Source organism: Accipiter gentilis, chromosome W, assembly GCF_929443795.1.
Source record: "Accipiter gentilis chromosome W, bAccGen1.1, whole genome shotgun sequence".
NCBI classification, from domain to species: domain Eukaryota; kingdom Metazoa; phylum Chordata; class Aves; order Accipitriformes; family Accipitridae; genus Astur; species Astur gentilis.
Window position 1 is genome coordinate 5,080,784 of NC_064918.1, and position 144,179 is coordinate 5,224,962.

The window sequence follows — 144,179 nt, forward strand, 5'->3', positions numbered from 1 at the left end:
TTGAAGAAATGTACAAAAGGAAGAGGCAACACATGATAAATGCTGAAGGACTAGTACGTTATATGATGGCAAATCCTTCCTGAGTAGACATCAGATGCACCAGATGGGAAGGAACCGAGTGATGTATTGGGAGTGAAGAAAGCAAAAATGGAAAAGTAAAATATTTTAGTCTACTTTGCCAGGAAAACAGGACTTATGTGATCACACTGTAAGTATATCTGTGCCTCTTTCTTCTCCCACTTGACCCTCTTAATCAAATTAAATAAGTGAAGAAACCTTCTAAACAATTTAAGTGTCTACAACTTCCATAAAAATAAATGGCCAAATAGAGAAGATGCTTTTTAGAACTGCAACACACTCAGCTCTATTTTTTTTAACAAGCAGAGAGCCCAAAAGGGAAAATTACTCTTGTATATATGCTCTCACTGTAGGAAAAGCTTGAGTAAGAAATAGCAAGTCCTTAGAACACTGACTCAGCAACAAGATCTACTTACATTAGAGAACTAGCAAAATCATGATCCTCAGCTGTAAGTCCTCCCTGCTATGTGGGAGCAGCTCGGAACACCTAGCATTTGTTTTCAAGAGTGACTGTTAGAATTTGTTGTGCTGCATGTTTGCCAAGCCTTTGAAGAACTAGTTTTACAAGGTCAGGTTGGAGGATGGCCTTGTGTAGGCCTGGGAAGATGCGGCTGAAGACAGTCACGAGTATGTGTATGGAATGTTTTTATCTTTAACTGTTCTGAGGACTGGCAAACATCCCAGCTGAGCCAGCTATGCCCTCCTGTGTTAGCAGTATTGGCTGTATGCTGTTAGTTCTTTCTAGATTTTTGTTGAAACATATATAAGTTGGATTCTTTTGTGAAATAAAGGAAATCTTGCACAGAGAGCTTGAGCGCTTAATTCAGTTGCCGCACTGCTACATGGACAAGTGCTTGCTTTTGAAGCAAGGAAAGAGAAGTTTCAAGGTAAATTAACATCAGGTTTTGATCACCTTAACAAACCATGTGTTATAAGCTGTACCAGGCAGCCAGCTGCTTCAGTTCAGCCACTGAGGTAGCTAGTATTGACAAATGTTAAAGAAGGGGAGGTTCCTTGAAGCATCAGCAAGGAATCAGAACAGAGGGGAAAGCAATTTTGAGAACAGGGTAAAGGAGAGTTGAGCTTGAGTTGACTGTAAAACTGAAAGCAAGAAAAAGGTTAGTAATAAAAAGGTAAGAGTGGAAGCATCTAAGGTTGGAAATATGTACAGATCATTCATGAGCACGAAAGAAGAAGTCACCAAGCAACAGGGAAATGCGAAGAAACAAAGACCGGTGGCCAAAGCCAAGAGAGAAAAAAGCTAAAACAACAAACTGTTTGGAAATACAGAAAAGCGTGTGTGTGTGAAGCCAAAGGCTACTACTCATCAGCATTTCTTTCCTTATTCTCTTCTGCTGTCTTAGGAACCAGCTTTTCTTCTCACTGTTTCTACAGAAGCTCTTTCTCCTCCTGAGTCAGAAGGCATTTCTTACTGTCAGCTTTTCACAGGCTTTGTGCTGCTGCTTTGTAGGCAGGAGAAAACAAGACCCAATGGGAGGAAACTCCAGATCTTATTCAGAGATTAACATGGACAGTAGCTCTGACCATGCTTCTTCCCCATCCAAAGATCCTACCCAAGAAGGCCACCTCTTACCCCTGAAATCATGTTTTATATTTGACACTTACAAAGCACTTGATGGGAAATGAGATGCTACGTAATTAAACTGTTGTATACATTAAGCATGACCACAGAATAAATTCGTTACTTTTTCAAGAAATTTGTACTTCTCTGAATCTGGAAACCCCCTTCCATATAGAAAAAAAGATGGACACAATAAGGGAAACTAGGACGTAACAGGCTTTGACTACCTGAAGTGCCTGAAGCCCAGTTAAAGGCAGAACTGAGGCTTTGAACTTAAAGTTCTGCTTCCCAAACTGGTGAAGACCAGAACCTCAGGAAATATTTGAAATTACTTAGAAAATTAAAAAAAATCCTTTAAGTATTGCATGCCTGTTATACAGAGTAACCATTTGCAGCTCATAGCTTGAAAGGGTGCTTTATTTTGTTTTGATACAGATTCAGTCCAGTTCACAGAGAACACGTTAGTTAATGCATATCTTCACTTTGTAGGAGAAATGGGCATGAACATGAGCACTCAGTCACCAGCCTTTTATAGCTAATTCATGCAACTTTTGCCTCTAAAGCATCATGTATGGCACACAGGTTTCACTAACATCCCATATAGGAGCACTGTAATATCATCTCTAGAAACACAGGAGAGGAGGATGTATATCTCAAGGACTGTAAAATTATATATATACTGCTTGTGGATTTATCTTTTGGAATCATGTTTTTGACATTAACTTGAAAGTTTGTTTTAAAAGAATGAGTCCCTAAATAAAATATGTTCTTCCTTGAGGCACAGGTTCAAGTTCAGGCTACAATAGCAATCTTCACTTTAAGCAGCCATTGAGAGCTGAGGACTCGGAGCAGCCAAAACTCTTAAAACCAGGTCTCTGTGAGCTGCAGTAGCAGCTAAAAGGAAGAAGGGTACCTGAATCTCAGCAGAACAAAGTAGTCTCCCATGTTTAATCATTTTATTAGAACCTTGTTGTGGTTTAACCCCAGCCAGCAACTAAGCACCACACAGCCGCTCACTCACTTCCCCCCACACCCAGTGGGATGGGGGAGAAAATCGGGAAAAGAAGTAAAACTCGTGGGTTGAGATAAGAACGGTTTAATAGGACAGAAAAGAAGAAACTAACGATAATGATAACACTAATAAAATGACAATAGTAATAATAAAAGCATTGGAATATGCAAGTGATGCACAATGCAATTGCTCACCACCTGCTGATTGACACCCAGTTAGTCCCTGAGTGGCGATCCCCCCACCCCCACTCCCCCCAGTTTATATACTAGGCATGACATCACATGGTCTGGAATACCCCTTTGGCCAGTTTGGGTCAGCTGTCCTGGCTGTGTCCCCTCCCAACTTCTTGTGCCCCTCCAGCCTTCTTGCTGGCTGGGCATGAGAAGCTGAAAAATCCTTGACTTGAGACTAAACATTACTTAGCAACAACTGAAAACATCAGTGTTATCAACATTCTTCTCATACCTAACTCAAAAACATAGCAGTGTACCAGCTACTAGAAAGACAATTAACTCTATCCCAGCTGAAACCAGGACAAACCTGGAATGGCAACAAAGGCAAGGATGTTTGCTAAATCAGTCCCTGTTAACCTACCAAACTTACTTTCATTGTTAGATATAAGGTCTGGTAGCACTCATGAGGCTTTGGGGTTTTTAAAGCACAACATAGGACTCAAGACTCCACAAACTCATCTATTTCCCCTGCACATCCAGGCTTATGCCAGGTGGTCTAGCAAAAGATACTGTCACTCTTCGCAAGCCCTTTGTTACTTACATCAAAGTTCTTTGATACACCCAATACAAACTTTCCCCATCACAGACAGAGGTTCTATCTTTAAGCAAAATAAAGCTGATAAATACTGTAGGCAGTTACCTTCTACATGAAAAATAACCCACAACAAAACCAAAACCAACAAACCCTCTCTCTGGAAGGGATTAAAGAAGGGTGACTTTTTTTTTTAACCCATGTTGGCTGTAGGGGTGACAAAAACCCAATATCCTCCACAATGTAACATGAAACCAGCAGGAACATGAAAAATAATGACAGAATGAAGATGAGAGGACAGAAAAGGGACTATGAAAGATACTTTCAGTCTGAAGCATGTTTCAAGTAGCTTAGACTTTCAAAGCCATTTAAAAAGTTTTGTGCACTCAACTTGCTCCTGAATACTCCACTATTTTTTCTGACTTTTCCACCTAATTACTTTTCTCTCCTCTCAAAGAGCAACAGAAAATGAGAAAACAGATCACAGGAGAGACAATGAAAGCAGCAAGTTAGCATGTACTATCAAGTACAGAAAGTGTTCTGTAAGCTGTCAAATATAAGAGCAACACAGAAACTTTAATTTTTCCTCCACTTAAAACAATCATGTTTTGAAACTGTTTAAATGTCCAATGTTCATGCCCAAGCTCCTCAAAAGTTTTAAACACAGCATCTTACAACTGGGAGAACATAGTTTATCTTTTTATTTGTAAACCAAAGTTTGAAATACCTTACAATATACTTTTTATTTAATTTTTCTAAAGAAACATCATTTAAGAACTAAAAGAACAGTGTGCCACTAAATGTTAAGGACCATATTTTAAAAATATTTATTAAAAAAATATTATATAGGTATGATGAATTTAAGTTGTATTTTAAAGTCAACTACTTAAGCATCTAAATGATTTAAAATTAAGTGCAAAATTGGAAGTCCAGTCACAGATGAGGCTGTAGAGTTGTGCTCAAGATAGTAGAAGAGGTCTACGCATGGCAGGCACAGCTGCACACTCATAAGCTAACTCAGTCTGTCTTAGCCATGAATCCTGCAGATCTGAGTGACACAGCTGATTAGGTCAGTTTGATCTACTTAATATAAACTCTCCCTTTCTACTAAGAAGGATATTAACTAAAGCTTTCAGTTAAGCAATAAACCCTTTCTAATTAGCAACAAAAAAACCATTACATGCTTACTCTGTTTCAGGCACTTTTAAGATCATAGTTTATTTACTGTAGGTAAAAAGCTAGTATACAGATTAAGGGATCCCTTAAATTTCAACTCTACAGTTATATACCATCTAGTATTCTTGCTCTGAATATTAACCAAAAAAACTTTCTAAACACCTGTAAGCCCCACTATAAGTCTTCATTGTTAAAAGGAAAAAAAATATAAATCAATGCTTAATTTAGTCAATGCATAATATTTACACTGTGAAACCAATGGGAGATAACAAGTAATGGCAAAGAGGCAATAAATTTTAAAAAGCCACAGTTTTATATATTTTTATAATAGTGTGCTAATCAGCATAATTGTATATAAAAAATTAAAATATAGCAGACCATCCCATTACAGAAATTTTAATCATCTGAACTGCAGTCATTACTTGCTAACCATTTACATGCAACACTTGCTAGGACTGACTTTTTGTTTTTAAAGTGTAAAATAGATTATGAGGTTTAAGAGACAAACATTAATTTGTGTACAAACAAAATTAAAAACTGCACTCAAGAATTGTACTGGTCACAAGACTCTTCCATACAGGAGGGGGGAAAAAAAAGAAGAAAAAAAAAGTACAAACGATGCTAGCAAGTGGTCTCTTTCTATACACTAATTATCAAAGGCAACGCATAGACTAAGAATACCTGGATGGCAAACTCTGTAGACACTGGAAACAGCTTTCACATACATACTCTTTATAGGAGGCCTTTCTTTCCATCAAATGGCAATGGCTGATAGCAAATAAGGGGCACCAGGTGTACAACTAAGTAGATCTTGCAAAATACTAAGATGGGACAGTTGCTAATATACAATTTGAACTACATATACAATATAATAGAATGTATCCCATCCCAAAACTGGTTTATGAAACAATTGGATCTTCCTACACTAGCCTTACGACTGAGCTATTGTTCTAATGAAAACACAAGTACACAAGAGACTTGCATGAAAAGTAAAATTTATGGGGCATTTTACAGAAACTATTGACAAACCTGCTTAATAGCATTTCTGCTTTTAAAGTAATTTTCTTAGATATAATTAAAACAATGTCTATGTATAAAATGTCCTGACAGACACTTCAACATGGAGCTTTGGTGATTTTAAAAGGCCCTTTTTTGATCTGTTATGAATTCTACTGCAGAAGTATTGATGCATGCACACATCTGTGTCAGCTGAGACTAGTGATCCAACTGCATGTACATTTCCTCCTTGAGGTAATTTCCATGTTAAACCACTTCAATAACAGTAAGATGAAAAATAAATTAAGTAAAGTATTTGTGAGAGACTGAAAGAGTTAATGTCTCAAACATTGTGGTGGGGCAAGTACTGCTTAAAGACAAACCCTGCACAGCAAGGAACCAAGGTGAAAAGCCCATCAGCAACAGGAGGGGGAGGGCGTGCTGGAGGGTGCACAGCTCCCTGTTCTGATACAAAGATCAAACAATGGCCATGTCTGCAGGGAAGGAGAAGTTACTCCACAAACGACCCCCCAATCTGGGTCGTGACAGTATTTCAGATAACTCAAACTGAATAGGAAATGGAATGCCAATATGGCAGTAAAACCCTTTTCTGTTGTTTTTAAACAGGAACGTCTCTTTTACCAGCAGAATCCTGTATACAGATACACAGAGAAGGAGGGAATACACCACTTATAATTCCCATTAAACAAGAGCTGATTCATCATGTAAGAAGGTACAAATTACAGAAAACATGAATAGTCAGTAGAAGAGAAACAACTGGTTTACATGAAAGAAGAGAGAACACTTCAGTCTGAATGCAGTTATTTTGTGAAAGCTGCTACAACAGCCCACAGAACCTCATTTGTGTTGGCTTTCATACATTCAACCTCAGGGTCTAAATCCAGAAGCTGCCGCACTCTCTTTGTGGCTAAATCATACTGCTCATCCAAAAGGGGGGCAAAAGCGTTCTCCAGAACATCTGAAGCATGGGCTAAATAAACAAGTGCTAGCAAGCGCTTGTCCATGCGGTGAGGGTCATTAACCCATTTGTCAAGAACTGCTTCTTGAACCTTCTTGATGAGACGCTGTTTGATATTGTTGTTGGTGAGAGGGTGCGTAGTCATGTCAAAAAGAAGGAAGTTCTGTTTCTCTGTTGTCAGTACACCTTTTTCCACTAGATTTTTAGCTAACCGTTCACGGACATTTCGCAATTGGTAGTGCAACTTCAATGGGTTCCATGTTTCACCTAAAAAAAACAAGCAAAAAAGCCAAGAGTCAGGCAAAGTTTAAGCTGTACTATTACAGTGATTCTCCCCCCTGCCCCCACTGCAAAGCTGTCAAATTCATATAGCTGACTGTTACACTAAGATATTGTGCTCATGTCAGCATTTCTCTGATCTCTGATCTACCCAGATATACGCATAGAGACAGAGACCACAAGAGCCTCTTTGAGGAGTTTCAGTGTACATTTAAAGTTTGGACTCAATGCTAGCTAAGCCATGTCTTGATTAGGGATATGACAAATAAGCACTCTTATACTGAAGAAAAAGAGAAAGAAAAAAAAATCCAACAAAAAACTACCCCCCCCAAAAAAAACCCAAATCAAAACACCAAACAAAACACCACAGAGAGTTATGAAGAGAGTTAATAAAAACACAAATAAGCATCTTCTCCAATCTTGTCCATTTGTCTACTTCCAGCCTTTTATCAATTCAGAAGCTGGAAGAAGTGTCATTGCCATTCTTTCTGCCACAGAGACAAGCTAATGCACACCTACCCTATAAGTCCTTCTCATTTCTCTGTTTCTTCAGGTTTACATTCTTCTCTCCCTTCCTGCCTCCACCAGGTGAAACTGACATGCACTGTGTGAGTGTGGGTGTGCACATTACACACTGCATTCAGCTCTGGGGCCCCCAGCATAAGAAAGACATGGACCTGCTTGAGCAGGTCCAGAGGAGGGCCACAAAGATGATCAGGGGGCTGGAGCACCTCCGGTATGAAGACAGGTTGAAAGAGTTGGGGTTGTTCAGCCTGGAGAAGAGAAGGCTCCAGGGAGACCTTATTAGAGCAGCCTTCCAGTACTTAAAGGGAGCCTACAGGAAAGGTGGGGAAGGACTCTTTATCAGGGAGTGTAGTGATAGGACGAGGAGTAACTTTTAAACTGAAAGAGGGTAGATTTAGATTAGATGTAAGGAAGAAGTTCTTTACTGTGGGGGTGGTAAGGCACTGGAACAGGTTGCCCAGAGAAGTTGTGGATGCCCCATCCCTGGAAGTGTTCAAGGCCAGGTTGGATGGGGCTTTGAGCAACCTGGTCTAGTGGAAGGTGTCCCTGTCCACGGCAGAGGGGTTGGAACTAGATGATCTTTACAGTCCCTTCCAACCCAAACCATTCTATGATTCATTCTATGATTCACACGGACACATGTTGGTCAGGGGCTTTGATGTTTCTATAAAAACTATTTCTAATGATTTTTGTTAAGGCAGGAGAACTGGGCACTTCAGAGTGTGTGCACTTAGAGGAGGGAATTTTAAAAGCACAAAATCAGCATCAACAGCTACTGAGAAAGCTAAAGTTGCTAAGCACTGAGAAATCTATCTTTGCTTAAGAGCTTACTTAAGCTAAAATTTTAGGTCCAGCCTACCTAACTATTTATTGTAAGTATTAAAATCCCCTCCTGATATAAAAGAGCCTATGCATTTTAAGAGACGAGGGAAGAAACAGCATAAAGTATTTCTTACATAGATGGGGTTTTCCCATAAATGATGTGAGAATTTCTATATCAGAAAGCTTTTTAAGAAATCATTGGTTAACGAATAATAATAATAATACACAGATTGCTTTAAGGTTTCTCCTATTGTGACGGAAGGTGATGTATACTGTATCCAAGTAACAGACAAGTAAACAAATGAGGTGATACCAACTGCACAGTGAAAGGTAGAGAACCCACCCAGGCCTGAACTCCACAAGTCCCTGTAGGAATCACATTCTTGTTGAATGTGATTCCCCAGCTTGACCATGAATGAAGCAAAAAAAAAAAAGTCATCTCCTTACAGTGTTTCACAGGGCAAAGGTAATTTCTTAGATGTTTCTATGTGGATGTGGCTATATGATAATAAAAATCAGTACTGTGGTGACACCTTGTGACCAATCTCCTCAATTACACAGGCACTTGCTTCAAACACACAGATGTTTGTTACATCTACAGGAAGACCTGACATTTTGATCCAAACTTCTGTATTCCCTATACTTGCTTCCCTTAGAGGCTATCTTATAAACAAGATCAGCCTGGAAAACATTGCCTTAAATGTCCATATAAATATTTCCATGATGGCTTTGAACACTAACTTCAAGCAGCATTCTTCACATCACTGATAATTATGGATAGAGTAGCTATTTTCCAGGATCAGGCCCTAAAGCAAAATTCTGAAAGAGTTTATCAAAAACGCAAAACAAAACACCAAAATATTTTTCTTCAAAGGGCAGTTCTCTAAACCATGGGAAACACAAAGAATTCTAATGCTATCCAAGAACTAGCAATTAAATACCCATGTGTAAGTAAAAATGATTGATCTAAGTCTCAGCCACAGCACTGACAATAACTATCTTCCCAGAGCCAAAGCTTAGCAGGGTCAGAAAACCTTAGCTTAGCTCAAGGAAAACCTACAACATTGTTCATTCATTAGTTGACCTTTTTGAATCAGCACTTGATGTGCTCCGCACTGTGAGAGAAGGTGAAATGTTAGCACAAACTATGTATTTGGGACAAGAAAAATTAATTGGTTTTGCAGGCTGTAAAAGTGAAGGAGGGCTGAGCAAGAACTAAATGCAGGCTATGCAGCAGCCATGCCCCCTACTGACAAGAGCTGCTTTGTTCTCCTTTCTCCCCCCTCTGCCTGACAGTCAAGGAGCAAGAGGGGAGGGATGGCAAGGGCACCAAGTATGAACTGTATGCAAGTATGCAAGGAAAGCTGCTTCAGGTGGTACAGGACAAATGGGAAGAACATAATGAAAACAAGAAGGCAGAGAAAGCTGGAGAGGTTTTGCTCATTTTTGAAACTCTTACTTATCTGTTGTTACAAGTAACAAATAGATTTAGACAGACAACTTCAAGTGTCATTACCCCCTACCTCCCAAAGTCATCTTGTTGACAAAACAGTGGGGTTTTTTCCTGCACTGTTTGCACAACTAAGTACAGCTCTGATCTACTCCAGGGAAGCTGCATTTTGCGCGTTTTGTAAAAACAGAAAAACCTTAGTGATGAATTCTGGCTACAGAAAAAAATAAAAAAAACCCCAAACAACAAAAAAACCCACAATAAAAGCACTACATGTTAAAAGATGGTCATTGTTAATTTCAGTTTAATTTATGCAGCCTGAGAATACAAACGTTGGCAAGGTATATGGAAAGTGTTAACTGCAATTGTAAAGATGAAATCTAATTGACATTTCATTTTTTTGGCAACAATTTATTAGCTTTACAGGAAGAGCTGTGTGCAAAGCACTCATCTTGAAGACTTTGTTTTGAACAACTAAAGTATCTAATATTTGAAAATATTTGTTACATTTCTCCAGTTAATGGAAAAATAGAACTGACTCTTTATTGCTTCTTTATGATTAACGGCCAAATCACCCTCAATCTTTACATCTGAACAGTGGGCTCCTTATTTCCTTTCTTTATCAAAAGATCTGAATACTGAATCCATATGGCTATACTCCAAACTTCCACTAACCCTCATTTCCAGTTACAGGGAAAGGCAGTTACATTTCCAGGGTGCAGTCCTGATTTACTTCAGTCAGTGGAAGACACCTCTTCCACAGAGTAGAGATGTCCTCTGACACTTCCATCTAGATCCTTTCTGTACCAAGTTAAGTCAAAAGCAACAGTTACTTATATTTGATTAAAAGCTACAATCAACAAGAGACTACTCTAGAGGACAGACTAATTAACTTTTTTGCACACTATCTGTCCTGGTTTCAGCTGGGATAGAGTTAACTGTCTTCCTAGTAGCTGGTACAGTGCTATGTTTTGAGTTCAGTATGCGAAGAATGTTGATAACACTGATGTTTTCAGTTGGTGCTAAGTAGTGTTTAGACTAAGTCAAGCATTTTTCAGCTTCTCATCTCCAGCCAGCGAGAAAGCTGGAGGGGCACAAGAAGTTGGCACAGGACACAGCCAGGGCACCTGACCCAAACTGGCCAACAGGGTATTCCATACCATGTGACGTCCCATCTAGTATAGGAACTGGGAAGTGGGAGCGGGGAATCGCTGCTTGGGGACTAGCTGGGTGTTGGTCAGCAGGTGGTGAGCAATTGCACTGCACATCATTTGTACATTCCAATCCTTTATTACTACTGTTGTCATTTTATTAGTGTTATCATTCTCATTATTAGTTTCTTCTTTTCTGTTCTATTAAACCATTCTTATCTCAACCCACGAGTTTTACTTCTTTTCCTGATTTTCTCCCCCATCCCACTGGATGGGGGGAGTGAGTGAGCAGCTGTGTGGTGCTTAGTTGCTGGCTGGGGTTAAACCACGACACTATCTCCCCAAAACTCTTACAGTATAATCTCTAGTGATGCCAGATAATTAGCTTTATTGGGGGGAAAAAACCCCAAAACATTATGTTCAAGGCTTACCACTAAGCAGTTCAATCCAATTTTGTACTGTTTCAGGAGGTTGGGTCTCTTTTATGTGTTTCAGAGCTTCATCAAGTAGAACATCCCCTGTAGGAGCATCTGACTTGCAAATCACCTAGGACAGAATAAAACAAAGTCAGTATTTTGGCTTAATTCATATACCATAAACATCCAACAATAAAAACCAGAAAAATCTACCTGTTATCAGAACCAAGTAAAATTTTAAGGAGTGAGGAATATTCTCTAAGAATATGCAAGTTTAAAAAATACCTAGTTGTTAAAAAAACTATTTAGGATTTTAATTACGAAGCTACGTTAAGTCTTAAGTTATCTATAACCTAAATTAACCTTAATTGACTAAAACTGTAGTATTAATAAAATGCTTAATACCTAATTTTTTAAGGAAGATAGTCCACTAACCTGGCCAGGTCCCTCGCTTCCTCCCCAAAACAAAGTATACTACAGTTTTAAATTGCTCTCTGATGACAGTCAATTTTACTGCTTCAAGTCAATTTATTCAGAATACTGCAGTTAAACAATTAGGCCACATGAAATTGAGAAATCAATTAGAAAGTGAAAAAGCAGGAAAACTGGTTTTCTTCTTCCATATATTGATGGATAAAAATAGGCTCAAGACAACATCTATGAGTTTTACAGTTCTGAAGAACATGCTGACCAGCAACACTATGTTCCATTCACTAAGTTAAAACACTGTGGTGGGTTGACCCTGGCTGGATGCCAGGTGCCCACCAAAGCCTCTCTATCATTCCCCCTCCTCAGTTGGACAGGGGAGAGAAAATATAACAAAGAGCTCGTGGGTCAAGATAAGGAGAGGGAGAGATCACTCAACCAATTACTGTCACGGGCAAAACAGACTCGACATAGGGAAAATTAATTTATTGCCAATCAAACCAGAGTAGGGTAATGAGAAATAAAACCAAATCTCAAAACATCTTCCACCACCCCTCCATTCTTCCCGGGGACAGCTTCACTCCCAAATTCTCTACCTATCCTGCCCCCCAACTGGCGCAGGGGGATGGGGAATGGGGGTTACAGTCAGTTCATCACATATTGTCTCTGCCGCTCCATCCTCTTCAGGAGCAGGACTCCTCACACTCTTCCCCTGCTCCAGCATGGGGTCCCTCCCACGGGAGATAGTTCTTCACAGTCTTCTCCAACATGGGTCCTTCCCACGGGCTGCAGTTCTTCACGAACTGCTCCAGCATGAGTCCCTTCCACAGGGTACAGTCCTTCAGGAGCACACTGCTCCAGCATGGGTCCCCCACGGGGTCACAAGTCCTACCAGAAAACCTGCTCCAACATGGGCTCCTCTCTCCACAGATCCGCAGGTCCTGCCAGCAGCCTGCTCCAGCATGGGGTTCCCATGGGGTCACAGCCTCCTTTGGGCATCCACCTGCTCCAGCATGGGATTCCCATGGGGTCACAGCCTCCTTTGGGCATCCACCTGCTCCAGCATGGGATTCCCATGGGGTCACAGCCTCCTTTGGGCATCCACCTGCTCCGGCGTGGGGTCCTCCACGGGCTGCAGGTGGATATCTGCTCCACCGTGGACCTCCATGGACTGCAGGGGGACAGCCTGCCTCACCATGGTCTTCACCAGGGGCTGCAGGGGAATCTTCGCTCCGGCGCCTGGAGCATCTCCTCCCCCTCCTTCTTCACTGACCTTGGTGTCTGCAGGGTTGTTTCTCTTACATGTTCTCACTCCTCTCTCCGGCTGCAGTTTCTGTGCCCCAGCAACTTCTTTTTTTTCCTTCTTAAATATGTTATCACAGAGGCACTACCACTGTCGCTGATTGGCTCGGCCTTGGCCAGTGGCGTGTCTGTCTTGGAGCCGGCTGGTATTGGCTCTTATTGGACATGGGGGAAGCTTCTAGCAGCTTTTCACAGAAGCCACCCCTGTAACCCCCCCGCTACCAAAACCGTGCCACACAAACCCAATAGAAATACACATATTAGGCAAAATATGTATGTACCAATAAATCCCTTAATATGCAATAATAAATGCAAAGTTTGTTATTTAATAATGTCTGAAATTGAGTTCTTCCCCCAAGAGAGCAGAGGAGAGAGAAAAAAAAAATCATTCACAGTAACATTAAAATTTAAGAATGTGAGTAACTGCTGTTTACCAGTATAAATAGTTATATAAACCATGTACAAATACCATTTTTTCTGGTTAGAAAAACAAGAGCACCAAACTAAAACATACAGATTTAACTAGCCCAAGTCAGTATGTTTGAATAAAAACAAAACAAGAAAATTCTCTCTTTCTTTTGGAAAAGAAGAATTACTACCGTTTCAAAGCTATTTATGAAAATAATGATTAAATCTGGCAATTTAAATAGTTTTACAAGTTAGCACTTTATAAGCATCAGTTTAAAAGATAACAGGCAATTGACAGAAAAACTAACACATCAGAACAGTTCCACATATACAAGAGAAGCAGCAGGTGAAAGATCTTATTTTTATTAAAGCTTCACAGTAGTCAGAAAGGTGTCCTGGAAAAGCTTTAAGTGTCCTATTGAAATATATCCCATGTTCAGTTCTGTTCTGTAGTTCTAATAATCCTTACTACAAACAATAGAGTATAATACATTTTCATAGGGTCTGTAGATGACACTGAAATGAGTTGCAATGGTTAGACAGCTTCAATACTGGCAAGATGATCTCAAACTGGAAATGTGTACAAAGTCAATGAGATGAAATTAAAAAGAAATGCAAAGTAGTATAGTCAGGATGAGAAAACAGATGACAAATATAAAAGATATAATGAATGACTACATAGTTCAGAATGGCAGAAAAACCATCTAGTAATTCTAGCAGTAGACTACAAACCAAATGAATCAATAAAAGCCAAGTCTTTTGACAAAGCAAGAGTTTCATTCTAAGCTGTATTAACAGGAAATTGCTAGAGAGATCTTTGTGAATACCTAACAGGTCATAGCTGGAATACTATGTCCAATTTAGATGGTGTCTATAAAGAACAGAAACCAAGATTTTAATAAAAATCAGCAAGAATGAAACAGTCTGCAATGCCAGGCTAAAAAGAACGATGTTTGTTTAGATCTAAAAAGAAGCATGTAAGATATTTTTACAAAGAGGGTATCAAACAGTAGTTTAGGGTGTCTACTTTGGGAAAAATAAAAGATATCAGCTTATTCTGGATATATGGAAGATGCAGGATATATTGTCAAAAACTTGAACAGGCAAATTAAACATCCAGGGAGGTTATTGAATTGCATTCAGTGGAGAATTTTAAAACTAAACATCTGCCAGGGAGGGACCAGAGAAACCTGATTTTCTGTTACTGCATCAAGATTAAATGGTCTCTTGAGATACTGTCCAGATCTCCACTTTTGGAAGCTGGAGATCACTGCAACCATAAATCTCAGATATTTGGTTTTAAGAACACAACTATGTTTTAATCCAGACAATCCCTATTTGAAACTAAACACACAAAAACGCATATTTATCTTTCTGATTTACAAGCTTGCACCACAGCATCACTCAAAACCTTTATTAACCACATATAATGATATTACATATCTTCCAGTTTTATGTCAAGACTCTGAATTTTTGGAAGTTTCTCTTTAATTATACAGAAGCATACTTTAAGTTGGGTTTTTAAGCAGCTAGATTGTGGCTATTAATAGCCACCCTTCAGATATTCCTTTAATAATTAGCCTAAAACCACCCAACTTATTTATGTTTACTTCTTTCTAAAAATGATGTTCCAGCAGTATTTTAGTTTCTTTCATGTGTCCCTGTCCTGGGTTCAGCTGGGATAGAGTTAATTTTTACAGGAACCTGGGAGGTGGGGGCAGCCGGGGCAGCTGACCTGAACTAGCCAAGGAGCTATTCCATACCATGTGACATCCTGCCCAGTATATAAATGGGGAGCGGGCCGGGGGGTGCTCTCTGTTTTTTCGGTGGGGGAAGTGGCGGAGCGTCGGGTCCCGGGTGGTGAGCAGTTGCACTGTGCATCACTCTTTTTGTATACTTTTTTTTCATTAGTGCCGTTGTTGTTGTTGTAATCTCTTTTGTGTTTGTCCCAGTAAACTGCCTTTATCTCAACCCTCGAGGTTCCAGTTTCTTTTCCTTTTCTCTCCTCCGTCTCCTCCCCATCCCACCGGAGGGGGGCGGAGGAGTGAGCGAGCGGCTGCGTGGTCCTTTGTTACCGGCCGGGCTGAAACCACGACAGTCCATTTTGGCGCCCAACGTGGGGCAGAAGGGTTGAGATAACGACAGATCTGGCCAGAGCGTGTTGAAACAAATTTGCCAAACGCATTTCTTAGATATATAGATGTTAGTCACAATGTTGTTTCATTTGTTTACATGGTGGCGTTTTGTAAGCTCTTATATGCTCTATGTATTGCCTGTAGTTGCGTATCTCATCTCTGGGAGAGTGATTGGGATTATCATTTTGCTGTACTGGGCAATGTCGACTTATGAAATGATTACATCACTGGTCATGAGGTTAAGCTGGTATCTGTATGAGGCAGTGATATCATTTCCATACTTTGGGCGCCTTCTGTCGGATTTTATTGGTAATTACACCCAATCCATGGGGAAATTAGGGGGGGATACCTCCCCCCGTCCGTTCACCTCCCTCTTCTCCTTCCGACTAATTACAACAGCTTTTGAGAATTTTGAATATCCTTGGGATGCGCAAGCCAGTGTGCTGTTAGTGCTATGCCTCCTGAATATGTTTCAGGTCTTGTTTAGGGCTACAAAAACGCTCTTTAAGAGTACCACTCAGAGATCTCCCCCAAAGCTGGATACTCATGGGTGGCACGGCATGTGGGAGCATATGGGCAAGTATCTAGAGAACTTCTCACCGCCAGTGACTTGGAAGTTCACTCCCGAACAACTACAGAACCCTTATGAAGTGACAGAATATTTGAAAGAAAAATGCTGTGGCTATTCCAAAGACATACAACTCGCTGCACTGTGCTGGGCTCTGGCCAATATCTACCAAACACTGCTTGATATTATGCAGCACCCTCGGGGGGAAAAGGGGGAAAAGATGGAAAACAGGACAACATGTACCGTGGCTACCCAAACCCTGACAACAGACACCGTGGCTGCCCCTACCCCGACAACAAGCACCGTGGCTGCCCCTACCACGACAACAGGTACCATGACTACCCCTACCCCGGTGACAGACACTGCAGCTGAACCAGAGAACCAGCCTGTGCCAGTATCAGTCGCCCCTGTACAGAAAAAGAAACACACAAAGAAATCAGTTCGCTTAGCGAGAGATGAAGATGAACCAGGGTCATCGCGAGAACAGGAGGTAGAGGCAGAACCTGAAATAATTACCCGATCTCTATCCATGAGTGAGTTGCGTGACATGCGAAAAGATTTTAGCCGCCACCCAGGTGAGCACATTGTTACCTGGCTGCTCCGATGCTGGGATAGCGGGGCTAGTAGTGTGGAATTAGAGGGTAAGGAAGCCAAGCAGCTGGGATCTCTGTCTAGGGAAGGGGGCATCGACAAGGCGATTGGGAGAAAAACACAAGTCCTCAGCCTCTGGAGGCGACTTTTGTTAGGTGTAAAGGAAAGATACCCCTTCAGGGATGAAGTTACATGTCACCAAGGCAAGTGGACCACCATGGAGAGAGGTATTCAGTACCTGAGAGAATTAGCCGTGCTGGAGGTGATTTACAATGATCCAGAAAATGCGCAGTCACCCACAGATCCAGATGAAGTCCAATGCACACAACCCATGTGGCGGAAGTTTCTACGAAGTGCACCACCAACCTATGCCAACTCATTGGCAGTAATGTCCTGGAGAGAAGGCTATGGACAAACGGTGGATGAATTGGCTGTCCAACTCCGGCAATACGAAGGGAGTCTCTCTTCCTCCCTACGGGCCTGTGTCTCAGCTGTGGAGGAGTTGTCCCGAGAGTTCCAGCAATTCAAAGTGGATCTGTCCTCCTCCTCACCTGTACAGGCCCGCATCGCAGTTATTGGGAGTAAGCGTTCCTCTGCCCAAGAGAGAGGAGAGAGAAAGTACACTCGACGGGCTAACCTGTGGTTTTACCTGCGTGACCATGGAGAGGACATGAGGAAGTGGGATGGAAAACCCACTTCAGTCTTGGATGCACGGGTACAGGAGTTGCGAGAAAAAGCAACCAGAAAAGAGAATTCTTGGAAAACTGCTGCTCCAGTTTCCCGTGAGCAGTCCCCCAGACGCAGTAGATGGGCTGATCTCATTTCTGATCCCCTTGAAGGGACTTCCGATTTACGTGTGCAGAAAGTGAGTAACGGATGTTCTAACCAGGATTAGAGGGGCCCTGCCTCCAGCCAGGTGGAGGAGAGGGACAACCGAGTCTACTGGACAGTGTGGATTCGATGGCCTGGCACATCAGACCCACAGGAATATAAGGCTCTAGTGGACACTGGTGCACAATGTACCCTAATGCCATCTAGTTATAAAGGGGCAGAACCCATCTGTATCTCTGGTGTGACAGGGGGATCCCAAGAGCTAACCGTATTGGAAGCTGAAATGAGTCTAACCGGGAATGAGTGGCATAAACACCCCATTGCGACTGGCCCGGAGGCCCCGTGCATCCTTGGTATAGATTATCTCAGGAGGGGGTATTTCAAGGACCCAAAAGGGTACCGTTGGGCCTTTGGTATAGCTGCATTGGAGACGGAGGAGATTGAACAGCTGTCTACCCTGCCGGGTCTCTCCCAAGACCCTTCGGTTGTGGGGTTGCTGAAGGTTGAAGAACAACAGGTGCCAATTGCTACCACGACGGTGCACCGGCGACAATATCGCACCAACCGAGACTCCCTGATCCCAATCCATAAGCTGATTTGCCAACTGGAGAGCCAAGGAGTGATCAGCAAGACTCACTCACCCTTTAATAGTCCCATATGGCCCGTGCAGAAATCCAATGGGGAATGGCGACTAACAGTAGATTATCGTGGGCTGAATGAAGTCACGCCACCGCTAAGCGCTGCTGTGCCAGATATGTTAGAGCTTCAATATGAACTGGAATCAAAGGCAGCTAAGTGGTATGCCACAATTGACATTGCTAATGCATTTTTCTCCATTCCCTTGGCAGCGGAGTGCAGGCCTCAGTTTGCTTTCACTTGGAGGGGCGTCCAGTACACCTGGAATCGACTGCCCCAGGGGTGGAAACACAGCCCCACCATTTGTCATGGACTGATCCAGGCTGCACTAGAAAAAGGTGAAGCTCCAGAGCACCTGCAATATATTGATGACATCATCGTATGGGGCAACACGGCAGAAGAAGTTTTTGAGAAAGGGAAGAAAATAATCCAAATCCTTTTGAAGGCTGGTTTTGCCATAAAAGAAAGTAAGGTCAAGGGACCTGCGCAGGAGATCCAGTTCTTAGGAGTAAAATGGCAAGATGGGCGTCGTCAGATCCCTGTGGACGTCATCAACAAAATAGCAGCTATGTCCTCACCGACTAATAAAAAGGAAACACAGGCTTTCTTAGGTGTTGTGGGTTTTTGGAGAATGCATATTCCAAATTACAGTCAAATTGTAAGCCCTCTCTACCAAGTTACTCGGAAGAAGAACGATTTTAAATGGGGGCCTGAGCAACGACAAGCCTTTGAACAGATTAAGCAGGAGATTGTTCACGCAGTAGCTCTTGGGCCAGTCCGGACAGGACAAGATATTAAAAATATGCTCTACACTGCAGCTGGGGAGAATGGCCCTACCTGGAGTCTTTGGCAGAAAGCACCTGGGGAGACCCGTGGCCGACCTCTGGGGTTTTGGAGTCGGGGATATCGAGGATCCGAGGCTCGCTATACTCCAACTGAAAAAGAGATCTTGGCAGCATATGAAGGAGTTCGAGCCGCCTCAAAAGTGGTTGGTACTGAAACACAGCTCTTCTTAGCACCTCGACTGCCAGTGCTGGGCTGGATGTTCAAAGGGAAAGTTTCCTCTACGCATCACGCGACTGACGCCACGTGGAGTAAGTGGATCGCACTGATCACACAGCGAGCTCGCATAGGAAACCCCGGTCGCCCAGGAATGTTAGAAGTGATCACGGACTGGCCAGAAGGCAAAGATTTTGGAATGTCGCCAGAGAAAGAGGTGACACGGGCCGAAGAAGCCCCGCTGTATAATAAACTGCCAGAAAATGAGAGGCAATATGCCCTGTTCACTGATGGGTCCTGTCGCATTGTGGGAAAGCATCGAAGGTGGAAGGCTGCTGTATGGAGTCCTACACGACTAGTCGCAGAAACTGCTGAAGGAGAAGGTGAATCGAGTCAGTTTGCAGAGGTGAAAGCCATCCAGCTAGCGTTAGACATTGCTGAAAGAGAAAAGTGGCCAGTGCTCTATCTCTATACTGACTCGTGGATGGTGGCAAATGCCCTATGGGGGTGGCTACAGCAATGGAAGAAGGGCAATTGGCAGCGCAGAGGTAAACCCATCTGGGCTGCCGCACTGTGGCAAGATATCGCTGTTCGGATAGAGAAGCTAGTGGTAAAAGTACGTCACGTAGATGCTCATGTACCCAAGAGTCGAGCCACTGAAGAACATCAAAACAACCACCAGGCAGATCAGGCCACCAAGATTGAAGTGTCTCAGGTGGACCTGGACTGGCAACGTAGAGGTGAGCTATTTATGGCTCAGTGGGCCCACGATACCTCAGGCCATCAGGGAAGAGATGCAACATATAGATGGGCTCGAGATCGAGGGGTGGACTTGACCATGGACACTATCTCACAGGTCATCCATGAATGTGAAACATGTGCTGCAATTAAGCAAGCCAAGCGGCAAAAACCCCTGTCGCATGGAGGACGATGGCTGAAATATAAACAGTGGGAGGCCTGGCAGATTGACTATATCACACTCCCACGAACACGCCAAGGCAAGTGCCATGTGCTTACAATGGTGGAAGCAACCACTGGGTGGCTGGAAACATACCCTGTGTCCCATGCCACTGCCCAGAACACTATCCTGGGCCTTGAAGAGAAAATTTTATGGCAACACGGCACCCCAGAAAGAATCGAGTCGGACAACGGGACTCACTTCCGAAACAACCTCGTAGACACCTGGGCCAAAGAACATGGCATTGAGTGGGTGTATCACATCCCTTATCACGCACCAGCCTCCGGAAAAATTGAACGGTACAATGGACTGCTGAAAACTACATTGAGAGCGATGGGGGGTGGAACTTTCAAGCATTGGGATACACATTTAACAAAAGCCACCTGGTTAGTTAATACTAGAGGATCCGCCAATCGGGCTGGCCCCGCCCAACCAAGAGATCCACATACTGTAGAAGGGGATAAAGTCCCTGTAGTGCGCATGAGGAGTATGTTAGGAAAGACAGTCTGGGTTAGTCCTCCCTCAAGCAGAAGCAAACCCATTCAAGGGGTTGTTTTTGCTCAAGGACCTGGGTACACCTGGTGGGTGATGCAGAAGGATGGGGAGGTTCGATGTGTACCTCAGGGAGATTTGATTTTGGGAGAGAATAGCCAGTGAATTGGGCTGTATGATATTTAACTGCTAAATAACCTGCCAATGCATGTCATTGTATCTATAGTGTCTATATGCCATATCAAGGGTATTATTGTGAGAATTATCCAAATGACTACAGGATGGACTTTTGAAACTGAGCCAAGTACAACAGCGATAGAACTTGAACTGGCACCCACCAATTTCCTCAAGATCAACATCTTCGACCTGCAGACCAGGGGCATGAGTTGCACCAAATGTACTAGCCACAAGTTCCAGAGGCAGCGTACAACAACCCAACATCTCACACCATCTCTCTCTTATCCTGAAGAACTGTTACAACAGATAGAGCCCCAAAATTGATGGACACATTAGAGGGATAGCCCATAGGCTAAAGGAACACCGTGTGTGTGTGTGCGAGGTCAGGGGGTGGAGTCCATATACTTATATATAAGACAAGGAAAGTTGTAGTGGTTGATTGGAAAAAAATAAAAAAAGTAAGATCTGGGCATGATGTAGATGGTATAGAATAAGGGGTGGATAATGTCCTGGGTTCAGCTGGGATAGAGTTAATTTTTACAGGAACCTGGGAGGTGGGGGCATAGCCGGGGCAGCTGACCTGAACTAGCCAAGGAGCTATTCCATACCATGTGACATCCTGCCCAGTATATAAATGGGGAGCGGGCCGGGGGGTGCTCTCTGTTTTTTCGGTGGGGGAAGTGGCGGAGCGTCGGGTCCCGGGTGGTGAGCAGTTGCACTGTGCATCACTCTTTTTGTATACTTTTTTTCATTAGTGCCGTTGTTGTTGTTGTAATCTCTTTTGTGTTTGTCCCAGTAAACTGCCTTTATCTCAACCCTCGAGGTTCCAGTTTCTTTTCCTTTTCTCTCCTCCGTCTCCTCCCCATCCCACCGGAGGGGGGCGGAGGAGTGAGCGAGCGGCTGCGTGGTCCTTTGTTACCGGCCGGGCTGAAACCACGACAGTCCCATATAATTTTTTTTCACAACAACCTTAGTTACACTGGATCACTCCAGCCTGCTGCAGTTCAGAACCTATTACTCACTGTCCTGAGTTCAGCTGGGATATAGTTAATTTTCACAGGAACCTGGGAGGGGGCACAGCCAGGACAGCTGACCTGAACTAGCCAAGGAGCTATTCCATACCATGTGACATCCTGTTCAGTATATAAATGGGGAGCGGGCTGAGGGGGAGTGCTTGGCTTTTGGTGGGGAAAGTGGTGGAGTGTTGGGTTCTGGGTGGTGAGCAGTTGCACTCTGCATCACTCGTTTCGTGTATTCTTTTATTAGTACCGTTGTTGTTGTAACTTCTCTTTTTGTGTTGTCCCAGTAAATTGTCCTTATCTCAACCCGCGATGTTCCTTTTTTTTTTTCTTTTCTCCTTTCTGATTCTCCACCCATCCCACTGGAGGGGGGCGGGGAGGAGTGAGCTAGTGGTTGTGTGGTGCTTTGTTACCGGCTGGGCTGAAACCACGACACTCACCATCTCACTTTAACATGAAAGATGTGAAGTCGTCTTTTTCACCTGTTTTATTTAAAAAACAAGCAAGCAAACAAAAACCTCACTTAAGAGATATATCCCAGACTTAAAAGCATTTTTTTTAAAGTAAGATTTTAAAAAAAAGTTTAGAAAACAGGTTTCTTGCTTATTTCAGGTTAAGATACTTTTTTCTACCACTGCAAAGAAGTTTAAGAAGCTACTCTGAATATAATCCACAATGACAGTATGAGCCTAAATATACAGACATTTGGGGAAAAGACCTGTAAGGAGCATAGACTCTCCCATTCAACTCAGTGTGGTAGGGTGACCCTGGCTGGACGCCAGGTGCCCACCAAAGCCTCTCTATCACTCCCCCTCCTCCACTGGACAGGGGAGAGAAAATATAACAAAGAGCTCGTGGGTCAAGATAAGGAGAGGGAGAGATCACTCAACCAATTACTATCACAGGCAAAACAGACTTGACATAGGGAAAATTAACTTAATTTATTGCCAAACAAACTGGAGTAGGGTAATGAGAAATAAAACCAAATCTCAAAACATCTTCCCTCCACCCCTCCCTTCTTCCTGGGCACAACTTCACTCCTGAATTCTCTACCTATCCTGCCCCCCCCACCAGCACAGGGGGGCGGGGAATGGGGCTTTGTCCTAGTTTCAGCTGGGATAGAGTATAACTGTCTTCCTAGTAGCTGGTACAGTGCTATGTTTTGAGTTCAGTATGTGAAGAATGTTGATAACACTGATGTTTTCAGTTGTTGCTAAGTAGTGTTTAGACTAAGTCAAGGATTTTTCAGCTTCTCATGCCCAGCCAGCGAGAAAGCTGGAGAGGCACAAGAAATTGGCACAGGACACAGCCAGGGCAGCTGACCCAAAGTGGCCAAAGGGGTATTCCATACCATGGGACGTCCCATTTAGTATAGGAACTGGGAAGTGGGGGCGGGGAATCGCTGCTTGGGGACTAGCTGGGTGTCGGTCAGCAGGTGGTGAGCAATTGCCTTGCGCATCATTTGTATATTCCAATCCTTTCATTATTGCTGTTGTCGTTTTATTAGTGTTATCATTATCATTATTAGTTTCTTCTTTTCTGTTCTATTAAACCATTCTTATCTCAACCCGCGGGTTTTGCTTCTTTTCCTGATTTTCTCCCCCATCCCACTGGATGGGGGGGAAGTGACTGAGCGGCTGCGTGGTGCTTATATGCTGGCTGGGGTTAAACCACGACAGGGTTACAGTCAGTTCATCACATATTGTCTCTGCTGCTCCATCCTCTTCAGGGGCAGGATTCTTCACACTCTTCCCCTGCTCCAGCGTGGGGTCCCTCCCACGGGAGACTGTCCTCCACGTTCTTCTCCAACATGGGTCCTTCCCACGGGCTGCAGTTCTTCACGAACTGCTCCAGCATGGGTCCCTTCCATGGCGTGCAGTCCTTCAGGAGGCACACTGCTCCAGCATGGGTCCCTCGCTGGGGCTCGGCCTTGGCCAGTGGCGGGTCCATCTAGGAGCCAGCTGGCATTGGCTGTATTGGACACAGGGGAAGCTTCTAGCAGCTTCTCACAGAAGCCACCCCTGCTGCCCCGCCCGCTACCAACACCTTGCCATGCAAACCCAATACACTGCCCCTTCTTCCGAAGGTCTTAAACTCTCTTTTTTTCTCCCGAGTTCTGTGGAGGACCTTGGCTGGACCGAGGAGCCTGGGGAGGATATTGACCTTGACAAGATTACAGTGTTCCCATGAGAGAACAAGAAAGGATGAGAATCATGCCTGGGAAACTAAGTTTAAGGAATGTGTTGACCATTTGCAGTTGTGATAAGGAACCTGAAAAAGTCACCCAATGAGGGGTGAGAAAAACGACTTCTGACAATGTCGTGGTTTTGACCAATAAGGGACAGACATATGTACAAGGTAACAAGTATAATGGGTATAAATTTGCTGGCTTGTAGTAATAAAAAAACCTTCTTTGCTTGTACTATAACAATGCGTATTTGTCATTTGTCTGTCTCGACCACGAGAAATGGTGACCCCGACGTGATGCTGTAAATAATGCTTGTGACTGGGAGGAGAGCAGTGGAGACGGAGCCCGGCATACCTTGAGAGCAGCAGGAAGAGCTGCTAGTCCAGACTGATACTTGACACCTGGAGATAAGTAGGTGAGCTGCCGGGAACATGGGCGGGACCATCAGTAAAGAAGACGCCGGAATTGTAAATATGTGGAAAGTAATATTGCAAAAGAAAGAACTTAAAGTAGAAGAGTTGATGTTGCGGAAAATGCTCTCATGGGGCAAGCAACACGGATATAAAGCAGATACAGTGACTGCATTTAGTGTGCCTGTGTGGCAAGGACTTGGGGACAAGCTGTTTGACAGTGCATCCCGAGGGTCTAAGGAGGCAGCCAGCCTCCTGACGACGTGGCGCCTGCTCCTTGAAACTGTCAAAGACATTAAAGAACAAAGGGATAGTATGAAGGAGCCAGACGTCCCTATCGTGGGGGGAGGACAGTCCTCTCCCACAGAGGACATGGGGTCTGTTGCCCAGTCCTCTGACAAGTGCGCAGGGTGGCCAAAGCCACGGGGCCAACAAAAGAACCCTTTTGTTGATGACTCTGATGATGAGCAGCCCTCAGGATATCCTCGGACTATTAAAGATAGAACATATGTTATAGACGCTCGTGACAAATTGGAGGAGCCAATTTGTAGTGAATAAAAAAGGTCGAATTTATTAGCAAGCGATAAGAGAGCAAAACAGTGCTGGACGGCCGGGGAGGCAGTGCTCCGCCACAAGCTCGCAACTTTAGGTTATAGTTACATTCCTTACATACAGTTCATGCACCTCTCTCTTGCAAGTCTCCGCCTTGTCCTGTTTCTTCTTTCTTCATTCATGCAGGTCTGTTACTAAGCAGATTTGGTCTATCTTCTCAAGGATGAGTGCCTTTTGATGTAGAATGTCTTTTGATGTGAAAAAGTACAGTTTTGGCAGAGTCCATCCCCTTATCTGGTAGATTATAGCTGTTGTTCTTTTCCCTCCTTAGCTAGTAAGTTATAGCCGTTGCCCTCTTCCCGTGACCTTTACGCACCAATTAAGCAAGCTTTGTTATTTACACAAGGCATCTGCTAACTTTCAATATGTCTCTTCTCCCTTCCCGATTTCATGAACAAAGTTAACTTGTTCATTACAATCCCCCCTTTTCTATTTTATCCTGATTTTGTTCATTAAATTGATCTAATACTTCTTTTGCCTGCCCGAGGACAGGAGTAATTCTTTCGTCCTTAATTTGTTCATATTGCTTTCATAGCAGCATTCAATGTGCAGTTTCTAAGCGTTTTTTAACAATAGTTTAAAAATGTATGGTTTAAAAGTTAAGGTTAGCAGTAAGACTATTAGGGGTAATTGTGGAATCTTCCCATCTTGACAGAGTTCATTCGTATGGCTGATGGAGATTTTTCCCTTGTACCGAGCCCATTCATACCAAAACTAATAATTTTACATTTCTAAGGCCTAAAATTACATAAAGTAAAGACATTAGAGCTTGATCCCAACGTCTAGGGAACAGTGGTGGTATCCAGGGACCATCATGGGTATTATTTTCCCAACTTAATATATTATCGTAAGGTGTCTCTTTTATACCCCAAGATCTTTGCCTTTTTATGTCTTTAATTTTTAAATCTTTTAGGTCATTGTGGAGTGAGGTTGGGTCAGTGGGAAACATTAGGGTGTTTTCAACTTGGTAGCGCTTACTATATGGGTCTGTAGCTTTATATTTTAAGGCAGCTCGTCATCAACAGTCCCCACAGTAGTACATTTCTGCCTTCTCCGTCTACTCGGTTGCTTCGAGCAACGGGGTGTACCATCTTCTCAGCAGCAAATGTATTCTTCAGGGGAGCACTTGTTAGGTTGTTTGGCTTGTTTTATTTTGTAAGCACTTCACTTTTTATTTTCTTTTTACTTCTCACAAGTAGTAACTCACTCTCATGACTGTTTTCTACACTTTATGTCAGTTATTATTGTTACGTTAGGGTAACGTTCGTTGAATGATAACAATATCGTTTGGGATGTATTCCTTTTACAAATATTTCCTACCACTTAGTGGAATCCTTTTTAATTTTTCCTATTAAACCCCTTAGGCGTAAGGCTTTGTCAGTCAATTGTCTTTCTCGATCGTGTCACTCCTGACAAACTCCTTTGGGGGAATACCCGTAACGGCAATTGCTCCACCACTTTCCCTGACACGCTATACACTTATATTATACAAATGGACAGCAATTACAATCTAGATTTATACAGTTGATGATCACAGGTTTACTTATCGGTTCTTTTTTTTTTAATCAGCACGTGGTTCTTAAGCTTAATTTTATGAACAGGAAATCCTAAGGGGAGTGTTTGCTCTATTATTCTTTTCTGGCAGTTGTTTCTCATGACTTTTGTTAAGGTAGTTATGTAGGCATGGATAGATGCATCTTTAACCTTGGGGTGTTGGATTGGTAACAAATTTGTTTCAACAAGCTCTGGTCAGGTTTGTTGTTATTTCAACCCTTCGCGCCTCACGTTGTGTGTCAAAATGGACTGTCGTGGTTTAACCCCAGCCAGTAATTAAGCATTACAGAGCTGCTCACTCACTCCCCCTCCATCCAGTGGGATGGGGGAGAAAATCGGGAAAAAGAAGTAAAACTCGTGGGTTGAGATAAGAACGGTTTAATAGAACAGAAAAGAAGTAACTAATAATGATAATGATAACACCAATAAAATGATAACAGTAGTAATAAAAGGATTGGAATGCACAAATGATGCGCAGGGCAATTGCTCACTATCCGCCGACCAACACTTAGCCAGTCCTCGAGCGGCGATTCTCCCCCACTTCCAGTTCCTATGCTAGATGGGAAGTTACATGGCACAGAACACCTCGTCGGCCAGTCCGGGCCACCCGCCCCGGCCGTGTCCTCTGTCAACCCCCCGCGCTCTTCCAGCCCTCTTGCCGGCCAGGTATGAGAAGTTGAAAAATCCCCGACTACACCACCGAGCAACAACTGAAAACATCAGTGCCATTAACATTCTTTGCATATTGAACTCCAAACACAGCACTGTATTAGCTACTAGGAAGACAGTTAACTCTATCCTAGTTGAAACCAGGATACTTCGGTAATTCAGTGAAATCAATTTGCATTCTCTCAAAAGGTCTATAAGCCGTTTTTCTCTTTCCTGTGGCTGCTTGTTGATTGATTTTTAAAATGTTATGAATGTTTACTAGGGTTCAGTATATCTCTGCATACTAGCATTCTATATGTCATATTCCATAAGTAACTCTTTAATAGACACTGTCTCACATTCATTATTGACAAGTTAAGTAGTTTTGTGTATATATACATTTTCATTTGTCTTTCTTAAGTTAATAAATTTAATTAAATATTTTTAAAATATGTACTACAACAACTATCAAAGTATTTGAAAAAAGATGCTGTTATAAATACCTGTGAGACAACTTATAACAGCCATATGAATTGGTTTTTACCTTAATCGCTTATAGTCCTTTTCCAAATCAAGTAAGAAGCAAGTAACTAGTTTAAAATAGTTATAAATTTTTTAACAACTTGAAATGAGTATTACTTTTCAGATAGCTAGTAAAGTCTTTGAATTTTGCCTATAAACACAATTAGGTATTAACACAGGACTGTATAGTGTTTATATTCTTATTAAACTGCCAACAAGAATAGTTTATTGGCAACCTTAAATATTCAGAGGTAAAACACAATTCCTTGGCACAGAAGCTTTACAGCAGAGCAACATATTTTACTCTTAGAACTATTATATAAAGAAAATTACTATGTTACTTTTGGTGATCTGAGTCCTCAGGGCTGTTTCCTGGGTCTCTCTATTTGACAAATTATTTTCTCTGATTCGGTAATCTAATTTCTCTTGATGTTCTCTCGTGTACTATTGTTAGCTCGTTTGGTTTTCTTAATGTTCTTAAAATTTTTCTTATTAATTTCTGATGTATAAGATTTCTCCCTTGAGTATTAATTAAACCTTTTTCTTTTCAAATTTTTCCAAAAGTGTGAACTACTCCATATGTATTTTTGTAATCTGTAAATATCCCTTTTTTTTTTTTTTTTTAATTAATTCTAGGGCCCTTTATAGGGCATACAGCTCACAAGCCTGAGCTGACTATGATGGGTTTAGAGGTCCTGATTTTACAGGTTTTAGGTCGTTATTAATTATTGCCTCACTTTAGTCTGGGTCTCAATTACCTCTAAGCAGTTATGTTGCAATTTCTTTGATGGTTTTCCAAACAAAATGTGTTGGACTCTGAGCAGAGGTTACTCTCAGTTTTAAATTGGGGGAGTCAATTAATATTGTTTCATATTTTAGGATCCAGCTATCTGTTAGCCTTTTTTTTTTTTCCCCCCTTTCTGTTGTAAACACTTCTGACATTATGTGGAGTATACACCTTTAAAGGGGTACTAAAGGTAATCTTTCTAACTTTTTCTGTTAATAACACCGTAGTGACTAAAGCTTGGAGACAAGTAGGCCATTCTCTACTTACTGGATCAAGTAACTTAGAACAATACCTCACGGGTTTCTTAATTCCTGCCCAGTTTTGAGTAAGGACTATTTACACACAAAAAAAAAGTTCGGGGTTTTTTTGTGGTTTTTTTTTAATCTGTGAGGCTTAATACAGGTGTCTGTATTAATGCCCTTTTTATTTCCTCTAATTTTTTATCATCTTTTGTAGACCATTTAAGTTGGTTATTAGTTAATTTCACCTTTTCACTGTAGTTTTTAAGCTATGGTTTACAATATCTTAGTAATCCCAATATTTGTCGAATTTCCTTTTTAGTTTGGGGGGGGTTTACAATTTCATAGTCGTTTCTTGGGTTCCTTCTTTAGTTTCTCCTGCTATTAATAGATCATCCACATAATGTAATAACTTTACATCTCTGGGTAGAAATGAAATCTTGTAAAATTTTCTCTAAAGCTTGTCCAAATAGATTTGGTGACTCTGTGAACCCTTGTGGTAGCACAGTCCATCTTAATTGTTTTCATCGATAGCGATACAGCAGTCGCACAGAAAGCCCCACTCTCTTTGGCTGTTTACAGAGTTGACTTCAATTGTAGCCCCGCGGCGCGAGGAGAGGCGGCGGCCCCTGCCGAGGGGGAGGAGGGGTGCTGCCGCCGCCGCTGCTGCCGCTGCTCCTGCAACAAAGGACGTTGTCCGCTGCCACTGCAGCGCCGGCTCCGCCGCGACCGCACGGAGCCGGACTCCTCTCCCTGACCCTGAACGCTCAAGTTCAATTTCAAAATCAAATCCCTTCTTAACAAACCGTATTCCGCCCCAGGGAGCAAGAGCAAATCACCAAGGACCTCAAAAGGTTTCCCTTTTGCACCCACAATATTCATGGTGCTCCCAGCAAGGGTGTGACCGGAGGGCAGCCCCTGAACGGTGGATCCTTCGGCCCCTGCATCCACCAAAAACTCCACTCCCTCCCTTTGGGGACTCAACCTCAATTCCACTCGGGGCTCCGTAGATGTTCCAGTCCCCAATAAGCAGAGCTCCTGACCCCCCCATTCACCTCCAAACATCTGTTCATCCTACTGTTTCCCTCCACAACTCCGCTTCAAGTGCCCTCTCTTCTCACAACAATAGCATTCAACTCCTGCTTCTCTACTTTCCGGTCCAATCGGCTTTCCTCATCTCCATGTACATACACCCCCTGAGTCTCTCTCAACAACTCATCTAACCCTTTGTCCTGCCAGTCTTTTAACTTCTCTAATTTCTCTCTTATGTCCACTTACAATCCAGCCACAAACCATGTCCTCAGCAGGGCTTGACCCACGGCTGCACCAGGGCCAACTCCAGAACACAACTGCAAACCTCTCTCCAATCTTTCCAACTAGTCAGTCAGAGCTTCATATCCCCTCTGACACTCACCGAAGGCTCCATTTACATCCTGACCTCCGGGAACCGTTTCCCGCACTCCCCAAATCACCATGTCTTTCAAATCACTCACACTCTGTCTATCTCCCGCAATCTGATGGTTCCAACTTGGTTTCTGTAGGGGCTATTTCACATCTCCCTGGGGCCTATGTTGATGTCTTTGGTCCCAGTGTCTCATCCCTGATCTCCTAATCATATCCCTTTCTTCAGATGTGAAGAGTATTCTTAAGATAGCCTGAATTTCATCCCAGGTGTAAACACTAGGGTCTAAAAATTGATCTAGTCTTTCAGAGACCCTTAGAGAGTCCTCGAGTAAACTTCTCATTTCCTTCTTGAATTCTCGGACATCCCCAGAATTTATGGGTACTGATACAAATCCTACTCCACCTTGATTTCCCCCCATGGCAACTTCTCTTAGGGGCAAAAAATGTGTCGTTTTCTGGTCTCTCTGAGTCCTACTTCGATTTTTCATCTCCTCTGTTTTTACCGGGGCAGAAGGGGTTGGGTGAGTGGGTAATTGAGGATATATTCGGGGTGGGGATGGAGGGGGTGATGGATTCGGGGATGGCGGGGGATTCAGAGCCGGGACATACGGGGGTGGGGAGGGTTGGTTAGTTGGGGCCCACTGTTCGCGTGGGGGTCCCTTCGTCTTTTTCTTTTCGGTTAAGGCAAAAATATAATTTCTAGCCGAGGATATTATCCAGAGGCTGGCATATTCACTTTCTTCTAAACTAAAAGGTTCTTTTTGGTTCACATATACATTCAGAGCTTGACATATCCAACCCTCAGAAGACCTGAACACGGGCCAGAGTATATGAGGATTGCTGAGAGGTTTCCCACCCCAAATCTCAATACAATAATTAATAATTTTTCCTTTAGACTTATCTTTTCTCTTTGGTGAACTGTCCCAATATCTTGTCATCAGGCCTAAGGGACTATCAGGGGGTGTGCCTGGTAACTTATCTTTCTTCCCCATCCCCATGGATCCAGAGGGCTTGCTTTTCCTGTCTCATCTTCCAAGGTGCCCTTATCCACACACACACTCACTTCCCCTCGGTCGTGACTCGCTCCCTCGCGGGCTACGAGAACTGCACTACTGGAGAGTCCGCACTCGTGTGATCTCAGAGAGACCTCTCACACAGTTGCACCTCGGGATAACCACCCCAACCAAACGGCTCACAACTTATATACTCACCCGCTCCTGGGGTCTTCGCTTGGTCTTCGTGCACAAAATTTAAGGGGTCCTGCAGGTTCTTTTGCTCAGTTATCGTAATTTAAAGGGGTTCGCAGGTCCAGGGTTTGGTGGCAGCACCTCCTCAAGACGGGGCTATCTGGGGATAGGGCGCCTCCCCGCTTGTGAAGGCCCACACCAAAGAACCTGGATCCGATTCACGGCACCAAATTTGTTATAGATGCTCGTGACAAATTGGAGGAGCCAATTTGTAGTGAATAAAAAAAGTCGAATTTATTAGCAAGCGATAAGAGAGCAAAACAGCGCTGGGCGGCCGGGGAGGCAGTGCTCCGCCACAAGCTCGCAACTTTAGGTTATAGTTACATTCCTTATATACAGTTCATGCACCTCTCTCTTGCAAGTCTCCGCCTTGTCCTGTTTCTTCTTTCTTCATTCATGCAGGTCTGTTACTAAGCAGATTTGGTCTATCTTCTCAAGGACGAGTGCCTTTTGATGTAGAATGTCTTTTGATGTGAAAAAGTACAGTTTTGGCAGAGTCCATCCCCTTATCTGGTAGATTATAGCTGTTGTTCTTTTCCCTCCTTAGCTAGTAAGTTATAGCCGTTGCCCTCTTCCCGTGACCTTTACGCACCAATTAAGCAAGCTTTGTTATTTACACAAGGCATCTGCTAACTTTCAATATGTCTCTTCTCCCTTCCCGATTTCATGAACAAAGTTAACTCGTTCATTACGCATATAAGTGGCCCCAGGGCCCCGCTGAAATGGCAGAGGCGTCAGTTAACCCATCTGCCCCCCCCCTCCCTTGCCGCCTGATTCAGAGGATCAAGAAGGGATTAATAGCCCCCCCCAGGCACGGGGAGGGGAAGAGGGGACCTCATGCCTGTACCCCCCTCTGCCAGCCGAAACATCAGAGGGTTGGGATGATCCCATGGGCAATAATATGGGGGATCCTGAACTTGGGGGGTCTGCGGGAACACCGAAGGAGGGACAATTTCAGGGAGGCTCGCGTTGCCGAGGACAGTCCTGGGTCCTTCCGCCGGCTCGAATTACTGTCAGTCCCCACAACCCCCTGAAATTCTGGCAGCAGGGGAAAGCTCGAGCTCTGCAAGAAGGAAATTGGGACCTGTCCGAGCAAATTAACGTTCCTGTAACAGCAGGTAACTCCGGTGAAACGAATTTAAGGGGGACTGGGGCGATGGCTTTTGTAATGAACGGGTTAACTTTGTTCATAAAATCGAGAAGGGAGAGGATACATATTGAGAGTTAGCAGATGCCTTGTGTAAGTAACAAGGCTTGCTTAATTGGTGCGTAAAGGTCACGGGAAGAGGGCAACGGCTATAACTTACTAGCTAAGGAGGGAAAAGAACAACAGCTATAATCTACCAGATAAGGGGATTAATTCTGTCAAGACCGTACTTCTCCACATCAAAAGATATTTTACATCAAAAGACACTCGTCCTTGAGAAGATCGACCGAATCTGCCTAGTAACAAACCTGCACGAGTGAAGAAAGAAGAAGTGGGACAAGGCGGAGACTTGTAAGAAAGGGGTGCATGAACTGTATATAAGGAATGTAACTATAACATAAAGTTGCGAGCTTGTGGCGGAGCACTGCCTCCCCGGCCGCCCAGCGCTGTTTTGCTCTCTTATCACTTGCTAATAAATTCAACCTTTTTTTATTCACTACAAATTGGCTCCTCCAATTTGTCACAAGCGTCTATAACAGCTTTCCGGTGGTACGGGGTGATCCAGGACAAGGAATTATGGATGAACATAGACCATATTCGTGGAAAGTTATACAGGATTTACAAAAGGCAACTGCGCAATATAGTCCCAACTCCCCCGCAGTTATGCAATTAATACACCTATTAACTATGGAAGAAATGACACCTTATGTTATTGCTCAAATTATTTTCCAACCTGTGCAATGCGCCATTTTTCATAGTATCTGGACTCAGAGAGCAGAGGCACAAGCAGTACACAATTTGCAGCTTTCACAAACCAATCCACGTTATGGTAACAGAGCTGATGTTCTGACTGGGACTGGTCAATTTAATAATCCTCAACATCAGGCTCAATGGCATCCACTTGTATTGGAGCAAGTAAAGACTATTGGTGTAGAAGCTTTGCTCCGAACGGCGGAGCTGGCGGAGCCTAAGGCAAGATATACCATGATTAAACAGGGGGCTAAAGAGCCATTTCTGTCATTTGTGGAGAAATTGATGGGGGCTATAGAGCGGCAGGTATTTGATGCACATATATGAGAAATGCTGGTAAAACAGTTAGCCCATGAGAATGCTAACGCAGATTGTCAAAAGGTGATTGAGACGCTCCCTGGGGATCCAACCCTAGAAGCTATGATTACAGCTTGCGGGAAGGTGGGCTCTGTTGAACACAAAATGTCTGCATTAGCTACAGCTATGTCTGCAATGCGTATGTCTAATCAGAAATGTTACTGCTGCGGACAGACTGGACATGTCAAGGCTAACTGTCCTGCTAAAAATAGAAAAGGAAGAGCCGGGCAGGTGGCCGTGGAAGCAGCTACATGTCTTAAGTGCGGAAAGCTGGGACACTTTGCAAAGCAATGTAAATCTAAATTTCATGCTAACGGTCAACCCCTCCAGTCAGGAAACGGCAGTAAGAGCGCAAAGGGTCGCGTGCAGACACAAATGCCCTACCACTCCAGCAGCCCCTTTCTGGTACAACAGCCAGCGCAGACACCACAAGCCTTTGTGACAAGTTATGGGGACAAACTCAAGGAGCAGCCGGGATGGATGTATGCACCACCCACACAGTAACTTTATCTACCCAAGGAGTGCATAAATCATAGAATCATAGAATCATTTAGGTTGGAAAAGACCTTCAAGATCATCGAGTGCAACCATTAACCATGCCCACTAAACCATGTCCTGAAGTACCCTGTCCACTCGCTTTTTTAATATCTCCAGGGATGGAAGCCTGGGGACTGATTGGTAAAGGATTAAGTGCCTTACTAATAGGACGATCAAGTAGTACTTTGCAAGGGTTAATGGTGCATGTGGGAGTTATTGATGCTGATTATCACAGGCAAATATGTGCAATGGTATCTACTGCAACTCCTCCAGTCACTATAAAAGGAGGCACACAAATTGCTCAACTCGTACCATTTATGAGCTGTGTGCCTGCTACAGAACAGGTAATTCATGATACTCAAGGTTTTGGGTCCACTGGAAAGCCGCAGGTATTTTGGTCGCAGCGCATTACGGAAAGCAGGCCAGAAATGACCTGCACCCTCACTATGGCAAATGCATCCCCATCACAGATAAAATTGATAGGTTTGCTGGACTCTGGGGCTGATATGACCATCATAGCACAGCGTAACTGGCCCTCCTCGTGGCCATTGGTTGTAAATGCGGAAGGAGTGTTGGGTGTAGGTAGAGTTTCAAATAGTTTTATTGCAGCAAAACCTGTGCTAATAAGCAACCCAGAGGGACAGAAAGCCACTGTGAGGCCATATGTCACCACTTTGCCACTTAATTTATGGGGTCAAGATGTGTTGGATCAATGGGGAGTGCGTCTTACCACGGATTTTTCATAGGGGCCACTGTGCTGCAGGGCATAGAGCGCCTGACACTGGCACTGACCTGGTTAACAGATAAACCAGTGTGGGTGGATCAGTGGCCCCTCAATCAAGAAAAACTCCTCGCCTTGAAATCTTTAGTTGCAGAACAATTGGCCGCAGGACATATTGCGGCCTCTCATAGCCCACGGAACACACCAGTGTTTGTGATCAAAAAGAAATCTGGAAAATGGAGGCTATTGCATGATTTACGAAAGATTAATGAGGTAATAGCAACCATGGGGGCATTGCAGCCAGGGTTACCTTCTCCAACTATGATTCCAATGCAATGGGAAATTATTGTAATGGACTTAAAAGATTGTTTTTTCACCATCTCTTTAGCCACACCTATTATGGAGAAGTTTGCTTTCACTGTACCCTCAGTGAACAACAGTGAGCCGGCGAAAAGGTATTATTGGAAAGTTTTGCCTCAGGGAATGAAAAATTCTCCCACCATTTGTCAGTGGTTTGTGGCAAAGGCCTTAAGTCCAGTTCGTGCTGCATTCCCAACATGTTATTGTTATCATTATATGGATGACATTTTGTTAGCTGCTCCATCTCAATAGATGTTAAGCGAAATGGAAGTCACAGCACGTGATTCACTACAGCGATTAGGCCTAGTTATTGCACCTGAAAAGGTACAGCGTCAACAGCCGTGGCTGTATTTGGGTATGAAAATATTAAATGAGACGGTCGCACCACAACCCATTCAGTTACAATTGGAGATAAAAACTTTAAATGATGTACAAAAATTGGCCGGAGTGATCAATTGGGTTCGACCCTATTTAGGGTTGCCATCATCGAAATTACAGCCACTTTTGGATTTATTGAAGGGTGATACAGATATTGCTGCACCACGGGCATTAACCCCTGAGGCAAAACAAGTAATTACAGAAGTAGAGCAAGCAATTGTGCATAGACACGTGTGGAGAACTGATCTGACAGTTTCAATTCAGGTTTTTGTATTAATAGACAAATTGGTACCTTTTGCCATGATCGCACAATGGAATTCTGATTGGCCGGATCCATTGCATGTGTTAGAATGGGCCTTCTTACCGTTCAGACCAAACAAAACCGCCCCAGGTCTTTTTGAGCTTTTAGCCCAAATTATCATGAGGACCCGAGTTCCATGTATGGAATTGATAGCCAGAGACCTGGAATGTATCACTGTGCCTGTTAAAACCGATTATTTTGAATGGTGTCTCGCTAATAGCTCCGCATTGCAAGCAGCCTTGGCAAATTATACTGGGCAAATTGGGTATCATCTTCCCTCTCATCCGTTAATTAAAATGGGAAGTCAAATACGCTTTGCACAAAAGCAACTAAGTCAATCAGAGCCGGTGACTGGTCCCACGGTGTTCACTGACGGTTCAGGAAAAACAGGAAAAGCAGCCATTGTGTGGCATGACAGCCAGCAATGGCAACAGAAGATAGAACAGCAAGAAGGCTCCCCTCAAGTTGTAGAACTTCAAGCAATGGTGATGGTGTTTCAACATTTTCCAGATCCTGTAAATGTTGTCACCGATTCAGCTTATGTGGCAGGTTTGGTTCAAAGATTGGATAAGGCTGTGCTTGGTCAGGTGGGAAATCAAAAGTTATTTGGGGTGTTGAAGCTGTTATGGATGGAGATTCAGGAACGCTGCTCCCCATATTATGTCATGCGTATTAAAAGCCACACAAGCTTGCCTGGTTTTATTGTGGAAGGGAATGCTTGTGCAGATGCTCTCGTATCGGGGGTAGCAATAGGTCCAGTACCAAATGTGAGACAACAGGCGATCGAAGCTCATCGTTTTTTTCACCAAGGACATCAGGCCTTAAAGCGGCAATTTCGAATGTTGAACTCTGAGGCTCGTGCCATCGTCGCTGTGTGCCCTGACTGTCAGGGCCACCATGTACCTCATTATTATGGGACCAACCCTAGAGGCCTTCGAGCCTTGCAAATCTGGCAGACTGATGTGACACGTATTCCTGAGTTTGGGCAGTTGAAATATGTGCATGTGTCTATTGATACTTTTTCTTCTGTTGTTATTGCCACCGCTCATACAGGTGAAGCCACCAGGGATGTTATTCAACACTGGCAACAAGCGTTTTCTGTGGCTGGTGTACCTCAGCAGATTAAGACTGACAACGGTCCAGCCTATCTTTCTACCAAGGTGACTACCTTTTTGCAGCTTTGGGGAATTACCCATGTCACTGGTATCCCTCATTCTCCCACAGGACAAGGCATTGTAGAGCACACCCATGGAACTCTAAAGCATATGCTTCAAAAACAAAAAGGGGGAATGATGGGTGAGGGCCCAGAGGCTCGACTTAACAAGGCCACGTATGTATTAAATTTTTTGCAGGTCACTGATGATGTTCAACAACCACCAACGCTGCATCATTTTGGGTCATTGACAAGTGTATATGGTGTGACCCCCAGGGTTAAGGTTCAGATATGGGACCTGCAGACGGGTCAATGGTCTGCACCTTGTGACTTATTAACCTGGGGTCGAGGTTATGCTTGTGTCTCCATAGATACTGGACCGCGATGGGTGCCGGCACGACTGGTAAAACCCTACTTAGAAGTGTCATCGCCTGCTGCAGTCTCCTCAGAGTAGTGGTTGCAATATGGGTACCATTGCAGCCCAAGATGAACGTATGAGTAATGCTTGCAAATGCTACGGGCCAAGAGGAATGCTGGCTAAGCACGCAAAGCAATGCTACATCACAAGCTCTTTCTGGATTATTGCTAGATATAGATTCTATATGCTATGCTATGCTACGCTATAAAACAGAGCAGCTATTGATTTTCTATTGTTGGCCCATGGCCACAGTTGTGAAAACCTTAATGGTATGTGTTGTATGAACCTATCAGATCATTTGGTGTCAGTGTCCCAGAGTATCCAACAGCTGCAAAAGGAGGTGCAGAAGCTGACAGAAGATGTTGGGGTTTTTGGGTTGGATGGCTTGTTCTCTCAATGGGGGATTGGAGGGTCGTTAAAGGGAGTATTGAAAACAGGATTATTAATATTGGCAATTATTATCATTGCATTGAGCATCCTCCCATGTGTGCTGTCCTTGCTGCAAAGGGCCCTGCAGCGGACAATTCACATGGCATATTTAGTGCAAAAACAAAAAGGGGGAACTGTGGAGGACCTCGGCTGGACCGAGGAGCCTGGGGAGGATATTGACCTTGACAAGATTACAGTGTTCCCGTGAGAGAACAAGAAAGGATGAGAAGCATGCCTGGGAAACTAAGCTTAAGGAATGTGTTGACCATTTGCAGTTGTGATAAGGAACCTGAAAAAGTCACCCAATGAGGGGTGAGAAAAACAACTTCTGACAACTTTTTGACCAATAAGGGACAGACATATGTACAAGGTAACAAGTATAATGGGTATAAATTTGCTGGCTTGTAGTAATAAAAAAACCCCCTTCTTTGTTTGTACTATAAAAATGCGTACTTGTCGTTTGTCTGTCTCGACCACGACAGAGTTCCAGCAAAAGCTCTCTGTTCAGCCAGGTCGGTCTTCCCCACTGTCTCATCTTTTGGCATATGGGGACGGCCTGCTCCTGTGCCTTTAAGTTTTTCTTCTTGAAGAATGTCCAGGCTTCCTGGACTCCTTTGCCCTTCAGGACTACCTCCCAAGGGACTCTGTCAACCAGGCCCCTAAACAGGCCAAAGTCTGCCCTCCAGAAGTCCAAGGTAGCAGTTCTGCTAACAGTTTTTGTGCTGTTATGACTCTGGAGAGAGTTAACCAAGAAGCATTCCTCAATAAATCCTTCTTCAAGAATGAGCAGATCCATGAGCATAGGAGAGAGGTGGCTGGGCTTCCCCTGTTACCTGTCAGCATGTGCTGGGAAAGGGAAGGGAAGAGAAATACAGCGGAAGTATGAACCAAAATACTATTGTTTGAGGGGAAGGCTAATCAGAAGAATCTATGCATTGAATATGCAATGCAGCAGAAAAATGAGAAGAAACAGTGCTGTATGCCTGGCTGCAGAGAATGATAAACTTAGAAATAAAATTGCTGTGTATTGTAGATTCCCAAGAGCTTATGGAGCCCTGACTGAGTGTATTGGGTTTGCATGGCAAGGTTTTGCTGGCAGGGGTGTTACAGGGGTGGCTTCTGTTAGAAGATGCCAAAAGCTTCCCCTATGTCTGATAGAGCCAATGCCAGCCGGCTCCAAGATGGACTCGCCACTGGCCAAGGCCGAGCCAATCAGCGACAGTGGTAGTGCCTCTGTGATAACATATTTAAGAAGGAAAAAAAAGAAGTTGCTGGGGCACAGAAACGGCACCCAGAGAGAAGAGTGAGAATATATGAGAAACAATCCTGCAGATACCAAGGTCAGTGAAGAAGGAGGGGGAGGAGGTGCTCCAGGCACCGGAGCAGTGATTCCCCTGCAGCTCATGGTGAAGACCATGGTGAGGCAGGCTGTCCCCCTGCAGCCCATGGAGGTCCACGGTGGAGCATACATCCACCTGCAGCCTGTGGAGGACCCCACGCCAGAGCAGGTAAATGCCCAAAGGAGGCTGTGATCCTGTGGGAAGCCCATGCTGGAGCAGGCTCCTGGCTGGACATGTGGACCCATGGAGAGAGAGGAGCCCACGCTGGAGCAGGTTTTCTGGCAGGACTTGTGACCCCGCAGGGGACCCATGCTGGAGCAGTGTGCTCCTGAAGGACTGCACCCTGTGGAAGGGACCCATGCTGGAGCAGTTCGTGAAGAACTGTCTCCCGTGGGAGGGACCCCATGCTGGAGCAGGGGAAGAGTGTGAGGAGTCCTGCCCCTGAAGAGGATGGAGCGGCAGAGACAACATGTGATGAACTGACCGTAACCCCCATTCCCCGTCCCCCTGCACCAGTGGGGGGGCAGGATAGGTAGAGAATTTGGGAGTGAAGCTGTCCCCAGGAAGAATGGAGGGGTGGGGGAAGGTGTTTTGAGATTTGGTTTTATTTCTCATTACCCTACTCTGGTTTGATTGGCAATAAATTAAGTTAACTTTCCCTACGTTGAGTCTGTTTTGCCCGTGACGGTAATTGGTTGAGTGATCTCTCCCTGTCCTTATGTCGACCCACGAGCCTTTTGTTATATTTTCTCTTCCAGTTGCTGTCTGGGGTTAAACCATGAGATCCAGGAAATTCAGGAGGACTACAAGGATGTTGTGAGGTTATTCAGAGAGAAAATTAGAAGGGCCAAAGACCAACTAGAACTTAAATCTGTCTACTGCCATACAAGACAATAAAAAATGTTTCTATAAATATATTAACAACAAAAGGAGTACTAAAGAGAATCTCCATCCTTTATTGGACGTGGGGGGAAACATAGTCACAAAGGATGAGGAAAAGGCTGAGGTACTTAATGCCTTCTTTGCCTCAGTCTTTAATAGTAAGACCAGTTGTTTTCCAGGTACCCAGCCCCCTGAGCTGGAAGACAGGGAAGGGGAGCAGAATGAAGCCCCCATAATCCAAGGGGAAATGGTTAGCGACCTGCTACACCACTTAGACTATGGGGCCTGATGGGATCGACCCAAAGGTACTGAGGTGTGAGAGACTGAAAGAGTTAATGTCTCAAACATTGTGATGGGGCAAGTTCTGCTTAAAGACAAACCCTGCACAGCAAGGAACCAAGGTGAAAAGCCCATCAGCTCAGACATCAGCAACAGGAGGGGGAGGGCATGCTGGAGGGTGCAAAGCTCCCTGTTCTGATAAGCTGTTCTCATACAAAGATCAAACAATGGCCATGTCTGCAGGGAAGAAGTTACTCCACAAAGGACCCCCAAGCCCAAAGGCTCATAAACTGCTCATTAGCCTGAGGAGTTCCGGTGCCCACCTGAAGGAAGGGCAAGGATGATAAAAGGACACAAACTGAAGCCCTGGGTGCGCAAGCCCTCTGGGACTGGTCCCATCAGCTGACAGGACACCTCAGCTGACTGAACAAAAGCTGGACCCAGGACCGGTGAAATCTTTCTCTCTTCCTTTCTCTCTCTCTGTCTTCTTCTCTCTTTCCTTTTCCTTAATCCCTACACCTCATCCGTTTCAAGATATAAACCGTTGACCAAGTCTGGGACTAAGAGTATATCCAGCTGCCCCTGGGCCCTTCTCTGAGGAGGAGTCTAGAAAGCAAGGGGGTCTGCTCTGAACCTCATGACTCAATGGGAGGGATCTCCTTATTCCCTGAATTGATGTAGATGGTTACACAGTTTACAGAAGTAGTCTTATGCCAATTCCTGTTGTGAGAAACCCTGCCACCTACTACCATGCCTCCCCAGTTCAGTTTGCTTCTGTCATAAATAAAATCTTTAACTGATCGTTTGGTGTCATTTCACGTTAATTTAGCCTGAGGGAATTTTGAATTAAACACGATTCCCTGGTCTGTCCAGTCTGGGTCGTGGCATTTTTTGGCGTAGTTGGCAGGATTCCATCGGTGTTGCTAAAATTGATCATTGGGACCAGGTCCTTACTGTGACCCCTCTCTGACGGCCTCACCAGTGCTGAACACAGGGGAACAATCACCTCCCTGCTCCTGCTAGCCACACTATTTCTGATACAGGCTAGGATGCCATTGGCCTTCTTGGCCACCTGGGCACACTGCTGGCTCATATTCAGCCGGCTGTCAACCAGCACCCCCAGGTCTTTCTCTGCCAGGCAGCTTTCCAGTCACTCTTCCCCAAGCCTGTAGAGCTGCATGGTGTTGCTGTGACCGAAGTGCAGGACCCGGCACTTGGCCTTGTTGAACTTCATACAATTGGCCTCAGCCCATAGATTCAGCCTGTCCAGATCTCTCTGTAGAGCCTTCCTACCCTCAAGTAGATCGACCCTGCCTCCCAACTTGGTGTCGTCTGCAAAGTTGCTGAGGGTGCACTCAATCCCCTCATCCAAATCATCGATAAAGATATTAAACAGAACGGGGCCCAACACCAAGCCCTGGGGAACACCACTTGTGACCCACCACCAACCGGATTTCACCCCATTCACCACAACCCTCTGGGCTCATCCATCCAGCCAGTTTTTCACCCAGCGAAGAGTACACTTGTCCAAGTCATGAGCTGCCAGCTTCTCAAGGTGTATGCCATGAGAAACAGTGTCAAAGGCCTTGCTGAAGTCAAGGAAGAGAACATCCACAGCCTTTCCCTCATCCACTAGGCATGTCACCTGGTCATAGAAGGGGATCAGGTTGGTCAAGCAGGACCTGCCTTTCATGAACCCATGCTGGCTGGGCCCGATCCCCTGCTTGTCCTGGACTTGCTGTGTGAGTGCTCTCAAGATGAACCATTCCATAATCTTCCCTGGTACCGAGGTCAGGCTGACAGGCCTGTAGTTCCCTGGATCCTCCCTCTGACCCTTCTTGTAAATGGGAGTCACATTGGCAAGCCTCCAGTCCTCTGGGACCTCACCTGTTGACCAGGATTGCTGATAGATGATGGAGAGTGGCTTGGCAAGGACCTCCGCCAGTTCCCTCAGTACTCTTGGATGGATCCCGTCAGGTCCCATAGACTTGTGAGTGTCCAGATGGCGTAGTAGGTCACTAACTATTTCCTCCTGGATTAAGGGGGGTATATTCTGCTCTTCATCCTTGCCTTCCAGCTCAGGGGGCAGAGTACCCTGAGGATAACTGGTCTCCCTACTAAAGACTGAGGCAAAGGCGGCATTAAGTACCTCAGCCTTTTCCTCATCTCTGGTGGCAATGTTCCCTTCTGTATCCATTAAAGGATAGATATTCTCCTTGGCTTTCATGTTATTGTTAACATATTTGTAAAAACATTTTTTGTTGTCCCTTACAATAGTGGCCAGATTGAGTTCTAGCTGAGCTTTTGCCTTTTCTAATTTCCTCTCTGCATGACCTAACAAGATCCCTGTACTCCTCCCAAGTTGCCCACCCTTTCTTCCAGAGATGATAAACTCTCCTTTTTTTCTTGACTCCTAGCAAAAGCTCCCTGTTCAGCCAGGCCGGTCATTTTCTTTGGCGGTTTGACTTGCGGCACATGGGAATAGACTGGTCCTGAGCCATTAAGATTTCCTTCTTAAAGAATGTCCATCCCTCCTGGACCCCTTTGCCCTTCAGGACCGTCTCCCAAGGGACTCTCTCAACCAGTGCCTTGAAGAGGCCAAAGTTTGCCCTCTGTAAGTCCATAGTGGTGGTTTTGCTGACCACCTTCCTTGCCTCACCAAAAATTGAGAATTCTATCATTTCATGGTCGCTAAGTCCAAGACAGCCTCTGACCACCACATCTCCCACCAGTCCTTCCCTGTTCGTAAACAACAGATCTAGCAAGGCTCCTCCCCTGGTTCGCTCACCTACCAGCTGTGTCAGGAAGTTATCTGCCACACACTCCAGGAACCTCCTAGATTGTTTACTCACTGCTGTGTTGTATTTCCAGCAGATGTCTGGAAAGTTGAAGTCCCCCACGAGAACAAGGGCACACGATTCTGAGACTACTGCCAGCCGCTTGTAGAATGATTCATCCGTCTCTTCGACCTGGTTGGGTGGTCTATAACAGACTCCCAGCGCATCTGCCTTGTCGGCCTTCCCTCTCATCCTCACCCATAAGCACTCCACCTTGTCATCACAATCGTGTAGCTCTGTACAGACAAAACATTCCCTAACATAGAGAGCCACCCCACCACCTCTTCTACCTTGCCTATCCCTTCTGAAGAGCTTGTAGCCATCCATTGCAGCACTCCAGTCATGGGAGTCATCCCACCATGTTTCCATGATGGCGACTAAGTCATAGCTATCCTGCTGCATGATGGCTTCCAGCTCCTCCTGTTTATTGCCCATGCTGCATGCATTGGCACAGATGCATTTGAGCTGGCCTATCAAATCCACCCCTAACATCGGCATGCTGCCCCCAGGCTCATCTCTGGTGCACCTAGTTTTATCCCTCACCCCCTTCAAACCTAGTTTAAAGCCCTCTCTATGAGCCCCGCCATCTCATGAGCGAGGATTCTTTTCCCCCTTTGAGATAGCTGAATACCATCTGTAGATAGCAAGCCCAGTGCCGTATAAGCCTCCCCATGATCAAAAAACCCAAAATCCCACCAATGGCACCAGCCTCTGAGCCACGTATTAACCAGGTGTGTTTTCCTGTTCCTTTCAGTGTATTTCCCTGCCACTGAAGGGATTGAGGAAAACACTACCGGTGCTCCCGATCCTTCCACTAATCGTCCCAGTGCCCTGAAGTCCCTTTTGATTGCCTTTGGATTTCTCTCTGCAATCTCATCACTGCCAACCTGCACAACCAGCAATGGGTAATTGTTGGGAAGTGGCTTGCTGAAAAAGGACATGGGCCTGTGGAAAAGTTGTGCGAGCAGAGTTCTGTGTGAAAGAATGTCAGTTTGAGCAACAAGATTAGGCCTTGGCCGAAAATAGCTGGCCTTACTGATATCAGGAGAAAAACAACAGCTGGTCTCGCTGTTATCAGGAGAAAGACAGGGACGGTGTGACCTTGGCATAACTTCACAAGTAACTTTTGAAGAAGTTCTCATGAGAAAGTTACTGAACACGCGTAGCTGCCAACCACAAGTGGGTGTGTTTTAGTAATGAATAAACATTAGCAATGTACCAATCATATTAGGACTAGTAGGCATAATTATCGCAAACTGTATAAATATGAGCTATCCGTGCAAATAAAGTTGAATCACTTCTATCACTCATACTGGGTCGACTTATGTGCATTCCTCCGCCGCTCCAACAAATGGCACCCGAACAGGGACCGAAGAAAGGGGAATTGGAGCGACGGACACTGAGAAGCACCGGTAGCAGCGACCGGGGGGCAAAAGATTAACCGAACGCTGATCGTCTTGGTTGGTGTGTTAACTCTCGTGCCTGGACCGTCCAAAAGGGGTTCGCCGTCAGTGAGGGCTACTGGAAAAAGGCTGCAAAGACTTTTTAACCGAGGTGCCTTAATCAAGGTAGCACCAAGGATTATCGAGAAGCCGGCCGGCAATGGATCAAGAGGTAGCCCTAAAATTATTACAGTGCTTTTTAGAAAAGCGGGGAGTAAATTGCATTAAGCAAATTTCGGGGTTAGTCGCGCTGGGTCGCGTTAAGGGATGCTTTAAGAATCCGGATTTATTATTTAAGGAGAGTGAATGGCGTAGATTAGGAGACGTATTATGGGATATGGTAACTGACGATGATAAATCAGCTAAAAAACTAATGAAGCAAGGACAGAAACCTTTCAATTAGTGTGGGTACAGCTTTTGAGCTTAGTACCTGGAAAACTATCGGAACCTCCCTATGGGATGAAATTAGTGACGGGTCTAAAGAAGTTAAAGATCTTGTAACTTTATGGAAATTGATTAAGACAACTCTGTAAGAAATGAAAGCAGATCGTAAAGCGTCTGCGTTTGCTTTTGCTGCTCTCTCTCTCCAACCGCAAGCGAAAGGGAAAAACGGGGAGAAAAACATAATGCAGCGAGAGAGACTTTTTGGAGCTTGTTCGCCTGCTCTTGTGCCCTTGACTTCTGCTCCACTCCCTGGGACTGCCGATATTAATCAGCCATCCGACAGTTCCCAAGCCTCCCTAACCGTACGATTAAAGGAAACCCTACAGAATCAGGAAGTGAGTAAAAATCTGCCTACGAAAAACCAGCCCTCAGATACCACCGTTCAACATGAACAAATTATACCTAGCATACACCCTGATTCAAATAATGCAAACAAGGACTTGGCTACTCTAATAATAGAACAAAAAGAGACAATGTTAGAATTGTTAAAGGAAATGCGGAAAAGAAACGGGGAAACCAACCGCACCCGTGATAGACACGGAGCCGCCTGTAATAGCCGCTTGTAATAGCTGCTGCAGAAGAAAGGCAAAGACATTGGATTAAGCAAGCCTGGATTGCTCAAAAACAAAAAGAGGGAGAAAGATTTAAACGGAGACCTACAGTGGATTCGACCTTGTTGTGGTATTACAAATACAGACTTACAGCCGCTGCTGGATTTATTGAGGGGCAGCGATAGCTTAACTTCTACAAGACAACTAAGTGCACCGGGACGGCAAGCCTTGACAGCAATTGGACAAAAAATCACATCCTCCATGTCTGGCAGATACGTTCCTGATTTACCCATAAATTTCAAACCTTATGCTGAGATTGATATGGAACACACTGACTGTAGTAAGCAGCATGACAGTGACACCGGTGATTGATCCACATCGGTTAATGCCATGGGACAGTAAGAATGTTTGGGTGTCACTAGCTAAAGCTATTAATCAAATCTCTTTTTGTGTGCTTATGTATTTTATTAGGTATAATGTTGTTTTTACTGTGTTTAATTAATTGTGTTCACAGATCTTTGCAAAGCGCAATACAGCAGGTGTTAAAATTTTACCTCAATCTATTCACAAATAGATAAATTGGCTGAAGAAACATACACAAAGATCCAGCAAGAAACTAGTTGGTTTGATGGGGTGTTACAGTAAATATTTGGCGGGATAACACCACGGCTAATGTCATTGATTAAGGAAGCCTTACGATGGTTGGGTATATTGATATTAATCTGTGTAATAGTTAAAATTGCGTATGGGTACATGATGAGAGGAGTCTCAAAGCTGACACACCAAGCTCTACTCGCACAAAAAGAAAAAGGGGGAATTGTTGGGAAGTGGCTTGCTGAAAAAGGACATGGGCCTGTGGAAAAGTTGTGTGAGCAGAGTTCTGTGTGAAAGAATGTCAGTTTGAGCAGCAAGACTAGGCCTTGGCTGAAAATAGCTGGCTTTACTGATATCGGGAGAAAAACAACAGCTGGTCTCGCTGTTATCAGGAGAAAGACAGGGACGGTGTGACCTTGGCATAACTTCACAAGTAACTTTTGAAGAAGTTCTCATGAGAAAGTTACTGAACACGCGTAGCTGCCAACCACAAGTGGGTGTGTTTTAGTAATGAATAAACATTAGCAATGTACCAATCATATTAGGACTAGTAGGCATAATTATCGCAAACTGTATAAATATGAGCTATCCGTGCAAATAAAGTTGAATCACTTCTATCACTCATATTGGGTCGACTTATGTGCATTCCTCCGCCGCTCCAACAGGTAATAATCAGAGGTCCAAACCAGACCAGGGAGTTTCCTGGTAATGTCTTTTACCCATGTCCCAGGGAGGCAGCAGACTTCCCTGTGGGTTGGGTCAGGTCTGCATATTGGGTCCTCTGTCCCCCTCAGAAGGGAGTCGCTTACAACAATTACCCTCCTCCTTCTTTTTTCAGAGGATGTGAGAATGTGTGGGGCTGCCCAACTGAGCCTAGGCACCTCCCTAGATAGGACTTCATCTACACTCTGATCTTCATTGACCTGGTCCTCAAGTTCCAGAGCCCCATACCTGTTGCGTAGGGGCAACTGGGAAGGTGAGGGAGACCGGGAGCAGATTCGCCTGCCTCCCCAAGCAGGGACCAGTATCCATTGCCCTCCATCTCTTAGGTGCCCTCCTGCCTGGTGGCAAGAGGGCAGGGGAACCTCCGCTTCTTGTGGAGCCTCCATCTGCTGCCTCTGCCTCAGGGATGGTAGGGTGTGGGCCCACCAATCTATCTCCCTATCACACTCCCTGATACTCCTCAACCTTTCCACTTCCTCCTTCAGCTCTGCCACCAGGCTGAGCAGATCATTCACCTGGTCACAGCTCACACAAGAGGTGCCCCCGCTGCCCTCCGTCATCAGTGATAGACTCAGGCACTCCCTGCAGCCAGAGACCTAGACAGCCGATGTTTACATGGGAGCTCTGTCTGCATTGCCACATTTTTCCTAACAATGGCTTTTACCCGAGTGGCAACCATACCTGGGACTCTCTCTGGGCTGATGCCCACTGCTTGAGTAGTCTTCTCAAGCTTGGAAGAGGAAGAGGGGGGCTGCGCCCTACCTGCACTCCCTGCCTGCACGAAGTGCTGCGCCACGCCCTTTCTGAAGCACCACGCCCTGTTAGCCTGCCCTGGTCGCTGGCGCTCCTCAGGGCCATTTAAATCTCCCGCGGTTGCCCCTGGCAATGCCCACACCGCATCAGCCTCTCTCACGAGAGAGGTTCCCTCCACTCTTCCCCGTGGCTCCTGGGCCTCAGGAACCTCCCAGTCCGCCTCAATCTAGTGCTTAGCTGCTGACTTACCTTTGCTTCTGCTGGCCTCGCCACTGACTGAATTTATCAGCAGTCCTGGCTAACCAGGGAGGTCCCAGTTGACTGGAGGTTAGCAAATGTGACTCCCATCTACAAGAAGGGCCAGAAGGAGGATCCAGGGAACTACAGGCCTGTCACTCTGACCTCGGTGCCGGGGAAGGTTATGGAGCAGATCATCTTGAGTGCCATCACGTGGCATGTACAGAACAACCAGGTGATCAGACTCAGTCAGCATGGGTTTATGAAAGGCAGGTCCTGCTTGGCTAACCTGATCTCCTTCTACGACAAGGTGACCCAATTTAGGGATGAAGGAAAGGCTGTGGATGTTGTCTACCTAGACTTTAGTAAAGCCTTTGACACCATTTCCCACAGCATTCTCTTGGAGAAACTGGCTGCTCATGGCTTGGTGTATTGGTTTTGTTTGGCAAGGTTTTGGTAGCGGGGGGGGGGTTACAGGGGTGGCTTCTGTAAGAAACTGCTGGAAGCTTCCCCTGTGTTCGAGAGAGAGCGAGCCCATATTAGCCGGCTCTGAGACGGACCCGCCGCCGGCCAAGGCCGAGCCAATCAGTGATAGTGGTAACGCCTCTGTGATAACATTTTTAAGAAGGAAAAAAAGTTGGGACGTAGAGAAACTGCCGCCGGAGTGAGGAGTGAGAACATGTAAGAGAAACAAGCCTGCGGACACCAAGGTCAGTGAAGAAGGAGGGGGAGGAGATGCTCCAGGCGCCGGAGCGAAGATTCCCCTGCAGCCCGTGGTGAAGACCCTGGTGAGGCAGGCTGTCCCCCTGCAGTCCAGGGAGGTCCACGGTGGAGCAGATATCCACCTGTAGCCCGTGGAGGACCCCACGCCGGAGCAGGTGGGTTCCCGAAGGAGGCTGTGACCCCGTGGGAACCCCGCGCTGGAGCAGGCTCCTGGCAGGACCTGCGGATCTGTGGAGAGAGGAGCCCACGGAGCAGGCTTTCTGGCAGGACTTGTGACCCCGTGGGGGACCCGCGCTGGAGCAGTGTGCTCCTGAAGGACTGCACACCATGGAATGGACCCATGCTGGAGCAGTTCGTGAAGAACTGCAGCCCGTGGGAATGGCCCACGTTGGAGGAGTTCGTGGAGGACTGTCTCCCGTGGGTGGGACCCCACGCTGGAGCAGGGGAAGAGTGTGATCAGCCCTCGTCCTGAGGAGGTGAAGCGGCAGAAAATAACGTGTGATGACCATAAACCCCATCCCTGTCCCCCTGTGCCGCTGGGGGGGCTTGGTGGTGAAATCCGGGAGGGTAGTTGTGCCCGGGAAGAAGGGAGGGGTGGTGGGAAGGTGTTCTGAGATTTCATTTTACTTCTCATTACCATGCTCTGGTTGATTTGTAATAAATTGAGTATGTTTTGCAAATTGAGTCTGTTTTGCCCGTGACGGTAATAGTGAATGATCTCTCCTGTCCTTATCTCAACCCGCGAGCCTTTTGTTATATTTTCTCTCCCCTATCCAGCTGAGGATGGGGGAGTGATAGAACGGCTTTGGTGGGCACCTGGTGTTCAGCCAGGGTTAACCCATCACACTTGGATGGGCATACTCTTTGCTGAGTAAAAAACTGGCTGGATGGCTGGGCCCAAAGAGTTGTGGTGAATGTAGTTAAATCCAGTTGGCGGCCAGTCACAAGTGGTGTTCCCCAGGGCTCAGTATTGGGGCCAGTTCTGTTTAATATCTTTATCGATGATCTGGACAAGGGGATTGAGTTCACCCTCAGTAAATTTGCAGATGACACAGATGACACCAAGTTGGGTGGGAGTGTTGATCTGCTTGAGGGAAGGAAGGCTCTCCAGAGGGATCTGGACAGGCTGGATTGATGGGCTGAGGCCAATTGTTTGAGGTTCAACAAGGCTAAGTGCCGGGTCCTGCACTTGGTTCACAACAACCCCACGCAACACTACAGGCTTGGGGAAGAGTGGCTGGATAACTGCATGGTGGAAAAGGACCTGGGGGTGTTGGTCGACAGCCAGCTGAATCTGAGCCAGCAGTGTGCCCAGGTGGTCAAGAAGGCCAATGGCATCCTGGCCTGTATCAGAAATAGTGTGGCCAGCAGGACTAGGGAAGTGATTGTCCCCCTGTATTCGGCTGTGGTGAGGCCGCACCTCAAATACTATGTAGTGAGGGGTCCAAAACTGAACAAGACAGACACTGAGGTGCTGGAGTGTGTCCAAAGAAGAACAACGAAGCTGGTGAAGGGTCTAGAGAACAAGTCTTATGAGGAGCGGCTGAGGGACCTGGGGGTGTTTAGTCTGGAGAAAAGGAGGCTGAGGGGAGACCTTATGGCTCTCTACAACTACCTGAAAGGAGGTTGTAGCGAGGGGGGTGTCAGTCTCTTCTCCCAAGTAACAAGCAATAGGACAAGAGGAAACAGCCTCAAGTTGCACCAGGGGAGGTTTAGATTGGATATTAGAAAAAATTTCTTCACCGAATGGGTTGTCAAGCATTGGAACAGGCTGCCCGGGGAAGTGGTTGAGTCACCATCCCTGGCGGTACTTAAAGAGACTTGTAGACATGGCGCTTAGGGACGTAGTTGAGTGGTGGACGTGGCAGTGTTAGGTTGACAGTTGGACTCTATGATCTTAAGGGTCTTTTCCAACCTAAATGATTCTATGATTCCAAGAAAAGTGGGAAATCGAGTGGGTTGGAAATCTTGTGAATTGAATCATCACAGAAGATTAAGCATCTGCAAAGGGGGAATTTTTTCTCTCTCTTTAATAGATGAGCTAAGGCAAAGAACAAAGCTAAGATCCTTGTTCTTCAGAAATGATGGTCCTTAGCCTTACTGCACAGAATATTTCTTGATTCCAACTTTTCAGTGATTTATAATGTACTAGACTTGCCTTGTATCCAACTGCTGAGGACATTTCAATTATACATCATATTTAATTTTCATTTTCCAAAATGCAGCTTTAGAATTAAGCAATGCTAAAGATGAAGCACCGCTTGTGTTGATTAAGTAAAACATCATTATTTAGTTTTAATAAAAAAATTTACTCATGCATTAATCCCTCAGAACTGTCAGCTATAAAATACTGAAGTTAATGTGCTAAGGATTTATTGGGATTTAAGAACTCTAATTATTGGGTTTGCTTTCTGAAACCTTAAGGCAGAGTAGAGTACCATTTTCTATCTTCAATAACCACTACTCTTAGAAATTACTTCATTTATACATAAAGCTCAACATTCATTTATTTGTTTCTAAAAGTGATACCAGGAGACAGAACTCCAAAATTATGCAATGATTACATAATGTAAAGCCAAATATACAAGGATGCTGCAATATAAAAACAATCATATTAACTTTTTCAGAAGTTTCACTAATGTTCAAGTCCTTGTCTAACAGTTTCTCAGTCTCATTTGTCTCTCTATGGCATTCAAGAATGGATTTAATGCACGTTAATCACTTCTGAAGTTGTATCTTAGAAACTGCAAAAAAATAATCAGCAAAGATCTGCGTAATTTAACGATTGAATTGGAAATCACTGTAGCTAGCTGTCATGGTTTCAGCTGGGATAGAGTTAACTGTCTTCCTAGTAGCTGGTACAGTGCTATGTTTTGGGTTCAGTATGAGCAGAATGTTGATAACACACTGATGTTTTCAGTTGTTGCTAAGTAGTGTTTAGACTAAGTCAAGGATTTTTCAGCTTCTCATGCCCAGCCAGCAAGAAGGCTGGAGGGGCACAAGAAATTGGGAGGGGTCACAGCCAGGACAGCTGACCCAAAGTAGCCAAAGGGGTATTCCATACCATGTGACATCACATCTAGTATATAAACTAGGGGTAGTTGCCCTGGGGGGAATCGCTGCTCAGGAACTAACTGGGCATCGGTCAGCAAGTGGTGAGCAATTGCATTGTGCATCACTGGTTTTGTATATTCCAATCCTTTTATTATTGCTGTTGTCATTTTATTATTGTTGTTATTATTAGTTTCTTCCTTTCTGTTCTATTAAACTGTTCTTGTCTTAACCTCACTTGCTGTATGTAGTCCCTGTGCTGCTGCTTATCATCCGTGGGAGGTGGATTTAGGTTTTTGCTTTGATATACTGTGTAATACTGGCTTATGGTATGATAAAGTTATTGGTTGTGGGACTAATCTGGTATTGGCACTCGGCATTGTCATCACCTCTATACTTTGGGTGCCATCTGTGGGAAACTATTAATAATTACACCCTTTACCATTCCTCCTCGGAGAGCCAATCTATGGGCAAGACACCTTTCTTCCCCTTTCCCTTCTCCTCCAGTCTGATTAGAATGGCATTTGAGAAAAAAGAAAACTTTGAATACCCTTGCAATGTTGAAACCAGCATGGTCCTATTGCTAGGAACTAGCATGTTCCTGAATGTGGTTCAGGTCTTGTTTAGGGTTAAACAACTATTTAAGAAGATCACCCGGAGATCTGCCCTGAGGCTGGATAATGATGAGTGGCAGGGTGTGTGGGGTAGCATGGGCAAATGCCTAGGGCAGTGGGCACCTCCAGTGTTTTGGAACTTCACCCTTGAACAAGTGCAGAATCCTGAAAAACTAGTACAACATTTGGAAAAAGTATGCTGTCACCCTGACAATTCCAGGGAGACACAAATCACTGCCATGTGCTGGGGCCTGGCCCATGCCTATTGAGCCCTGTTCAACGCCACTCAGTACCCTCAAGGGGAAGAGAAGGTCCCTGCGTTTAAGAACAAGGAGACAGGCATTGCGGCCACTCTGACCCCGGCGACAGGCACTGCGGCCACTCCAACCCCTGCGACAGGCACTGCAGCTGAACCAGCGAACCAACCTGTGCCAGTATCAGTTGCCCCATACAGAAGAAGAAATATGAAAAAAAATCAGTTTGCTTAGCGAAGGATGAAAACGAACCAGGGCCATCACGGGAACAGGAGGAAGAGGCAGAACCAGAGGTAATCACCCGGTCCCTATCCCTGAGTGACCTGAGGGATATATGAAAAGATTCCGGCTGGCTGCTGATTATCACCTGGCTGCTCTGATGCTGGGACAATGGGGCTAGTAGCCTGGAATTAAAAGGTAGGGAAGCCAAGCAGCTGGGATCGCTTGCCAGGGAAGGTGGCATTGGCAAGGCAATTGGAAAAGGGACATAAGCCCTTAGCCTCTGGAGGCGACTCCTGTCAAGCGTGAACGAAAGGTACCCCTTCAAGGAAGATGTTTTATGTTAACCAGGCAAGTGGACCACCATGGAGAGAGGTATCCGATATCTGAGGGAATTAGCCATGCTAGAGACAATTTATTATGACCTGGACAATGCACAATTGCCCAAAGATCCAGATGGAGTCCAGTGCGCACGACCCACGTGGCGGAAGTTTGTACGGAGCGCACCATCGTCCTATGCCAACCCACTGGCAGTACTGACCTGGAAAGACGAAGAGGCACCGACGGTGGATGAAATGGCTTGCCAACTCCAGCTGTACGAAGAAAAACTCTCTTCCTCCCTACAAGCCTGCATCTCGGCTGTGGAGAAGCTGTCCCGGGGGATCTCCAACAAATCAAAGAGGATATGCCCCACTCCCCACTTGTAAGGACCAATGTCTCAGCTATTAGGAGTGAGCGTTCCTCTGCCCAAGAGAATATAGAAGGTATACACCACGAGGTGCCCTGTGGTTTTACCTGCATGACCACGGTGATGACACGAGGAAGTTGGATGGAAAACCTACCTTAGCCCTAGATGCACGGGTACATGAGTTGCAAGGAAAAACCACCACAAAAGGGGATTCCTTCCAGGAAAAATGCCACTCCAGTTTCCAAACAGAGTAGAAGGGCTGATCTTACTCCTGATCCTCTTGAAGGGACTTCTAAGTCAATTTTACGAGAAGTGAATAATGGATACTCTGACCAGAATTAGAGGGGCCCTGCCTCCAGCCAGGTGGAGGAAAAGGGATAACCGGGTCTTTTGGACTGTGTGGATTTGATGGCCTGGCATGTTAGACCCACAGGAGTACAAGGCTCTAGTGGACACCGGCACACAGCGTACCCTAATGCCATCAAGTGATAAAGGGGCAGAACTCATCCGTATCTCTGGTGTGACAGGGGGATCCCAACAGTGAACTGTATTGGAGGCTGAAGTAAGCCTAACTGGGAATGAATGGCAGAAACACCCCATTGTGACTGGTCCAGAGGCTCCGTGCATCCTTGGCATAGACTACCTCAGGAGGGGGTATTTTAAGGACCTGAAGGGGTACTGTTGGGCCTTTGGTATAGCTGCCTTGGAGACGAAGGAAATTGAACAGCTGTCCACCTTGCCCAGTCTCTCTGAGGACCCTTCGGTTGTGGGGTTGCTGAGGGTTGAAGAACAACAAGTGCCAATTGCTACCACGGCGGTGCACCGGCAGCAATATTGCACCAACCAAGACTCCCTGATTCCCATCCACAAGCTGATTCGTCGACTGGAGAGCCAAGGAGCGATCAGCAAGACTCGCTCACCCTTTAGTAGTCCCATATGGCCAGTGCAAATGTGAAATGGAGAGTGGAGACCGATGGCCGACCCCTGGGGTTTTGGAGTCGGGGATATCGAGGATCCGAGTCTTGCTATACTCCAACTGAAAAAGAGATATTTGCAGCATACGAAGGAGTTCAAGCTGCCTCAGAAGTGGTTGGTACTGAAACACAGCTCCTCTTAGCATCCCAACTGCCGGTTCTGGGATGGATGTTCAAAGGGAAGTTCCCTTCTACACATCATGCAACTGATGCCACGTGGAGTAGGTGGGTCGCACTGATCACACAACAGACTCACATAGGAAGCCCCAGTCACCCAGGAATTTTGGAAGTGATCATGGACTGGCCAGAAGGCAAAGATTTTGGAATGTCGCCAGAGGAGGAGGAGGTGATGCGTGCTGAAGAGGCCCCACTGTATAATAAACTGCCAGAAAATGAGAGACAATATGCCCTGTTCACTGATGGATCCTGTCACACTGTGGGAAAGCATCGCAGGTGGAAGGCTGCTGTATGGAGACCTACACGACAAGTGACAGAAACTGCTGAAGGAGAAGGTGAATCAAGTCAGTTTGCAGAGGTGAAAGCCATCCAGCTAGCGTTAGACATTGCTGAAAGAGAGAAGTGGCCAGCGCTCTATCTCTATACTGACTCATGGATGGTGGCAAATGCCCTGTGGGGGTGGTTACAGCAATGGAAGCAGAGCAACTGGCAGCGCAGAGGTAAACCCATTTGGGCTGCCGCACTGTGGCAAGATATTGCGTCCCGGCTAGAGAATCGGATTGTCAAAGTACATCATCTAGATGCTCACGTACCCAAGAGTTGGGCCACTGAACAACATCAAAACAACCAGCAGGTGGATCAGGCTGCCAAGATTGAAGTGGCTCAGGTGGACCTGGACTGGCAACACAAGGGTGAGCTATTTATGGCTCAGTGGGCCCATGACACCTCAGGCCATCAGGGAAGAGATGCAACATATAGATGGGCTCATGATAGAGGGGTGGACGTGACCATGGATACTATTGCACAAGTTATCCATGAATGTGAAACATGTGCTGCAATTAAGCAAGCCAAGCGGTTAAAGCCCCTGTCGTATGGAGGGCGATGGCTGAAATATAAATATGGGGAGGCCTGGCAGATTGACTATATCACACTCCCACAAACCCACCAAGGCAAGTGCCATGTGCTTACAATGGTGGAAGCACCCACTGGGTGGCTGGAAACCTATCCTGTGCCCCATGCCACCGCCTAGAACATTATCCTGGGCCTTGAAAAGCAAGTCTTATGGCGACACAGTACCCCAGAAAGAATTGAGTCAGGCAACAGGACTCATTTTTGAAACAACCTCATAGACACCTGGGCCAAAGAGCATGGCATTGAGTGGGTGTATCATATGCCCTATCATGCACCAGCCTCTGGGAAAATTGAACGGTACAACGGACTGTTAAAGACTACATTGGGAGCAATGGGTGGTGGAACCTTCAAACATTGGGATACACATTTTGCAAAGACCACCTGGTTAGTCAACACCAGAGGATCTGCCAATCGGGGTGGCCCTGCCCAGTCAAAAATTTACATACTGTAGAAGGGGATAAAGTCCCTGTAATGTGCATGTAGAGTATGTTATAGGGAAGACAGTCTGGGTTACTCCTGCCTCAGGCAAAGGCAAACCCATTCATGGGATTGTTTTTGGTCAAGGACCTGGGAGGCTTGGTGGGTGATGTGAAAGGATGGGGAAGTCCGATGTGTGCCTCAAGGGGGTTTGAATTTACGTGAGAATAGCCAATGAATTAAATTGTATGATGTTAGTTGTTATATAACCCTGCCACTGTATGTTACCATTACTGGAACTGTAACATGTTATATCCATGTTATTTCAGTAAGAATCACTTGGGCCAAGCAAGAACGAGCTTTGATAAAACTGAGCAAAGCACAGTAGTGATGGAACCAGAACTGGCTTCAGCATGCAACAATCCAACACTACACACCATCCTCCTGCTGCGTCCAATGTCACCCACTTGCCACACCGTACCGAAGCCTGATCCTGCTCTGCTGACTGAGAGGACTTCACACTACTCTCCTGCCCAGAAAGACTGTTATGACAGGTGGAGCCCATCGTCATGGACTAAATGAACTCAACGGACATTTTATAGGGATGGCCCATAGACTAAGGGAATGGTATATTTATCAAGGGACGGGAAAGGTGTTGGTTATTAATTGGTATGTATTAGAAAGTATGGGACCTGAGCATGATGTAAATGGTATGGAATAACAGGAGAATACTGTCCTGGTTTTGGCTGGGATAGAGTTAATTGTCTTCCTAGTAGCTGGTACAGTGCTATGTTTTTGAGTTAGGTATGAGAAGAATGTTGATAACACTGATGTTTTCAGTTGTTGCTAAGTAATGTTTCTACCAAGTCAAGGATTTTTCAGCTTCTCATGCCCAGCCAGCAAGAAGGCTGGAGGGGCACAAGAAGTTGGGAGGGGACACAGCCAGGGTAGCTGACCCAAAGTGGTCAAAGGGGTATTCCATACCATGTGAAGTCATGCCCAGTATATAAACTGTGGTGAGTTGGCTGGGGTGGGGGGTGGGGGGTGGGCAGACCGCTGCTCAGGAACTAACAGGGCATCAGTCAGCGAGTGGTGAGCAATTGTATTGTGCATCAGTGGTTTTGTATATTCCAATCCTTTTATTATTATTATTGTCATTTTATTATTGTTATTATTATAATAATTAGTTTCTTCCTGTCCTATTAAACCATTCTTATCTCAACCCATGAGTTTTAGGGTTTTGTTTCCCCCCCTGATTCTCTCCCCCATCCCACTGGGTTGTGGGGGAAGTGAGTGAGCAGCTGCATGGTGCTTAGTTGCTGCCTGGGGTTAAACCACGACAACCATTTAAACTCTTTAGGTAATAACTCTCTGCATCTAACTTGGGTTACTACTCAGAATCCATACCCCCATATAAAGAAAACAAAATGTCTTTTTCTTACAACCAGTTGTAATTTATAGCTACTGTATTGCCTGTAGCATGACGGAAAAGGAATTGTTACCATTTTCCTCCTCTTACCTTTCTTGTCAATAGACTTTTGCGCCTCATTCCACAAGCCTCTAACTGAAGACGCCCTCGCAATGCCAATTCGATTAACATACAGCCACGCAATCCTGAAGAGATGCAATCATTCCAGAATGATGTGTAACCCTGTGAAGAATGAAAGACAGTAAGATACTTCCATCTCCACCTGAAAGCAAATAGAAGAGGCTTACTATGTTCTCTAAGCAGTTCTCTAGCCCTCATACACTTTTGAAGTAGCATCACTAGTCAATTACAATTCCTGTATTGAAAACATGAAAGAGAAAATAGACTCATCCTCTATTAGTTTCAACACTTAGTCTCTGCTCTTTGAAGAGTAGGGAAACTTCAGGAAAGTGATACAAAACAAAACAGCAAGATATCAAGAACTGCAGGATATAAAGTGCCGTTAATATGTAGTCAAAAAAAACTTCTTACATTTTTAAGACATCATGCATTTAGCATTACCAACATCACACAGGCTTATTTGAGTTTCCTGAGAAATATTAACATGATTTTACATCCATTAACAATATGGCACCAATGAAATAATGATAACTTGAAAAATGCATATTACATAAAACATGGAGTGTAGTGGAAATTACAAATCAACACAAATGTGGCAATCAGCACAAACTACAGCACAGATTTTTCAGCTTAAATATAGTAAAACAAAAGGCAAAAGTTTCCAAGCAAATATTTGGAACAGCTACTATTATGTCATTTAAATCCTTTGAAAACATATATTTCTAAAACTTGATGCATGTTATTGTGATGGGTTGACCGTGGCTGGATGCCAGGTGCCCACCAAAGCTGCTCTAACACTCCTCCTTCTCAGCTGGACAGGGGAGAGAAAATATAACAAAAGGCTCATGGGTCAAGATAAGGACAAGGAGAGATCACTCGCCAGTTACCATCACAGGCAAAACACACTCAACTTGGGAAAAAAAAAATTAATTTAATTTATTACCAATCAAATCAGAGAAGGGTAATGAGAAATAAAAACCCCAGATCTTAAAAACACCTTCCTCCCACCCCTCCCTTCTTCCCAGGCTTAACTTTACTCCTGATTTTCTCTACCTCCTCCCCCATAGGGGCACAGGGGGACGGGACAGGGGAATGGGGGTTATGGTCAGTTCATCACACGTTGTCTCTTGCTGCTCCTTCCTCCTCAGGAGAAGGACTCCTCACACTCTTCCTCTGCTCCAGCGTGGGGTCCCTCCCACTAGAGACAATCCTGCACAGACTTCTCCAACGTGAGTCCTTTCCACGGGCTGCAGTTCTCCATGAACTGATCTAGCACGGGTCCCTTCCACAGGGTGCAGTCCTTCAGGAGCAAACTGGTCAAGCACGGTTCCTCCACAGGGTCAAAAGGACCACCAGAAAACCTGCTCCAGAGCGGGCTTCCCACGGGATCACAGCCTCCTTCAGGCATCCACCTGTCTCCGGCATGGGGTCCTCCACAGGCTGCAGGTGGATATCTGCTCCACTATGGACCTCCATGGATTGCAGGGGGACAGCCTGCCTCACCATGCTCTTCGCCACAGGCTGCAGGGGAATCTCTGCTCCAGTGCTTGGAGCACCTCCTTCCCCTCCTTCACAAACCTCGTATCGTGGTTTAACCCCAGCCAGCAACTAAGCACCATGCAGCCATTCACTCACTTCCCCCCTACTCAGCGGGATGGGGAAGAGAATCAGAAGGAAAAAGGTAAAACTCGTGGGTTGAGATAAGAACGGCTTAAAAGAACAGAAAGGAAGAAACTAATAATGATAATAATAATAATAAAATTACAATAATAATAATAATAAAAAAATAATTGCAATAAACAAGCGATGCACAATGCAATTGCTCACCACTTCACAACTGATGTCCACTTAGTTCCCGAGCAGCGATCCCCCCCAGGCCAACTCCGCCAATTTATATACTAGACATGACGTCACATGGTATGGAAAACCCCTTTGGCCACATGGGTCAGCTGTCCTGGCTGTGTCCCCTCCCAACTTCTTGTGCCCCTCCAGCCTTCTTGCTGGCTGGGCATGAGAAGCTGAAAAATCCTTGACTTGGTAGAAACATTACTTAGCAACAACTGAAAACATCAGTGTGTTATCAACATTATTCTCATGCTGAACCCAAAACATAGCACTGTACCAGCTACTAGGAAGAAAATTAACTCTATCTCAGCTGAAACCAGAACAGTATCAACCCCTTATTCCATACCATTTACATCATGCTCAGGTCCCATACTTTCCAATACATACCAATTAATAACCATCACCTTTCCTGTCCTTTCAGATAGATATATATATACACACACATAATACATATACACAAACACACAGACACGGAGGGATATCATTCCCTTAGTCTATGGGCCATCCCTATAAAACGTCTGTTGAGTTCATTTCATTCATAATGTTGGGCTCCACCTGTCATAACAGTCTTTCTGGGCAGGAGGAATGGTGTGAAGTCCTCTCAGTCAGCAAAGCAGGATCGGGCTTCGGTACGGTATGGCAAGTGGGTGACATTGGACGCAGCAGGAGGATGGTGTGCAGTGTTGGATTGTTGCATGCTTCTGATGGTCTGACAAATTATAGTCAATGTCTCAAACATTCGTCATAGAACTTTGGTGGAGAAAACGGCCTCTGTAAAAATGCTGGAGTTTTGTGAACAGGACAATGTGGCCGGAGGAGAGGGCCCCCCGGAGGGTGGGACTGCACTTCTCCAAAGCTGCAATTCCTTATCTTAAGTGACCAGGAGAAGGAGCACAGCATATGTGCCTGGAGGAGGAGGCCCCACGGAAGATGGGACTGTGCTTCTATCTTAAGTGGTCATGCCAGCAGAACAAGAGAGGCAACTCCACAATGGCACCCACCCCCCCAAAGCTCACCGACCAATTCCAGAGAACCCCAGGAATGGGACTGCGCCTGTCAAGACCATCGACTAAGACACTATAAAAGAAGGGAGAACGAGTTCTCAGTGCGCACCCTCTGGAACTGGATCTCTACGCTGCCTGGACCAACACTGGACCCAGGACTGGTGAAACCCTTTTCTTCTTTCTTTCTTTCTCTCTCTCCCTCTCTCTTTTCCTTCTCTCTTTTCCACAGTCCCTACACCTCATCCTTTTAAACATAAACTGTTGACCAAATCTGAGACTAGGAGTGGATATAGCCGCCCCTGAGCTCCTCTTTGAGAAGGAGTCCAGAAAGGAAGGGGGTATGCTCTGAACCTCGTGACTCAATGGGAGGGCTCTCCTTCTGATAAATTTCATGTTCCTTTTTCCATTTCTTTTACTGCACTTCCCTTCTCTTTTCAAACAGCGGCTTGACGACATATTGCAAGGTTCATATTGAAAAGTTCACTTGTACTTGGGGAAGGTTAGCTAGGTTGAATAAATGCTGATTGTTGTTTGAACTCCCCTGGTGTCATTTCACCTTAACTCTGACAAAGGAAATCAACGAACCTGAGTCGCTCCAAATTACGGACGCGACAATGCTGAAGTCAGTTCTGGTTCCATCACTACTGTGCTTTGCTCAGTTTTATCAAAGCTCGTTCTTGCTTGGCCCAAGTGATTCTTACTGAAATAACATGGATATAACATGTTACAGTTCCAGTAATGGTAACATACAGTGGCAGGGTTATATAACAACTAACATCATACAATTTAATTCATTGGCTATTCTCACGTAAATTCAAACCCCCTTGAGGCACACATCGGACTTCCCCATCCTTTCACATCACCCACCAAGCCTCCCAGGTCCTTGACCAAAAACAATCCCATGAATGGGTTTGCCTTTGCCTGAGGCAGGAGTAACCCAGACTGTCTTCCCTATAACATACTCTACATGCACATTACAGGGACTTTATCCCCTTCTACAGTATGTAAATTTTTGACTGGGCAGGGCCACCCCGATTGGCAGATCCTCTGGTGTTGACTAACCAGGTGGTCTTTGCAAAATGTGTATCCCAATGTTTGAAGGTTCCACCACCCATTGCTCCCAATGTAGTCTTTAACAGTCCGTTGTACCGTTCAATTTTCCCAGAGGCTGGTGCATGATAGGGCATATGATACACCCACTCAATGCCATGCTCTTTGGCCCAGGTGTCTATGAGGTTGTTTCAAAAATGAGTCCTGTTGCCTGACTCAATTCTTTCTGGGGTACTGTGTCGCCATAAGACTTGCTTTTCAAGGCCCAGGATAATGTTCTAGGCGGTGGCATGGGGCACAGGATAGGTTTCCAGCCACCCAGTGGGTGCTTCCACCATTGTAAGCACATGGCACTTGCCTTGGTGGGTTTGTGGGAGTGTGATATAGTCAATCTGCCAGGCCTCCCCATATTTATATTTCAGCCATCGCCCTCCATACGACAGGGGCTTTAACCGCTTGGCTTGCTTAATTGCAGCACATGTTTCACATTCATGGATAACTTGTGCAATAGTATCCATGGTCACGTCCACCCCTCTATCATGAGCCCATCTATATGTTGCATCTCTTCCCTGATGGCCTGAGGTGTCATGGGCCCACTGAGCCATAAATAGCTCACCCTTGTGTTGCCAGTCCAGGTCCACCTGAGCCACTTCAATCTTGGCAGCCTGATCCACCTGCTGGTTGTTTTGATGTTGTTCAGTGGCCCAACTCTTGGGTACGTGAGCATCTAGATGATGTACTTTGACAATCCGATTCTCTAGCCGGGACGCAATATCTTGCCACAGTGCGGCAGCCCAAATGGGTTTACCTCTGCGCTGCCAGTTGCTCTGCTTCCATTGCTGTAACCACCCCCACAGGGCATTTGCCACCATCCATGAGTCAGTATAGAGATAGAGCGCTGGCCACTTCTCTCTTTCAGCAATGTCTAACGCTAGCTGGATGGCTTTCACCTCTGCAAACTGACTTGATTCACCTTCTCCTTCAGCAGTTTCTGTCACTTGTCGTGTAGGTCTCCATACAGCAGCCTTCCACCTGCGATGCTTTCCCACAGTGTGACAGGATCCATCAGTGAACAGGGCATATTGTCTCTCATTTTCTGGCAGTTTATTATACAGTGGGGCCTCTTCAGCACGCATCACCTCCTCCTCCTCTGGCGACATTCCAAAATCTTTGCCTTCTGGCCAGTCCATGATCACTTCCAAAATTCCTGGGTGACTGGGGCTTCCTATGTGAGTCTGTTGTGTGATCAGTGCGACCCACCTACTCCACGTGGCATCAGTTGCATGATGTGTAGAAGGGAACTTCCCTTTGAACATCCATCCCAGAACCGGCAGTTGGGATGCTAAGAGGAGCTGTGTTTCAGTACCAACCACTTCTGAGGCAGCTTGAACTCCTTCGTATGCTGCAAATATCTCTTTTTCAGTTGGAGTATAGCAAGACTCGGATCCTCGATATCCCCGACTCCAAAACCCCAGGGGTCGGCCATCGGTCTCCACTCTCCATTTCACATTTGCACTGGCCATATGGGACTACTAAAGGGTGAGCGAGTCTTGCTGATCGCTCCTTGGCTCTCCAGTCGACGAATCAGCTTGTGGATGGGAATCAGGGAGTCTTGGTTGGTGCAATATTGCTGCCGGTGCACCGCCGTGGTAGCAATTGGCACTTGTTGTTCTTCAACCCTCAGCAACCCCACAACCGAAGGGTCCTCAGAGAGACTGGGCAAGGTGGACAGCTGTTCAATTTCCTTCGTCTCCAAGGCAGCTATACCAAAGGCCCAACAGTACCCCTTCAGGTCCTTAAAATACCCCCTCCTGAGGTAGTCTATGCCAAGGATGCACGGAGCCTCTGGACCAGTCACAATGGGGTGTTTCTGCCATTCATTCCCAGTTAGGCTTACTTCAGCCTCCAATACAGTTCACTGTTGGGATCCCCCTGTCACACCAGAGATACGGATGAGTTCTGCCCCTTTATCACTTGATGGCATTAGGGTACGCTGTGTGCCGGTGTCCACTAGAGCCTTGTACTCCTGTGGGTCTAACATGCCAGGCCATCAAATCCACACAGTCCAAAAGACCCGGTTATCCCTTTTCCTCCACCTGGCTGGAGGCAGGGCCCCTCTAATTCTGGTCAGAGTATCCATTATTCACTTCTCGTAAAATTGACTTAGAAGTCCCTTCAAGAGGATCAGGAGTAAGATCAGCCCTTCTACTCTGTTTGGAAACTGGAGTGGCATTTTTCCTGGAAGGAATCCCCTTTTGTGGTGGTTTTTCCTTGCAACTCATGTACCCGTGCATCTAGGGCTAAGGTAGGTTTTCCATCCAACTTCCTCGTGTCATCACCGTGGTCATGCAGGTAAAACCACAGGGCACCTCGTGGTGTATACCTTCTATATTCTCTTGGGCAGAGGAACGCTCACTCCTAATAGCTGAGACATTGGTCCTTACAAGTGGGGAGTGGGGCATATCCTCTTTGATTTGTTGGAGATCCCCCGGGACAGCTTCTCCACAGCCGAGATGCAGGCTTGTAGGGAGGAAGAGAGTTTTTCTTCGTACAGCTGGAGTTGGCAAGCCATTTCATCCACCGTCGGTGCCTCTTCGTCTTTCCAGGTCAGTACTGCCAGTGGGTTGGCATAGGACGATGGTGCGCTCCGTACAAACTTCCGCCACGTGGGTCGTGCGCACTGGACTCCATCTGGATCTTTGGGCAATTGTGCATTGTCCAGGTCATAATAAATTGTCTCTAGCATGGCTAATTCCCTCAGATATCGGATACCTCTCTCCATGGTGGTCCACTTGCCTGGTTAACATAAAACATCTTCCTTGAAGGGGTACCTTTCGTTCACGCTTGACAGGAGTCGCCTCCAGAGGCTAAGGGCTTATGTCCCTTTTCCAATTGCCTTGCCAATGCCACCTTCCCTGGCAAGCGATCCCAGCTGCTTGGCTTCCCTACCTTTTAATTCCAGGCTACTAGCCCCATTGTCCCAGCATCAGAGCAGCCAGGTGATAATCAGCAGCCAGCCGGAATCTTTTCATATATCCCTCAGGTCACTCAGGGATAGGGACCGGGTGATTACCTCTGGTTCTGCCTCTTCCTCCTGTTCCCGTGATGGCCCTGGTTCGTTTTCATCCTTCGCTAAGCAAACTGATTTTTTTTCATATTTCTTCTTCTGTATGGGGCAACTGATACTGGCACAGGTTGGTTCGCTGGTTCAGCTGCAGTGCCTGTCGCAGGGGTTGGAGTGGCCGCAGTGCCTGTCGCCGGGGTCAGAGTGGCCGCAATGCCTGTCTCCTTGTTCTTAAACGCAGGGACCTTCTCTTCCCCTTGAGGGTACTGAGTGGCGTTGAACAGGGCTCAATAGGCATGGGCCAGGCCCCAGCACATGGCAGTGATTTGTGTCTCCCTGGAATTGTCAGGGTGACAGCATACTTTTTCCAAATGTTGTACTAGTTTTTCAGGATTCTGCACTTGTTCAAGGGTGAAGTTCCAAAACACTGGAGGTGCCCACTGCCCTAGGCATTTGCCCATGCTACCCCACACACCCTGCCACTCATCATTATCCAGCCTCAGGGCAGATCTCCGGGTGATCTTCTTAAATAGTTGTTTAACCCTAAACAAGACCTGAACCACATTCAGGAACATGCTAGTTCCTAGCAATAGGACCATGCTGGTTTCAACATTGCAAGGGTATTCAAAGTTTTCTTTTTTCTCAAATGCCATTCTAATCAGACTGGAGGAGAAGGGAAAGGGGAAGAAAGGTGTCTTGCCCATAGATTGGCTCTCCGAGGAGGAATGGTAAAGGGTGTAATTATTAATAGTTTCCCACAGATGGCACCCAAAGTATAGAGGTGACGACAATGCCGAGTGCCAATACCAGATTAGTCCCACAACCAATAACTTTATCATACCATAAGCCAGTATTACACAGTATATCAAAGCAAAAACCTAAATCCACCTCCCACGGATGATAAGCAGCAGCACAGGGACTACATACAGCAAGTGAGGTGATACGTAACAGAACTCTAAAAACAAGCAGCACAACTCTAAGAGCCCATAAATCGACATTGTGACCAGCGACTATTAAACCAATATAACGAATGCTTGTTAAAAATTTGTTTTAACAAGCTCTGGTCAGGTCTGTCATTATCTCAACCCATCGTGCCCCACGTTGGGTGCCAAAATGGACTGTTGTGGTGTGCTGGTGCATTTCTTCCCCCTCTCCAGGCTGAATTACTAACTCAGGAAGTCTCGCTAGGCCTTAGCATAAGTGTAATGAGTCGGGTAGTTAAGCGACCCTTGACTGTGCCAGGAACTCCTACACAGCTAAGACAGGGATATATGCTGTGTGTGTCAAGGACTCCTGCTGCCCAGCAGAGGCAGGGGATAGGAGTAGAGATAGCCACCTCTCTCTCATAACAACCTTGAGACATTAGTTCTCCCCTGACAATCTTGGAGCATCCCGCATCTGTGTTTTAAGTTATTCTCAGACAGCCTCAGACCTTTCCTTATCTGCACATGAAATGGTACCAGCACATCTGGGATTCCAGCAATTTGTTGATGACTAAAGTCAATCATCTCCCAAACCTATAAACAGTGGTACTAAGTGAGGCTCTTTGAGCTCTCCTGGACCCCAGCAGGCTGTGACCAGCATCTCCCTCCGAGTGGGACGCCTCTCAGAGCTCGCAAAACTTTCCTGTTTGTGAAAATCAGAGGTCTGTCGCTGAAAGCTGACATGACCTGGGCTGATACTCTCTGCTCCTTGAGGCTCGGCCCTTTGCTCATTGAGAAAGATGCTGAAGCATTTGACGTGAATATTTTAACTGACTTCAAGGGGAATTTTTAACAATTATACCTCTTTTTCTCTCTCTTTTACTCTCTTATATATATACCTCTTAGTGTCTTTATGCATGCGCATGTACTAACCTGAATAGTTTATAGTAAGTATATTATAGCAAGTATATTGTAAGTTATTACTTTCAAATTTATACTTAAATTACGGTCATGAATTTTATTCAACTGTGAATGAATTTTAGGCTGCTATTATACTCATAATCCCTTTAGATATAAACCATTGACCAAGTCTGGGACTAGGAGTTGATCCAGCTGCACCTAGACTCCAACAGAAGTTTAGAAAGCAAGGGGGCCTTCTCTGAACCTCGTGACTCAACAGGAGGGTTTCCCCTACCCTTTTACTCTATTAGACATAAACCGTTACCCAAGCCTGAGACTAGGAGTCGATCCTGCCACACCTAGACTCTGACAGGAGTTTAGAAAGCAAGGGGGTCTTTTCTGAACCTCGTGACTCAACAGGAGGGTCTCCCCTACTTTTCCACATTCCCGCACAAATCACAAGAAATTAACTCTAACTCAATTTTTCTTTGCATATTCCTCTTTTTTTAACTTATTACATTTTCGGTCCCTATATACATAAGTTTAGTCTGATTCTAACTTAATTTTCCTGAGTGCGTTTCATCCATGTACTAAGTAGAGTGAACCTTGCCAACGAATTCTGTGAAGTCACACTTTTATATAAGTTTTTATTAAATCATTTTCCTATTGCTAAGACAATTGGAGGTGATTCTTTAAGCAATCCGAACCCCTCTCTCCTCCCCCGTGACAAATTGACGTAGTTGGCAGGATGGCAAGTAGTATCACTGATTGCTTACTAAAACAAGGAATTAGTCCGAGTCCCAAATTTTCTGATGAATGGGTTCATGATAACTGCCATGACTGGAAATCCATGGAAGAAGAGCTGAAGTCAGCCAGGGGCAATGCAAAGGATGGAAAATGAAAGGGAATCATCTGCAAAATGTTAGGCACCTGCTTAGAAGCAGCCTATCAGTTTAGGTATAAAAGTGAAAAAGACCTAAAGGAAGAAATGGAAGGCAGAAAAGCAGCTGAATTAATACTATCCTTGAAAACTGAGCAGCTGCAGAAACAGTTACAGGAAGAAAAAGAGAAAAAACCAGAAGTTAGAGGAAAAGGTTGAAATGATGCTTATGGAAGCTCCCCATCCCCTTGACATCGTACAAATTAGAAAACTAAATGTATCCCCTGAAAAATGGGATGGAAACATATGGGGCAACCCTGATGCTAACTATGCAAAACAAAATAATCCTCCATTACCCCCCTGAATACAAGGCCAGGCCCATCATAAAAACAGAGGAAACCACTGGACCTTGGGGTGGAGCAGGGGATTGTACTCAAAAAACAACCCCATTTGATCCAATTCAAATGGCCAATTTACAAGAATGCTATGGCTGTAAGCCAGGCGCAACTGAAACCGAATACCTATGTCGAGTGTGTCTAACTGGGGGAGATAGAATCTTATTTAATGGAGATGAAGCCAATGGATTTTGGGGACCTGGTGTCTTTTTAAATGCTGGACCCGCACCCCCAGATGATCCCCACTCGATAACAAGTAGAGTGGCATATTGGGCTGGTGGAATAGATGTTTTAGAGAGAGGAGAGCCTCTATTAATACCCATCAAATCCTTGAACAAGCTCTCTACAGTTATTACAAAAGCTTCCTGTATCCAGGCCATGCATGAACGTGACCCTCTTAATGTTCCCATATCAGCAATTGTGGATCCTGACATGCTAAAGACTTTAATCAAGGGAGCCCCTGCTATGCTTAAACCCTACCTCATTGCAAAAAGAGATGAAATCAGGAGAGACGCAAACTTTAATGCCCTTTTGGCCATAAGAGAAGCCGCTGACAACAAGGAAGAGGCCCTAGTGCAAAGAAATCTCCCTACCTGGGCTACATTAATGCACGACATCCTAAATCATGGGCGAGAAATGGGATGGGATGATCTATCAGGTGAACCCAAAAGACAAGTCGTAATGTTAGGCAACTTAAACAATCAACCCAAGATATCCCCCCAGTACAGGAACCCACTGATCACCAATCCAGAACTCAGAAGTGTAGAGAATTATACAGTCAAGCATTGTTACTTGGTATCCCTAGAATTGCAATTCAAAGACAAAGTGCCAGTGCTATTCAGAGTCTAGTTCATACATTTCAGAAATATAATGATGACACTCAAAGTAAATGCTCCAAACACTCAGACACCAACTCCTCCTCCAAGAGGGAGTAATAACCCTTTTCCTCCCAAAGATTCGGAAACAAAAAACTAGTAACGCCCGGACGATGATTGGGTCTGTCAGTCTGGCAAGTGCAATCTTATCAATGGATTGATAACAACGGCCCATACATTTTGATATTAATTGGTCCTCAACAACAATTAGTAAAATTCCTAATAGATACGGAAGCGCAAATTTCAATCTTAACACAACATGATGCTGAGAAGCTGAGTGTACGACCTGGATGGCAAAGAGTTAGAAATCACTGGAGTAAACGGAGCCAGTGTTCTGTGTCAAACTGCAAAAGTAAATTTATGGCTCCCGGGTGAGAAACATATGTTATCTACTCACTTTGCTATCAAGAATCACAATGAAAATATTTTGGGCTTTGATGTTTTGAATGGCCAAACCTAGCACCTGCCAGATGGTAGTGTGTGGTCATTCGGTTCAAACCCCAACCCTGACAAAAAACAGGAAGCTACAGCATGTGTACTCCATGCAGCCCCTGCACTTCCTGATTCAAAGATCACTAATGTGCCACAATACCCGATTTCTGCTGCAGCACAAAAGGGAATTTCAGAAGTAATAACAGATTTAGAGAAAAGACAAATCATCTCTAGAACTCATTCCCCATATAATTCACCCGTCTGGCCAGTCCATAAATGGGATGTGAGGTGTCGTTTAACAATTGATTATCGGCGCTTGAATGCCAATACAGCCCCATTAACAGCTGCTGTACCAAACATTGCAAACTTAACAGCTACTCTGCAAGCAGCTGTACACCCATGGATGGTGACATTAGATGTGAAAGACATGTTCTTCATGGTCCCCTGACAAGAAAAAGACAAAGAGAAATTTGCTTTCACTTGGGAAGGTGTACAATACACTTTTAACAGACTCCCCCGGGGTCTAAACATTCTCCCACAATTGCTCATGCTGCGCTTGCAGAACTTTCACAAAGAGTCTCACTCCCCCAGGATGTGAAACTATACCAATATATAGACAATATCCTGATTGGGGGTACTTCCCCTGAGACAGTGGGGGAAGCCGCAGCAGCAGTGCAACAGGCACTACACGGAGCAGAAGTTGAGATCCCTCCCGAGAAATGTCAAGGACCAGGCAGAGAGGTAAAATTGTTAGGTACTTGGTGGATTGCAAGTAGTACAGTGATTCCAGACACCCTAAGTAAAACAGAACAGTTACAAATGCCCCAATCTAGGAAAGAACTACAGCAACTCATGGGTACTTTAGGGTACTGGAAAAAACATGTACCTGGATTTTCTATCATTGCCTGCCCACTTTACTCACTTTTATGGAAGGGAAAATCATGGCAATGGAACTCAGAACAAGAAGAGGCAGTTAAAACCTTAATACAGGAATTAAAAACATACTAATCACTGGGACCAATTCACCCCCACGATCCTATTATAGCAGAATGGGGTTTTGCAGAACATGGTACTTACTGTAATCTGTTCCAAACTGGCCCTAACAGACCAAAGAGACCTTGACTGTTTAGCTCAACTGCATTTAAAGAAACAGAGCAGAGATACTCTGAGTGGGAAAAAGGACTTTTGTCTCTAACCCGAGCAGTTAAACAAGTTGAGAAAATACACCAGGGACAACCTGGTTATGGTGTATCTGCCACAAATTGGAACTGTGCCCATGACTCTAACTAAACCTTGTGGCCCACTTGCTTGGGAAGCTACTGATAGCAGTGGTGCAAGACATAGAATCAGTGCTAGGCGGATTTATCCTACATCATAAAGGGGTAACCCGTTCAGCCTTCCCCACCAAAACTTTTCTTTCTTTTCTTTTTCAGGAGAAAATGGATCTGTATCGATGGCAACAATGACTATGGCAGTTTATCCCCAGTTTAATCTCAATTTTTCTCTTAATTGTGATAAGTATAATCCCTTTGGTCCAGACACGAGACCCTTGGGACCATGCCCTACTAAATTATACTGGAAGCATTGGAATGACACCAGAAAATAAGGCAAACCTGAACCTTGCTACCTTGGTGATACATGGAGATGAGGCATCTCTAAAAGATACATGGAAATGGGAGACATTAGATATAAAAGGATTTAGGATATCTCACAATAGTAACAACATTCAACAAATACTATTGCTTCAGGCCTTACCAGGAGAGGAAATAAAAATAGCGTGTCAGACAATCAATGGGTCTACCCACAAAAAACCCACAGAAAACAAAATATACTACGTAACAGTCTAACTAAATCATCCTTTTAATCAATTCAAACTTCCTGGTGTACCTGAAACAGAGTAGAAGCAGACATTTATCTTCAACATTGTAAACAGTTTCTTGATACCTACTTTAAATGGCATACAGCATAACCAGAAAAAAGGTGCACAAAAGAGAAACAATAATATTCAGCATTATAGAACTACTGCCTATTAAAGAGGCTATAGATGGACAGTGAAGAAAAGGGGTAGAGAGAACACTAATGTACATAGAGGGAGAATAGCAATATAGAATAATGTACTATTTGCACAGGAAACAATTATTTTTTTCTTTTTCCACAGACAAGAACTAGAAGATGGTAAATGAAGCTAGCTCACAGGTTGGAAAAGTCAAAGGCCAACTTCTTTTCTATGTTTCTATTCAACTGTTTTTATAGGAAGACAAAAGTTTTTTTAAAAAAAACAAATACCTTTTAAAAATGAGTTAAATTCATAGGAGATTGATAATGAAGTTTGACAGACAGCAATGGATCTGTAAGCCACACGTAGCCTGGGAAGCCCCCACCCAGTTGAAGTCAGTGTACACTGGAGGAATAGTCATTCCATGTTCCCTGAACATGGCCCAACCATTGCTGGTTACAGGTTACAAAACAAGGATTTGGTTTGAAATTTTAACACTGTTCTCATATTATATTCCAAATACCTAACAGTCTCAAAACACTTAGATTGAAGATCAAAGATCACTATTTATAGATGCAAGTCATTCCACTATTTAATGCTCTTAAATAGCAATAGTATTCTCACAAATATACCACCAAATATTTTTGCTTTATTTGTCTTCCTACAAGTCTTTTATAATTTTATAAACATCCTAACTCAATGAAATACTTATTTCATTAAAGTTGCTAAGCAGGGAATTATTTTTATCTGGCAGCAATCACACTAGAATAGCACTTTAAGCTGTGAATAGCTCGCAAAACAGAATTTTAAATCTACATTGATTCAAAGATCAAAAGAATGTTTGCAACTGTCATGTTTGTTTACACAAAGACAGCACAAAAGCATTTTTTTGTCAGAGCTGACCTAGAAATTTTCAAGTAAAAACTAGTTTTGCTAGACAAGCATAAAGGGAAATGAAAATAAATTTTATAACAGAAACTTGTTACCATATTAACTTTGAAAGCTCAGACTTTCCACTCAGGTATGGCACAGAGCCAAGACTAAGATCCTCTTTCTGCTTAAAGAATAAGTTATCCAAAAATCCATGTTCATTAGACCATTTCTCTCCCACCACCTCTTGTAGCATTTATTCACTTTCTCCTCTTCCCATGCCCCTTACCCAGTTCCCAAGCTCACACATCTTCCTGTTCAGTTATCCATTAATCACTTGAGACTCTCACTTATTAAATATTGTCCATCTCCTAACGATGGCCCTGTGCCTCAGTGTTACCCAACCTACATTATCTTCCACTCCCTGCTTTTACCTTGCCTCTTCAGCTGCACTTCCCAACCACCAAACTGTGACATTCTCTCTCCTACTGCTGCCTCCTTCCCCACCTCATTTTACCATGACATGCAATACATTAACTTTTCACTTCCAGGTTTATAAAGATCTGAATTTCTGTGACCCTCATGGATTTCCTTAGACCTGTTCACACAAATGGTGCGGACAAGATAGCAAAGTATGTACGCTATATATGGTGAGCGGCCACCTTATTCTTGTCTGCTCCAAGAGAGAGGGAAAAGCCACATAATTATATTAGCATATGTACAAGCAAGTTAGCCTTACCAATACACTGGGTCTAGTTTCGCTGAGCAAAGTGCAAGCTCTTGCAGCTTTTTCCTACTTACTGTAGGAACACCCCAGCTCGAATCTGCATACAAAAGAGATGCTGGCATGCAGAGTGCAACAGGAGGCAGGGTTCATACACACAGCCCACAGGAAAGGAAGGGACAGGGAAGAGACCCTGAATGGACATGCCCTACCAATGTCCCTTAAAACTTTAACTTACATTATTCCCTAACAATGTCCTTTCCCAGTTTGCCTCCAAGATCCCTGACTCTCAAACTTCACAAAGCTATACTTAAAATGGAATAGGGTCCTAGGACTTGCAAAAAGTGTTTATAAGGATTACTAGAAATTATGAGAACTCCTGCATAGACAAAGAACTAATGTTGTTCAACAGCTCAAACATTATCACCCCAGCTGTGAAAAACCTAGTGGGATCATCTGTTTATGCTATAATAAAGCCATAGCAAGATGGGTAAACTATATAGAGAGAAAACACATACACATTAGCTCTGACAACACCATAGCATTCTGAATTTGGTGGCTATTCAAATATTTTGTTTAAGCACTCAGTACTAAGTATTACAGAATAAGAGCTATTGCAGAAGTATTAAAGCACACTTCTACAGAACACATTGATTTCCATTTTTTCAAGACACTCAAAATTTAAATTTCTGGATATTTAAAATCCATAAGTTACTCAAGAGATTGCATCAATCAAAGATTATTTGTAAAAATGTTTTTTAAAAGACAGATAAGACAACACTTTCTCCATCTCTGATCCCAAAAGGCACTGCAGTAATGACCACTATAATTTACTAAATACGTAAACAATCAGAATGATAAGATTCTAACACGACCAGACCGCCCTAAGGTATTTGGCAAAGATCAGTGCCAAGTGTGTTAGCAATTTCTACACAATCGATGCTGCTTTAAGAACTTGCACGAAACTTCAAAATCATTTCACTTAAGCACAAAACAGCCAACCTTCATGGAGCAGTCATTCAGTTACCTCTTACATTGTTCTACTCAGCTTCCAGGCAATTGTCAAGCTAGTTCTATTAAAAAAAAAAAAAAAAAAAGTTCAGTATTTTCTGTATTCCAAGTGCAAATTAAAGCCACCCAGCAGTAGCGGTGAAAAAACTACAATTAAATTGCAGGTGCCATTTCACATTTATACACATTACACACCTCAAAAAACTGAAAAAGTCTCTTCAATGGATTACAGAGTGAAGGTTAAAAAGAAAAATACTTCCTTCATAAAAATGAGGACAAAGTACTTATTATGAAGTAAAACATTACATGGTCTCATATACTTTCTTTGTTTTACCCATAAGAGTAAAAATCTCTTCCCACTACAGAAATATACATTCTCTCTCTAATTATCAGTTAACTCCTAATAGGAGAGCAGCAGTTCTACTAAACCTGGCACAGACCATTAAAGGGTGGGGAAGAGTGAAAAATCCATGAAAATCTCTGATTCAAAAGAAAGGAAAAGAAGCACTTGGAGAGTTCCAACCCTGAGACTTCAAGATACACACATAGTAATAAAAAATAAATAATAAAAAAAGTTTAACTTACTTGGTTAAGGCCACCCATTTACAGAACCTTCTACAGCACGATGTAGACCGTGGCTGCCAACACATTCCCTGATCTAACCCAGTGAGTCTCAAGCTATTATAGATTACTTTGCAGACCACAGAGCCATGGTAAATAGAAATCAGCTTTATAAGTCTTTTAAAAAAAGCATCATAAAGCCATGTAATAGTCTGCAAAGATAACTGAGGATTACAATAGCCTGCTCACAATAAAATAAAATAAAATATTTATTTATTTTAGCAACAACAGGCCCCTCAGGCCCATCCTCAGATCCACACAGACTCATATTCAGTATTAGAGGTCAGTCTTAGGTCAAAGTCTTGGCCCTGACTCAGACTCAATTTACATTTATGAAGAACCACAACAGCAGAGCTTCTCTGGGATAATGTATGTAACAGTGCCCAGTCTAAACTTCTCTTTCTACATGCCTTTTCATTTTATATTCAGACTCAGTAGTACTCCTTAAACCCTCACCTAGCACCCTCTACTTGAAAACAAAACATCTACTGTAACCACACTGAAACAAACCAAAGGGGAACCTTCTGAAGGAGAAATATCACCAGAGTTACCAGAAACCCCGAATTCCTGTTCTCAGGAAATTCCAAATTCTTTTATGAAAGACACAAACAAAAAGACTTCAAAATTTAGTAAAGAATGCAATTTCTGAAACTTCATTTAGAGACAGCAGAAATAAAATGTTTTAACCCTTTTTAGCCATGGTAGCCCCATCAGAAAGGGAGCTGGCCAACCTGGAAAGTAACAGAAAGCCAAGATAGACAACAATTACAGCTCCTGAGGAGTCTGAAAGTCCTAGCTCTGAGGCAATATATCCGACAGTCTATCAAGAAGACATGAAACCCCTAACTTCAGGGTTTCTCAGCTAGGAGGCACAATCTAGGTTAGAGAAAGCTTTCACTTTAGCAAACGGTAAATTCTGAATTTACAGGTAGCCTGTTTTCCATTAAAAGAATATTTCAGAGAAAAAATTTCAGCCAGCTCTACTTGGATATTGAAAGATCGAAAACTAGACTTCCTGAACTCTGCTGGAGTTTGCTATTACTTTTATTACTTCTGCATGGATGGCATTCAAATACTGTGTCGATGGTAGCAATAGAGAAGCTCTGAGACATAAAACTATGGTTTATACATAAACAACTATCTAGCTTTCCCAAACAATGGTTTCTTCCTTGCCATCTATTCTTTCTGATATGTGGCAGACTATTTTTATGGTATGTTTTCAGAAATCACAGATGACAAACATACTGGAAAATATTCTGTGCTTACTGACATCATGGGAAGATATTGAGGGCAATTATCTCTAGGTCTCATTAATCACCCTCACAAAATTTACATGCCAGCATAATAAAAATACAACTTGGAGACCTGTAAAACATACAAGGTTCAGTTCTACTTTTAAGATGAGAATGAGAAGAAATAGTTATCAACAGATGTATAACCTGAAATGGACTAACTAAAGCAAATATGGAACTTGGAAGAACTTTGAAAGTCAGTGTTTTGGGTTTGTGTGGCAGGGGTTTTGGTAGCAGGGGAGGGGGCTACAGGAGTAGCTCCTATGAGAAGCTGCTAGAAGCTTCCTCAGCTCCAAGTCGGACCCACCTCTGACCAAGGCCAACCCAATCAACAATGGTGGTAGCGCCTCTGGGATAACATATTTAAGAAGGGGAAATCTGCAGCTGGGGAGGGGATGGGAATGTGAGAGAAATACCTCTGCAGATACCAAGGTCAGTGAAGAAGGAGGGGGAGGAGGTGCATCGGAGGAGGTGATGCCCCTGCAGCCTGTGGTGAGATGGCAGGCTGTCCCCCTACAGCCCATGGAGATGAATGGTGGAGCAGATGCCCACCTGCAGCCTGTGGAGGACCCCATGCCAGAGCAGTTGGGTGCCCCCGAAGATGGCCATGACTCCATGGGAAAGCCCGTGCTGGAGCAGTCTGTGACTGAAGATCGGCCCACAGAAAGGACCCATGCCTGAGAAGTTTGTGAAGGACTGCAGCCTGTGGAAAGGACCCCATGGTGGAGCAGGGGACTAGTGAGGAGGAAGGAGCGGCAGAGACAACGTGTGGCGAGCTGACCCCAACCCCCACCCCCCGTTCCCCTGCGCGGCAGGAGGTAGAGAGAACCGGGAGTAGAGTTGAGCCGGGAAGGAGGGAGGGGTGGGGGGAAGGTGTTCTAAGGTTTGGTTTTACTTCCCAATATCCTTGTTTTGTTTTGATTTGTAGTAAACTAAATTGATTTTGTTTCTTCCCCAAGTTGAGCCTGTCTTTTGCCCATAAGTGGTGAGTGATCCCTCCCTGTCCTTGTCTCGACCCACGAGCTTTTCTTTATATTTTCTCCTCATCATCGCACCGGGACTGGCGAGGGGGGAGGAGTGAGCAAATGGCTTCGTGGTGCTTTGTTACCGGCTGGGCTTAAACCACAACAGTCAGTTTAGGTCATTTGTAGGATTAGGCAAAGCAAATCGAGTAGTCTGCTGGTATGAATTATACGTGTGAGACTGATTTTTATGTTGCATAGCACAACTGGCAAAGAGCCTGCTTACTTCTAACATTTACACAGCATATGTCGTGAAGTGAGAATACCTGAATGCTTGCTTTGAGTAGTTATCTCAATACTGAGAAAGAGACTCATGTTTTGTATATACATAAATTCAGGTATCTTTTCTTAGAGGTACTTAAAGTGGCAGAGAGAAACACGGGGGGGGGGGGGGGGGGGAGAAGCAGGAAAAGAAACTGAAAACAAAATTACATCCCAGTGTTTAATTACTTTCCCAGCATAAGCATCTCTTTTGAACCACTACTTTCTGCACACCATTTCAACTATTCTTCCTTCGAGAGACTCATCTCAGTTTTATTGACCTTTCAAATCAATGTCACAGCATCTCATTTTAACCTTGTGCAAAACCATGTAACTTGAGAAGCTATGCCCTCCCCCATGTCTTCATTTTTAGCCATTTGAGGGCTAAACCCAAGAATGCAGTCCAGCAAAGCATGAACTGCTGCTGAAGACCAAGTATTTATTTTTTTCACCCCATCACAGCACATTGCTGCTATCTCTCTTGATGTCACAGTAGTGTTTGTGTAGTCAACTAGAGAACATGGCCTGTCTGAAAGCTAGTGGTCAGTCTCTTCACCTGATTCACTGAGAAGATGAACAAATTGCAGAGGCAGAACGGAAAAGGGAAGGAATATGGTTGGGACAGATAGCAAAAGGCAAGAGCATCCCCTTCAGTGATAACCCACACTTCAATGGACAAACTTATTTCAAAACCTGAATAGTTTTCACAACCTGAGTAGTTACGGCTAGAAATATTCAGTTAGTCTTTGGGATAAAGAGCTAAAAATAAATAAATAAAAGTCATACATTACTGGGCTACCTATACTGAAGCCATTCATGAGCACAATCTGCTCAGGAAACACAAAGGACCTAAGGTATCATGCACTATATTCATTACTACCTTGAGCTCCCCATTTTGGACCTCAGCAATGATTACCCTAATTATCATAAATTTGAAGTTATATTATTTAAATCTGACAGGACAGCAATAGCATCCCTTTCCGATTCTCTGAAGCAATAGCAAGTTCTTTCAGAGGTGTCTACTACCCTATTGTTAGCCAGCACAAAGCAGAGACTGAACATAATCCAAAATCATCATGTCACCCATTTAAAACCTATTGCAAAAGACAGGCAGAGACAATTTATCTCGAAATACAGGCTGTGGTGAGTTGTATTTCATAACAGACTTGAACACAATTGCAACATAACTCTCACTTTTTTAGTCAAGGAGTTCCTGTCTGAAGTAGTAATTTTTGGATCTTCAGAAAGACAGCTGGGGAGGGCAGAGGGGAAAGGAATAACAGCATATGCTGTCCAGGTGCATTGCAACAGATTAAAAGTTAATAGGAATTTTGATCTGCAACAGTTTTCACATCAAGGATGGCTGTTTCCTTCCCCTTGCATCCTACCTCCAACATAAGAATCTGTTGCAAGCAACTTTACAACTTTAATCTGCTTCACAGCTATGATTGTTGATGATGTATTGGTTTTGTCTGGCAAGGTTTTGGTAGCGGGGGGGGGGGGGGGGGGTGGGGGTGGGGTTACAGGGGTGGCTTCTGTAAGAAGCTGCTGGAAGCTTCCCCTGTGTTCGAGAGAGAGTGAGCCCATACCAGCCGGCTCTAAGATGGACCCGCCACTGGCCAAGGCCGAGCCAATCAGTGATAGTGGTAACGCCTCTGTGATAACATTTTTAAGAAGGAAAAAAAAAGTTGGGACGGGGAGAAACTGCCGCCGGAGTGAGGAGTGAGAACATGTAAGAGAAACAAGCCTGCGGACACCAAGGTCAGTGAAGAAGGAGGGGGAGGAGATGCTCCAGGCGCCGGAGCAGAGATTCCCCTGCAGCCTGTGGTGAAGACCCTGGTGAGGCAGGCTGTCCCCCTACAGTCCAGGGAGGTCCACGGTGGAGCAGATATCCACCTGTAGCCCGTGGAGGACCCCACGCCGGAGCAGGTGGGTTCCCGAAGGAGGCTGTGACCCCGTGGGAACCCTGCGCTGGAGCAGGCTCCTGGCAGGACCTGCGGATCTGTGGAGAGAGGAGCCCACGGAACAGGTTTTCTGGCAGGACTTGTGACCCCGTGGGGGACCCACGCTGGAGCAGTCTGTTCCTGAAGGACTGCACACCGTGGAATGGACCCATGCTGGAGCAGTTCGTGAAGAACTGCAGCCCGTGGGAATGGCCCACGTTGGAGGAGTTCGTGGAGGACTGTCTCCCGTGGGTGGGACCCCACGCTGGAGCAGGGGAAGAGTGTGATCAGCCCTCGTCCTGAGGAGGTGAAGCAGCAGAAAATAACGTGTGATGACCATAAACCCCATCCCTGTCCCCCTGTGCCGCTGGGGGGGCTTGGTGGTGAAATCCGGGAGTGTAGTTGTGCCCGGGAAGAAGGGAGGGGTGGTGGGAAGGTGTTCTGAGATTTCGTTTTATTTCTCATTACCTTGCCCTGGTTGATTTGTAATAAATTGAGTTAATTTTCCCAAACTGAGTCTGTTTTGCCCGTGACGGTAATAGTGAATGATCTCTCCTGTCCTTATCTCGACCCGCAAGCCTTTTGTTATATTTTCTCTCCCCTGTCCAGCTGAGGATGGGGGAGTGATAGAACGGCTTTGGTGGGCACCTGGTGTTCAGCCAGGGTTAACCCATCACACAAACACTGTTTTTAAGTATTTTGATTTTAATGAAGAGTACTAGCAGACTGAGGAGCATAGGGCTATCTCATTTCCCAAAAAGATGAGAAACATCTTAATATACTGTTTCCTTTACATAGTCTCTCTACAATTACTAATATTATTTTGATTTTTTGAAAGCAGCTGGAATCATCTGAAGAACTTCTACAACACATCTCCTTAAAACTGTTCCCAAACCCAAAGAGACAAAATACAAGCATTATGTGTATATATATAGGATAACAAAAGTACCTGGTTTATTATAAATTATGTTTTAGCATAGAATTTCAATCCTTTCTCTTGACCCAAAAGCTTAATTTTATGAATTCCAAATTCATCTATCATCAGTATTCTACAACAGAAACACTATGTCCTCTTGGATATTCATGTCAAGTCATACAATTAAATGGAGATGCTAGCAGACAGCGGTAGGATAAGACAAAGAAGAATAAGTTAACATCAGCTTCTAACACCTTTACACAATTCTGTGGTTCCTATCCTTTTAGCTGAAAGTAAAACTGCTGATTAGAAAGAAAGAAAAATTGCCTGCTATTGTTGCAGGTAAGTAAATCTCTTCTTTGTGATAATGTAACTATAAGCAGATATCTCAGGGAAATCAAAGTCAATAACTGAGTTACTGTAATAAGTTTATGGATTCTTTAGATATGAAAAACTCTTAAAAGCTAGTATTTTATTTAGGAACATCATCATTCTATAAGGAATAACTAATACAATTTCTGAATCTCTTGAAGGGGGTGGAAGTCAGCGAGACTGATGCTACATATGCTTAATTTAATATTGAGCATATTTTATAAAGTCTTTGTCCAACAAATCAGATACGTTACTTTCAAGTCAATCCTAAAAACATCCTTTTTCAGAGCAAGAAATTCTTATATTAGAAACAAGGTACACTTCTTAAAAGTTTACTTAAGTTTATTCTTCCAGCAAGAAGCTTCTCAACATAAAAATAAGCAAACAGGTCTTGTAAAAATGAACACAAAATAAAAAAAATTTTAAAAAAAACCCCACACCCCAAAACCAACCAAAAAAACCCAAAAAACAAACCAAACCTAAACAAAAAAACAACCCACAAACTTTTCCAAGTTCTCAATAACAAAAAGAAAAGCTGATCAATACTAGGAGAACTAACTGCATATTTATTCTAATAATTTGAAGCCCTTAGATCCTGTTGTACAGCCAACCAGCATTTGTTCCTCCTTAACTAGGTCCTTATACAGATTGCTATAAAGCTCTGATTCAGCTATTCAAGTAACCTTAAAGAGACTGTAAACATATAAAGAACCTTAAACTCCAGTGAGAACCAAATAAAAGTCTTTTTACCAGCTGTCCTGGGTTCAGCTGGGATAGAATTAATTTTTACAGGAACCTGGGAGGTGGGGGCATAGCCAGGGCAGCTGACCTGAACTAGCCAAGGAGCTATTCCATACCATGTGACATCCTGCCCAGTATATAAATGGGGAGCGGGCCGGGGGGTGGTCTCTGTTTTCGGTGGGGGAAGTGGCAGAGCGTCGGGTCCCGGGTGGTGAGCAGTTGCACTGTGCATCACTCTTTTTGTATACTTTTTTTTCATTAGTGCCGTTGTTGTTGTTGTAATCTCTTTGTGTTTGTCCCAGTAAACTGCCTTTATCTCAACCCTCGAGGTTCCAGTTTCTTTTTCTTTTTTCTCTCCTCCGTCTCCTCCCCATCCCACCGGAGGGGGGCGGAGGAGTGAGCGAGCGGCTGCGTGGTCCTTTGTTACCGGCCGGGCTGAAACCACGACAGTCCTTTTTGGCGCCCAACGTGGGGCACGAAGGGTTGAGATAACGACAGATCTGGCCAGAGCGTGTTGAAACAAATTTGTCTAACGAATTTCTTCGATAAATAGATGTTAGTCACAATGTTGTTTCATTTGTTTACATGGTGGCGTTTTGTAAGCTCTTATATGCTCTATGTGTTGCCTGTAGTTGCGTATCTCATCTCTGGGAGAGTGATTGGGATTATCATTTTGCTGTACTGGGCAATGTCGACTTATGAAATGATTACATCACTGGTCATGAGGTTAAGCTGGTATCTGTATGAGGCAGTGATAATATTTCCATACTTTCGGCGCCTTCTGTCAGATTTTATTGGTAATTACACCCAATCCATGGGGAAATTAGGGGGGGATACCTCCCCCCGTCCGTTCACCTCCCTTTTCTCCTTCCGACTAATTACAACAGCTTTTGAGAATTTTGAATATCCTTGGGATGTGCAAGCCAGTGTGCCGTTAGTGCTATGCCTCCTGAATATGTTTCAGGTCTTGTTTAGGGCTACAAAAAGGCTCTTTAAGAGTACCACTCAGAGATCTCCCCCAAAGCTGGATACTCATGGGTGGCACGGCATGTGGGAGCATATGGGCAAGTATCTAGAGAACTTCTCACCGCCAGTGACTTGCAAGTTCACTCCCGAACAACTACAGAACCCTTATGAAGTGGTAGAATATTTGAAAGAAAAATGCTGTGGCTATTCCAAAGACATACAACTCGCTGCACTGTGCTGGGCCCTGGCCAGTATCTACCAAACACTGCTTGATATTATGCAGCACCCTCGGGGGGAAAAGGGGGAAAAGATGGAAAACAGGACAACATGCACCGTGGCTACCCAAACCCTGACAACAGACACCGTGACTGCCCCTACCCCGACAACAAGCACCGTGGCTGTCCCTACCACGACAACAGGTACCATGACTACCCCTACCCCGGTGACAGACACTGCAGCTAAACCAGAGAACCAGCCTGTGCCAGTATCAGTCGCCCCTGTACAGAAAAAGAAACACACAAAGAAATCAGTTCGCTTAGCGAGAGATGAAGATGAACCAGGGTCATCGCGAGAACAGGAGGTAGAGGCAGAACCTGAAATAATTACCCGATCTCTATCCATGAGTGAGTTGCGTGACATGCGAAAAGATTTTAGCCGCCACCCAGGTGAGCACATTGTTACCTGGCTGCTCCGATGCTGGGATAGCGGGGCTAGTAGTGTGGAATTAGAGGGTAAGGAAGCCAAGCAGTTGGGATCTCTGTCTAGGGAAGGGGGCATCGACAAGGCGATTGGGAGAAAAACACAAGTCCTCAGCCTCTGGAGGCGACTTCTGTTAGGTGTAAAGGAAAGATACCCCTTCAGGGATGAAGTTACATGTCACCAAGGCAAGTGGACCACCATGGAGAGAGGTATCCAGTACCTGAGAGAATTAGCCGTGCTGGAGGTGATTTACAATGATCCAGAAAATGCGCAGTCACCCACAGATCCAGATGAAGTCCAATGCACACAACCCATGTGGCGGAAGTTTCTACGAAGTGCACCACCAACCTATGCCAACTCATTGGCAGTAATGTCCTGGAGAGAAGGCTATGGACAAACGGTGGATGAATTGGCTGTCCAACTCCGGCAATATGAAGGGAATCTCTCTTCCTCCCTACGGGCCTGTGTCTCAGCTGTAGAGGAGTTGTCCCGAGAGTTCCAGCAATTCAAAGTGGATCTGTCCTCCTCCTCACCTGTACAGGCCCGCATCGCAGTTATTGGGAGTAAGTGTTCCTCTGCCCAAGAGAGAAGAGAGAGAAAGTACACTCGACGGGCTAACCTGTGGTTTTACCTGCGTGACCATGGAGAGGACATGAGGAAGTGGGATGGAAAACCCACTTCAGTCTTGGATGCACGGGTACAGGAGTTGCGAGAAAAAGCAACCAGAAAAGAGAATTCTTCTTGGAAAACTGCTGCTCCAGTTTCCCGTGAGCAGTCCCCCAGACGCAGTAGATGGGCTGATCTCATTTCTGATCCCCTTGAAGGGACTTCTGATTTACGTGTGCAGAAAGTGAGTAACGGATATTCTAACCAGGATTAGAGGGGCCCTGCCTCCAGCCACGTGGAGGAGAGGGACAACCGAGTCTACTGGACAGTGTGGATTCGATGGCCTGGCACATCAGACCCACAGGAATATAAGGCTCTAGTGGACACTGGTGCACAATGTACCCTAATGCCATCTAGTTATAAAGGGGCAGAATCCATCTGTATCTCTGGTGTGACAGGGGGATCCCAAGAGCTAACCGTATTGGAAGCTGAAATGAGTCTAACCGGGAATGAGTGGCATAAACACCCCATTGCGACTGGCCCAGAGGCCCCGTGCATCCTTGGTATAGATTATCTCAGGAGGGGGTATTTCAAGGACCCAAAAGGGTACCGTTGGGCCTTTGGTATAGCTGCATTGGAGACGGAGGAGACTGAACAGCTGTCTACCCTGCCGGGTCTCTCCCAAGACCCTTCGGTTGTGGGGTTGCTGAAGGTTGAAGAACAACAGGTGCCAATTGCTACCACGACGGTGCACCGGCGACAATATCGCACCAACCGAGACTCCCTGATCCCAATCCATAAGCTGATTTGCCAACTGGAGAGCCAAGGAGTGATCAGCAAGACTCACTCACCCTTTAATAGTCCCATATGGCCCGTGCAGAAATCCAATGGGGAATGGCGACTAATAGCAGATTATCGTGGGCTGAATGAAGTCACGCCACCGCTGAGCGCTGCTGTGCCAGATATGTTAGAGCTTCAATATGAACTGGAATCAAAGGCAGCTAAGTGGTATGCCACAATTGACATTGCTAATGCATTTTTCTCCATTCCTTTGGCAGTGGAGTGCAGGCCTCAGTTTGCTTTCACTTGGAGGGGCGTCCAGTACACCTGGAATCGACTGCCCCAGGGGTGGAAGCACAGCCCCACCATTTGTCATGGACTGATCCAGGCTGCACTAGAAAAAGGTGAAGCTCCAGAGCACCTGCAATACATTGATGACATCATCGTATGGGGCAACACGGCAGAAGAAGTTTTTGAGGAAGGGAAGAAAATAATCCAAATCCTTTTGAAGGCTGGTTTTGCCATAAAAGAAAGTAAGGTCAAGGGACCTGCGCAGGAGATCCAGTTCTTAGGAGTAAAATGGCAAGATGGGCGTCATCAGATCTCTGCGGACGTCATCAACAAAATAGCAGCTATGTCCTCACCGACTAATAAAAAGGAAACACAGGCTTTCTTAGGTGTTGTGGGTTTTTGGAGAATGCATATTCCAAATTACAGTCAAATTGTAAGCCCTCTCTACCAAGTTACTCGGAAGAAGAACGATTTTAAATGGGGCCTGAGCAACGACAAGCCTTTGAACAGATTAAGCAGGAGATTGTTCACGCAGTAGCTCTTGGGCCAGTCCGGACAGGACAAGATATTAAAAATATGCTCTACACTGCAGCTGGGGAGAATGGCCCTACCTGGAGCCTTTGGCAGAAAGCACCTGGGGAGACCCGTGGCCGACCTCTGGGGTTTTGGAGTCGGGGATATCGAGGATCCGAGGCTCGCTATACTCCAACTGAAAAAGAGTTCTTGGCAGCATATGAAGGAGTTCGAGCCGCCCCAGAAGTGGTTGGTACTGAAACACAGCTCTTCTTAGCACCTCGAATGCCAGTGCTGGGCTGGATGTTCAAAGGGAAAGTTTCCTCTACGCATCACGCGACTGACGCCACGTGGAGTAAGTGGATCGCACTGATCACACAGCGAGCTCGCATAGGAAACCCCAGTCGCCCAGGAATGTTAGAAGTGATCACGGACTGGCCAGAAGGCAAAGATTTTGGAATGTCACCAGAGAAAGAGGTGACACAGGCCGAAGAAGCCCCGCTGTATAATAAACTGCCAGAAAATGAGAGGCAATATGCCCTGTTCACTGATGGGTCCTGTCGCATTGTGGGAAAACATCGAAGGTGGAAGGCTGCTGTATGGAGTCCTACACGACTAGTCGCAGAAACTGCTGAAGGAGAAGGTGAATCGAGTCAGTTTGCAGAGGTGAAAGCCATCCAGCTAGCGTTAGACATTGCTGAAAGAGAAAAGTGGCCAGTGCTCTATCTCTATACTGACTCGTGGATGGTGGCAAATGCCCTATGGGGGTGGCTACAGCAATGGAAGAAGGGCAATTGGCAGCGCAGAGGTAAACCCATCTGGGCTGCCGCACTGTGGCAAGATATCGCTGTTCGGATAGAGAAGCTAGTGGTAAAAGTATGTCACGTAGATGCTCATGTACCCAAGAGTCGAGCCACTGAAGAACATCAAAACAACCACCAGGCAGATCAGGCCGCCAAGATTGAAGTGTCTCAGGTGGACCTGGACTGGCAACGTAGGGGTGAGCTATTTATGGCTCAGTGGGCCCACGATACCTCAGGCCATCAGGGAAGAGATGCAACATATAGATGGGCTCGAGATCAAGGGGTGGACTTGACCATGGACACTATCGCACAGGTCATCCATGAATGTGAAACATGTGCTGCAATTAAGCAAGCCAAGCGGCAAAAACCCCTGTCGCATGGAGGGCAATGGCTGAAATATAAAAAGTGGGAGGCCTGGCAGATTGACTATATCACACTCCCACGAACACGCCAAGGCAAGTGCCATGTGCTTACAATGGTGGAAGCAACCACTGGCTGGCTGGAAACATACCCTGTGTCCCATGCCACTGCCCAGAACACTATCCTGGGCCTTGAAGAGAAAATTTTATGGCAACACGGCACCCCAGAAAGAATCGAGTCGGACAACGGGACTCACTTCCGAAACAACCTCGTAGACACCTGGGCCAAAGAACATGGCATTGAGTGGGTGTATCACACCCCTTATCACGCACCAGCCTCCGGAAAAATTGAACGATACAATGGACTGCTGAAAACTACATTGAGAGCGATGGGGGGTGGAACTTTCAAGCATTGGGATACACATTTAACAAAAGCCACCTGGTTAGTTAATACTAGAGGATCTGCCAATCGGGCTGGCCCCGCCCAACCAAGAGTTCCACATACTGTAGAATGGGATAAAGTCCCTGTAGTGCGCATGAGGAGTATGTTAGGAAAGACAGTCTGGGTTAGTCCTCCCTCAAGCAGAAGCAAACCCATTCAAGGGGTTGTTTTTGCTCAAGGACCTGGGTACACCTGGTGGGTGATGCAGAAGGATGGGGAGGTTCGATGTGTACCTCAGGGAGATTTGATTTTGGGAGGGAATAGCCAGTGAATTGGGCTGTATGATATTTAACTGCTAAATAACCTGCCAATGCATGTCATTGTATCTATAGTGTCTATATGCCATATCAAGGGTATTATTGTGAGAATTATCCAAATGACTACAGGATGGACTTTTGAAACTGAGCCAAGTACAACAGCGATAGAACTTGAACTGGCACCCAGCAATTTCCTCAAGATCAACATCTTCGACCTGCAGACCAGGGGCATGAGTTACACCAAATGTACTAGCCACAAGTTCCAGAGGCAGCGTACAACAACCCAACATCTCACACCATCTCTCTCTTATCCTGAAGAACTGTTACAACAGATAGAGCCCCAAAATCGATGGGCACATTAGAGGGATAGCCCATAGGCTAAAGGAACACCGTGTGTGTGTGTGTGTGCGAGGTTGGGGGGTGGAGTCCATATACTTATATATAAGACAAGGAAAGTTGTAGTGGTTGATTAGGAAAAAAAAAATGTAAGATCTGGGCATGATGTAGATGGTATAGAATAAGGGGTGGATAATGTCCTGGGTTCAGCTGGGATAGAGTTAATTTTTACAGGAACCTGGGAAGTGGGGGCATAGCCAGGGCAGCTGACCTGAACTAGCCAAGGAGCTATTCCATACCATGTGACATCCTGCCCAGTATATAAATGGGGAGCGGGCCGGGGGGTGGTCTCTGTTTTCGGTGGGGGAAGTGGCGGAGCGTCGGGTCCCGGGTGGTGAGCAGTTGCACTGTGCATCACTCTTTTTGTATACTTTTTTTTCATTAGTGCCGTTGTTGTTGTTGTAATCTCTTTGTGTTTGTCCCAGTAAACTGCCTTTATCTCAACCCTCGAGGTTCCAGTTTCTTTTTCTTTTTTCTCTCCTCCGTCTCCTCCCCATCCCACCGGAGGGGGGTGGAGGAGTGAGCGAGCGGCTGCGTGGTCCTTTGTTACCGGCCGGGCTGAAACCACGACACCAGCATAACTAAACATACTCATAAGAAGTTGGGGAAAAATGCAAACAATAGAAAATAATGATGGAAGAAGAGAAAAAGGAAAAGCTTCATTGCGACATTCATCGACAACAGGTTGGAACTTCCAAAATTATTTGAACCCTCAAGGTAAAATTAGGCTGCTCTTGTTGCAAATATTCTGATAAAGAAATCAAAATTTAATCACATAGAAGAGTTAGGTTTGATTAAGAAGTAAAATTGTGAAGCATAACGTATAGGATTGTTAAGTTTGAAATGTAGCCATAGAAACTTTAAGAACTGTGTTATGTGTGACTATAGGAACCTTAATATTGTTAAAGTTTGAAATAACTTACCATAGAAACCTCACCAGGAAGTTACTGGTCTTTCTATGTTTTGTCTTAAGAAACTAAGGAAACCATCATGGACACCAGTTTGCTGCTTGGAAACCCCCTGACCCTTCCCATCTTGATTTGAGTATTGAAGATTCCAATCTGTAGACCTAGGTGTAACTGTACAATGATTGTTTTTAAATAAGAATATTGATAAGGTTATATAATCAAAGGACCAATCATTATAAAGGTTAAATTTAAGAATGAGCATAGTATGCATTTTTATGTAAAGAGCTTATGTAACAATGACCTGACAGAAAAAGTCTATAAAAACTGATGGATTTTGATACTAAATTGGACACACCTTTGGAGGGGTGTCCCCAGCACTGCAATAAACGAAGTGCCTGCTTCTTAATTTCTCATTGCTGTTAAGGAGTTTTATTCTGGATTTCAGTAACACTCTCACTACAGGTATCTTATTATATGAACTGATCCATTTTCACCTTCAGGGATCAAAAAGACCTGTTCTTTTCTTTCCAGTGCAGGTTATTGTAATTTTATCTACCCGAAAATGAGTGTAACCACAGCACAGAAGCTGCAGCTGACAGTGAATAAATCTCAAACAAGAAAAGCTGACATTGTCAAATGATGCATGTGCTTTAATGATCTAGAGATTCTGTTACTTTCCAATATACATTCAATACATGTATATTAATCTGTAAGTAATAACTATAGATTACCTCTAAGAAAATCTTCTACTCCCAGACACTACAGTACTGCACAATGCCAGACAGATTAAAACACAAAACCAAATTCAGCTTCTGTGCCAGTATTCTCTAGCAAGACTCAAATCAATTTCCTTTGACAAGGAACTGTGTGGTCTTACCCCAACCCATTCATACTCAGCTGAAAATATAATGTTTAGTGTTAGGGTCTTGCTTAAATAATTTCATTAATAGTTTCAATCCCTTCCCTCCTCTATGGACCTATAGGACAAGAGAGAAGAACCAAAGCCTCCACAATTCTGGAATACAAGAACAATGGTAAGATGAAAACACACTCAAAATTTTTTTCTCATGTTTAGGTTCTAAGACAACAAGCAACCCTGAAATGTAAAACTGATTTTTTTGTTTTGACAGCAATAATATTCAATAAAATTTATTATTATCTAGAAGATTTTCTTATAGAATTGTTCTCACATCTACTGTCTGATGGATTTTGAATTTCACTGCATCTCTGGACCAATCTGTTTTAAAACATATTTGATGAAAAACATGACCCAGCATCACCTGTCAGGAATGCATTCATAGAAGGCAGGCACACACGCGCGTGTGCGTGTGTACAAATAAAATAACCCAAACTTAGAGATTCATTTTTCAGATAGCTCTTAAATGGGTACAAAGGTATTTCAGATCCAGTAAAAGAAATACAGTTCTATCTATCTATATAATTGCAAAACCCAAAAATGCTTTTCTGAGGACAAAATAATTTAAGGAGACATTCATCCCTCTTAGCAGTCATCCCTAAAAAATAGTAATAGAAAGATAAAAACAACATGCCCAGAATTTGTGAATATTCAAGACAGACACCTGCTAGAGGAATACTTTGGATTTTCTCACATCAAAGGGAAAAATATTCAAACTTCAAGTGTGGATGTTTCATTTGCAATTAAAATTAACTGGATTCCTCTTCATACTAGATTAAGGGTCTATATCAACCTATACCTAGCTAGCTCTTTGCAGCAAAGTAAGCCATCACCAGAAGGTTGCAGGAACATCTAATGATACATCCTGACCTACAGAACTTCTGAAAATTAGAAGCTGGTTTAAAAAAAAGCAGGCCAGAGCACTGAAATGTTTATTATTGGAATACTACAATGTGGGGACTTTGATGGCTGACTGCAGTCCCTCTTGATTTCCTCTTTTGATGCAATTTAAATCATTAGCCATTTTACTGGAACATAAATTGTAGTAGGCAAATTAGCAAGGAAAATCTCTGAAGTGTTCTGACAGCCAAATGTTAAAAAACTTTAGGTAAGCAAACATACATATTCTACAAAGCTCAATACTGTTGACAAGAAACTTGTCAAGTATTTGATTAACCTGCCACTGCATTTAAGAATAAATAACAAGCAACAACTGCTGACTACTGAAAGCACTGTATTGCATTTGCATGACAAGGTTTGGGAGGGGGGGCAGGTGCTACAGGGGTGGCTTCTGTGAGAAGCTGCTGGAAGCTTCCCCCATGTCCGATACAGCCAGTGCCAGCCAGCTCCAAGACAGACCCACCACTGGACAAGTCCAAGCCAATCAGCGACAGTGGTAGCGCCTCTGTGATAACATATTTAAGAAAGGGTAAAAACTGCTGAGCAACAGAAGCTGGGGGGGGAGAGGAGTGAGAATATGTGAGAGACAACTCTGCAGACACCAAGGTCACTGAAGGAGGAGGGGGAGGAGGTGCTCTAGGCACTGGAGCACAGATTCCCCTGCAGTCCATGGTGTGAGAGACTGAAAGAGTTAATGTCTCAAACATTGTGGTGGGGCAAGTTCTGCTTAAAGACAAACCCTGCACAGCAAGGAACCAAGGTGAAAAGCCCATCAGCTCAGACATCAGCAACAGGAGGGGGAGGGCATGCTGGAGGGTGCAAAGCTCCCTGTTCTGATAAGCTGTTCTCATACAAAGATCAAACAATGGCCATGTCTGCAGGGAAGAAGTTACTCCACAAAGGACCCCCAAGCCCAAAGGCTCATAAACTGCTCATTAGCCTGAGGAGTTCCGGTGCCCACCTGAAGGAAGGGCAAGGATGATAAAAGGACACAAACTGAAGCCCTGGGTGCGCAAGCCCTCTGGGACTGGTCCCATCAGCTGACAGGACACCTCAGCTGACTGAACAAAAGCTGGACCCAGGACCGGTGAAATCTTTCTCTCTTCCTTTCTCTCTCTCTGTCTTCTTCTCTCTTTCCTTTTCCTTAATCCCTACACCTCATCCATTTCAAGATATAAACCGTTGACCAAGTCTGGGACTAAGAGTATATCCAGCTGCCCCTGGGCCCTTCTCTGAGGAGGAGTCTAGAAAGCAAGGGGGTCTGCTCTGAACCTCATGACTCAATGGGAGGGATCTCCTTATTCCCTGAATTGATGTAGATGGTTACACAGTTTACAGAAGTAGTCTTATGCCAATTCCTGTTGTGAGAAACCCTGCCACCTACTACCATGCCTCCCCAGTTCAGTTTGCTTCTGTCATAAATAAAATCTTTAACTGATCGTTTGGTGTCATTTCACGTTAATTTAGCCTGAGGGAATTTTGAATTAAACACGATTCCCTGGTCTGTCCAGTCTGGGTTGTGACACATAGTAAAGACCATGGTGAAGCGGGTTGTCCCCCTGCATCCCATGGAGGTCCACAGTGGAACAAATATCCACCTGCAGCCTATGGAGTATCCCATGGTGGAGCAGGTGGGTGCGCCCAAAGGAGGCTCTGACCCCATGCTGGAGCAGGTTCCTGGCAGGACCTGCGACCCCATGGAGAGAGGAGCAAACACTGGAGCAGGTCTTCTGGCAGGGCTTGTGACCCTGTGGGGGACCCATGCTGGAGCAGTCCATTCCTGAAGGCCTGCATCCCATGGAAGGGACCCACGCTGGAGCACTTCATGAATAACCGCAGCCCGTGGGAAGGACCCATGTTGGAGAAGTTTGTGGAGGACTGTCTCCTGTGGGTGGGACCCCACGCTGGAACAGGAGAAGAGTGTGAGGAGTCCTACCCCTGAAGAGGATGGAGCGGCAGAGACAACGTGCGATGAACTGACCGTAACCCCCATTCCCCATCCCCCTGTGCCACTGGGGGGGGGTGTTGGTAGAGAATTCAGGAGTGAAGCTGTGCCCAGGAAGAAGGGAGGGGCGGGGGAAGGTGTTTTGAGATTTGGTTTTATTTCTCATTACCCTACTCTGGTTTGATTGGTAATAAATTAAGTTAATTTTCCCTATGTCGAGTCTGTTTTGCCCATGATGGTAATTGGTTGAGTGATCTCTCCCTCTCCTTATCTCGACCCATGAGCCTTTTGTTATATTTTCTCTCCCCTGTCCAGTTGAGGAGGGGGAGTGATAGAGTAGCTTGGTGGGCACCAGGTGGCCAGTCAAGGTCAACCCACCACAAGCCAAATGCTATTGTCTAGCTTTTCAAGCACATACACAGGCATACATTACAGACACACATCACTTCACTAAAGTGAAGTCAATAAAAAACATAACTTTGCTGAAGAGGCAGCAACTAACACATGTACAATGCTGAACTCTTAAGAGACCCCTGAACAAATCAACACTTAAGAGCCTGACTGTTCATTTAGGAATGAAAAGACAAACTTAGAAGCCAAGCTTTCACCATGATTAAGTGTATACACGTGCAGATAATGACTTCAAATATTTGTGTGGTTCTTGCAAAGACACCTTCCATCAGGGTCCAATCTCTGTTCTCCATACTTTGTGCAAAATAAAACATGTAGTTAATTTGTTCTATAACCTGCAAATTTCTACACCACCAGCTATTTTCACTGAGCATAAAATCTGACATTTATTTGAAAGAAATGTTTAATTAGAACTGGTGCTTAAATCCTCCACATCAGATATTTCACTCCAAAAAAAAAAGAAACAAAAAAACCCAACAAACAAAAAAACCCCAACCAAAACCAAACAAGGCTTCCCACAGCAGTAAGCAAATATAGCAGGATCAGAAAAATAGCTCACATCCTGCCCAGATACAACAACCACAAGCTTACAACACAAACCTTGCACACATTTAGTGTCTCCTAGTGGGAGGTTGACCCTGGCTGGCAGCCAAGTCCCATGCAACTGCTCCCCCAATCCCCCCCAGTGAGATGGGGAAAAAGAATAGGAAGAACGGAAGTCAAAACAAAACAAAAAAACATATGATGCAAAGACATTCACTCACCACCTCCCCCACACAGACTGATGCCCAGCCAGTCCCCAAGTAATGACCACCTACTAACCCCCCCTCCCCTCCATTTTTATTGCTGACCATAACACTATACAGCATATATCCCTTTGGTCAGTTGGGGTCAGCTGTCCTGGCTGTCCTTCCTCCCAGCTTCTTGCGTACCTCGAGCCTACTCACTGGGGGTGGGCAGAGTGAGAAACAGAGATGGCCTTGACGCTGTGCAAACACTGTTCAGCAAGTTAAAACATGGGTGTGTTGTCAACACTGTTTTGTGTTATCAACATTGTTTTGGTTAAAAAAAAAATTTAAAAATATCTAAAAATCTAAAACCTAGCACCATACTGGCTGCTATGAAGAAAATTAACTCTACCCCAGCCACACCCAGAACATTCCTCTTAAAAACAGTAAGAAAACCTAAATCAGGTCCTTCTAATGCAGACAAAGCAGGTCTAATACTGGCTGACTAAAGAATAGGTAGAAGTTTCACTGACTTTGACTAACTAGGCTACATTAAAACTACAATTCCCTCCTCTAGGCTTATAAACTAACTGTATCTGCCCCCAAATACAACAACTATCCTTCTCTTTCTACCTTTTCTTCTACAGTTGTCAAAATTTAAAACACTATGTAAAACACTGTGTTATTTCAAACTGGGTAGCTGTACAATGTTTCATTTTGAGGGATTTGCATCACATCATTAATGTGGATGGATTTCCAGAGCAATGTTTTGGGTGTTTAAAAAAGAAAAAAAAAAAAAAAAAGCACGCATAACGGATAGGAATTCCTCTCTTTGTCTAAACTTCCCCTAGTTTCCTTTCAGTTTGTTCTTTTGTGAACAGGTCTCTCACTGGTTTCACTTATCCAGGTGCAAACAATTTTCAAGAAACAGACTATCTCATAATGCCATGTCAACATTTTCACTACGAGATAAAAAAACTTCCACTCATTTCACTGTTCTCACATTAAAAGGCACAAGTTCTTCCATTTAGTACTTAACATGTACTAACTGTAAATTGAAAGTCTCAGGCACAGACTGCAGATGCTGTTAAAGCCGAAGTCCCATTTAAACATCCAGCATAGGCAAAGCAGTTGTAATTAGCACTTCCTAAGTGATTAGTATAGATCAAACATCCATCTGGCATTTACCTCAACCTAGCTAATAAATGTTATACCTATCTTCTCCACTGTGCAATGCAAAATACATACTGAAATGGCAACATAATACGTATGGAATGCTTCTCTCGTGGTACAGACTGTCAAATGTGGAAGTACTGGAGTAAAATCAAGTGTCTACTGAAGTAAAAAATGGAAGTGCAATGTGCTGTGCAAAAATTATTTGCTAAATAGAAAACTCATGGTACAGCCCATGTACAAAAGACATCTAGCCTGCCAGTTAAGGACTCTGTAACTAATACAGCCACGATGCTATCTAGTAAGACCATAAAGGCAGATGACTTGAGAGCGTATAGCAATAAGTAGCTTACAAGTGCTTAAAAGAATATAAGCAACAGAAAGATATGCAAAAAGCCCAATAGCCTAATTTCCCAGTGTGATGAATAAATCCTGTAACATCCACAAATAGTAAAAGACCTGTGAGTGTTTAACAGCTCTCCAATTACAAAGATCTAACTTACAAGGTATACTATTTTATTATCTTAATGGTCCATCACAAACAGGAGAAGAAAAAAAAAGGGTTGAAATGCAGTATTTTAGTACAAAATATACCAGGGGAGGTGGGGAAGACTTGACATGCATAAGAGTGGTCTGCACTCAGACTAACAGCTTAGTCATAGTACCACACACCTATGTGCTCCTACTCATCCAGGCTTACATACGATACACTTAGAGGAAGAGAACAGTTGTGCATTATTTTATGTGTAACCGTATAATTCTTATGTCCGAAATGTGTATGTGAAATCATTCTGCAGTAACATTTTATGAATATTCCTGAATGGAAAGAAAATAAATTACTGAAATTGATCTAAGACCTGTTTGCAAGCTAGGAAAAACCCAATTAAAAGTGGCATATGATAAATTGACTATTATTTTTTTCCTTCTTTAATAAAAGTTATGAGAAAACAGACCGAGAATGTTGTCTATGCAAAGGAAACCGAGCCACACATTTACTCCAGACTAGCTTTCCCTTCCCATCCTTCTAGTGGATGAAAAACCGGACGTGAGCCAGCAACATGCGCTTGCAGCCCAGAAAGCCAATTGCATCCTGGGCTGCATCAAAAGAAGCACGCCCAGCAGGTCAAGGGAGGTGATTCTCCCCCTCTACTCCAATCTGGCGAGACCGCACCTGGAGTACTGCGTCCAGCTCTGGAGTCCTCAACACAGGAAAGACACAGACTTGTTGGAGTGAGTCCAAAGGAGGGCCACAAAGATGATCGGAGGGATGGAACACCTCTCCTGTAAGGAAAGGCTGAGAGAGTTGGGGTTGTTCAGCCAGGAGAAGAGAAGGCTCTGAGAAGACCTTATTGTGGCCTTCCAGTACTTAAATGGGGCTTATAAGAAAGATGGGGACAGAATTTTTAGTAGGGCCTGCAGCAATAGGACAAGGGGCAATGGTCTTAAACTAAAAGAGGGTTGATTTAGACTAGATATAAAGGAAGAAATTTTTTATGATGAGGGTGGTGAAACACTGGAACAGGTTGCCCAGAAAGGTTGTAGATGGAAACATTCAAGGTCAGGCTGGACAGGGCTTTGAGCAACCTGATCTAGTTGAAGACATCCCTGCTCATTGCAGGGGGGTTGGACTAGACTTTTAGAGGTCCCTTCCAACTTAAACCATTCTATGATTCCCCCTGTAATGCAACACAGAAGTGAATATGTGCTGTAGTAATTATTTGCTGTCTAAGTAGGAAAGTCATTCTTGAATATACTGTCTGTAACACTTAGGCTGGTCAATTTAGCATTGCAAAGAAGGCCCATTACGTGTAGCTTAACTGAGATAAATGCTGCAGTACTTGAACTACTTTAGTATCAAAGAACACCTGAAATTGATATATGGTAGTTGATATATATTCCAGATGTCAATTATATTTTGTAGTTTGTAAGCAATAAGTAGGTATAAGCAGAATATATGGTTTCCTTTAATGAGATAAGACATCCTGCAACTCAAGTAATTAAAGAATGTGTAGATAGATTTGTGAGAACACAGGAAAACAGACATATGGACTCAAGGACGAGAAAAACTAAAAATGCAAGTAAGAAGATAAGGGGTGGTTTGTTGTAATGAATGAATGCATGTAATGAATATGTATAAGGTTTCTGGGAAATATAATGAATATTTATATCACACATGTATTTAAACTTCACTAATGAACTTTACAGTGTGCACGATAGGTGGAGCGATCCCCCGTGTACCCAGTGCTGAAATAAACATGCCTGCTTTATAACTCACTCTGAGTTGTAAAGTTTGTTCCGCGTGTCAAAATAATACCACTTTTTTTTTTAAACATAAAATGCTAGTTTTCAGTTCCATGATTACTTCCCTTCTAGCAATTAACAGCAATACTTTCTCAGATATACTTCATGCAAAATTTTTATTAAAAACAGCTTGCTACAGGAGATGAAATAGAGTTACAGCTTTGTTTTTTAAGCACGCTTAGAAAAATTGAGAAGTATCACTAGAAAGGCTTTAACAATGTTTTTGCCTTTGTTCTACACTAGACAGCTTGACATGAAAGAAGGGACTACACTACACTTGAAGTTATCCAGGAATAAATATAGATTACAGATTAGCCATGCTGTAAGAGCAAGGATAACCACACTAGGTGCATGCAGAACCATGAAATATAAACACCATTTCAACACAAAGTCAACTTGTATCCAAAGTGCTGCTTCTAAATCAGCACATCATCCTCCAAAGAGCCCAAAAGCAGGATTTACTCAGCAGCACAATAGAGACACTTTACTGCATCTCATAGCATGCAGAATTTGGGTACTCCTATCTTCTGCTAGCCTGTAATTTAAGTATGGACATGAAATTAAAAAAAGACCAAAAAGGCAGGCAACTCTGAAAGAAAAAAATTTTTCACCACAGATATTACATACTTTGCTGTTATTAGGCCCTGAACATTTTGCCCAGGGAAGTGGTTGAGTCACCATCCCTGGAGGTATTTCAAAGACATGTAGACGTGGCGATTAGGGACACGGTTTAGTGGTGGACTTGGCACTGTTAGGTTTATGGTTGGACTCAATGATCTTAAAGGTCTTTTCCAACCTAAATGATTCTATGATTTAAGAAAAAGCACACCTTTGTCAAGGTTTCAACACATTCATACATCATTCAACTGAAATGCAAATTCCTAGTAGATGCCTCTTCGTGTTTCACTCATTTGTCTCAGAAATTTTCCAGCAAAACTTGGGAGCTTTTGAGTTGACATTCGGGTTGTTGCTGAAACTTTTTTAATGGGAGGAAGGGGATGGGGAAAAGAAAAAAAAAAGACTAAGAAGATCTAAAGATGGCTTTTGAAAACTCAATCATTTGTTACACAGGCAAAAAATCCCAGACTTCTGCATCATAATATGAATTTCACAAGGCCAAATCTTAAGACCAGGGAAAATGCCATCCATATTTTGAATGTTTTCAAAATTCCTACTTTACCCTTCAGAAAAATCTCTTTAGGATTAAAATATAAAATTCAGTAATAAATCCAGCTACTCAGATTTGTAAGAATAAAGAAACTACATTTTAGCACTAAACTGATCAACACAAAACAGCACACCTGAAGCAGGCAAACTAGCTCCCTAATAACTTATTTCAATACAATAAAAAGTATAAGCTGGAGACCTTCACATGAACTATTTGGACAAAAAGCTATGCTGTAACACTAAACCTTCAGCAATAAAAGAATTTTCTGAAAGGCAAACATGAGTAGCAAAGATCCAAGAGAATTTCTGTACCTAACAAAGTGATTCAACATTACTTCACTCTCACAAATGAGATTTTAGTCTTCATCAACAAAAGCATAAATAAAACCAGAAATATTTACTGTTGCAGCAGACTGCAGTACATGACTATTATTTCAGCGTACTTTATGTGAGTTTTCTTTCAGCAAATAAGGAATTAGTTACAGATCAAATAAGTATTTTATCTTACTAAATATAATTATCTGAACTACAGAAGTAGGTGCTGTGTCTCTATAGCTGCTTCAATTTGTTTAGTTGTGGCACATTGTAGAGAGAACAGGAACAGCTGTGTGCATTGCTGTATTTTAACAGATTCCCAACTCATACCAAGAGAGAACTCCAAAAAGGAAAAAAAAAACACAACCATAAAAACCCCTACATGTACAAAAAACTTAAATGGAGCAACAGTTAGAGAGCACAGACACCTAGCAACCTCTCAGTTTTCTATGGGACTGAGTTACAAGATGTCTGGAAGAGCTGTAATGAACAAACCGGCCTGTACTCATCTCTTAGCTGTCATTGCTAAATAAGCTAACTTAATATTTATCACTCCCTTCTTTTGGGAGTAATAACCTCAGATGCTTCAGTAGTTCTACAGAATAACCTCTCTTTTGCTGTGGCTTTGACCTATCCCACTGCAATACTGTTTTTAACCTAATACAGCAAAGTATTTTTTTTTCAGTATTTTTTCTTCCTATAGCAACAGGCTATTGCTCTATTCTAAATGGATGAACATGATTCCCTTCCCCAGTCATGTTTCTGAAGGGTTTCCAAATAAGTTGTAGGTGTTCTTGTGATGCTTCTTTTGTTCCAGTATGTTACCTGTTCCTCCAAGGACACTGCATCTGTCATGTTATGCAAACATGCACATATTTTAACACATACCGCTTAAAACCTATCTTGACCTTGTGTCCTGGTTTTAGCTGGGATAGAGTTAACTGTCTTCCTAGTAGCTGGTACAGTGCTATGTTTTGAGTTCAGTATGTGAAGAATGTTGATAACACTAATGTTTTCAGTTGTTGCTAAGTAGTGTTTAGACTAAAGTCAAGCATTTTTCAGCTTCTCATCCCCAGTCAGTGAGAAAGCTGGAGGGACACAAGAAGTTGGCACAGGACACAGCCAGGGCACCTGACCCAAACTGGCCAACAGGGTATTCCATACCATGTGATGTCCCATCTAGTTTAGGAAGTGGGGAAGTGGGGGCAGGGAATTGCCACTCAGGGACTAGCTGGGTATCAGTTGGCAGGTGGTGAGCAATTGCACTGCACATCATTTGTACATTCCAATCCTTTTATTACTAGTTGTCATTTTATTAGTGTTATCATTATTAGTTTCTTCTTTTCTGTTCTATTAAACCGTTCTTATCTCAACCCATGAGTTTTACTTCTTTTTCCTGATTTTTCTCCCCCATCCCACTGGATGGGGGGAGTGAGTGAGCGGCTGCATGGTGCTTAGTTGCTGGCTGAGGTTAAACCACAACACCCTGGAATACGGAAATAGTTATGTATACACAGAAGATACAAATGGAAGAGGAACCATTGGTGGAAAAAAGAGCAACCAGCCCACATACATAAACTACATTTTAATTAGGCCAAACAGGGGAAAAAAAAAGAGACCATATCCAGAAAGCATGTGCAAATGCAGTTAGTTGTGTTCAAACATTAAGAATGGGATTGAGGTGTGCTGTGTTTGGTTTAGGGCAGCTGGACATTCCCATCATTGAACCCATACTGCAGCAACAATCAGGCAACAACTCAAAAGCCTTGCCGTGGTTGTTACAATCATTGCGCTATCCTGAAAGCAGGATTCACATAAATATCTAACAATCTCCTAGAAACACTAAACTCATCAATCCATCACTGTCTGAATCTTCCTGAAAAACTCTCTCCTACGAGTAAAGGTTCTGCCATCTACACTTAAAAATTAAAAGTGGTAGTTCCTTACATGTGAGGCACTTTTTTTTTAATACAATTTACATAGTGTTAAGCCATATTCACTAGTGTTTAATATTAGAAATAAAATTAGCCAAAAAACCCTCAAAGCTAAGTTATCAATGCAGTTATCAGTGATTTTTCTGAGAAAGAAGCTATTTTTAGGGAAACATTCTTAGGCCATTTCAGACTCCTTCATTTATTTATTTTAAACTCAACACTAAATCATTTTATCCTGTTGCAATAAAAAGGAAGGACGTTATCAGCTTTAAATTTACTGGCTTTCAATTGAGCTTATAGCTCACATAGCTGCCTTTGCCTTTCCCTTACACTTCATGTAGCTTCACAATTACACTTTACAGACCCTATATTGCTTATTCTACTTGCTGTCATGACAAAATCTCAGACAAGTGTAATGGGAAATCAATTCTTTGGAAGGAAAAACTTTATAAAAAGCATTTCCAGATGCATAAAGTACCTAAGTTTTGCTTACTTATCATTAGAACAACAAAAAAAATAAAATAATTTTTGAAAATTAATCTATAGTTTTATTTTCGGTTTTAAAAGGGGAAAAAACCATGGAGACAAAGCTGTTTACATAGTGTAAGAGAGAAGGTGTCATGGTTTAACAGCAGCCCATAACTAAGCACCACACAGCTGCTCGCTCACTCACTCCCCCCACCCAGTGGGATGGGGGAGAGAATCGGAAGGAAAAAAGGTAAAACTCGTGGGTTAAGACAAGAACAGTTTAATAGAACAGAAAGGAAGAAACTAATAATAACAACAATAATGAAATGACAACAGCAATAATAAAAGGATTGGAATATACAAAACCAGTGATGCACAATGCAATTGCTCACCACTTGCTGACCGATGCCCAGTTAGTTCCTGAGCAGCGATTCCCCCCAGGGCAACTACCCCTAGTTTATATACTAGATGTGATGTCACATGGTATGGAATACCCCTTTGGCTACTTTGGGTCAGCTGTCCTGGCTGTGACCCCTCCCAATTTCTTGTGCCCCTCCAGCCTTCTTGCTGGCTGGGCATGAGAAGCTGAAAAATCCTTGACTTTAGACTAAACATTACTTAGCAACAACTGAAAACATCAGTGTGTTATCAACATTCTTCTCATACCTAACTCAAAAACATAGCACTGTACCAGCTACTTAGGAAGACAATTAACTCTATCCCAGCCGAAACCAGGACAGAAGGGTACAAGCAGACACAAACCCAAAATACAAACCCTAGTAATTCATGTCTAACAAAGCTCAGAAATGGTGTATGCTGCAGTTTGCACACATAAGCCCCCTGCCCTAGAGATGACATTATCATTCTTTGTCTGACATCTCAACTGCAAAATCTCAAGGGAGTAATGAATATCTGTGCACTGTAATCACTTAGTTCCTTTTTCCATACAAATAAATATTAGCTTATCTGCAGTGTTTGCCACTGCTGCGCTTAGCAAAGTTAAGATGATTTACACTGGTGCAAAGCTGGATTTTTAGGCCCAATGTTAATTATTAACTTTTGATATACTAGGAATACTTGCACCATATATTCTTTCTAGGCAGACAGAACGTTCCCTGCCTTGAAATCTTTACAGCCTAATGCCCACAAATTCAGAAGTTTTAGCACACAGTCATGGGGGGAAAAAAAGGGCTGAAAGACCATCCAGTCTATTCCACCTTCCTCAAGGCAAGGCCTCCTAGGCAATCCTGCCAGATACCTGTCTTGTCACGCCTAACTTTCCTACAACTATTCAGGTATATAGAAAGAGAAATGCACATATGCGCAAGTCTTCAGATTCAACAGGTGGAAGAACACAACACTGTGAGTATCTACTGACTTTATTAGGATGCCATGGCAAGGTCCATCTGAAAAAAAATGGGATTACAAGAATATGGCCCAAAATACACAATCTGAGAGAGAAATAAAATATGTTATTGTGGCAGATATATATACAGATATACTCATACCCATTAAAAAACAAATGTTAACTAAGAAAACTACTCTTTAATCTATTCATTATCAACCAGCAAATTTATTTTATATGCAACGTATAGCAGCTTCCCCCCTCCCCCATTATTCTGTGCTCATTAACACGCACAGTTTTAAGAGACTTCCACCCAAATCAATGAACTGGCTTCATTAGTTTACTTATCACTAAAAAAAAAAATAATAATAAAGCAGGTTAGTTAAATTCATATTATAACTCATATATAAAATAATCTCATATCTAAAATAAAGACATATTATGCTTCAACATACACCACATTAAACTAACAGGACTGACTTTCTGCAGTATGTGTGCTTTTTATATTGATTACCTCTTTCAAATGAAAGAAAAAAATCCAGCACACTGGTAGATGTATACCTTCCTCAGTGACTGTTATTCATCGTATCATGACACCCAATTAAGTTATAAATTCAGTAAAAACATAGAATTACATAATAATGCCATTTCCTCATTTTGATGCACATCTCTTTATTCAAGGCCCATTTTTGTCAAGCGTATCTCCCTGAAGTTTAAGACATTTTTAACATGCATTAGTCTGGAAAGTCTTATTAAAAAGGGCTGCTAAGCATCCTAAAGCACCCGAGAACCCCATAAGTACTATATAGTTGTGTCTGACAAAATACATAGGAATAGACAAGTCTCACACATTAAAGCTATGGGTAAGTATAGAAGTATAAATATCACAAGTCTAACCAGGGCCTCCAAGTCAACCACCAACGCTGTCAGAGGCTCCAGATCCCTGTCTTCCCCCAAGCCCTACACTACCTTCCTTGAGATGCTACAAATATTAGAACCCCTCTGCGAACCTTGCATCCAAAGGGCGATCCGAAATCTCCACCAGGTTCCCTTTCACCCAACATCGAAGCCCCTTCCCCACCTCCTCCAAAATCTCGAGCTTGTTCTAGCACGTGCCCCTACCCCTAGCAACATCACAGTCCCGGTCTCCAGCAACGCCTAAGCCCTAAACCCACAGCAACACTCACCCAGCAGCGTCCTGCAACCCATCCCACCCGCACCCTAGTGCCACTTAGGCTCTCCTTCCCCATCAACGACCTCCATAAGTCCCCGAATAACCGGTGTCCCCTCAGGCACCCCCTCCCCAAGGCCACCCAGCACCTCTGGGACTCCTCAGCCACCCCCTGCCCAGTGCCCCTCACCTAGGCCCGCCCCAGCCCCGCCACCACGGCCCCGGCCGCACCTCACGGTCCTTGAGGCCCAGGAGCAGCACTTCTTCCATGAGGGTGAGACGCGTTTCCTTAGAATCACCCTTCTCGTCGTCCCCGGGCTCGTCCCGGCGGCCTTCATCCTCCAGGCCGCCCCCTGCCCCCCGCTCCTTGTCAGCGGCGGCGGCGCTGCGGGAGGCCTCAGTTCGGCGCTGCACCAGGCCGGAGCTGCGCTGGGTCAGGGAAGTCATGGCTGGAGGCAGCGGGAGGGCAAAAGCCCGTCACGGGGAGAGAAACTTGGCGACAGCTCGGGAGGGGGGTAAGGAGAAGGGACGGGAGCCGCTCTACCTCCACCCTATCCGCACCGGGGCAGAGGCCGGCCGGGAGGAGTCATAGGGAGCGGGGCTCGGCCGCGGCAGGGGAGACGGAGATCAGTGGCAGCGGGGGCCAGCGTCCCCGCCCCGAGGCAGCCAAGCCAACAAGCACGGCTTCTCTTCTAATATGGCGTCGCGGGCTGATGTCAGCGGAGGATGTGGCAGCGGCAGGCGGGGCGGGGGCGACCGGAAATGGTCCGCGAGCGGGAGGAGCTTCCCGCGACACAGGAGGTGGGGACGGGGCGCCCCGGGGATGTGGTCCCCTAGTGCTCAGGGAGTGCGGGCGGTGTCGGCTGTGGTTCACTGTTACTAACCGTTACCCGGGGCTGTGGAGGACGGTTAACCCAACACTCCGGGCAGAGGGGAGGGGGGCCGGCCGGCCAGTGCCCGCCGTGGCATAACCCAGGGGCTGGGTAGTACACATTCTTAAATTAATATTTTTTTCTTAAGCGCCTTATTTACAACTTTAAGTCTGCTTGATTTCATTTTTAGCCACAAGACCATGTCTGATTGTTAGTGCAGCCCCCCAGGAATATATCTTCATATATATATACTCATCAACTAAGCTCAGGTGAGCACATAGAGCTCTCAACATTCTTGACTTTAAACTGAGTAAATGGAGTCCCTCCGCTCTGCTGTCGATGAGGCATATTTTCAAAGCTTTAGCCCTTTTGAGCGTGGCACATCAAATACTCAAAACTACTTATCGAGGCTAAATCCCATATATGTTTCCAGGTATGTCGTGGTTTCACCCCAGGCAGCAACTAAGCACCACACAGCTGCTCACTCACTCCCCCCACCCAGTGGGATGGGGGAGGGAATTGGAAAAAAAGTAAAACTCATGGGCTGAGATAAGAGCAGTTTAATAGAACAGAAAGGAAGAAACTAATAATGATAATAATAACAATACTAAAATGACAATAATAATAAAAGGATTGGAATATACAAAACCAGTGATGCACAATGCAATTGCTCACCACTTGCTGACCGATGCCCAGTTAGTTCCTGAGCAGCGATTCCCCCCAGGGCAACTACCCCTAGTTTATATACTAGATGTGATGTCACATGGTATGGAATACCCCTTTGGCTACTTTGGGTCAGCTGTCCTGGCTGTGACCCCTCCCAATTTCTTGTGCCCCTCCAGCCTTCTTGCTGGCTGGGCATGAGAAGCTGAAAAATCCTTGACTTACTCTAAACATTACTTAGCAACAACTGAAAACATCGGTGTGTTATCAACGTTCTTCTCATATTGAACCCAAAACATAACACTATACCAGCTACTAGGAAGAAAATTAATTCTATCCCAGCCAAAAACAGGTGCTTTCTGCCAGAGGCTCCAGGTAGGGCCATTCTTCCTGGCTGCGGTATAGAGCACATTTTTAACATCTTGTCCTGCCCGGACTGGCCCAAGGGCTACTGCATCAACAATCTCCTGTTTAATTTGTTCAAAGGCTTATTGTTGCTCAGGGCCCCATTTAAAATCATTCTTCCAAGTCACTTGATAGAGAGGGCTTACAATCAGACTGTAATTTGGAAGATACATTCTCCAAAAAGCCACACCACCTAAGAAATCTTGCATTTCCTTTTTACTAGTGGGTGGAGACATAGCTGCTATTTTGTTGATCATGTCCATTGGGATCTGATGATGTCCATCTTGCCATTTTATTTCTAAAAACTGGATCTCCTGTGCAGGTCCCTGGAGCTTAGTTTCTTTTATGGCAAAACCAGCCTTCAAAAGGATTTGGATTATTTTCTTCCCTTTCTCAAAAACTTCTTCTGCCGTGTTGCCCCATACGATGATGTCATCAATATATTGCAGGTGCTCTGGAGCTTCACCTTTTTCTAGTGCAGCCTGGATCAGCCCATGGCAAATGGTGGGGCTGTGTTTCCACCCCTGGGGCAGTCAATTCCAGGTGTACTGGTGTGAGAGACTGAATTGTTATCTTGAGCTGTTTGTCTCAAAGATTGTTAGGTATGAGAGACTGGACTGTCATCTCAAGCCATTCATCTCAAGAATTGTGAACTGCTTATCTTGAGCCCTTTGTCTCTGAGATGGCCTGTCTAAGCAGGACATTCCTCTGTCCATAAGGACAATTCCTAGGCCACTGAGGCATCCAGGAGAGGAAATGGGCTGAAGCCGACAAGCATACAAGAATGTGGAGGCTACCATTCTCATGGAAACTGTAGTCTTTGAGATAAGGTACTGGTTTCTGGTGTTGATCACCCAAAGGTCGTGTGATAGACGAAACCTGCAGCGCGTGAACACTGCACGAACAATTCATATGTGCATACATCATCGAACTATGCCCTATAAAAAAATGTGGAGACAAGCCGTGGTGTGCACCCACCACTGAAGAATTGAAGACTGAGGACCAATGGAATGCCTCTGGATCCATGGTGGTGACTATCCTTGCAGCTCTATCCCGACTGCTTGCTTGATTTCTGCCTTTTCTTCCATTCTATCCTATCTCTACTATTTTCTACTTTTGATATTTTTGATAATAAAAGCTCTTCTGGGTATATGGCATTTAACCTCGTTTGTGTCTTAATCTCGCTCTTGGGATCATATCGAAACCTTCCCCGACATTGGATAGCAACATTTAAATTGGTGTCACGGACAGGATGCCTTGAGACGAGAGTGCCATACTGTTTCCAAAATATGTGAGACCTCTCAGGAATGTTAGGGGAGCAGGCTTGTGTTGTGTGTGTTTGAAACTTTACGTGCTGCCTTCCTGAGACGACTGCTTCCCCGCTTTGTGTAAGATGAATGATAGTAAAATTGCCCCTTTGGGGAAAGAGGTTTTGTTTGATTTTTTAGAAAAACATAAAGCATGACCCTCTGTGCCTGGGGTAGAATGGGCTCAGGGAAATGGGTATAATCTGCAGAGCATTGTTGATCAGATGGTTGCTTTACAGGAAGATGCTAGAGCGCGGTCAGGGAAAGTAAAAGCAATTGTCTGTGCCGTTCTCAGTGCTAGTCTAGCCGCAGCAGTGGAGGATAGGGATTGCCACCTCACTGCAGAATCTCAAATTATTGATTCCCTCCAAAACCTTGTTCAGTCCCTTCTGGGACAAGTGGCAGGATTAAAAGCACAACTTGAAGCAGAAAAGAACCAAGTGAAACGTTTGCAAATTGCTCTTAAGGAGCAGCTCCTCGTGGATACTGTCCGTGAGGAAATTCCTCCAAGATCAAAAATTGGCTACCCCTTTAAGGACCTGCAGGCAGCAAAAGAGAAAGTGGAGAAGTTGGAGCTGCTTTCATTGTGACCCTTAGTCAAAACTGAATATATTTACGATGATGAGCAGGACCAGTTCCCCCAAGTTACAACTAAAGAGGTCCCCTATACTGCCACTGAGTTGGCAAAACTAAAAAAGGAATTTGGCTGAACCCCTAAGGAGTCAGAAACAGAGTATGTCTGGAGAGTTTTGTTGTCGGGGGGGGGACGACCAGATCCTGTTAAGTGAAAAGGAGGCGGAAGGGTATTGGGGACCAGGAGTGTTTTTAACTACTGGGGATTACCGTGCCCCTGGTCTTTAACCCAACGGGCAGCCTATTGGGCAGGGGGTTTGAACCCCTTGGAGAGGGGGGTTCCCCTTGCGATTACGGGGATTGTTGATCAATTAGTGGAGAGTGTGCAAAAGGCAGCTTGTCTGCAGATGATGTATGATCAAAAACTGGAGCCTACACAGGAGTCCCCGATGATGATGTTGGTGGATCCTGAGCAAATGACTCCCCTTATAAGGGGACTCGCTGATTCTCTGAAACCGGTTGGTATACAATTACAAGGAAAGGTACAGGTGATGCCCCAGAGTGAGAGGGTTGCAGCTGCTTTACGAGGATTCATGCCCAATCGGCACCGCCATCCCCCAGATAAGAAAATGTGGACTTGGGGAGAAATGGCCCAGGAATTAATTAATTACGGGCGCAAGTATGGTCCCGTTAACCCTCCAGCCACCAAAACGGACTCCAGGGGCTTGAGGCAGGCTGAAGTAAAAATAGTTCTATGCCCTGGGAGTGATAAGAGAACACCCCTTGCTAAACCACTGGGGGGGGGGGAGATATCCCGAACAAATGTAATTAGACTGTGGGTGTGGGGATACCAGAAGGGGATCCCGCGTGACTTAATGGACAGGATGCCAACAGACAAATTGGAAAAATTGGTAACAGGGTGGCCTAATAAATCAGCAAATAGAAAAGTGGATCTTGAGAATACTACTCCCACCGCACCCTCCCTGATTGATTTATCAGAACCAAATGCCACCCAAAAGCCGGCGGGAAACTAGATCCTTCGCCTTTCGGTGGTGAGCGGGGGGGGCGAAGGCTGGATGTTGTCGTGGTTTAACCCCAGCCAGCAACTAAGCACCATGCAGCTGCTCACTCACTTCCCACCACACCCAGTGGGATGGGGGAGAAAATCAGGAAAAGAAGTAAAACCCGTGGGTTGAGATAGGAACAGTTTAATAGAACAGAAAAGAAGAAACTAATAATGAGAATGATAACACTAATAAAATGACAACAGTAGTAATAAAGGATTGGAATGTACAAATGATGTGCAGTGCAATTGCTCACCACCTGCTGACCAACACCCAGCTAGTCCCCAAGCAGCGATTCCCCGCTCCCACTTCCCAGTTCCTATACTAGATGGGACGTCACATGGTATGGAATACCCTGTTGGCCAGTTTGGGTCAGGTGCCCTGGCTGTGTCCTGTGCCAACTTCTTGTGCCCCTCCAGCTTTCTCCCTGGCTGGGGATGAGAAGCTGAAAAATGCTTGACTTTAGTCTAAACACTACTTAGCACCAACTGAAAACATCAGTGTTATCAACATTCTTCCCATACTGAACTCAAAACATAGCACTGTACCAGCTACTAGGAAGACAGTTAACTCTATCCCAGCTGAAACCAGGACAGTATCCACCACTTCTTCTATACCATTGACATCATGCTCAGTTCCCATACCTTTAGTTACATTGGTTACATCCTGATCAATCATCATCACCTTTCCATCCCTTTGAGACATATGAACAATGATATATATATATATATATATATGTCTACACACACAGAGATATCATTCCTTTAGTTCATGGGTTATGTTCATAAAACGTTTGTTGATTTCATTTAGTTTCCGACTCTGGGCTCCATCTGTCATACCAGTCTGTCTGGGCAGGAGGGATGGTGCAAAGTCCTCTCAGTCGGTAGAGCAGAATTGGGCTTCAGTGCGGTGTGACGAGCAGGTGATATTTGACGCAGCAGGAGGATGGTGTGCACCGTTGGATTGTTGCATGCTGGAGTCAGTTCTGGTTCCATCACTACTGCATTTTGCTCAGTTTTATCACAGTTCTTTCTTGCTTGATCCAAGTGATTCTTACTATAGTACTATGGATATAGCATATAACAATTATAGTAATGATAACATACAGTAGCAGGGTTATATAGCAACTAATATCATACAGTTTAATTCTGGCTATTCTCACCTAAAATCAAATCCCCTTGAGGCACACATCGGACTTCTCCATCTTTTCGCATCACCCACCAAGAGCACCCAGGCCCTTGAGCAAAAGCAATCCCACAAATGGGTTTACCTTTGCCTGAGGCAGGAATAACCCAGACTGTTTTCCCTAACATATTTTTCATGTGCACTACAGGGACGTTATGCACTTCTACAGTTGTTGTGGTTTAACCCCAGCCAGCAACTAAGCACCACGCAGCCGCTCACTCACTCCCCCCCATCCAGTGGGATGGGGGAGAAAATCAGGAAAAAAAAGTCAAACTCCTGGGTTGAGATAAGAATGGTTTAATAGAATAGAAAAGAAGAAGCTAATAATGATAATGATAACACTAATAAAATGGCAACAGCAATAATGAAAGGATTGGAATGTACAAATGATGCGCAGGGCAATTGCTCACCACCTGCTGACCAACACCCCGCCAGTCCCCGAGCGGCGATTCCCCGCCCCCACTTCCCAGTTCCTATACTAGATGGGACGCCACATGGTATGGAATACACCGTTGGCCAGTTTGGGTCAGGTGCCCTGGCTGTGTCCTGTGCCAACTTCTTGTGCCCCTCCAGCTTTCTCGCTGGCTGGGCATCACAAGCTGAAAAATCCTTGACTATAGTCTAAACAATACTGAGCAACAACTGCAAACATCAGTGTTATCAACATTCTTCCATACTGAACTCAAAACATAGCACTGTACCAGCTACTAGGAAGACAGTTAACTCCATCCCAGCTGAAACCAGGACAACACTATGTAAACATTCTGACTGGGCTGGACCACTCCGATTGGCAGATCCTCTGGTGTTGACTAACCAGGTGGCTTTTGCTAAATGTGTATCTGTGGTGGGTTGACCCTGGTTGGATGCCAGGTGCCCACCAAAGCCACTCTGTCACTCCCCCTCCTCAGCTGGACGGGGGGGAGAAAATATTACAAAAGGCTCGTGGGTCAAGATAAGGACAGTTTAATAAAGTGATAGCAAAGGTCGCGTGCGAAAGCAAAGAAAAACAAATGACGTTATTCTCTACTTCCCATCAGCAGGCGATGTCTAGCCGCTTCCTGGGAAGCAGGGCTTCAGTACGCATAGTGGTTGCTCCGGAAGACAAAAATGCCCCCCTTCCGTCTCCCTTTACTTGGCTTTTATAGCTGAGCTGACGCCATATGGTATGGAATATCTGTTTGGTTAGTTTAGGTCAGCTGTCCTGCTTATGTCCCCTCCCAAGATCTTGCCCAGCCCCAGCCTGCCGTTGAGGGGGTGTTTTAGGGTTGTTTCGAGGATTCCCGAGAAGGCAAACACACACACATACACTGACTATAAGGGGAAAAAGCAAGCATTTATTAACTACAGATGTGCATTATGCTAAGGGTATCTTGTAAAGCAAATTTTACGACCTCACCGTACACCAGTCCGATGCTCTTTGGAAAAGTCCCGGTGTTTATACATTTGCAGAGGAATGGATTTCGGCACACGTGGCCAGCGGGTGCCAAAACACGCCTCCGTTGTAACATAGGGAGCCTATGACGCATGCGCTCACTGGCCAGGCGCGCTGCACAAGCCATAGCCACCCTGTCTATTATTGGTTCATGGGCTTTGTAGACGCGGCATATTGTCATAATCCAGCAGTCACGCGCCGACCATGCTCACAGCTGTGCTGTGCAACAGCCTGCTGCCCGTCCTCCCCCAGTATTGCTCAGCTCTCTTATCTCCGTGGTCAGCATTCCAAGCAACGGGCAACAAACCATCCATTTTCTGTGCTGACTGCGTTTTTCTCGGCTATCTACTTCTCCCCCAGTGCTCATCCACAGACCAAAATCCCATCTTTTAACCCCTCCGTATACATGCCACCGCATGGTCCGTGGATGGAACATGACGATATTCTACCATTTGTATGACATGTTGTTGCAGCAGAGTATCCATCACTTGTCATATTAGTTGAATAATACAGGGGACAAAACACATGATACGTAAAAACACAAGACATACAAGATCAAAACCTAAGATGAGTTGTCATAGTCATGGCCACCCCCATGTCCACCCTGCAAAGGGGGTTCCAACCTCTCTGCACGACAAGTTGGCGACTTAGCCTTTGTAGCTCCCGTATTTGTGCACGAACGGATGTGGAGTGGTCGCTCAAGTTCATGGAACAGAGTCCATCAAAGTCTTGGCAGCCATGTCCATGAGCAAGTAATAGAAAGTCAATTGCAGCTCTATTTTGTAAGGTTGCATGTCTAATACTATCTACATCTAATAGTAAATAAGTTAATTCTACACCAATCTGCATTCAGGGACCCCTGAATTTGTGATTCCTGGGGTGGCAATGAGGGTAAATGCCCGATCCGTGGAAACCAGGTATTCCAATCCGTCAAGTCTATGGCCTGCTGCACGGGGGTCTCCGTCAATAGGTTCTTAAACTTCGTCGATGCCAGCGGAACCCCTATTAAACATGTGGAAAAGGGATTGTTCAGTGTTGCTGTACTGAGGCATAAGGAATCTTGTCTGGTCACGTTAGCCAGGGTCATCCAGATGTTTTCTTTGGATTGCAGTGGTATCCATGGCTACGTCCATCTGTGAACACAAGAGGGGAGGGGAAACATAACCCATACCCTACTCCCGTTGCATTAGGTGCTATGCTGGCACGCGCCACCATGCACATTCTCCCTGCACCACAATAGTTACAGCTTGCGAGTCATCAGCGGCTCTAACTTCAGCCGCAACTCGTTGTCCTAACGGGGGCCGATACCATACCCGCGTCCCAGCGAACCACTGTAGTTGGTGGTGCATTCAGGACATGATATACCAAAACCCATGGGGTGGCACGTAGGATCACCACCCATGAGGAGGTGTTTTTGATTCCAAATATGAGTGGTGTTTTTCCAGATTCCTGAGTTGGATTCAGTAACACTAGGCCCCGGGCCGAGAGCCCTGGGGTCAAACACAATAAACGTAGACAGCTGCCGCAGGCTGGATACAGCGTGACATCGGTGTGGAACCACCGCGTCTCTTGGCTAGCCATGGTTATATCTGTAGTGCTTTGCACGGCATATCTGCCACCTTGGGTTGTAGCCGTGAAGGCCGTCCCTTGTAGGACAGATATTCCTGGATTTGCAACCTTTGTGGTTCTGATCTGCTCTTGCTTCATGCGTAGGATGGGGGTCGAGCTCTGGCCAGTGATACAGTTATTCAAGATGCCTACTGCTTCAGTTAGATGGTCCACCCACCCAGTGAATGTACCACCCCCCAAGCGCTTCAGCTGCTCTTTCAATAATCCATTAGTGCACTCTACTAATCCTGCCCCCTGGGGGTGGTAAGGAAGATGCCATGTCCACGTAACTCCTCGGCCACTGGCCCACTGTGCTACTCTGGTGTTTTTGAAATGCAGCCCATTGTCAGATTGGATCTCTACAGGGGTACCATAATAGAGCTCTATCATTTCTAAGCATTTAATTGTGGTACGTGCATTACTATAGCGGCTGGGAACTCCTCCTACTACTCCCGAATATGTGTCCACAGCTATGCAGATATAGGGCTGTTGCCTATGTTCCCGCAAAGGTCCAATATAGTCAATCTGCCATACTTCACCCCCAGTTGTGCCCCGCCGTATGCGCCCTACTGGTTGATGTAAATAAGGATGTCTTTTTAGCAGTTGGCAAGTTTCACATTGAGCAATACATGTTTGAACATCTTTTACTGAAAGTTGTACACCCTGGGCCTTGGCCCATGCTATGGTGGTGTCCCTTCCTCCATGACCGGCCTTCTCATGGGCCCACTGTGCTAATGCGGCGTTACTCTGTTCCTCTAGCTTTACTGACTGAATCTTTGCGAGGGCATTGGCTTGTGCATTCCCCAAATGTGTTTCAGTTTGTTCTTTCGTGTGTGCGTCCACACGAAATACACGGACGTCCTTGTCCTGGAGGAGAGCCCAAATACGCTCCCAGTAAGGACGGCCCCACACACCTTTAGTCCCGATTTGCCACTGGTTGGCATGCCATTTTGGCACCCAATGTACAAGTCCCTGGGCTACAGCCCAAGAGTCAGGGCAGAGATAACAGATGTGATTGGGTGGGGTGGTGTCAATAGCTTGCCAAACTGCTATTAACTCTGCAAGCTGAGCGCTGCCTGTTTCCCCCTCAGTACTGAGAGTTGTTCTAGTAGCGGGGTTGTAGGTGATGGCCTGCCAGTGTCCTGTTGCAGAGCAACTGCCATCAGTGAACCAGGCAAACTCTTTCTGTTCCTTTGTAAGCTCTTCATATGGTACACCCAACAAACCCAGTTGATAATTCACCACATCAGTAGCTGTTTTCCCTTCCTCAAATACCCCATTGCTCACTGCTTCATGGAATTGGTGTGTACCCCTTGGACCTGGCTTGGCTCTCTCCTGCAGGTATGTGATGGGTTGACCCTGGCTGGACGCCAGGTGCCCACCAAAGCCGTTCTATCACTCCCCCTCCTCAGCTGGACAGGGGAGAGAAAATATAACAAAGAGCTTGTGGGTCGAGATAAGGACAGGAGAGATCACTCACCAATTACCGTCATGGGCAAAACAGACTCAGTTTGGGGAAAATTAACTCTATTACCAATCAACCAGAGTAGGGTAAATGAGAAATAAAACCAAATCTCAGAACACCTTCCCTCCACCCCTCCCTTCACTCCCAGATTCTCTACCAAGGCCCCCCAGTGGCACAGGGGGACGGGGAATGGGGTTTACGGTCAGTTCATCACACGTTATTTTCTGCCGCTTCATCCACCTCAGGGGGAGGACTCATCACACTCTTCCCCTGCTCCAGCGTGGGGTCCCTCCCACGGGAGACAGTCCTCCACGAACTTCTCCAAACATGGGTCCTTCCCACGGGCTGCAGTTCTTCACGAAGTGCTCCAGCATGGGTCCTTTCCACGGTGTGCAGTCCTTCAGGAGCACACTGCTCCAGCGTGGGTCCCCCACGGGGTCACAAGTCCTGCCAGAAAACCTGCTTCATGGGCTCCTCTCTCCACAGATCCGCAGGTCCTGCCAGGAGCCTGCTCCAGCGCGGGCTTCCCATGGGGTCACAGACTCCTTCGGGAACCCACCTGCTCCGGCGTGGGGTCCTTCACGGGCTGCAGGTGGATATCTGCTCCACCGTGGACCTCCCTGGACTGCAGGGGGACAGCCTGCCTCACCATGGTCTTCACCACGGGCTGCAGGGGAATCTCTGCTCCGGCACCTGGAGCATCTCCTCCCCCTCCTTCTTCACTGACCTTGGTGTCTGCAGGGTTGTTTCTCTTACATGTTCTCACTCCTCTCTCCGGCTGCCATTTCCATCTGTCCCAACTTTTTTTCCTTCTTAAACAATGTTATCACTGAGGCATTACCACTATTGCTGACTGGCTCGGCCTTGGCCAGCGGCGGGTCCGTCTGAGAGCCAGTTGGTATTGGCTCTCTCTCTCTCGAACACAGGGGAAGCTTCCAGCAGCTTCTTACAGAAGCCACTCCTGTAAACCCCCCCCACCCCGCTACCAAAACCTTGCCACACAAAGCCAATTCACAGAGTGACGTGAATCATGGCATCTGCAACAGCAACTTTTACCCTTCTGATTCTCTCCCCTATCCCGCCAGGGGTGAGTGAGTGAGCGGCTGTGTGGTGCTTAGTTGCTAGCTGGGGTTAAACCACGACAGTCCTTTATGGCGCTCAACGTGAGGCATGCAGGGTTCAAGATAATAACAGGTTTGATTGGAATGTGCTAGGTTGAATTTATAGCTGTTATTTCTGTTTAGTTATTAATGGGCAGGCTTCTATGCTTCCCATGGGGCTTGCTTGCGTTGCTTTATATTAGAGAGCAGTACTCATTAGTGGCTGCTTTTTGCTTTTGCTCCTTGCTTTACTGCTTATCATTTTACTCTGCTGTTCCTGAGAACATTTTCATAACAGCAATGGCGATGCGCCTGGGCTGGCACATGGCCAGGATATCGCTGCTCTTTCTGTGCTGCTGTTCTGGACAGGCTGGAACTCCAGCATGAAATTGAGTCAAAGGTACTGTGACCTGTGGATGAGTCCATGCAGGAGCAGGACACCCCAAAGTGTCTGTGGCCGTGTGTTGCGGAGGATCCACAGGGGAAATCACGCACAGACCAATGTGATCAAGTGAAGTCCATTTACTACAACTTTTAGCACAGTTATATACCTTATGCGCTTGTGCACGCGCCTTATACAATACTCTAATTGGTACAATACCCCAGTTCACGCGACACTATCTTATCCTCTATTGGCTGTGCAAGCTTCTTCACGAGGTGTCCAGCAGTTACTTATCTCATTCTTCGGCATCCAGGAGTTGCTTGTCAGGCTCTTCTTATCTTCCTTTTTCCCAGCGTACAAGGGCACAGCGTCCTTGTCTCCTCCTGCACTTTGTAAACTTATGCTTCGTTCCCACCTAACGGCTGGATTGCTCACATGCCCTTGCCCAGCCAAGAAATACTCAACAATTCCCCCTTTTTTGTTTCTGAGCAATCTAGGCTTGCGTAATAACTTGGGATGCCATTTTTTCTTAACAAGCTGAACAAGGTAAAATTATTACAATAGCTAATGCCCATAATTCTTTGAGCCAACCTGTTACCCCTAATGACCCAGACCATGAGGACTATGAGGAGGATAAACCATCCATACATTCTTGTGCCATCATGCTCCGCGAACTCAGCCCAGCAATTGGTAGGTGCCAGCTTTCCGTGGGCGTCCCCACAGAGGCAACGATGGCCTCACCGTACACCAGCCCGATGCTCCTCGGAAAATCCCGGTATTTATACATTTGCAGAGGAAAGGGTTTTAGCACACGTGGCCAGCGGGTGCCAAAAGTCCGCCTCGGTTGCAATCTATGACGCATGTGCTCGCTGGCCAGGCGCGCTGCACGAGTCATAGCCATCTTGTCTATTGGTTCGTGGGCTTTACGATACAGTTGCAATGCACAGAGAATCTTGACCTGTTATGTTAGCCAAGGTGACCTATACATTAGTTTTCGGCTGAGGTAGTATTCATATTGCCACATCATCTATGATGCTCCAGATGATGATGGTCGTGCAAATCGAACAGGAGTCCGTCGTGGGCCTGTGTCTGTCGAAACACAATCAACCTCGTTCCCAGGTTATTAATGGAAATAGACCTTACCCCTGATTTTGGCTTTAACTAACTTTTACATTTACCCCACACTGTCTTCTGGTAATCACACTATGTTTAATCAAATTATGCTTAACACACTTTTTACCTAAATCAAGTTCTATATACAGTAAGGCACGCTGTTCTAAAAACCTATCTGAAGGAGTCAATGTCCACTAGTCCTCTAAAGTGTAATACTCTATTAGTCAGAATCTGTCGGATCAGTGGCTCCAGCACCCACCGGTGCCCTGCCACTTGCCATTGGGACAATTCCGGGTCCAGCATCAGTGCGAAGCCATGGCCTGACCCACTTAGCCAGAATCTCCCAGTAAGTTTTACTTCTGCTGATCCGCACCATTTCCCGGATTCTGGGTCCTTATACATTACCATGATTCCTGTACTTTGTTGCGTCCTTTCTGCCTGTAAAAGAACATGATGCACTACCATTGGTGGGTCTTTGTGATCACCTGTCAATCTAAAATAATTTAGCACAAATAAGGCTTTGGCCAATCGTTCCTCTGGGAGTAAGCCCTGGGTTCCCCCCTTTTGTTTTTGCAGCATGTTCTTTAGGGTTTGGTTGGCCCGTTCGACAATAGCCTGTCCTGTGGGAAGATGTGGAATACCGGTACCATGGTGAATTCCCCACAAATTACAAAATCGAGCAAATCGTGTAGAACCATAGGCTGGGCCGTTGTCCATCTTAATTTCTTTAGGCACACCCAGCACTGCAAAAGAAGCGTGAAGATGTCATTCAATATGTAAAGCCTTTTGTCCAGTTCGTGCCGTGGCCCATACGGCAGCAGGATAGGTATCAATACACACATGCACAGAACGCTTTGCACCAAACCACATGACATGGGTGACATCCATTTGCCACAACTGCAATGGCAAAAGACCTCGTGGGTTAACCCCACAGCCCAACCCCAGCCCTTCCTTTTGACAATCGGGGCATGCTTTAAGGATACCTTGGGCATCAGTGAGTGGTAAGTCAAATTGCTTTGCTAACATCCTAGCGGGTTGGTGCAAGAACACATGTGATTGCCGTGCTTTGCTGAAAACGGTTCCCTGGAGGAGGCTCCCATGCTGCTGCAACCAATTGGTCAGATCTGTCATTTCCCCTTTCTCATCTGCACGTGCGCTCGTACCCAAGAGTTCTACCAGAGGGGCCATATCGTCAATAGTGATACCGCAAAGATTCCGCACCCACTGGATATCTCCCACAAGCTTCTGGACATCATGTACCATTGAAATTTCTCATGTTATTTGAACCTTCTGAGGTTGAACATTGCTAGCATCTATGTGCCACCCCAAATACTTCCAAGGTGCTGCCTTTTGCACCTTTTCAGGAGCGATTATTACTCTGCGATGGCTTAAGATGTACTGCAATTGAGTTAAAATTTCATCCTGTGGCAAGTTCCTTCCCGCTATCAAAATGTCATCCATATAATGATAAATAATTGACTGAGGAAACTGCTTTCTTACAGGCTCTAATGCCCAGGCCACATACACCTGACACATCGTGGGGGAATTGTGCATTCCTTGTGGTAACACGACCCAATGGTATCTCTTATAGGGCTCTGCCTTGATAATCGATGGTACCGAAAAGGCGAACCGTTCAGCGTCATCTGGGTGCAAGGGAATGGTGAAAAAACAATCTTTTAGATCTATAATTAAAAAATCCCATTCTTCTGGAAGCATAACTGGAGACGGCAAACCTGGCTGCAGGGCTCCCATACTGTGCATCACCGCATTCATAGCTCTGAGATCATGTAACAGTCTCCATGTCCCACTTTTCTTGGGAATGGTAAATATTGGTGTATTCCATGGACTAGTAGAAGGAACAACATGTCCCGCTCTCAATTCGTCCTCAACTAACTCTTGTATTTTTAGCAGCCTTTCAGAATTCAGCAGCTACTGATCAATCCAAACAGGCTCATCTGTTTTCCAGCTAATTTTCAGGTTTGGCTGCCCCTCAGTGACCGCTCCTAAAAAGGATGGGTCACTAACATTGCCTTCATTTGGTTCAATAAATCACGGCCTATGAGGCCAAACAATTCAGTTGGGGTAGTCATGATATACGGACGCATCGTAACGTGTTCACTGTCGGGGAACACAAATGGGTAATCGGTAGCTGACTTACTAAGGTGGCCTGTGTGCCCCTATCCCTGCAATACCAAAATTTGGATTGATCAGTGGCCATGATGGAGGCCAAATGCATCGTGAAATAATCGTAACGTCAGCTCCTGTATGGATTGTCATCGGTTTCTTGATGATAAGTCCATCAGGCCCTTCCAATTGCACTACCTTTTCTGGTTTACCTCTTGTTGTGTCCATGGCAAAGTATACCTGTGGTTTCCCTGTGGAGCCGAATCCACCATCTCCACGTTGTACTTCACCTGGGTTCGGAACACACGACCTGAATGGAACTAATTGTGCTATTCTGGTACCTTTAGGAATAGAAACAGGAGGGATTAAAACATGAATCATAATTTTCACAGTCCCACAATAATCTGCATCAATAAGCCCTGGGGACTACCAGAATTCCTTTTAGAGCTGTTGAAGATCGCTCCATTAAAAATGCACTAAGCCCAAACCCCAATGGTCCCTTTATGTTGAATGTGTACTGCGGTTTCCACATCCACTCCGGAGCTTCCTGCAGTGGCGGATCTGGTGGTTGCAAGGCTGCCTGAGGGCTGGTAGCCCAAGCCCCTTGCATTTGTGTCATTGCGTGAGGTGCCTTCGCGGTCGGTGTGAATTTTCCCTGCTTCCTGTATTCTTGGTGGTATGGTTATCTTTCTTACACTTGTTGCAGCACTTACTGTTAGCAGGAACTGTACATTTGCTCCTAATGTGACCACGTGTGCCACAGTTAAAACACTTGACCAAGGGTGTCTTACTGGCCTTGTGCTTCTTTGTAGCTCCTTGGAGAGCTGTGGCAGCATAGGCTACTTTCTGTGAGTCCACTGATCGATCCATGTATTCTATCATATCAACGACGTCTGCATTTTTCAGCAAATTACACAATGCTTTGCGTGCCTTTTCAGTAGCATTTTCAAAAGCGAGTATTTTTAACATGTTTTCTTTCATGCTCTCGTTCATGTCAGGGTGGTCATAGATTGCCCTATGCAGTCTATTAATAAACTGTGCAAAAGGTTCGTTATTCTCCTGTTTCACCTGGGTAAAAGCATGGCTGTGCATATTGTCTGGTATGGTAAGAAAAGCTTGATACGCCAAGAACTGTGATAGATGATGAACCTCAGTGATACATTGTAACTGGGCGTTCCCTGATGCGAAGGGTCCAGTACCCATCAGCATCTGCATGGTTACTCCCCATAAGGGATCTGTTTGTTGTTGTGGCATTGCTTGTTCCCTATCACAGAACGTCTCCCACTGCCGGAAAAACACTAACATTTGGGTGGGTGTCAAAATCAACTGTGCTAGCTGTTTAATATCTTGAGGTATCAGCGTATCAGCAGAAAAAATGAATTGCAGTATTTGGTGAGTTAACGCAGATTTGATTCCGTACTGACTTACAGCATTCCTTAATCTCTCAATGACCTTCCAGTCAAACGCCTCCCATTTTTTCTGTCCATTTGATGCAATAACTGGGAATGCTTGGAGCATAGTCCCTTCTATAATGGCATCTTTTATTACACGCCTCCAATGTCTCTGCCTTTCTTCTGCAGCGGCTATTACAAGCGGCTCCGCATCTATGGCGGGCGCAGTTGGTTTCACCGTCTCTGGTCCCGAGAGGCGGGATGGATGAACGGGCGGGGGCGAGGACAGTTCTGCCCGGTGGCCGGCCGCGGCCGCGGCTGGCGGCGGCCACTGATGGCCGGCTGACACGCGCCGCTGCAAACGGGCGGAGGGGGGGGCGGATAGGGAGGGGAGGAGGGAGGGGGCGGGAGGGGAGTGGAGGGAGGGGGCGGGGAGAAGGGGGCGGGAGGGGGCGGGGGAGGGGGCGGGTGGGGAGGGGCCGAGGGAGGGGCCGGAGCGGGTGGCGAGAAGCGGGGGGGGAGGGAGCGGGACTGGTATTCGGCCAGAATCTTCATTTTCTTGCCTTGTCGGTTCATCCTTTCGGGAGGGTGAACGTTTCTCCCTCACTTCTGGCTCTCCAGACCGTACTGTTGACATGCGGAAAACAGACTCCACAATCAGTGAGATTGTAAAGTAGGTATGTTCATTCAGCGCTGGGCGGCACAGGGGGTAGTCCCACCAAAGTCATGCGCACGCGACTCGGCAGTTCGCCTCAAGTTTATACAGTCAGGTATTACATATTTACAAAACGCCTATACATATGCATGACCTATCCCTGCTCCATATTAAAATTAGCTCCAAGAGGTCATTTCCATAGTCCCCTCCCAACTGCGCCTGCGCAGTGCCTCTTTATGGTGGTCGTCTGGTGGTCGCAGAGATGAAGATAGATGACTCCTCTTTGTCACCGCTAGTAACCTCTTTCCTTGTGCAGGCTCAGTGATTTCTTGGTATTCACCCAAGCCACAAGACCAGTCTTAGCTGGCTCTTGGGGCCTGCTCCTGCTTCTTATCAAGGACTGTCTTTACCTCATTGGCTGGTTCTTGGCACCAGCTCTTCTTACCAATGACTGTCTCTACCTCAGCTAATTTCAACAATGTAAGCACTAAACATCATCTTTCAGCCCCCTTTATTATGTCTACTAAGATTCTTTTGACTCTCCTTGTCTCACTGTCATTTTTTGTAATTGGTGCACCACCTCCCTTAGGAGCTCTTCCGACCGTACTGTCAGTTTTTGTAATTGGTTCACCACCTCCCTTAGCTCTTCCATCGCACTACCCGATGGAGATGGTTCCCTCACCCCCGCAATCTGTTTATCCGCATTAGTCACCCCGAGTCTGTCGGGTTCGGATCTGTCGGGCGACAATCGCCTCCCCCTAATTCCCCTGTTTCTTGTGGAGTAAAAGACGGGGGAATTTTTTCGGCGCCAACGGCCTGGCTGGGTATAGGCAAAGGCTGTGTCTGTGCAGGCGTCTCAGCGTTAACAGAAATGGATGTCGGGGAGGAGGGGGAGATAGTTGTGTAGAGAATGTCCCCTCAACTCCAGCGGGGTAGGCTGACGCGGCAGCCGTGGAGGCAGCAGAGGGGGTCACGGCCGGGCGGGCAGCGGCGGCTACCTCCCGGTCCGACCTCATTGCCTCCAGCGTGTCTCGAATTACTTTCCCGAGCGCTGCGTATTTTTTCATCTCCTTCACCTTACCCCCCTTGCAGTTAGCAGTGTCCCACAGCGCCTTGCCTATATTATCCCAGGTCACTTCTTCAAATGCGACATTTACATTCGGGATAAGTTCTTTCTCCCAGGCCCATAAAAGTAACCCCTTTAACACAGAATTATCGAATTTCAGTCCTCTCTCAGAGAGAAAATTACGAAGGAGCTTTAGGACTGCTTCCTGCCTTTTGTGCAACCCCATCTCCTTCTCCGACCGCTCACCCAATCAGGGCGAGATTCAAACTTACGCACGTCCCAGCTCAGCTAAAGCTCATGTCGTGCTTCCCAGCTTAGCTGAAGCTCATGCCATCCTGCCGGGGCAGCAGGAACACTTTCGGCCGGCTCCTCCGCTCCCTCATCGGTTCAGCTGCACCAGAAATTCCCATAGAGACGATAAAGTGCTGATCTGAGGGTCCCTGTTCGGGCGCCAAATGTTGCAGAGGATCCACAGGGGAAATCATGCACAGACCAATGTGATCAAGTGAAGTCCATTTACTACAACTTTTAGCACAGTTATATACCTTATGTGCTTGCACATGTGCCTTATACAATACTCTAATTGGTACAATACCCCGGTTCACGCGACACTATCTTATCCTCTATTGGCTGTGCAAGCTTCTTCACGAGGTGTCCAGCAGTTACTTATCTCATTCTTCGGCATCCAGGAGTTGCTTGTCAGGCTCTTCTTATCTTCCTTTTTCCCAGCATACAAGGGCACAGCGTCCTTGTCTGCTCCAGCACTTTGTAAACTTATGCTTCGTTCCCACCTAACGGCTGGATTGCTCACATGCCCTCGCCCAGCCAAGAAATCCTCAACAGCAGTGGATAAGCCCATGCCAGAGCAGGTACATCTCAAAGCATCTGTGACCGTGGTTATGTCTGTGCCACAGCAGGTATACCTCTGAAGGGATTGTGGCCCAAGGATAAGTCCACGCTGGAGAAAGTACACCTCAAAGAATCTGTGGCTGTGGATAAGTCCATGCTGCAGCAGGTACACCTTGAAGCATCTGTGGCTGTGCATGAGGTCATGCTGGAGCACCTCAAAGCGTGTGGCCATGGATAAGCCCATGACAGAGCATGTACTCCCCTGGAAGGACTGCAGCCATGGGTAAGTGATGGAGAGTGATGGAGCCCTGCTTTCCTGGAAATGGTGCTGAACACCTGTCTGCCGACGGAAAGTAGTGAATAAATTCCTTGATCTTTTTTGCTTTTGCATGTGGCTTTTGATTTACTTATTAAACTGTCTTTATCTCAACCTATGAGTTTTCTCACTTTTACCCTTCTGATTCTCTCCCCCATCCTACTGTGAGGGGAGTGAGCAAGCGGCTGTGTGGTGCTTAGTTGACGGCTGGGGTTAAACCATGACACCAGGTTAATTACATGCCTGTCATCTTGATTGTAATCCTCAGAAAAATATCTGAGTGGCTCATATTGATAGCATATTTCCATACATTCTGTATGGTATGTCTAAATATTTTGATGGTTTTAATATTTTTTACCACCTGTGGAAACTGGTTTGCTGCTGGATGTCTGTAAAGGTGAGATTTGGTACTGAAACAATAGACAAAAGTTTAGCCAAGCAATTAACTAGTAGAGGTAGTTACTCCTAAGTTTTGCAGTTCTTGGCTCTTATGACTAGATGTTCCTGTACACTAGATGAGAACAATGTTGAAACTGGCCACATGTGGTTGAAACTGCATTAAGCTTCAAGATCAAAGAACAAGGACAAGAACAAAGACTTCAAGGACAGCCAACAGAATCTCAAATGGGTTGGTGGTCGTAAAAGCAGCCCTTCGACTCAAATGGATCCTTCATTGCGCATGATTGGATGTAGGCAGTACTATGATAATCAATTACAATAATTTCTATGTATACGTATACTAATCTGATTAATATGTAATTGTCACTCCATATAACCTGTTTGTGCTGAAGCTGTGGCATGCATGCTAGATGGCATTATCCCCGGTGCATCCAGTGCTGCAATAAAGAATGCCTGCTTTCTAAAACTCCAAAACGAGTCTTAGAGAGTTTCTTTGACCGGCTTTTCAGTATCAATATAGGACTAATTAATAAAGATTTGAGTATAATTACTACTCAGAAAAGACATTTTCAGAAAACAGATCTTGTAATGCTATTGTGGTATCTCCTCTTCATGCAAATTACATATTGGATAAAATGAACAATGATGTTATATCCTTAACCTTTGGTTTGGCGTTTGACCTGGTACAGCAAAACATTTTAGTTAACAAAACTAGAAAGATAAAAAATTAGAATGCCACACAATAAGTAAATGTGAATAATTGGCAGGCCACAAAAGTGTCCTGATTTCGGCTGGGATAGAGTTAATTTTCTTCCTATTAGCTGGTATAGTGTTATGTTTTGGGTTCAGTATGAGAAGAATGTTGATAACACACTGATGTTTTCAGTTGTTGCTAAGCAGTGTTTAGACTAAGTCAAGGATTTTTCAGCCTCTGATGCCCACCCAGAAAGAAGGCTGGAGGGGCACAAGAAGTTGAGAGGGGACACAGCCAGTACAGCTGACCCAAAGTGGCCAAAGGGGTATTCCATTCCATGTGAAGTCATGCCTAGAATATAAACTGGGGGAGTTGGCCTGGGGGGGATCGCCACTGGGGAACTAACTGGGCATCGTTTGGCAGGTGGTGAGCAATTGCACTGTCCATCGCTTGTTTTGTATATTCCAACTTTTTTTATTATTATTGTCATTTTATTGTTGGTATTATTATCCTTATTAGTTTCTTCATTTCTGTCCTATTAAACTGTTCTTATCTCAACCCACGAGTTTTACTTTTTTCCTTCCGATTCTCTCCCCCATCCCACTGGGGGGTGGGGGGTGGGGGGGGCGAGTCAGTGAACGGCTGCGTGGTGGTTAGTTGCTGGCTGGGGTTAAACCACGACAGTCCTTTCTGGCGCCCAACGCGGGGTTCGATGGGTTGAGATAATGACAGACCTGACCAGAGCTTGTTAAAACAAATTTTTTACAAGCATTCATTATATTGGTTTAATAGTCGCTGGTCACAATGTCGATTTATGGGCTCTTAGAGTTGTGCTGCTTGTTTTTAGAGTTCTGTTACGTATCACCTCACTTGCTGTATGTAGTCCCTGTGCTGCTGCTTATCATCCGTGGGAGGTGGATTTAGGTTTTTGCTTTGATGTACTGTGTAATACTGGCTTATGGTATGATAAAGTTATTGGTCGTGGGACTAATCTGGTATTGGCACTCGGCATTGTCGTCACCTCTATACTTTGGGTGCCATCTGTGGGAAACTATTAATAATTACACCCTTTACCTTTCCTCCTCGGAGAGCCAATCTATGGGCAAGACACCTTTCTTCCCCTTTCCCTTCTCCTCCAGTCTGATTAGAATGGCATTTGAGAAAAAAGAAAACTTTGAATACCCTTGCAATGTTGAAACCAGCATGGTCCTATTGCTAGGAACTAGCATGTTCCTGAATGTGGTTCAGGTCTTGTTTAGGGTTAAACAACTATTTAAGAAGATCACCCGGAGATCTGCCCTGAGGCTGGATAATGATGAGTGGCAGGGTGTGTGGGGTAGCATGGGCAAATGCCTAGGGCAGTGGGCACCTCCAGTGTTTTGGAACTTCACCCTTGAACAAGTGCAGAATCCTGAAAAACTAGTACAACATTTGGAAAAAGTATGCTGTCACCCTGACAATTCCAGGGAGACACAAATCACTGCCATGTGCTGGGGCCTGGCCCATGCCTATTGAGCCCTGTTCAACGCCACTCAGTACCCTCAAGGGGAAGAGAAGGTCCCTGCGTTTAAGAACAAGGAGACAGGCATTGCGGCCACTCTGACCCCGGCGACAGGCACTGCGGCCACTCCAACCCCTGCGACAGGCACTGCAGCTGAACCAGCGAACCAACCTGTGCCAGTATCAGTTGCCCCATACAGAAGAAGAAATATGAAAAAAAATCAGTTTGCTTAGCGAAGGATGAAAACGAACCAGGGCCATCACGGGAACAGGAGGAAGAGGCAGAACCAGAGGTAATCACCCGGTCCCTATCCCTGAGTGACCTGAGGGATATATGAAAAGATTCCGGCTGGCTGCTGATTATCACCTGGCTGCTCTGATGCTGGGACAATGGGGCTAGTAGCCTGGAATTAAAAGGTAGGGAAGCCAAGCAGCTGGGATCGCTTGCCAGGGAAGGTGGCATTGGCAAGGCAATTGGAAAAGGGACATAAGCCCTTAGCCTCTGGAGGCGACTCCTGTCAAGCGTGAACGAAAGGTACCCCTTCAAGGAAGATGTTTTATGTTAACCAGGCAAGTGGACCACCATGGAGAGAGGTATCCGATATCTGAGGGAATTAGCCATGCTAGAGACAATTTATTATGACCTGGACAATGCACAATTGCCCAAAGATCCAGATGGAGTCCAGTGCGCACGACCCACGTGGCGGAAGTTTGTACGGAGCGCACCATCGTCCTATGCCAACCCACTGGCAGTACTGACCTGGAAAGACGAAGAGGCACCGACGGTGGATGAAATGGCTTGCCAACTCCAGCTGTACGAAGAAAAACTCTCTTCCTCCCTACAAGCCTGCATCTCGGCTGTGGAGAAGCTGTCCCGGGGGATCTCCAACAAATCAAAGAGGATATGCCCCACTCCCCACTTGTAAGGACCAATGTCTCAGCTATTAGGAGTGAGCATTCCTCTGCCCAAGAGAGAGAATATAGAAGGTATACACCACGAGGTGCCCTGTGGTTTTACCTGCATGACCATGGTGATGATTCAAGGAAGTTAGATGGAAAACCTACCTTGGCCCTAGATGCACGGGTACATGAGTTGCAAGGAAAAAACACCACTGTATTGGGTCTGGCTGAGATGGAGTTAATACTCCCCATAGCAGCCCTCGTAGTGCTGTGCTCTGCATCAGTAGCTAGAAAGGTGTTGATAACAAACCAGTGTTTTGGCTACTGTTGAGCAGTGCTGGCACAGCATGAAGGCTGTCTCTCCAACATTTTTGCGCCCCTGTATACAGAGGGGTTAAAAGATGGGATTTTGGTCAGTGGATGAGCACTGGGAGAGAAGTAGATAGCCGAGAAAAACGCAGTCAGCACAGAAAATGGATGGTTTGTTGCCCGTTGCTTGGAATGCTGACCACGGAGATAAGAGAGCTGAGCAATACTGGGGGAGGACAGGCAGCAGGCTGTTGCACAGCACAGCTGTGAGCATGGTCGGCGCGTGACTGCTGGATTATGACAATATGCCACGTCTACAAAGCCCATGAACCAATAGACAGGGTGGCTATGGCTCGTGCAGCACTCCTGGCCAGCGAGCGCATGCGTCATAGGCTCCCTATGTTACAACGGAGGTGTGTTTTGGCACCCGCTGGCCACGTGTGCCGAAACCTGTTCCTCTGCAAATGTATAAATACTGAGATTTTTCCGAAAAGCATCGGGCTGGTGTACAGCAAGGCCACCGTTGCCTCCATGGGGATGCCCACGTAAAGCTGGCACCTACCGATTGCTGGGCTGAGCTCGCGGCGCAAGACAGCACAAGAATTTATGGGTTGTCCATCTTCCTCACGGTCCTCAGGTCGGTATGTTAATTTGCTTTACAAGATACCCTTAGCATAATGCACATCTGTAGTTAATAAATGCTTGCTTTTTCCCCTTATAGTCAATGTGTGTGTGTTCGCCTTCTCGGGAATCCTCAAAACCACCCTAAACCATAATTGGCGATGGGGATGGGATTTCCGTAAAGGAGGAAGCACACAGACACAAGTGGGTGGGACGCGGATAGTGGAGCCGGTAGCTATCTGTCGGTGCGCCACTCGGTTGTGGAGGGGGTTAATGGGAGGCTCTCCACATGAAGGATTAGAGAGGAATCCGATAACAAGGTCTACCGCGGGACGGAGTCCTTGCTGCTTGTGTAGTTGTTCATGTTCTGTTATATAGATTGTGGTTGGGGTGGGCGGCACATCTTACCCACCAATTTGCTGCTGAATAAATCTTTAGAGTTCTTTTGTATCCGTTGCGGGTGTGCTGGACTTTTGACACACGGTGGAGTAGGGTTTTTTTCTTTTCCTTTCCTTCTTCGTTTTGTGTGTGTAAGATATAGGAAAGAGGTTTTTGCTTACTCGATATAATGGCTCTAAAAATGCTCTGGAAATCTGGGGCAGGTACCAGTGGGTCATCACCCCCAACTGAGAGACCAGGTTGGACCCTGGAACCCTGGAATACCCTTTGGGACAAGTGGGAAGCCTGTTCTCGGGTATGCCCAGAACCATGGACTAATAAATCCTCTATGGAGTTTTTAAAATACTGGGAGGGGTTCATAGAAACATCACATATGAAGGGGAAGGACTGCCTTAAGCACGCTGGGTGGATGGGGGGTGCCCTCCTATGTGCTTATAAAGTACAATGGGGGAGATCACAGGAGTTGGAGGCAAAAGTTGAGCAGCTGGAGGATCAGTTGCGGGAGCTCAAGGCAACTACAATCTTACAACAACAAGCCCTCCTTAGTGAAAGAAAACAGCGGAAGGAGTTGGTGTAGAAATGTGCCAATCTTGCTACCCGTTTTGCAGTGCGAGCAGCACGCTGGAGGCAAAAGGGCTCCCGAAAGCCGAAGTGCAGCCATCACGTCCGGGCAATTGTTACTGACCCCGGGTGGGATCCTGAGACATGGGATGGTAATATATGGGAAAGTGGTGACGATGATTCCTCCGAGACGGAGGGGGAGGAGGCAGCACCCCTGACCTCTGCAGTGCCTGAGTCAGGGAAGCGAGCCGCTCCCATAGTAAAGCAAAAAGTGGTGCAGGATCCCAATGGCGTATTTGTCCGACAGGACCAGATGGAAGATTATTCCCCTGAGGACATTAAAAACCTTTTAGCAAAATATAGCCAAAAACCAGGGGAAAAGCCACAGCATTGGCTGGTACGGCTTATGGAAGAAGGAGGGGATACAGTGTTGATAGATAGTGTAGATGCTAGTAAATTCCTGGGACTTACAACAGACCCATATGTTCATTCAGCTTTGCAGCGGATGACTCTGGGTGTAAACTGCACCTTAGTTGCCATAATAGCCGAAGGACTCGGGGATCGACATACAAATGACGGGGCATGGCTGCCGGGTGCAAAAAGTTGGGCTACTTTACAGCAGGCTATCGCCCTCCTGAAGGCAGAGGGTATGAAGTTAGCAGTGGGTATGGGAGATCCCAGCCTTTATCTTGACCAGCCACTCCTCCCTGGGAGTCGTAACCTGCTCCTTGAGGGCTGTCTAGCAGGTTGGAGACCATATTTGATTCCCCTTTTTATGGCGGAGCAGGGGAACCCCATATCTCAGGTAATTGAAAAGCTAGGTCAGATTGGAGACCTCCCAGGCATCATGACAACGGAGAATAGTACTCCCCGACCCCAACCAATGAAGAACCGTGCCCTGAACCAGGGCTGCCAGGAGAGTGCGGCCGCTTGTTTAAACAATTACCGGAACAGGACGTCCCCAAAACAGAGATAGACGGGCAGCCCCTATTGGTGCTGTGCCGTTTAGCCCAACAGGGGAACAAGAATCAAGTTCGTAAGATTCAAAGCGAGGCCTCGGGTTTTGTTCCCGTGTCTCATTCTGGTTTTGAGCCTCATCCAGAAATCCCACAGTACCCTTGGAAGGAACTAGACAAGACCGTGGCCCAGTTTCACCCGAAAGCCGAATGAGGGTCAGACCAAGCCCCGGGTCTGAGTTGCTGTGTACAGCGGCATGACCGGTGTCCCTTTGTAGCCTGCACAATTTGGTGGTCTCCTACAAACAGTCAGTCCGGGCTCTAGTGGACACCAGGGCGGAGGTCACAATTATACACGGCAATCCAGCCAAACATAAAGGGGAGACAAGCCCCGTATGGGGCTTAGGGGACCAACCAGTTATCGCATGCCTAACGCACGTAACATTGCAAATTGGGGAATGGCCCCCCAGGTCTTTTAGGATTATGATAGCCCAAACTAGAGAATATATTATTGGTATGGACACACTCCGGGGCCAGACCTTGGAGTTGCCCGATGGTTTATGGGCTTTTGGTGCGGCACAGCGACTGCACATTCGGGCCATCCAAGTAGGGAAAATTCCTGATGAGGCAAATATACCTGTGGCTTACACAGTGGTACACCTAAAACAATACCGAATACTGGGAGGGAAGGCTGAAATTGAGCAAACAATACAAGACCTGCTTCAAGCAGGCGTGGTGCGTTACATGCACTCCCCATTCAACAGCCCCATCTGGCCAGTAAAAAAAAACGGATGGGAGCTGGAGGATGACTGTAGATTATAGGGGCGTGAATAAGGTATCTCCACTGATAACCACTGCTGTTCCTGAAGTAGCTGAATTGGTACATCAGATCCAGGCGCAGCCAGGCACCTGGTACGCTGTAATTGATATAGCCAATGCCTTTTTCACTGTCCCCATTCCTCCAACTACTCAAGAGCAATTCGCTTTTACCTGGGGTGGGACCCAGTATACTTTTACCAGATTACCCCAGGGGTACCTACACAGCCCAACCTTCTGTCACCAAGCCATTCACAAGACCCTACAACAGGTCAGCTGGGAACCTGAGACCCAAATAGTACAATATATTGATGACATTTTAATCCAGGGACCATCCCAAGAGCAAGTACAACAACAACTCGACCATGTCCTAGACAAATTGAAACAGGATGGGTGGGCGGTAAACTTCAAGAAAGTTCAGGGACCCTCAGACACTGTGAAATACTTAGGTATTATGTGGCATCAAGGGAAACAACAGATTCCTGAACCTGTGTTGAAAACTATACAGGAATGGCCACGGCCAACCACCAAGAAACAGGTACAACAATTTCTGGGGGCACTTGGCTTTTGGCCATTGTATCTTCCCTGCCTGGCCATCGTATTGAAGCCCTTATATGTTGTAACCTGAAAGAAGTCCCATTTCCAATGGGAACGCACACAGCAGGAGGCCTTTGAACAAGCAAAACACATAGTCCAGGAATATTTGGAACGTCACCCTATCCAAGATGGACCTGTGGAGCTACATGTCTCGCTAGAGCGCGATGTGGCTCTCTGGAGCTTGTGGCAACTACAGGATGGTCACAGACGGCCATTGGGGTTTTGGTCCCACTGGCTTACCGGGGCCGAATTGTGGTATACTGTATTTGAAAAACAACTAGTTGCTGTATATTGGGCCCTGCTCCACACTGAAGCCAGGACCCTTGGGCACGATGTCTTAGTATGGACCAAGACACCGGTGATAGCCTGGGCAATCACTCCATCCACAACACATAAGATCGACCATGCACAGAAAGCCACAATTATCAAAATGCGGTAGTACCATGTACTGGCATTGTGTGGCAAGGTTTTGGTAGCGGGGTGGGGGGGGTTTACAGGAGTGGCTTCTGTAAGAAGCTGCTGGAAGCTTCCCCTGTGTTCGAGAGAGAGAGAGCCAATACCAACTGGCTCTCAGACGGACCCGCCGCTGGCCAAGGCCGAGCCAGTCAGCAATAGTGGTAATGCCTCAGTGATAACATTGTTTAAGAAGGAAAAAAAGTTGGGACAGATGGAAATGGCAGCCGGAGAGAGGAGTGAGAACATGTAAGAGAAACAACCCTGCAGACACCAAGGTCAGTGAAGAAGGAGGGGGAGGAGATGCTCCAGGTGCCGGAGCAGAGATTCCCCTGCAGCCCGTGGTGAAGACCATGGTGAGGCAGGCTGTCCCCCTGCAGTCTATGGAGGTCCACGGTGGAGCAGATATCCACCTGCAGCCCGTGAAGGACCCCACGCCGGAGCAGGTGGGTTCCCGAAGGAGTCTGTGACCCCATGGGAAGCCCGCGCTGGAGCAGGCTCCTGGCAGGACCTGCGGATCTGTGGAGAGAGGAGCCCATGAAGCAGGTTTTCTGGCAGGACTTGTGACCCCGTGGGGGACCCACGCTGGAGCAGTGTGCTCCTGAAGGACTGCACACCGTGGAAAGGACCCATGCTGGAGCACTTCGTGAAGAACTGCAGCCCGTGGGAAGGACCCATGTCTGGAGAAGTTCGTGGAGGACTGTCTCCCGTGGGAGGGACCCCACGCTGGAGCAGGGGAAGAGTGTGATGAGTCCTCCCCCTGAGGTGGATGAAGCGGCAGAAAATAACGTGTGATGAACTGACCGTAAACCCCATTCCCCGTCCCCCTGTGCCACTGGGGGGCCTTGGTAGAGAATCTGGGAGTGAAGGGAGGGGTGGAGGGAAGGTGTTCTGAGATTTGGTTTTATTTCTCATTTACCCTACTCTGGTTGATTGGTAATAGAATTAATTTTCCCCAAACTGAGTCTGTTTTGCCCATGACGGTAATTGGTGAGTGATCTCTCCTGTCCTTATCTCGACCCACAAGCTCTTTGTTATATTTTCTCTCCCCTGTCCAGCTGAGGAGGGGGAGTGATAGAACGGCTTTGGTGGGCACCTGGCGTCCAGCCAGGGTCAACCCATCACATACCTGCAGGAGAGAGCCAAGCCAGGTCCAAGGGGTACACACCAATTCCATGAAGCAGTGAGCAATGGGGTATTTGAGGAAGGGAAAACAGCTACTGATGTGGTGAATTATCAACTGGGTTTGTTGGGTGTACCATATGAAGAGCTTACAAAGGAACAGAAAGAGTTTGCCTGGTTCACTGATGGCAGTTGCTCTGCAACAGGACACTGGCAGGCCATCACCTACAACCCCGCTACTAGAACAACTCTCAGTACTGAGGGGGAAACAGGCAGCGCTCAGCTTGCAGAGTTAATAGCAGTTTGGCAAGCTATTGACACCACCCCACCCAATCACATCTGTTATCTCTGCCCTGACTCTTGGGCTGTAGCCCAGGGACTTGTACATTGGGTGCCAAAATGGCATGCCAACCAGTGGCAAATCGGGACTAAAGGTGTGTGGGGCCGTCCTTACTGGGAGCGTATTTGGGCTCTCCTCCAGGACAAGGACGTCCGTGTATTTCGTGTGGACGCACACACGAAAGAACAAACTGAAACACATTTGGGGAATGCACAAGCCAATGCCCTCGCAAAGATTCAGTCAGTAAAGCTAGAGGAACAGAGTAACGCCGCATTAGCACAGTGGGCCCATGAGAAGGCCGGTCATGGAGGAAGGGACACCACCATAGCATGGGCCAAGGCCCAGGGTGTACAACTTTCAGTAAAAGATGTTCAAACATGTATTGCTCAATGTGAAACTTGCCAACTGCTAAAAAGACATCCTTATTTACATCAACCAGTAGGGCGCATACGGCGGGGCACAACTGGGGGTGAAGTATGGCAGATTGACTATATTGGACCTTTGCGGGAACATAGGCAACAGCCCTATATCTGCATAGCTGTGGACACATATTCGGGAGTAGTAGGAGGAGTTCCCAGCCGCTATAGTAATGCACGTACCACAATTAAATGCTTAGAAATGATAGAGCTCTATTATGGTACCCCTGTAGAGATCCAATCTGACAATGGGCTGCATTTCAAAAACACCAGAGTAGCACAGTGGGCCAGTGGCCGAGGAGTTACGTGGACATGGCATCTTCCTTACCACCCCCAGGGGGCAGGATTAGTAGAGTGCACTAATGGATTATTGAAAGAGCAGCTGAAGCGCTTGGGGGGTGGTACATTCACTGGGTGGGTGGACCATCTAACTGAAGCAGTAGGCATCTTGAATAACTGTATCACTGGCCAGAGCTCGACCCCCATCCTACGCATGAAGCAAGAGCAGATCAGAACCACAAAGGTTGCAAATCCAGGAATATCTGTCCTACAAGGGACGGCCTTCACGGCTACAACCCAAGGTGGCAGATATGCCGTGCAAAGCACTACAGATATAACCATGGCTAGCCAAGAGACGCGGTGGTTCCACACCGATGTCACGCTGTATCCAGCCTGCGGCAGCTGTCTACGTTTATTGTGTTTGACCCCAGGGCTCTCGGCCCGGGGCCTAGTGTTACTGAATCCAACTCAGGAATCTGGAAAAACACCACTCATATTTGGAATCAAAAACACCTCCTCATGGGTGGTGATCCTACGTGCCACCCCATGGGTTTTGGTATATCATGTCCTGAATGCACCACCAACTACAGTGGTTCGCTGGGACGCGGGTATGGTATCGGCCCCCGTTAGGACAACGAGTTGCGGCTGAAGTTATAGCCGCTGATGACTCGCAAGCTGTAACTATTGTGGTGCAGGGAGAATGTGCATGGTGGCGCGTGCCAGCATAGCACCTAATGCAACGGGAGTAGGGTAAGGGTTATGTTTCCCCTCCCCTCTTGTGTTCACAGATGGACGTAGCCATGGATACCGCTTGTCGTGGTTTCAGCCCGGCCGGTAACAAAGGACCATACAGCCGCTCGCTCACTCCTCCGCCCCCCTCCGGTGGGATGGGGAGGTTTTCCATCCCACTTCCTCATGTCCTCTCCATGGTCACGCAGGTAAAACCACAGGTTAGCCCGTCGAGTGTACTTTCTCTCTCCTCTCTCTTGGGCAGAGGAACGCTTACTCCCAATAACTGCGATGCGGGCCTGTACAGGTGAGGAGGAGGACAGACCCACTTTGAATTGCTGGAACTCTCGGGACAACTCCTCCACAGCTGAGACACAGGCCCGTAGGGAGGAAGAGAGACTCCCTTCATATTGCCGGAGTTGGACAGCCAATTCATCCACCGTTTGTCCATAGCCTTCTCTCCAGGACATTACTGCCAATGAGTTGGCATAGGTTGGTGGTGCACTTCGTAGAAACTTCCGCCACATGGGTTGTGTGCATTGGACTTCATCTGGATCTGTGGGTGACTGCGCATTTTCTGGATCATTGTAAATCACCTCCAGCACGGCTAATTCTCTCAGGTACTGGATACCTCTCTCCATGGTGGTCCACTTGCCTTGGTGACATGTAACTTCATCCCTGAAGGGGTATCTTTCCTTTACACCTAACAGAAGTCGCCTCCAGAGGCTGAGGACTTGTGTTTTTCTCCCAATCGCCTTGTCGATGCCCCCTTCCCTAGACAGAGATCCCAACTGCTTGGCTTCCTTACCCTCTAATTCCACACTACTAGCCCCGCTATCCCAGCATCGGAGCTGCCAGGCAACAATGTGCTCACCTGGGTGGCGGCTAAAATCTTTTCGCATGTCACGCAACTCACTCATGGATAGAGATCGGGTAATTATTTCAGGTTCTGCCTCTACCTCCTGTTCTCGCGATGACCCTGGTTCATCTTCATCTCTCGCTAAGCGAACTGATTTCTTTGTGTGTTTCTTTTTCTGTACAGGGGCGACTGATACTGGCACAGGCTGGTTCTCTGGTTCAGCTGCAGTGTCTGTCACCGGGGTAGGGGTAGTCATGGTACCTGTTGTCGTGGTAGGGGCAGCCACGGTGCTTGTTGTCGGGGTAGGGGCAGCCACGGTGTCTGTTGTCGGGGTTCGGGTAGCCACGGTGCATGTTGTCCTGTTTTCCATCTTTTCCCCCTTTTCCCCCCGAGGGTGCTGCATAATATCAAGCAGTGTTTGGTAGATACTGGCCAGGGCCCAGCACAGTGAGGCGAGTTGTATGTCTTTGGAATAGCCACAGCATTTTTCTTTCAAATATTCTGTCACTTCATGAGGGTTCTGTAGTTGTTCGGGAGTGAACTTCCAAGTCACTGGCGGTGAGAAGTTCTCTAGATACTTGCCCATATGCTCCCACATGCCGTGCCACCCATGAGTATCCAGCTTTGGGGAGATCTCTGAGTGGTACTCTGAAAGAGCCTTTTTGTAGCCCTAAACAAGACCTGAAACATATTCAGGAGGCATAGCACTAACAGCACACTGGCTTGCGCATCCCAAGGATATTCAAAATTCTCAAAAGCTGTTGTAATTAGTCGGAAGGAGAAAAGGGAGGTGAACGGACGGGGGGAGGTATCCCCCCCTAATTTCCCCATGGATTGGGTGTAATTACCAATAAAATCCGACAGAAGGCGCCCAAAGTATGGAAATATTATCACTGCCTCATACAGATACCAGCTTATCCTCATGACCAGTGATGTAATCATTTCATAAATCGACATTGCCCAGTACAGCAAAATGATAATCCCAATCACTCTCCCAGAGATGAGATACGCAACTACAGGCAATACATAGAGCATATAAGAGCTTACAAAACGCCACCATGTAAACAAATGAAACAACATTGTCACTAACATCTATATATCTAAGAAATGCGTTTGGCAAATTTGTTTCAACACGCTCTGGCCAGATCTGTCGTTATCTCAACCCTTCGTGCCCCACGTTGGGCGCCAAAAAGGACTGTCGTGGTTTCAGCCCGGCCGGTAACAAAGGACCACGCAGCCGCTCGCTCACTCCTCCACCCCCCTCCGGTGGGATGGGGAGGAGACGGAGGAGAGAAAAAAGAAAAAGAAACTGGAACCTCGAGGGTTGAGATAAAGGCAGTTTACTGGGACAAACACAAAGAGATTACAACAACAACAACGGAACTAATGAAAAAAAAAAAGTATACAAAAAGAGTGATGCACAGTGCAACTGCTCACCACCCGGGACCCGACGCTCCGCCACTTCCCCCACCGAAAAGAGAGACCACCCCCCGGCCCGCTCCCCATTTATATACTGGGCAGGATGTCACATGGTATGGAATAGCTCCTTGGCTAGTTCAGGTCAGCTGCCCTGGCTATGCCCCCACCTCCCAGGTTCCTGTAAAAATTAACTCTATCCCAGCTGAACCCAGGACACCGCTGCAACCCAAAGAAAACATCTGGATGACCCTGGCTAACGTGACCAGACAAGATTCCTTATGCCTCAGTACAGCAACACTGAACAATCCCTTTTCCACATGTTTAATAGGGGTTCCGCTGGCATCGACGAAGTTTAAGAACCTATTGACGGAGACCCCCGTGCAGCAGGCCATAGACTTGACGGATTGGAATACCTGGTTTCCACGGATCGGGCATTTACCCTCATTGCCACCCCAGGAATCACAAATTCAGGGGTCCCTGAATGCAGATTGGTGTAGAATTAACTTATTTACTATTAGATGTAGATAGTATTAGACATGCAACCTTACAAAATAGAGCTGCAATTGACTTTCTATTACTTGCTCATGGACATGGCTGCCAAGACTTTGATGGACTCTGTTCCATGAACTTGAGCGACCACTCCACATCCGTTCGTGCACAAATACGGGAGCTACAAAGGCTAAGTCGCCAACTTGTCGTGCAGAGAGGTTGGAACCCCCTTTGCAGGGTGGACATGGGGGTGGCCATGACTATGACAACTCATCTTAGGTTTTGATCTTGTATGTCTTGTGTTTTTACGTATCATGTGTTTTGTCCCCTGTATTATTCAACTAATATGACAAGTGATGGATACTCTGCTGCAACAACATGTCATACAAATGGTAGAATATCGTCATGTTCCATCCACGGACCATGCGGTGGCATGTATACGGAGGGGTTAAAAGATGGGATTTTGGTCTGTGGATGAGCACTGGGGGAGAAGTAGATAGCCGAGAAAAACGCAGTCAGCACAGAAAATGGATGGTTTGTTGCCCGTTGCTTGGAATGCTGACCACGGAGATAAGAGAGCTGAGCAATACTGGGGGAGGACGGGCAGCAGGCTGTTGCACAGCACAGCTGTGAGCATGGTCGGCGCGTGACTGCTGGATTATGACAATATGCCGCGTCTACAAAGCCCATGAACCAATAATAGACAGGGTGGCTATGGCTTGTGCAGCGCGCCTGGCCAGTGAGCGCATGCGTCATAGGCTCCCTATGTTACAACGGAGGCGTGTTTTGGCACCCGCTGGCCACGTGTGCCGAAATCCATTCCTCTGCAAATGTATAAACACCGGGACTTTTCCAAAGAGCATCGGACTGGTGTACGGTGAGGTCGTAAAATTTGCTTTACAAGATACCCTTAGCATAATGCACATCTGTAGTTAATAAATGCTTGCTTTTTCCCCTTATAGTCAGTGTATGTGTGTGTGTTTGCCTTCTCGGGAATCCTCGAAACAACCCTAAAACACCCCCTCAACGGCAGGCTGGGGCTGGGCAAGATCTTGGGAGGGGACATAAGCAGGACAGCTGACCTAAACTAACCAAACAGATATTCCATACCATATGGCGTCAGCTCAGCTATAAAAGCCAAGTAAAGGGAGACGGAAGGGGGGCATTTTTGTCTTCCGGAGCAACCACTATGCGTACTGAAGCCCTGCTTCCCAGGAAGCGGCTAGACATCGCCTGCTGATGGGAAGTAGAGAATAACGTCATTTGTTTTTCTTTGCTTTCGCACGCGACCTTTGCTATCACTTTATTAAACTGTCCTTATCTTGACCCACGAGCCTTTTGTAATATTTTCTCCCCCCCGTCCAGCTGAGGAGGGGGAGTGACAGAGTGGCTTTGGTGGGCACCTGGCATCCAACCAGGGTCAACCCACCACAGATACACATTTAGCAAAAGCCACCTGGTTAGTCAACACCAGAGGATCTGCCAATCGGAGTGGTCCAGCCCAGTCAGAATGTTTACATAGTGTTGTCCTGGTTTCAGCTGGGATGGAGTTAACTGTCTTCCTAGTAGCTGGTACAGTGCTATGTTTTGAGTTCAGTATGGAAGAATGTTGATAACACTGATGTTTGCAGTTGTTGCTCAGTATTGTTTAGACTATAGTCAAGGATTTTTCAGCTTGTGATGCCCAGCCAGCGAGAAAGCTGGAGGGGCACAAGAAGTTGGCACAGGACACAGCCAGGGCACCTGACCCAAACTGGCCAACGGTGTATTCCATACCATGTGGCGTCCCATCTAGTATAGGAACTGGGAAGTGGGGGCGGGGAATCGCCGCTCGGGGACTGGCGGGGTGTTGGTCAGCGGGTGGTGAGCAATTGCCCTGCGCATCATTTGTACATTCCAATCCTTTCATTATTGCTGTTGCCATTTTATTAGTGTTATCATTATCATTATTAGCTTCTTCTTTTCTATTCTATTAAACCATTCTTATCTCAACCCAGGAGTTTGACTTTTTTTTCCTGATTTTCTCCCCCATCCCACTGGATGGGGGGGAGTGAGTGAGCGGCTGCGTGGTGCTTAGTTGCTGGCTGGGGTTAAACCACAACAACTGTAGAAGTGCATAACGTCCCTGTAGTGCACATGAAAAATATGTTAGGGAAAACAGTCTGGGTTATTCCTGCCTCAGGCAAAGGTAAACCCATTTGTGGGATTGCTTTTGCTCAAGGGCCTGGGTGCTCTTGGTGGGTGATGCGAAAAGATGGAGAAGTCCGATGTGTGCCTCAAGGGGATTTGATTTTAGGTGAGAATAGCCAGAATTAAACTGTATGATATTAGTTGCTATATAACCCTGCTACTGTATGTTATCATTACTATAATTGTTATATGCTATATCCATAGTACTATAGTAAGAATCACTTGGATCAAGCAAGAAAGAACTGTGATAAAACTGAGCAAAATGCAGTAGTGATGGAACCAGAACTGACTCCAGCATGCAACAATCCAACGGTGCACACCATCCTCCTGCTGCGTCAAATATCACCTGCTCGTCACACCGCACTGAAGCCCAATTCTGCTCTACCGACTGAGAGGACTTTGCACCATCCCTCCTGCCCAGACAGACTGGTATGACAGATGGAGCCCAGAGTCGGAAACTAAATGAAATCAACAAACGTTTTATGAACATAACCCATGAACTAAAGGAATGATATCTCTGTGTGTGTAGACATATATATATATATATATATATCATTGTTCATATGTCTCAAAGGGATGGAAAGGTGATGATGATTGATCAGGATGTAACCAATGTAACTAAAGGCATGGAAACTGAGCATGATGTCAATGGTATAGAAGAAGTGGTGGATACTGTCCTGGTTTCAGCTGGGATAGAGTTAACTGTCTTCCTAGTTGTGGTGGGTTGACCCTGGTTGGATGCCAGGTGCCCACCAAAGCTGCTCTAGCACTCCCCCTCCTCAGCTGGACGGGGGAGAGAAAAATATAACAAAAGGCTCGTGGGTCAAGATAAGGACAGCTTAATAAAGTGATAGCAAAGGTCGTGCACGAAAGCAAAGAAAAAACAAATGATGTTATTCTCTACTTCCCATCAGCAGTAGACGTCTAGCTGCTTCTCGGGAAGCAGGGCTTCAGTACGCGTAGTGGTTGCTCCAGAAGACAAAATGCCCCCCCCTTCCGTCTCCCTTCACTTAGCTTTTAAATCTGAGCTGACGTCATATGGTATGGAATATCTGTTTGGTTAGTTTAGGTCAGCTGTCCTGCTTATGTCCCCTCCCAAGATCTTGCCCTGCCCCAGCCTGCCATTGAGGGGGGGGCAAAGATGTTGGAGAGACAGCTTTGATGCTGTGCCAGCACTGCTCAGCAGTATCCAAAACACTGGTGTGCTATCAACACCTTTCTAGCTACTGATGCAGAGCACAGTGCTATGAGGGCTGCTATGAGGAGTATTAACTCCATCTCAGCCAGACCCAATACACTAGTAGCTGGTACAGTGCTATGTTTTGAGTTCAGTATGCGAAGAATGTTGATAACACTGATGTTTTCAGTTGTTGCTAAGTAGTGTTTAGACTAAAGTAAAGCATTTTTCAGCTTCTCATCCCCAGACAGCAAGAAAGCTGGAGGGGCACAAGAAGTTGGCACAGGACACAGCTAGGGCACCTGACCCAAACTGGCCAACAGGGTATTCCATACCGTGTGGTGTCCCATCTAGTATAGGAAATGGGAATTGGGAGCGGGGAATCGCTCTTGGGCACTAGCTGGGTGTTGGTCGGCAGGTGGTGAGCAATTGCACTGCACATCATTTGTACATTCCAATCCTTTATTACTACTGTTGTCATTTTATTAGTGTTATCATTATCATTATTAGTTTCTTCTTTTCTGTTCTATTAAACCATTCTTATCTCAACCCACAAGTTTTGCTTGTTTTCCCAAATTCCAGCTACTGATGGAGAGCACAGTGCTATGAAGGCTGCTATGGGGAGTATTAACTCCATCTCAGCTAGACCCAATACAGTACTGAAGCCCTGCTTCCCAGGAAGTGGCTAGACATCGCCTGCTGATGGGAAGTAGAGAATAACGCCATTTGTTTTTCTTTGCTTTCGCGTGCAACCTTTGCTTTCACTTTATTAAACTGTCCTTATCTTGATGCACGAGCCTTTCGTTATTTTTTCTCCCCCCTGTCCAGCTGAGGAAGGGGAGTGATAGAGTGGCTTTGGTGGGCACCTGGTACCCAGCCAGGGTCAAACCACCACAGCCACAAAAGGGGATTCTTCCAGGAAAAATGCCACTCCAGTTTCCAAACAGAATAGAAGGGCTGATCTCATTTCTGATCCTCTTGAAGGGACTTGTAACTCAAGTTTATGAGAAGTGAGTAATGGATACTCTGACCAGAATTAGAGGGGCCCTGTCTCCAGCCAGGTGGAGGAAAATGGATAACCGGGTCTATTGGACTGTGTGGATTCGATGGTCTGGCACGTTAGACCCACAGGAGTATAAGGCTCTAGTGGACACCAGCACACAATGTACTCTAATGCCATGAAGTTATAAAGGGACAGAACCCATCTGTATTTCTGGTGTGTCAGGGGGATCCCAAGAGTTAACTGTATTGGAAGCTGAAGTAAGTCTAACTGGAAATGAAGGGCAGAAACACCCCATTGTGACTGGTCCAGAGGCTCCGTGTATCCTTGGCATAGACTACCTCAGGAGAGGGTATTTTAAGGACCCAAAGGGGTATCGTTGGGCTTTCGGTATAGCTGCCTTGGAGACGGAGGGCACTGAACAGTTGTCTACCCTTCCTGGTCTCTCTCAAGACCCTTCGATTGTGGGGTTGCTGAAGGTTGAAGAACAACAAGTGCCAATTGCTACCACGACAGTGCACCAGCGGCAATATTGCACCAACCGAGACTCCCTGATTCCCATCCATAAGCTGATTCGTTGACTGGAGAGCCAAGGAGTAATCAGCAAGACTCGCTCACCCTTTAATAGTCCCATATGGCCAGTGTGAAAGTCTAATGGGAAGTGGAGACTAACAGTTGACTATCTTGGCCTGAATGAAGTCACACCGCCGCTGAGTGCTGCTGTGCCAGATATGCTAGAGCTTCAATACGAACTGGAGTCAAAGGCAGCCAAGTGATATGCCACAATTGACATTGCTAATGCTTTTTTTTCAATCCATCTGGCAGCAGAGTGCTGTCCACAGCTTGATTTTACTTGGAGGGCCATCCAGTTGTCCCGATCCAATGTCGGTGAAGGTTTTGATATGATCCCAAGAGCGAGATTAAGACACAAACGAGGTTAAATGCCATATACCCAGAAGAGCTTTTATTATCAAAAGTATCAAAAGTAGAAAATAGTAGCGATAGGAAAGAATGGAAGAAAAGGCAGAAATCAAGCAAGCAGTCGGGATAGAGTTGCAAGAATAGTCACCACCATGGATCCAGCGGCGTCCCATTGGTCCTCAGTCTTCAATTCTTCAGTGGTGGGTGCACACCACGGCTTGTCTCCACATTTTTTTATAGGGCATAGTTCGATGATGTATGCACATATGAATTGTTCGTGCAGTGTTCACGCGCTGCAGGTTTCGTCTATCACACGACCTTTGGGTGATCAACACCAGAAACCAGTACCTTATCTCAAAGACTACAGTTTCCATGAGAATGGTAGCCTCCACATTCTTGTATGCTTGTCGGCTTCAGCCCATTTCCTCTCCTGGATGCCTCAGTGGCCTAGGAATTGTCCTTATGGACAGAGGAATGTCCTGCTTAAACAGACCATCTCAGAGACAAAGGGCTCGAGATAAACAGATCACAATTCTTGAGATGAATGGCTTGAGATGACAGTCCAGTCTCTCACACCTAACAATCTTTGAGAGAAACAGCTCAAGATAACAGTTCAGTCTCTCGCATTACCCCATGGCTCAAAGATTGCTCGGGGACCCATGGTGGTTTTGAGAAAAGATAGCTATATAGAAAAGCCAGAAAAGAGCATTTCATACAATCTGTACTACCGATGGCATGGTTTGACGCACAGTGCGAATTTGTTTAACACCGTCAGGTGAAACAGTAGTTACAAATTGCATATTAGTTACAACACGTTGAATCAATTGTATAAAACATGGAATGATACATGGTAAGAACAACAACATGGCAAAACCACACAAGTAAAATAGGATTCGCTTAACACATGGACCACCAGGGAGCCAGGAAAATATATCAATGTCCCAGCCTTTCCATGTCTGGACAGGAACATGGGCCAGCTTTCATATTCTTGCGGTAATTTCCTTAACAATTTTCCCGCTGTCATCAATTTTTAAACAACATTTAGAATCATTTAGTTTACCACAAATACCTCCTTCCTCGGCTAGCAGATAATTGAGAACCATGCAATATTTTAATATTGCTGTTCGCATTTGTGTGGTTTGATCTGCCAATAGATCAAGGGCACGGGCTGTCTCATTAGTAATGATCTCTAGGACAGCTTGTAACCGGATGATGCGATTTAGATTATAGATAGGTTCTCGAGCACCGCTAACCCACTCTTTGGGATTCCAGGTGGCAGGTCCATAATGTTGTATGATACGTTGAGGGGTCCACTTGTCTTTGCCCCAGGTTTGACCACTCCCACCTGCTATAGAGATATCAATGGAATGCCGATATCAATTAAGATCTTCATATACCTTAACACCCAGTCCATCCCCTTCATTGTCCGGGAGCAGGAAAAACAAAGGGCGAATTACCCCCACATAATACACTCTAGTCCAATTTGCTGGTAGCAGAGAGACAGGGAGCCAAAGGAACCTTAGTAGATATAGTAGATATATGGATGTAGATAGGAACTGTTTAATAATTATCTAGCTTATAATGAAGTTAAAGAAATTTCAATAGAGGTAGACATGGCCCAAGGGGATGAGAAGTAATCCTTAACATTTGCATTGTTGAGGCTGGCTGGGGCAGGAGATAGTCCCTGATAAGAAGCAGTAGTCGACCCCAAGAACCAGCCAAGACTGGCCTTGTGACTTCTTGGAACTAATTTTAATATGAAGCGGGGATAGATCATGCATATATATAGGCGTATTGCAAAACTCTATGTATATGTAACACTTGACTGTATAAATTTGAAGCGAACTGCCGAGTCAGGCGCGCACGACTTTGGTGGGACTACCACCCGTGCTGCCCAGCGCTGAATGAACATACCTACTTTACAATCTCACTGATTGTGGAGTCTGTTTTCCGCACGTCAGCAGTTTGTAGGCACGTTGGCCACACACCCAATAGTGACCCTTTAAGGCTCGTGCACCATTTTTGAACAAACCGGTAGGTGTCCGTGGTGATTGGAAATATGTTGAATTACCTACTTCTAGAGGATGATCTGATGGACCGTTCATCAACAACCTGTCCACGGTTTTTCCCACTTCCTCTGTGGTGCCCCAACAGATAGGAAGTCCATCCGGACCTATGCTCAAATGTCCCTGACAGTGATCTTTATTATCACTTGAGCACCAAATTTGAGTCCCATCAGGGAGACGAGAATATGTTTTATCAGTGAGTCTGCATTTCCAGGCACCAGAACCGCGGTGCCGAAAGCAGGTAACATTAAGACGGTTATTAGACTGATTAGTGGAAGACCAAAAATGGGAAAACTGTTTCCTCTCCCCTGTTTGATTCACCCAAGCCCATCCGGGCCAGCGAGGTACAAAATTTGGAGAACTGGAACTCAAGAGGCGACAATATGCCTGGTCGTCCCCTTCTGGCAGTGACACAGCTGCCCTATGGTTTGAACAATCAATTGGTCTACAACCATCAGTGAGGCAATGGTTGTCATAAGTATAGGTCCAGTTGCACTTGCTATTTCCCATGGGAATACCATCTTTCTGTGTTCGGTTCAGACAATATTCGCCTTGGACTGGGTATCGTATTGTCCAGGGCTGTGTGTCTTCACCCCCAGTAAGAATCATTTTTGACCTCACTGTAATTACTCACTAACCATTCTGGGGAAATAGGGACAGCAGTCCATGGCCAGCTTTCCAAACCTAAGGGCCCACCACATACCCAACAATTAGTCAGATTAAAAGTGTTGGCCACTTGCTGGCCTAAAGCCATAAATTCATTTTGCCACTCCGAGCCGAAAAGAGGGGTACAGGAGTTTCCCCAGATATTAGAGGCGGTGACAATGTTCAACCAAACCAACATCTGCGGTGGTATGCCGAACATCCTTGT

At 45.4% G+C, this 144,179-nt stretch overlaps 1 protein-coding gene across 1 annotated transcript; it reads right to left on the reverse strand.

Annotated features, from left to right (window-relative positions):
• Nucleotides 1-2,956: 2,956 nt before the first annotated feature.
• Nucleotides 2,957-103,238, reverse strand: LOC126035362 (Golgi phosphoprotein 3). Its single transcript, XM_049793899.1, has 5 exons — nucleotides 103,071-103,238; nucleotides 102,758-102,975; nucleotides 57,566-57,697; nucleotides 11,247-11,361; nucleotides 2,957-6,855 (listed from the first exon to the last, which is right to left on the reverse strand). Exons 2-5 carry the CDS (start codon nucleotides 102,971-102,973, stop codon nucleotides 6,431-6,433), a joined length of 888 nt encoding a protein of 295 aa, XP_049649856.1. The 5' UTR covers nucleotides 102,974-102,975; nucleotides 103,071-103,238; the 3' UTR covers nucleotides 2,957-6,430.
• Nucleotides 103,239-144,179: the final 40,941 nt, after the last annotated feature.

Excerpts from the sequence above, each read along its gene's own strand:
- LOC126035362 (XM_049793899.1), bottom strand. The coding sequence starts at position 102,973 with ATGACTTCCCTGACCCAGCGCAGCTCCGGCCTGGTGCAGCGCCGAACT. Across the intron at positions 57,698-102,757 it reads TGGGCCTCAAGGACCGTGAG|GGTTACACATCATTCTGGAA; the intron begins GTGCGGCCGGGG and ends CATTCTTCACAG. Across the intron at positions 11,362-57,565 it reads AAAGTCTATTGACAAGAAAG|GTGATTTGCAAGTCAGATGC; the intron begins GTAAGAGGAGGA and ends ATTCTGTCCTAG.